General features: G+C 44.7%; 8 protein-coding genes across 11 annotated transcripts in view; 2 read left to right on the forward strand and 6 right to left on the reverse strand.

Moving 5' to 3' along the window:
• Positions 1 to 3139: 3139 nt before the first annotated feature.
• On the reverse strand, positions 3140 to 15131 carry LOC308324635 (small ubiquitin-related modifier 2). The gene is made up of 4 exons (XM_080776829.1): positions 15000 to 15131; positions 12824 to 12955; positions 4522 to 4593; positions 3140 to 3234 (listed from the first exon to the last, which is right to left on the reverse strand). The coding sequence occupies exons 1-4, from the start codon at positions 15018 to 15020 to the stop codon at positions 3172 to 3174; spliced, it is 288 nt and encodes a 95-aa protein (XP_080632955.1). The 5' UTR covers positions 15021 to 15131; the 3' UTR covers positions 3140 to 3171.
• Positions 15132 to 17345: 2214 nt separating this feature from the next.
• On the reverse strand, positions 17346 to 35758 carry nup85 (nucleoporin 85). The gene is made up of 19 exons (XM_080775834.1): positions 35588 to 35758; positions 34277 to 34361; positions 32433 to 32589; positions 31558 to 31628; positions 30974 to 31017; positions 30222 to 30291; positions 29443 to 29564; positions 28796 to 28930; positions 27384 to 27506; positions 26467 to 26598; positions 25787 to 25893; positions 24604 to 24687; positions 24187 to 24252; positions 23028 to 23179; positions 22226 to 22343; positions 21569 to 21669; positions 19186 to 19337; positions 18258 to 18356; positions 17346 to 17621 (listed from the first exon to the last, which is right to left on the reverse strand). The coding sequence occupies exons 1-19, from the start codon at positions 35618 to 35620 to the stop codon at positions 17532 to 17534; spliced, it is 1941 nt and encodes a 646-aa protein (XP_080631960.1). The 5' UTR covers positions 35621 to 35758; the 3' UTR covers positions 17346 to 17531.
• A 6216-nt stretch (positions 35759 to 41974) lies between these two features.
• Positions 41975 to 58618, reverse strand: gga3b (golgi associated, gamma adaptin ear containing, ARF binding protein 3b; the record flags this gene model as incomplete). Of its 2 annotated transcripts, XM_080775927.1 has the most annotated exons (17): positions 41975 to 42098; positions 42362 to 42472; positions 43255 to 43424; positions 45315 to 45700; positions 46347 to 46510; positions 46725 to 46837; positions 47266 to 47547; positions 49590 to 49706; positions 50404 to 50485; positions 50694 to 50831; positions 52435 to 52515; positions 53257 to 53360; positions 53710 to 53833; positions 54508 to 54606; positions 55468 to 55543; positions 56469 to 56553; positions 58561 to 58618. In XM_080775927.1, 17 exons carry the CDS (start codon positions 58616 to 58618, stop codon positions 41988 to 41990), a joined length of 2301 nt encoding a protein of 766 aa, XP_080632053.1. In that variant the 3' UTR covers positions 41975 to 41987. The 2 variants fall into 2 exon arrangements, with proteins under 2 accessions (XP_080632053.1, XP_080632054.1); XM_080775928.1 differs by lacking the exons at positions 55468 to 55543; positions 56469 to 56553; positions 58561 to 58618 and having other exon boundaries at positions 53710 to 53877; positions 54508 to 54544.
• Positions 58619 to 58863: 245 nt separating this feature from the next.
• Positions 58864 to 64373, forward strand: mrps7 (mitochondrial ribosomal protein S7). The gene is made up of 5 exons (XM_080775674.1): positions 58864 to 58929; positions 59960 to 60151; positions 60850 to 60913; positions 61355 to 61522; positions 62126 to 64373. Exons 1-5 carry the CDS (start codon positions 58886 to 58888, stop codon positions 62345 to 62347), a joined length of 690 nt encoding a protein of 229 aa, XP_080631800.1. The 5' UTR covers positions 58864 to 58885; the 3' UTR covers positions 62348 to 64373.
• Positions 64374 to 64423: 50 nt separating this feature from the next.
• mif4gdb (MIF4G domain containing b) lies at positions 64424 to 75987 on the reverse strand. Its single transcript, XM_080774862.1, has 7 exons — positions 75938 to 75987; positions 73332 to 73461; positions 72520 to 72629; positions 71294 to 71449; positions 71077 to 71169; positions 70201 to 70311; positions 64424 to 68134 (listed from the first exon to the last, which is right to left on the reverse strand). Exons 2-7 carry the CDS (start codon positions 73408 to 73410, stop codon positions 68018 to 68020), a joined length of 666 nt encoding a protein of 221 aa, XP_080630988.1. The 5' UTR covers positions 73411 to 73461; positions 75938 to 75987; the 3' UTR covers positions 64424 to 68017.
• Positions 75988 to 76490: 503 nt separating this feature from the next.
• LOC308324181 (E3 ubiquitin-protein ligase TRIM65-like) lies at positions 76491 to 82156 on the forward strand. 2 transcript variants are annotated; one of them, XM_080776149.1, is made up of 9 exons: positions 76491 to 76643; positions 76713 to 76786; positions 77977 to 78233; positions 78623 to 78727; positions 79122 to 79217; positions 79523 to 79756; positions 80437 to 80602; positions 81042 to 81101; positions 81247 to 82156. In XM_080776149.1, the coding sequence occupies exons 3-9, from the start codon at positions 78006 to 78008 to the stop codon at positions 81762 to 81764; spliced, it is 1407 nt and encodes a 468-aa protein (XP_080632275.1). In that variant the 5' UTR covers positions 76491 to 76643; positions 76713 to 76786; positions 77977 to 78005; the 3' UTR covers positions 81765 to 82156. The 2 variants fall into 2 exon arrangements, with proteins under 2 accessions (XP_080632275.1, XP_080632274.1); XM_080776148.1 differs by having other exon boundaries at positions 76491 to 76786.
• Positions 82157 to 82855: 699 nt separating this feature from the next.
• slc25a19 (solute carrier family 25 member 19) lies at positions 82856 to 93702 on the reverse strand. Of its 2 annotated transcripts, XR_013964867.1 has the most exons (9): positions 93598 to 93702; positions 92604 to 92763; positions 90547 to 90702; positions 89286 to 89456; positions 88441 to 88621; positions 86990 to 87120; positions 85493 to 85710; positions 84476 to 84530; positions 82856 to 84005 (listed from the first exon to the last, which is right to left on the reverse strand). XR_013964867.1 is itself a non-coding variant. In XM_080775946.1 (7 exons), exons 2-7 carry the CDS (start codon positions 92733 to 92735, stop codon positions 85531 to 85533), a joined length of 951 nt encoding a protein of 316 aa, XP_080632072.1. In that variant the 5' UTR covers positions 92736 to 92763; positions 93598 to 93702; the 3' UTR covers positions 84902 to 85530. The 2 variants fall into 2 exon arrangements, 1 of the variants encoding a protein (XP_080632072.1); XM_080775946.1 differs by lacking the exons at positions 82856 to 84005; positions 84476 to 84530 and having other exon boundaries at positions 84902 to 85710.
• Positions 93703 to 99488: 5786 nt separating this feature from the next.
• LOC308323210 (cytoplasmic phosphatidylinositol transfer protein 1-like) overlaps positions 99489 to 120535 on the reverse strand; it is a gene marked incomplete at its 5' end in the record, with an annotated part of 42413 nt that continues 21366 nt past the window's right edge. The window contains 8 exons of the mRNA XM_080774885.1: positions 99489 to 99917; positions 100472 to 100535; positions 101068 to 101223; positions 101639 to 101734; positions 104247 to 104318; positions 107137 to 107144; positions 108131 to 108219; positions 108753 to 108901. Coding sequence (XP_080631011.1) covers positions 99538 to 99917; positions 100472 to 100535; positions 101068 to 101223; positions 101639 to 101734; positions 104247 to 104318; positions 107137 to 107144; positions 108131 to 108219; positions 108753 to 108901 — 1014 coding nt within the window. The 3' untranslated portion in view covers positions 99489 to 99537. The remainder of the gene's footprint in view (positions 99918 to 100471; positions 100536 to 101067; positions 101224 to 101638; positions 101735 to 104246; positions 104319 to 107136; positions 107145 to 108130; positions 108220 to 108752; positions 108902 to 120535) is intronic.

Here is a 120535-nt window from a genome sequence, read left to right on the forward strand (position 1 = left end):
TTACCGCTTACCCCGCAACAACAAAGCTGCTGCTCTCCCAAATCTGGCTGTGACAGGCCGTCTGCCCCACACGGAATACTATCGCCATTTTATTTCATTGTTTCAACTACATCCTCATTAATTGCAAACTAGATTCAACAGACTCAAGCCTGCACACATTCTAAATATGCCCTGAAATATTGTACTGAGCAAATGGACTGTTACCACCTTCAATAATAATGATAATAGTCTTTATTGTCTCCACATCATATATTTTCTTTGCCATGGACACTTGTACAAAACATTAATAATTCTACTCGAGTTGGAAGCATTAAGACCCATTTTAACCCTCAATGGCTTCCTTTCTGAAAAATAACGTCATTGTAAAAAGATTCACGCGTTTAGATATTCTATTTACAATGAGATGCGGACGGGAGCTGGTGCCACTTGGACCCGGACGTAACGTAGGACTACAAAATTATGTCAGACTAAAATACTGAATATAGTCTGGAACTACAGCTCCTGAAATCAGAGTAAGGAAGCTGCCATTTCAGTTCACGAAAATATATTTTAAAATATCGTTAGAGCTCATTTCCTTTTCAGCTAAGCAACAAGCTATATATGCTTAGATGATTTTTATTCAATTATAAATTTGCACGACTGTAAGGAAGAAACGGAAGTGCGGGAGGAGGCTTCACTTCCGCTTTATATTTTACTCATGGTAGAACTTCCGTTGCTCCAGACTGTATGACGGACCGTTTCTCCAGACTGTATGACGGACCGTTGGTCCAGACTGTATGACGGACCGTTGGTCCAGACTGTATGACGGACCGTTTCTCCAGACTGTATGACGGAAGCATTTGGTCCAGACTGTATGACGGACCGTTGGCCCAGACTGTATGACGGACCGTTGGTCCAGACTGTATGACGGACCGTTGGTCCAGACTGTATGACGGACCGTTGGTCCAGACTGTATGACGGACCGTTGGTCCAGACTGTATGACGGACCGTTGGCCCAGACTGTATGACGGACCGTTGGTCCAGACTGTATGACGGACCGTTGGTCCAGACTGTATGACGGACCGTTGGTCCAGACTGTATGAAGGACCGTTGGTCCAGACTGTATGACGGACCGTTGGTCCAGACTGTATGACGGACCGTTGGTCCAGACTGTATGACGGACCGTTGGTCCAGACTGTATGACGGACCGTTGGTCCAGACTGTATGAAGGACCGTTGGTCCAGACTGTATGACGGACCGTTGGTCCAGACTGTATGACGGACCGTTGGTCCAGACTGTATGACGGACCGTTGGTCCAGACTGTATGACGGACCGTTGGTCCAGACTGTATGACGGACCGTTGGTCCAGACTGTATGACGGACCGTTGGTCCAGACTGTATGAAGGACCGTTGGTCCAGACTGTATGACGGACCGTTGGTCCAGACTGTATGACGGACCGTTGGTCCAGACTGTATGACGGACCGTTGGTCCAGACTGTATGACAGAAGCATTTGCAAATTGCGAGAGGCAACAATCTGGCAATGTCGAGACTAGTCCACGACCAAACATTTCAACCACGACCTCCTCCCCATGCGCCGTTATTACTAACCACATGAACCCCAGCATCCCTATTCTAGCGGGGAACATTTGACAAAAAACATAGCTGATCGACAAGTTCACAACGCGTCGACGCGCTGTGAACTTGTAGATCTGCTATTTTTGACAAAGAGATTATTGGGCACGCACGCCTTATACTCTTTATCCCTAAACTTCTTTGCCATATTTTACTATCTTGAAAATCATTTTAAAATTGTTCAACTAGCCGATCTACATCGACACGTTGTGAGCGTGTAGATCGGCAATTTGAACTATTTTTAAATGTTTCTCAAAATAGTAAAAGAAAATGGCGAATAAGTTTAACGATAAGGGGTAAGATATAGATACTGTAGCACTTGGTGTAGATGGGAAAGTTGCAACTCGATCGTTTCAATGACACTGGAGGGGTTTTCGAGTGTTTAATATTCGGTGTGCGACTAGGACGACTAGGCCTCACAACCCCCCCAGAAACACAAAGCATTCAAACTGGGCTCCGCTCCCACAAACAAACATGGCATGACGAACCAACGGACAACACTTTGAACACGGAGTAATCCTGATGTGGCTTTTTATGTATGTTTATGTACAAATACGAGAGGTGTAACAAAGGGCATTGAATGAATGGAGAGCAGACGCTATACAACAGCAGTTATTATGTGTTATTGTAAAGGATTAGAGTCTATTTTCCGTGCGAGAGATGGCACGCAAACAGAGCATAAAGGGTGCGGTCACACGTGTGCGTCAGAAGTTCTGCGAGGGTGAGGTGCGACACGTCAATTTCTCTCCGTTGACTTGCGGGTTGTGTGCAGCGCCAGTGTTCTGGCGTGTGTAGTTTATTTGACCTATGTTGCGGCAGTTGGCTCACGGAACAAAAACTACAAGCAAAATGGCTTTTTTTCCTATTGGCTGACACCCGGTTAATAAAGTCCAGAAATGTTGAAAACCACGCGCTTCGAAACGACGCGTCGAAAAAGCCACGCACTTCGATGCGTCAAACGTGAGGGGAAGTCGACACCTCTGACGCACACGCCCCCGATGTATGCTCTGCGGCACGCCCGTGGTGCACGTCGAACACGCCAAGCTTCCGGCGCGGCGCGGACACGAAGCGCTGGGAGCTCGCAGGTCGTGCGACGGAGCATAAATTGGGCTAATGTGTGACCGTGCCCCGAACTGAGTCAGACATTAACCCATTCTGACCGGGCACCCATTTTGGTGTTGGCATCATGTTATGCTTTAGCTATTGAAAAATAGCAGATCTACAAGCTCATATCGCGCCACCGAGTGGCGCGATACGAGCTTGTAGGTCTGCTATTTTTGAAAAATTCGAAGAACGACTGACATTTTTAGAATCTGATCTCAGGTCAGAATGGGTTAATCAGACCAGTGTGTGTCCCGTGGAAACCTCGTATGAATCTGATCTCAGGTCAGAATGGGTTAAAGAGTTTAGGTCTTCTTCCTGCATGGTGTTCGGTTGAGACGGTGGAGCAGAGAAGCTTCCCGGATGTGATGGTGGTCTCGGGTGGGGTCCGGGTGTGTGTGTGTGTGTGTGTGTGTGTGTGTGCGTGTGTGTGTGTGTGGGGGGGAAACATGGACTCTTAATACAGGCCTCCCGTTTGCTGCTGGAACACGTCAATCGTATCTTCATCCTCCATTTCCAACTGTCGGGAGAAAAACAAAACAGCAAACTATAAACAGGCACCATGTGACGTTGTGTGATAAGACCTTAAAGTGTATAAACGGACATTTCTGCGTTATCTCGCCCATCGCCTCGCAGTGAGTGTTGATAGTCTGCTCTGCAGTGACCTGAGAGGACATGCATTCTTTTGAAGACACATTTAAGTGTAACACGTTACGTTACACACACTCAGGGAACCTTTAATTTACAATCTGGACATTTAGCAGGCGCTCGATTGTGGAATGACTTACACGTGCAAGGCCAGAGTAAATGACATGAACTCTAGTCAACAAACAGCAAGACAAACTATGGTGGCCTCAGTAGAACGCAGAGAGAACCGTATCGGGTCTCAAATAAACTAGGATCCCTGGTAAACATCAAAGCTAGTATCTGTTTAAACAACACACCATGTAAATAATATTCTGTGCATTTGAAACTGTCGGACACCAGGTGAACAATTGGCCTAGTATCTGTCTAAACAACAGGCCATGTAAATAATATGGGGTGTTATGGAGTCTGAAGAGGTGGTGAATGCTAGGGGGGGTGAGGTTGAGTTTGAACAGGTGAGTGCTAAGGGGGGGGGGGGGGGGAGTCTGAAGAGGTGCGTGCTAGTCAAGGAAGGTAAATTAAGGACACAACATAATTTTCTCTATCGAGCACTTCCAGCTGGCAGATTGGTCACACTGGGTGGCAAACAGCAGGCAGGGGTTTGATGGAATGCATTGTTGCAGTCAATGAAGGCCAGGTGAACAAGCTTAATAAATATAAATTTCTAACGATTTGACCTTTGTAAAATACTCTGACCAGGAAAATAAAGGAAGACATCTGTTTTTACAGCATATTTCACAGAATGATGTGTGGACTGTATCTAAAGAGCACAGAGTACGTTTATGAACGTGCCAAAGTCTGACAACCAAATCACCATAATACAGAACCTGAAATGCTCGAAAAACCAGCGATCACAAAACAGCCCTGTGACATGTCTTCTTCTTTGATATTCCTGAACCCATGACATCAGAAAGGTCACCAGGACATCAGAAATAGTGTTTGTATATAAGCTGGTCCAGCCGGCTCTCATCCACTCCTAAGCATTTCACCCAAACGTACACCGCCAGTTTACTTCCTTAATTTACCTTCCTTGGTGCTAGGGGGTGAGTGTGAAGAGGTGAGTGCTAGGGGGTGAGTGTGAAGAGGTGAGTGCTAGGGGGTGAGTGTGAAGAGGTGAGTGCTAGGGGGTGAGTCTGAAGATGGAAGTGTTTTTTTTCCGTACCTGTGCCGGTGTGTCTGTCTCGTTTATTGGCTGTCCGTCGAATCGGAACCTGATTTGCCTCATGGCCAAGCCCTGCATTGAGAGAGAGAGAGAGAGAGAGACACACACACACACACACACACACACACACACACACACACACACACACACACACACACACACACACTGAGTGAAGCACATCCCCATGTCACACCGTACGTTAGGAGGAGCTGTTATAGTTGGAGTCCATTCTATAAACAGTGACATTTCCACATCCATCCACTGCCAAGTAGTTCATAACAAGATGACAGTAGTAACCCAGCAACATTCACTGCTCCTTTCAGCAGCTCAGAGCACTAGTTGGCTCTAAAACCTGCTTCATATCAAGGACACAACCACCCTTAAGTCTAGTCATTGTGTGAATTCCTGCATCGAGCGACCTCGGTACATAGAACATTGATTTATTGGAGATTCTGACTTTCAATTGTGCACACATACAAGTTGTTTTGATTGTATTGTTTCACTTTCACAATGTAAAAGTAAGTTTTCTCATGCCAATAAAGCTCTTTGAATGTGTGTGTGTGTGTGTGTGTGTGTGCAGTGTGCACACGTGCGTGTGTGTGTGTGTCATATCCTGACAATTCAGAATTCACATCCATGTTGACGTTCCAAATGAAGCAAACATCTGATAGAGTGATCAACAACAAAAACATCTCCATAAAGAGGAAGGAAGTCAGTGCACCTCGACGACGTCTGACCTACTTTCACAGCCGTGTTAAATCACACCACACGGAGCCTCTCCCTGTATACATTTGGCGAAGATAGACGATCTACAGCCTCATAAATATATTATTGGCTATGTATTTTTGCTGAAGAGATTTAGTGTAAAAGGAGGTGGTCTAGTACAGAGCCCTGGGGGACACCGGGCAGTGTATATCAGCCTCTGTCGGGCTTTGGAAACCTAATATGTTGCTTTGTTACTTTTCAGGATTCAAATTAAGCATTATGTTATACCTTAGCTATTGAAAAATATTCCACAACTATTTTTGAAGAATTGTGAAAATGTGGCGCGATATCTTTGAATATATATTCTTTCAGAGCGAACGTTTTTAATTAAAATCTTATCTTCTGGGGGGGTCCCTGGAACAACATATATTCAACAACATACAGCAAATACAGATAATTCTGGGGGTCCTTGACATGAGAAAGGTTGAGCACCACTGACGGAAACATAGGTTTTCAGAAAAAAATTAGGATTTAGAAGCCAGTTTTTAAGAATCGGCCTCAGGTCGAAATGGGTTAATAATTACAGCCCTTTCTCACCGACAGCCGGTAAATATCCAAGGATTTCACACAGCCCCACCCTGGAGATTTTTAAATCCAACTTGAAAACACACCTTTTTAGTCTGGCTATTAATACAGTGTGAAGTTATTGTTTATTGTTGTTCATTGTTTTTGTTTTGTTTGCTTGGCCTGTTTTATGATTGTATTACATGTTCTACTATTGCACTGTGGATAGCTAGACTACGGTCTACCTGTTCTCTGGAAAGCACTAAATGTGCTATATAAATAAAATGTACTTGACTTCAATTGACAGAGTTCAGAGTTTTGCTCAAGGACACTTGGACACTACCTCTGGGGGAGCCCACAGGGATTGAACTGGGAACCTTGTGGTTCCCATCCAGCCACTCTATACTCCTGAGCACCAGCTGGGCTTACGTTGTGACCAGGCTTTTCTTTATGCTTCTCTGGCTTACGTTGTGACCAGGCTTTTCTTTATGCTTCTCTGCCTTAGGTTGTGACCAGGCTTTTCTTTATGCTTCTCTGCCTTAGGTTGTGACCAGACTTTTCTTTATGCTACTCTGGCTGAGTAAGTGACGTGTTGTGAGCTTGTAGATCAATTTCTGCTATTCTGGGAAAGGTTCCAGGTTGAAAGTGTATGAACATTTTCCGACATGGAAATTGCGATTATCTCAAATAAACGATACGTAGCTTGCAGAGTTATAGTTCGAGGGGTTAATATGCTGCATTACTATGTGGGTGTATTCAGTGTGCGCAAGACCCACACGTCATTCGCTGATGTGGCAGTCAGCTGACCAGTTGCAACTAGACTGCATGCATTCTTCCTGCCTTCCTTCTGCTTATGGTTCCTGGTTGTTGTCATGTGATGTTTGCTCCCACCACCACCCCAGCACCACCGGTGGGCTCTGTTATTTCTGGGGGGGGGGGTTGTTATTGTATATCTATCTCCCTGCTCTTAATGTTTAATGGTGGCGTTTAATTGTGCCGAGCAGGGAGAAAAATGTAGCAGAACCCGAACGCCAATGTAAAATATCATATGCACACTGTATTCTCATTCTATAATAAATATTGGTTAAATCTATTCGTGAGTTATGCGACTGAACTGGGATTAGACGACGATGTAATACAGGGACAGGCACCATCAGCACAGCTGCATGAAGACTTCCCTGACGCGACTTCATTGACTTTCAAATAAAATGGCCGTGCCAGCAGTTTTCTTTCAAAAGACTCTCTCTCTCTCTCTCTTCCCTTCTTTCCATATAGTCAGTCCATCTAATTACTACTGTATTGACGTCAGAGTACAGTACAGTACAGCAGAGGTACAGTATAGAGCTATAGTACACCACCGGCTAACAACATGGCCTTGTCCCAGACTCCCGGTGCACACGGCCTTATATGGTGAACGTTTTAGTGTGTTTTAGCCGACTAAAATTTATTTTGGCGGGCCTTGATGTCGTCGTAATGACTGATTTTACACTCGATCTACAAGCTCACAATGCGTCGCGACGCGTTGTGAGCTTGTAGATCGGCTATTTTCAGCATGCAACCAAGTGTAAAATAACTTATACTGGATCTCTTGTCCACTAGTCCCCTTCCTAACATTTTAAGTCTAGTTTTTATTTGTAGATGAAATTGTCAGTATATTTAGTCTTAGTCATCATAGCTTAGTTTTCATGTAGTTTCCATTTAGTTTTCGTCAGGGAAAAAAGGTAGTCAACGAACAATTTTCATCTTAGTTTTAGTCGACGAAATCAACACTGTTGCTGTCAGGTGTTGTTCCAGTGTTTCAGACATGTAGCTGTCAGGTGTTATTCCAGTGTTTCAGACATGTAGCTGTCAGGTGTTATTCCAGTGTTTCAGACATGTAGCTGTCAGGTGTTATTCCAGTGTTTCAGACATGTAGCTGTCAGGTGTTATTCCAGTGTTTCAGACATGTAGCTGTCAGGTGTTATTCCAGTGTTTCAGACATGTAGCTGTCAGGTGTTGTTCCAGTGTTTCAGACATGTAGCTGTCAGGTGTTATTCCAGTGTTTCAGACATGTAACTGTCAGGTGTTGTTCCAGTGTTTCAGACATGTAGCTGTCAGGTGTTATCCCAGTGTTTCAGACATGTAGCTGTCAGGTGTTGTTCCAGTGTTTCAGACATGTAGCTGTCAGGTGTTATTCCAGTGTTTCAGACATGTAGCTGTCAGGTGTTATTCCAGTGTTTCAGACATGTAGCTGTCAGGTGTTATTCCAGTGTTTCAGACATGTAGCTGTCAGGTGTTATTCCAGTGTTTCAGACATGTAGCTGTCAGGTGTTGTTCCAGTGTTTCAGACATGTAGCTGTCAGGTGTTATCCCAGTGTTTCAGACATGTAGCTGTCAGGTGTTATTCCAGTGTTTCAGACATGTAGCTGTCAGGTGTTGTTCCAGTGTTTCAGACATGTAGCTGTCAGGTGTTATCCCAGTGTTTCAGACATGTAGCTGTCAGGTGTTATTCCAGTGTTTCAGACATGTAGCTGTCAGGTGTTATTCCAGTGTTTCAGACATGTAGCTGTCAGGTGTTATCCCAGTGTTTCAGACATGTAGCTGTCAGGTGTTATTCCAGTGTTTCAGACATGTAGCTGTCAGGTGTTGTTCCAGTGTTTCAGACATGTAGCTGTCAGGTGTTATTCCAGTGTTTCAGACATGTAGCTGTCAGGTGTTGTTCCAGTGTTTCAGACATGTAGCTGTCAGGTGTTATCCCAGTGTTTCAGACATGTAGCTGTCAGGTGTTATTCCAGTGTTTCAGACATGTAGCTGTCAGGTGTTATTCCAGTGTTTCAGACCTGCAGCCATGGTTGCTGTCTGTCAGGGTTATTCCAGTGATTGGGAGGAAGCAGCGGAGAGCAGAGCAGAGCAGAGCAGAGCAGAGCAGAGCAGAGCAGAGGAGAGGAGAGGAGAGGAGAGGAGAGGAGAGCAGGTCTTGTGACCTGGCTGCGCAGCACGCTGTGGTTTAAAATAGACCTAATGAACATCCACCCTGCATGGCTGGAGGATTGACTGAGGCACTGCAGTCACTGTTGAGGTGAATCTGTTACTGATGTTATCAACACGACAGCATCTTATCTTCCCTCTTCACCTTTAGTCTGTACTTTTGACTGTTCCAGGTTGACGTTAATTTGATGACACGGTAGACAGCCTGACAATACAGAAGTAAGTCTACTTGAATCTCCATATTATTATAATTGGTCCTCACTATGATGTTCATGCTACAAAATGGTACAATGTTTTCCTACTCGGTCTGTGGCTCGTCGGAGGGCTGTGAACACTTCAAAAACCTAGCCTAGATTTCACACATTTTAGATTTGTATTAACACGGGAACAATGGCTTCCATTATCAGAATGCACATTTTCCACGACTAGAAAGCCTGCAGTTTCTATTAGCTTGGATCAGACCCGGCGCCACTGGGTGCCCGGCACCCCCATTTTATGTAGCCTACCTACATATCGTTTTACTTCATAAAAACTATGTGTGGCCCGTCGCCATTTTCAATTGCCCCCTCAGTCATTTCATCCCGCAGCCAAGCCTAAATTGTATTCCTCCATGAATTATGTCAGTGGTAGTGGTGGGTTTCTGAACTGTCCACAGCCCTCCTCTGAGACACAGAGTGAGTAGACAGGTTTCTGAACTGTCCACAGCCCTCCTCTGAGACACAGAGTGAGTAGACAGGTTTCTGAACTGTCCACAGCTCTCCTCTGAGACACAGACTGAGACACAGAGTGAGTACCGTACTATGAGCATTAGTGAGAAAATAACCAGTTATATGAAGATAGGTTGAACATGCTTTACCTATTGAAAAATAGTAGATCTACAAGCTCATACGAGCTTGTAGATCTGCTATGTTAAATCGTGAAAATGTTTGCAAATCTTTGAATATATATTCTTCCACGGTGAACGTTTTTAACTCATCTTTGCTTCTGGGAGGAGGTCCCTGAAACAACCTATTTACTGATGGGGGTCCGCGGCCAAATACAGATAATTCTGGGGGTCCTTGACATGAAAAAGGTTGAGCACTGACATAGAAACAAAAGGATTTTCAGAAAACTGTCAGGATTTAGAAGACATTTTGTAGAATCTGGCCTCAGTTCTAAATGGGTTAAACCCATTTAGGCCTGACAAAACTTTCACTCTGAAATAATTTATATTCAAAGATCTGTGCCACATTTTTACGATAAAAAACAAATAGCAGACCTACAAGCTCGTATTTTGTCAATAGGTAAAGTATAACATAAGGCTTAGTTAAAACACCAAAAGGGGTTCCCGCCCAAAATGGGTTAAGTATTGTTTTCTATGTTTTCATGTCAGCACATTCATGATGATGGATTATTAGGTTGTGAGGAAACAAAATATGATAAAACACAACGTCAGCATCCTGCGATACATAAGTCCATTCTATGACATCACCACCACCCTATTCATTCAAATGTCAACGCTGCTCTGGGAAATCAGCCAGAATTAGACGGTAAATCTCAGTAAACCAGCAGATAAAAAAACAGTTACATATACAGTAGGTACTCAACATGGGGTCCGGGGACCCCCAGGGGTCCCAAATGGACCCTTTACGGGTCTGTAGTGTTAAATGAACACTGAGGATTTTACAGTCCTCAAGAGTTAAAAAAAAAAAAAACCACACCCATGTGAAGTGAGGGGCGCTCATATCATCGTACATCATCATGACGTCGATTTGCTCAGACACATATGACGTAAATTCTCCGTTCATTGTCGACAGAGTGCATTTCTAGTTATCTCCTTCTTCCCCTACCTCTCTTCCTCCCCCTTATGTCACGTCACCCCCCCAGCCCCCCCCCATGTTACCCCACATATCTACTGTGCACTGCTGTTATCTATAAATCTATTATTTATGTGTTCTGCTCAGACACACCCTGAATAATGAAGTGAAATCAATCAATCGCTAAATCAATCGCGGAGGCACAGCTGACGTTAACGTCAGTAAAGGATCAGCAGCTCGTCCCAAACCCCTGCATGGAGAACTGGAGGCCCCGTTTAGACTGCAGTCACATCCTGACGTCGAATCTGATGTGTTTTGGCCGCGACCATTCACACTGCGTTCGCAAGTGACCAGATTTGCACTCACTGGCAGTCAAATCGAGCCTGAATCAGATCTGAGCCACAGACAGATTGGAATCCGATTTGTTTAAATAAGTCTAAAGCACAAACAATTACATCCCATGGAATCCGATTTAAATCAGGTTACTTAGTGCATTCAGACTGAGACAGAGCTCCTGAAATCAGATTTGAAATCACCTTTGAATGCGTCTCAAATCACATTGGAAAATAAATAAAAAATCTGATTCCATGCGACCCGTCTACTCTGCATTTATCCAATTCTGGACGGGAACCCCTTTTGGTGTTTTAACTACGCATCATGTTATACTTTAGCTATTGAAAAATAGCAGATCTACAAGCTCGTAGCGCGCCACCGAGTGGCGCGCTACGAGCTTGTAGGTCTGCTATTGAAAAATCGTGCGGCACAAATCGTGCGGCACAAATCTTTGAATATATATTCTTTCAGAGTGAACGTATTATATATTTTGACGCCAGGCCTAAATGGGTTAAACAAATCAGATTTCAATCTGGATGTGGCACAGATCTGGTTCAGTGTAAACGGGGCCTAAGACACTTATTGTAGAAGTAACAGCACCAACCAGAACTAACCAGATCCCAACAGTAAATAGAACACCACCTACTATAAGTACTATAAGTACGGATTTCGGGAGGTGTAGTTCCAGACTCTATATGCTCTAGGCTTAGCCTGGGCACCATTCCATTTCAGGTTTATGAACCGGTCGGGACTCAGCGGATGATATCGCTACGTCAGACACGAACAGAGAACAGGCTTTCCTCCGAGGTGGAAAGCCTGGTGAGGCGAGGTTACTCTAGGCTATATAAGCATTCGGATATTGTGGAATAGTTGTCTGGCTACGCGAGACTACACAACTAGTGATTTAGAAGCCCTCTGTGGAATCGGCCTAAGGTTTTAATGGGTTAAGAATAATTGTAGTTAGGGAGAGCCCAGAGCTCAGAGTTCAGAGCGTAGGCGGACAGAGTAAAGGTCCTTTCAGATGGGCAGCGTGTGACTCAGACGTTGAACTTGTCGCCTGGATCAACGGCAGGTCTGCTCCAGGTCTGCTCCAGGTCTGCTCAAGAGGGGCGCCACAACAAAAAAAAGAAGCTCAACACAATCCAGTTCTAGTCCGTCACGGGCGTGTGCATGAAACGAGCACGTGCACGACAATTTCACAGGACCGCGTCCATGCATGAAAATGTGCTTGCGTTGTCTCTGCTCGTACAAAAAAGAAAAAAAAGACCCTGCAAGCCCCTCATTGAAAATGTATTAGTAGACTAGACGCGTGGTTAATAATGCACGGTACAGTAGGTCAAACGCCCCTCCCAGGGTCATGATCACCATGCTGGTTTGTCGTGGACCCTTTTGTCCACCATGCAGACATACAACATGAGCGGACAGTATTATTACCAGAAACACACAAAGAGCTACTATAGCCCTGAATGACCATAACAGGTCTGTAACTCTGAGTTATTGCAAATAAAACTCTCGCAGTAGGCCTTCAGAGCGGTGTGTGTGTGTGCGTGTAGGCCTTCAGAGCAGTGTGTGTGTGTGTGTGTGTGTCATACCTGTCTCTTGCAGTAGGCCTTCAGAGCGGTGTGTGTGTGTGCGTGTGTAGGCCTTCAGAGCGGTGTGTGTGTGTAGGCCTTCAGAGCAGTGTGTGTGTGTGTGTGTGTGTGTGTGCGTGTGTAGGCCTTCAGAGCAGTGTGTGTGTGTGTGTGTGTGTGTGTGTGTGTGTGTGTGTGTGTGTGTGTGACTGCGTGTCATACCTGTCTCTCGCAGTAGGCCTTCAGAGCGGTGTGTGTGTGTGTGTGTGTGTGTGTGTGTGTGTGTCATACCTGTCTCTTGCAGTAGGCCTTCAGAGCGGTGTGTGTGTGTGTGTGTGTGTGTGTGTGTGTGTGTGTGTGTCATACCTGTCTCTCGCAGTAGGCCTTCATCAGCTTGTTGAGCGGTGTGTGTCGTTTGATCTTGAACTGCACCACCGATCCGTCCTGGCCCGCCACCTTCAGGTTGATGTGGTCATTGTTCTCCGTCTTCACTCCCTCCTGCCGGACAGACAGACAGACAGACGTACAGACAAGACGTACAGACAGACGGACGGACAGACGGACGAACAGACGCAGAGAAAACAACACGTCAACAACACTGTATAGGAAATGAGTCCGTTGGGTTCGCACACTGTAGAATGAGTCCTTATGCAACAGCCCTTTGTTAAAGACCCGCTCGGCCTGACCTAGCTGTACGATGGCTTTGTGAGGCAAAGACAGCCGATCTACAAGCTCACGACGACGCGTTTTGAGCTTGTGTAAAACAGATCGTCTGGGTTGAGACACGCCGTGAGCTTGTAGATCTGCTATTTTCATCATAATATGGCAGTATAATATATATATATATAAATGAGGTATTAGGCTTTTTGCATGGAAGAATACGCAATAGGATAATGTGATATTCGTCTCATATCAGTTGATAATATCACTCTAATAATGCATGATAGTTGATACATTATCAGTGATGCAAACAGCCTGCATCCTTATAGACTCACTACATTGAGAAAGGATGCAAATCATGTCCCCCTCCAGGGGTCCTGGGATGCAATACTGTACTCAGTACTGTACTCTGACACCGTTGAAGTAGGACTCATAAAATAAAATGCTCCTGGGACCCATCTAAGACTAAAAGACACCCCATGGTCCCAGGACCCATTACATAGGGAAAAAAAACAATTTGCATCACTGCATTATTACAGGCAGTTATGGACCAGACACGGTAAGCATGATCAATCCGTAACAGAGGTGCTGGTTCACCTCCCCAGGGCACCGTACTGCCCAGGTGCCCGTGAGCAAGGCACCAAACCCCTATAACATTATATTACTGTTGTAGCTGATCTACAAGCTCAAAGCGCGTCTCACTGCGAAAAAAAAAGGCAAAGAAGTTTAGGGATAAGGGGTTTAGCGGTGATGCAAATGGAGCCCTGGGTGTCCCAGAGAATACAAAATAATACCAATATGGAAAATAACAAAAACTGGGGTTTCTTCAAAAAAAAAAAAAAGTTGGGAATGATCGAGGTGCCTGATTGTGACTGACTGAATACTTTATTAACAGTTTCCATGGACAGGGAAGTACAGTTCCATACCAAGGTAATGGGACTAAATTTATTTAGCTCCTATGCCACCAAAATGTGGAACGCCCTTCCAACAGTCATTAAGACATGCAAATCCCTTGACTCCTTCAAAACTGCTCTCAAAGGGCACCTACGGACGGCTGCAATTCGAAACTGGCCCCCGTAAAATCTGAATCCCCCTCCCACCTCTGTCCCCCTTTCTTTTTCCTTTTTACCTCCTATGATGATTTCCTTTTGACTATATAGTTGTGTATATTCGTACGTCTCTAAATGTTTTGATGAATTGAAAATGGTGGGCACTATTGTAAACAAGTGTAATGCTTTATGGTGTCGTCCACTCACTGTTAACAGTTTTTGTATTGAGTTGTACTTGAAATGTACTGTAATTCTGCAAACTGTTAATCAATCAATCAATCAAGGTCTGTCTAAAAAGGACACAAACAAGAAAGGCTTTCTGCTTGTTCCCATTGGATCCTCATGTAGGCTACTACTCAATTTATCAAAAAACATGAATGATAGATAAATACAGTCGATCTCTGAATTATGCATATAGTATAAACACAGACTTGCGTGCACACAGTCACACACCCACACACACAGTTAACAGTCTTTGTATTGAGTTTGTGCTTGAAATGTACTGTAATTTTCTGCAAACTGTTAATAGTCAATCAAAATGAATCTCACACACACACACACACACACACACACACACACACACACCATTGAATCTTCAGTCATTCATGCACCTCTCTCTCTCTCTGCTCTGCTGCTTGTTTGCAATCTACCGCCATGGATGCGCGTGCACAAGCCTTCCGGTGTGTGTGTGTATGCTGCACGTTTTATAGTTGTTTATTTTTGTTCTAGCGTTTTCAACTTTATGATATAAAATAAACATGAACTTTGCCCCCTTCATTCACCCCCCCCTGACCCCGTGGAGTGACGCAAATAAGGAAAATAAAAAAGCTCACCTTTGGTTTTTCGTCAGCCATGGTTTTGGTTTTATGGGTTTTTTGTTGTCACTTCTTTTCTATTTTCTGCGCTTCTCCTGCTACGCCGCCGCCGCCGCACACACAAAGAACGCGTGCGCGCGCACGTACTCGCGCCCGCTTAAAATACCGGGGCGAGCGTGCGCGGTCACGCGACCCGTGCGCGTCCACCGCGCTCGGCCGCCATTGGCCCGACGGTGGGGGAGTGTCACGTGACGTGAGGAGAGTGCATGGACGGTGCGTACGTGCGCGGTCCCGGCGAATGGGGCGGGAGGGAGCAGGTTGCGTGGACGCGCGTTAAAGAAGCATACAGGCAGACGCGTGCACGCGCATTTTTTTCCTCCCCCTGTTTCCTTTTGTTACATTAGATTTTTTATAGAGGTATTACTTTAAAAATAGTTATAAAAACACAACCCTGCACTGTACATATACTGTAAATATACAATAATGACGTTTTACCATAGATAAATAAGGGTTTATTTCTATACTGGGACTCACATAGCTAGTCTTTTAGTGTTTTTGTCCTCCTGTGTGCAGAGGCGTTCCAGAGGCCATCTTGTTTCTATTAACATTGTGCAATAACCGTACGCAGGCTGTTAGTTTTCACCACAGTAAATCTCCAACATTTCCGTGTCAAGCGACCCACATGTTCATAGGCTATTATCTGGCCCACCGCATACCCCCATCTAAAAAGCTTTTGTGCCAGGGTGGCCCTGGGGGGTCCCCCATAAGATATATAGCCTATATATCTCCCCCCCACCCCCCCAAAGACAACAGATCTACAAGCTCAATGTGAATCATTCGCGATGCGTTGTAAACTTGCCATCTGCTATTTTTGAATATATTTATGATGACATTGTTTCAATTCAATGTCATAAACTGTTCCTAGTTTTTTTTGCATTGGGGACCACCTGGAACCCCCCAACGACCCCCTGGGGGTCCCTGGGCCACACTTTGAGAACCGATATGGTTTGACACAGACACATGGGTTACAGTATGTATAACCTGTTTCCGCCATATGGGGGCGGTATTGAGTTAAAAGTTATGATGTGAAACAAAATGTGATTGTGAAGGAAAGTGAATCTCTTCAATCTGGCAGAGTTAGCAGTTAGGTTAACATATTTAAACAGTGTAACTACTAATGTATATATCATAACGTGTCCAACAACAATTTTTTATGTAAAAAAATATAAAATCACATCCAAAATAGCCCACTTGACCTGTATCCATCTGATGAATTGAAAATGGTGGACCCTGTTTTAAACTGCTAGAGCCTCTTTCATTGGCATATATTTTCAAATGGGGGGGTCCGCGGGCTATTAACTAATTCGTTTTTTATCTCCGGGTGAGTGCAGGAGTGGACCTGGTGAGACGTAGGGCCCGGACAGGAGTCATCCCACAGAGCCTAGTCCCTCCACATACCAGAATTGTACCTCTCAGTCCTGGCATAGTAGTTCATACTTCCAACAGATTGTGTCTTTCCCTAGTGGGTCTAATCGAGGATAGCTACTGGGATGTAAGTCGGGACTCGATCACCCCGGCTGGGTCACCCGAGTGAGGGGTATGATGTTCGCGAGACACGGAACCTTGATGACCTTGCTTGGGACACATCACTGAGGATACGTCCCAGTAGTTGCATCCATGCGATGTATTTTCGTTCTAGTGTCAATTTGGGGTCCTTGACATGAAGGTCCAGCAGCAGCTAATGAACCTGTAGCTCCACTGCTACAGTAGTACTTGGATTATCACAAGATTAACCCATTTAGAGAACGATTCTACAAATGTCTTCTAAAACATTTTCATGTCAAGTAACCTCAAAAATATATGTAATTGGCCGCCGACCCCCATCTGAAAATATGTTGTTCCAGGGACAACCCCAGAAGCAAAAATATGAGTTGAAACATTTGCTCTGAAAGTATATTCAAAGATTTGCACCACATTTTCAAGACCTACAAGCTCATAGCACGGCACTCGGTGCCGCACTATGAGCTTGTAGATCCAAAAGGGGTTCCATTTGAGCCACGGACCTCCATTTAAAGACATTTAGCCTCGCAGACCCAACACTTTCTTACAGTTGGATGAGACTTTTTTCAATGCTGAATTGATGTTGGTAGTAGGAGAGATAACAGGCAAAACGTTGACCAAAAGAAAAAAAAATCTGTAATTGTGTAGACTTCTTGTAAATTAAGCAATACAGATATTTAACAATAATGCAACTCTTGAGATGCTAAGATCTATAAGGGTCCACTACGTTTTAACTCTCCGTCATTCCGCTGGGGACCACCTGGAACCCACTCAAGGACCCCTGGTGGTCCCCGGACCACTGGTTGAGAACCACTGCTCTACGTTGTCAGATACATACCCTCAGAAGACTGAACTTTATGGGAAAAGATTGACTGTTTATTATCAAAGAGCACATTCTTTTTTTTTTTCTCTCTCGATGTGTTAAGTTTTATATACAAAGTACAAAAAAAAAGGAAACAATATGGTGGCTCGCTCCGGTGGCCATGAGGTTCAACAGCAGGCCTCCACCGTGCCCTCCTTGATGATAGCCATGGCCAGGTTCCTGGCCAACGCCAGCCTCAAGAGCTCCACGTCTTCCTCCTGAAACAACACACACACAACACCTTGTTATAACTGTTTTCAGTGGTCCGTGTTATTTCTTGCCAATGACCGATCCGCTCTATAACAGACTGGGTAATATTATCAAAGCCTCAGAGGAGCACCGGCTGTGCCCTGCCCGATAACACAGACATAATGTAATTTAGAGCTAAACTTTGCTCTCAGAAATGTTTTTGAAAACATTTGAGCGAGGAATAGACGATGCAGTACCCGATGACCACCTATGCAGACATTATCCCTTACTTATTATTGTACTAAAGCATTATTCAACCTGTTCCGTTCTGCATGTTTCTGCAACAGAAACAAACTTTTCAGTATTACCCGTCTTGATTCCAAGATCATCAGACCTCCCACACCCACCATGTCGTCAGACCTGAAGGTTCTAGTTGTTCAAAATGAGCAGATGTATAAGCTTGCAGCACGGCACAAAGTGACGCGCTGTAGCTTGTACAGTTGCTAATTTTGAGAACCATTGTTCTAAAGCACTGTTGTAAATCCTAACAGTTTTCTGGAAAAGCATAGCTGTTATATAGCAAAAAGCATGTTTTAATGCTTTTCATCAGCCTTCCACCACACAGAGAGAGAGAGACAGACACAGACACAGAGAGAGAGGTGTACCTGCATAGGTCCGTCTGGGCCCGGCGTGCTGGTCTGGGAGGACGTCAACTCCTCCAGACAGAACATCAGCTCGTGGGTCTGTTCTCCCGAGAAGATCACCTGAGAGAAAAGACCAAAGAAGAACCAACTGAGAAGGTGCCACAAAGAATCTATTGCAAAATCACTACTTTAACCCATTCTGACCTGAGATCAGATTCATACGACGTTTCCACTGGACACACACTGGTCTGATTAACCCATTCTGACCCGAGATCAGATTCTAAAAATGTCAGTCGTTCTTCGATTTTTCCAAAAATAGCAGACCTACAAGCTCTTAGCGCGCCACTCGGTGGCGCGCTATGAGCTTGTAGGTCTGCTATTTTTCAATAGCTAAAGCATAACATGATGGCTAACACCAAAACGGGTTCCCGGTCAGAATGGGTTAAGGATAATATTAGGATAATATTTGACTTGGTACAACAGGCCCGAGTTGCACCGTCCGTGGTGCCTCCTATTCCTCCCTGCTGACGGGCCCTTCCCCAGACCATAGTATTCCGTGTAGTGACGAATGTCTCGTTCTGGTCAGCAGTGTCCACTGGAAGATGACCCTGACCCTGACCTAGCTCTGGTCCATATAGCGTTAGGAGGAGTTCTCCATAACGCTATGGACCAGTGGTCACCTTGACCCTAACAGACTGACCTCTGCCTGCTCCATCAGGGGCATGGCGTCGGTCAGCAGGGTCCACGGGAAGCTGACCCTGACCTTGACCCTAACAGACTGACCTCTGCCTGCTCCATCAGGGGCATGGCGTCGGTCAGCAGGGTCCACGGGAAGCTGACCCTGACCTTGACCCTAACAGACTGACCTCTGCCTGCTCCATCAGGGGCATAGCGTCGGTCAGCAGGGTCGACCAGAAGCTGACCCTAACCTTGACCCTAACAGACTGACCTCTGCCTGCTCCATCAGGGGCATGGCGTCGGTCAACAGCGTCCACCAGAAGCTGCGTGGGGCGATCTTGGCGGTCATGAGGGACAGCAGGAGCTTAGCGGCCTCCGTGAAGCGCTTCTCCTCGTACAGCTTGTGGAACTCACGGTACTTCCCTGGGGGTGAGAGAGAGAGAGAGAAATATGTGATCATCGTTGAAACGGTGTGACATTTTAAATGGACGTTCTGCGTGCTCCATTACTAGTTTGACCCATTCAAATACATTTTAAAGCATCTCTGTCGGGTCGAAATCTCACGTTTGCTCGTTGTCAGGATTCAAATAAAAAAATAGCAAGCTACTTATTTTTTTAAGATATATTATTTGCCTTTTTCTACCTTTATTGATAGGTAAATCAATGACAGGAAATGGGGAGAGATGGGGGGGGATGGGGACGGGGGACGGAACACAAAGGCTGTCGGGATCGGGAGTCGAACCCGCAGGCACGCCGTCAGGCTGGCTCAAGTGATCAAGTAGGGCATTCATTTCTTAAAAAACACGATACGTTAGAATATGGAGATACGAGATAACTCTAAGACTAACTCTGTCCAACAGCAAATAAAATGTAGTACGACTTCACCAGGCCGTTCAAACAGGGTTATTTATGCCTATTTTAAAGTATACTAGGCTGTGTGCTGCTGTGTCACGGACCATAAATAGCCCATATACAGGCTCACAGTGTGTGTGTGTGTGTGTGTGTGTGTGTGTGTGTGTGTGTTTGCGTGTGCGTGCATGTGACGACCCAACAGCCACCATAAGGTCAAGTGTATAGTGATTTAACCCATTCAGGACAGGCACCCCTTTTGGTGTTATAAGCATTATGTTATACTTTAGCTATTGAAAAATAGCAGATCTACAATTTTTTTTGTAGCTCAACCGTCTGGACACCTAGAGGCTGCTGGGCCTATTTTTTTTTAATCTTGAAAATGTGGCACAAAAATATATTTAATAAAAAAAGCTTTATTTATACAGTATAGCACCTTTGCTATATGCTTAACCACTGCTTTCACAGAGAAAGTTTTTAACTAAAATCTTTGCCATCATATTTTCAGATGGGGGTCGGCGGCCAATTATATATAGTGTCTGGGGTCCTTGACATGGAATAGTTTGAGAACTACTGACAGAAACACAGGGTTTTAACCCTGTGAGAACTACTGACAGAAACACAGGGTTTTAACCCTGTGAGAAACACAGGGTTTAACCCTGTGAGAACCACTGACAGAAACAGGGTTTTAACCCTGTGAGAACCACTGACAGAAACACAGGGTTTTAACCCTGTGATAACCACTGACAGAAACAGGGTTTTAACCCTGTGAGAACCACTGACAGAAACACAGGGTTTTAACCCTGTGAGAACCACTGACAGAAACAGAGGGTTTTAACCCTGTGAGAACCACTGACAGAAACAGGGTTTTAACCCTGTGAGAACCACTGACAGAAACAGGGTTTTAACCCTGTGAGAACCACCGACATAGAAACACAGGGTTTTAACCCTGTGAGAACCACTGACAGAAACACAGGGTTTTAACCCTGTGATAACCACTGACAGAAACAGGGTTTTAACCCTGTGAGAACCACCGACATAGAAACACAGGGTTTTAACCCTGTGAGAACCACTGACAGAAACACAGGGTTTTAACCCTGTGAGAACCACCGACATAGAAACACAGGGTTTTAACCCTGTGAGAACCACCGACATAGAAACACAGGGTTTTAACCCTGTGAGAACCACTGACATAGAAACACAGGGTTTTAACCCTGTGAGAACCACCGACATAGAAACACAGGGTTTTAACCCTGTGAGAACCACCGACATAGAAACACAGGGTTTTAACCCTGTGAGAACCACTGACAGAAACAGGGTTTTAACCCTGTGAGAACCACCGACATAGAAACACAGGGTTTTAACCCTGTGAGAACCACTGACATAGAAACACAGGGTTTTAACCCTGTGAGAACCACTGACATAGAAACACAGGGTTTTAACCCTGTGAGAAGTGAGAACCACTGACATGTAGAAACAGGGTTTTAACCCTGTGAGAACCACTGACATATAGAAACACAGGGTTTTAACCCTGTGAGAAACACTGACAAATAGAAACAGGGTTTTAACCCTGTGAGAACCACTGACATATAAACACAGGGTTTTAAACCTGTGAGAACCACTGGTGTCAGTCCAAAATGGGTTAATGTCCCCTCAGCTGATGTGTTGATGAAATTAACCATGTGACAAACAGTCACAAGTTCACAATCCACCGTTAATGGCTGGCTGTGTGTGTGTGTGTGTGTGTGTGTGTGTGTTTTGTGTGTGCGTGTGTGTGTGTGTGTGGTGTGCGTTGTGTGTGTTACCCAGGAAAGTGAGTCTGTCGCTGAGTAGCATGGCTGGACCCAGGTTGTCAATCAGGTCCAGATCTGAAAAGGCCCCTCGTGCACAGTAGTCCTGTAAGAACCTGACACGCACGCACGCACACACACAACATACTGAATTACCATACTTAACTTGTGCCATTCTTTTGCCATTATTGAGGGGCGCTAGCCCCTCCTATATACAGGTTTAATGTTTGTCTTTAGTTCAATGTTTGTTTAATAAACGCATTGACAATAAAGGGAAAGTTTAATGTCATAATGTGTCTCTTTATTGTTAATGGCGTTTAATGTTTGTGTTGGCACCGTTTGTTTTACATCACCATTGCATCACCTAATCAACATGATAGACTTTAATATATTAGCGCCCCTCACTTGTGTGATTTTTATGAACACCAACTCTAAAGCCTGAGTTATACCTCAATGTTGCTCACCAGTGATCATACAGACCTCTCCGATATGAAAGATATGGAGGTGAATAGAACAACATTTACAGTGTATAGACCTCTCTGATATGAAGGCGAATAGACCAACATTCATTCATACATACCTCTCTGATATGAGATGAATAGAACATTAGATACAATAGAACACACCTCTCTGATATGAGATGAATAGAACATTAGATACAATAGAACACACCTCTCTGATATGAGCGTGGCGAAGGCAGCGTCCTTGGCTCTGATGGCCCAGGACAGAGCTGAGCCCAGACGGCTGTTCCTCAGAGCTCGTCTGGCCATGATCTTACAGATGCTCCTCACTGGAGGAACATGACAAAACATACATGATGTTACAGAATGCTTCTCACTGGAGGAACCACAACATACATGATGTTACAGAATGCTTCTCACTGGAGGAACCACAACATACATGATGTTACAGATGCTCCTCACTGGAGGAACATGACAAAACATACATGATGTTACAGATGCTCCTCACAGACAGACAGAACCCACCCTGCTCAGACATGTGTCTCTGTTCACAGACAGACAGACAGACAGACAGAACCCACCCTGCTCAGACATGTGTCTCTGTTCACAGACAGACAGACAGACAGACAGACAGACAGAACCCACGCTGCTCAGACATGTGTCTCTGTTCACAGACAGACAGACAGACAGACAGAACCCACCCTGCTCAGACATGTGTCTCTGTTCACAGACAGACAGACAGACAGACAGAACCCACCCTGCTCAGACATGTGTCTCTGTTCACAGACAGACAGACAGAACCCACCCTGCTCAGACATGTGTCTCTGTTCACAGACAGACAGACAGACAGAACCCACTCTGCTCAGACATGTGTCTCTGTTCACAGACAGACAGACAGACAGACAGAACCCACCCTGCTCAGACATGTGTCTCTGTTCACAGACAGACAGAACCCACCCTGCTCAGACATGTGTCTCTGTTCACAGACAGACAGACAGACAGACAGAACCCACCCTGCTCAGACATGTGTCTCTGTTCACAGATCCTCAGCACCTTCAGAGCTTTCCTCTCCGTGTCCAGAGGAACGCGCTCGATCTGCAGCTCCAGGTAGACGCGGCCGAACTCCGGACAGTGGTCGTAGTAGTCCACGGCCAGCTGCCACAGACTGCACGTATACAGAGAGAGAGAGAGAGAGACACACACACACACACACACACACACACACACACACACACACACAGAGACAGAGACGCACGCACACACACAGACGCGCACACACACAGTTAACCACACGTACCCCTTCCCTAGCATCCCAGCAGAATTAAACTTCATGGAGCGAGCGTTCCGACAGTGATATCGTGCTGAAAAGCAGATATGGAACGTCGGCCATTGCGTTTCGACGTAGCCTGAACCAATCAAATAAACCAATAAATAGTAGCGTGTACAGTAGATCAACCAATCAAAGTGTTTGGGGCCTCGAAAACTCGCTCAAATAGAGAGCGAATGACGTCGCTGCACAGAGCGTTTAGTTGTCGCTCGAGTGGGACGTCAGGACAGTCTCACTGAAAAACATGAATTCTGATGAGATTTCATCGTTGACTCTGGCCGAGGGAACAGAGGCTGTAGCCATTCAACTCTAGACCAAATCATAAAACTGCAAAACGACTTGATCCCAGTCTAGTATTTACTATCAACTGTACAAACTGTGAATGATAATGAACACGTATTAGTGCCTTTAGTAAACGGTAAGCATAACTGAAATTGTTATTTTAACGGCTACCCAGCCGGTCCACTAATAATAACTGAAAAATAACCCGTTTAGACCTGAGCACGATTCTACAAATGTATTCTAAACCCTGACAGTTTTCTGAAAAACCCATGTTTCTGTCAGTCGTTCTCAAACCTTTTCAAGGAACCCATAATTATTATGTAATTGGCCACCGACCCCCATCTGAAAATATGTAGTTCCCCCCGCCCCCCCCAGCAGCAAAGATTTGAGTTAAAAACATTCGCTCTGAAGGAATATATATTCAAAGTGTGTGCCACATCCACATCTACAAGCTCTATGAGCTTGTAGATCTAAAGTATGACATAATGCTTAAAACACCAAAAGGGGTTCCCGTCCTGAATGGGATAAATAATGAATAACATAATAAATGTGATAAGCCTGACCTGTGATGGGTGAAGAGACCAGAGGCATACTCCAGGAGGAGGAACTCTCTCAGGTTGGATCCAAAGCTGAACACAAAACAACAGAATCCACTTCATACCACGAGATATCAGATCAATACACATGGTCTGATGTCAACACACATGGTCTGATGTCAAAGGTCTTACTGTAGATTGTGAAGTATTATTATGGGTAAACATGGTTTAGATAGATTAGAACAGAGGTCTTACTGTAGATTGTGGAGTATTATTATGGGTAAACATGGTTTAGATAGATTAGAACAGAGGTCTTACTGTAGATTGTGAAGTATTATTATGGGTAAACATGGTTTAGATAGATTAGAACAGAGGTCTTACTGTAGATTGTGAAGTATTATTATGGGTAAACATGGTTTAGATAGATTAGAACAGAGGTCTTACTGTAGATTGTGGGATTGGAGCAGATTGCAGTGATCCAGTAGATCTGTCAGGTGAGCCACGAACCACCAGTTGTTCAGAGCGATACTGGAAACCACAGACAACACAAATGTTGTTGTTAAGACAAACTGATTAAAACTGGAAACCACAGACAACACAAATGTTGTTGTTGTTAAGACAAACTGATTAAAACTGGAAACCACAGACAACACAAATGTTGTTGTTAAGACAAACTGATTAAAACTGGAAACCACAGACAACATAAATGTTGTTGTTAAGACAAACTGATTAAAACTGGAAACCACAGACAACACAAATGTTGTTGAGTCTCCCTCCCAATAACGAGTTACACAAGAGTTATGTTTTCATTGTTTAATTTGCGTTTCTTTTTTAATAAGTTGTAAGTCATACGGGGTTTCCATCTGACAGAGTGGGATAGGTGACGCGTTATGATGATTACAATTACATCACAAAAACATCCGTCGCACCGGCATGCAAAGGGTTCTGGGAAATGGAGGCCCAACGCATTCCAACGGCGGCGGTGCGGCCGCGCAGCGAGCACGTCCCTCCTCCGCTCTGCCGCTGTGATCGCCACTTTGGAACGTTTTTCAACACGACCACAAGATTACACCGTTTTAAAGTGGATTCTCACGTCAAGCAACGATCAAGTCGGCGCGGCTGGCTCTTCAAAGGTTAACCCATTCTGACCTGAGATCAGATTCATACGAGGTTTCCACGGGACACACACTGGTCTGATTAACCCATTCTGACCTGAGATCAGATTCTAAAAATGTCAGTCGTTCTTCGAATTTTTCAAAAATAGCAGACCTACAAGCTCGTATCGCGCCACTCGGTGGCGCGATATGAGCTTGTAGATCTGCTATTTTTCAATAGCTAAAGCATAACATGATGCCAACACCAAAATGGGTGCCCGGTCAGAATGGGTTAAACTAGGCAGGGAGATCTGGAACACCATGGTTTAATCACGGCATTAAAACTGTTGTTAAAAGTGAAGATTACTAAAAGTAAAACTGTAATTGGTGTTGTGAAGACACACTTATTATTAAAACTGGAAAACACAGGCTGAAAATGGCTAAAGTGACGGTGTGTGTGCATGCGTGCACGTGGGTGCGCAAGTGCGTGTGTGTGTGCATGCATGCGTGTGCACACACATGCGTCACCTCACCTGCAGTCTTTGATGACCTGGTGGATGTCAAACTCAAACGCTGCCAACAGGATGCTGTCCAGAGGCTCTGGAACGCTCCTCGAGTCCAGGAACATGGTCATGCATGACTGAAACCACCCCCACACACACACACACACACACACACACACAACATGAATGCACCATTACCCACCCACCTGTCTACCGGCTGCCTGAGCCCATGTGAATGCACCATTACCCAACTTCAAAAGCGTTCAGAAAGAGCACCTACAGTGCAAACTGTAAATTGTAACTGGCTGCCGTTTGAAGTAAAGAGTAGCTTATCACCAGAAATACCCCCCACCTGTTTACTGTACATATCTTTCTTTCATATTGCTACTTGTATATTATGATGATGTTTTTGCATATTACTGTATATTATCGTTTGTCTTTAAATGTCTCGATGAATTGAATACACAGGACCTCAATGGAAACTAACTCCGAGAGCTTATCTGGGTTAACTGTTTAGCATTCTTTTGTATAAATCTGTGCCACTGTGCCTCTCTTTGCAGACCGTTAATAAAGTATTCAATCAATCTATCAAAACGTGCCTAAAACCACTCCAAATTCAAGGAGGAGGAAGGCAAAAAAACAATGCTGTTCGTTGGGTTTGACCATAGGGTGGCAGTACTGCATGGTGACAGTAGGGGGTGGTGTCGTACCTGTGCGTAGTAGTGCAGTTCATTGGGTTTGACTGTAGGGTGGCAGTACAGCAGTCTGGTGATCAGAAAGTGGTACCAGGTGCTCAGCAGGTCCTTGTGCTCCAACATGGCGTCTTCGTCGCCTACCAGGATCTACACACACAGAGAGAGACACAGAAGGTCATACTGTTTAACCCAGTTTTCTGAAATACCCATGTTTCTAGATCAGTGGTGCTCAATATTTCATGTCAAGGACGAAGGACCCCAGACATTATATCATGAAATTGGTCGCCGACCCCCATCTGAAAATATGTTGTTCCAGGGACCCCCCCAGACGCAAAGATTGTAGTTAAAGTAGTTCGCTCTAACACAGATTCCACATTTATGATTTTTCTAAAATAGCCAAAGTGTAACATAATGCTTAACCCATTCTGACCGGGCACCCATTTTGGTGTTGGCATCATGTTATGCTTTAGCTATTGAAAAATAGCAGATCTACAAGCTCATATCGCGCCACCGAGTGGCGCGATACGAGCTTGTAGGCCTGCTATTTTTGAAGAATTCGAAGAACGACTGACATTTTTAGAATCTGATCTCAGGTCAGAATGGGTTCATCAGACCAGTGTGTGTCCCGTGGAAACCTCGTATGAATCTGATCTCAGGTCAGAATGGGTTAAGCCAGGGATTCTCAAAGTGTGCCGTGACACAAGTCAAGGAGAGCCACAGAATACTTTGATAACATTTGGAATTTACCAACATCACTCAGTGTGACCACTTCCATGCTTAGTAAAAACAGAACTGAGTTGCACTGTCCTTTTACCATCTACACAAACTGTCTCCACCAAAAATAGCAGATCCACAAGCTCAACGCGACCTTACAGATGACCTCTAGGTTGTATTAGTGACCTTACATATGACCTCTGGGTTGTATCACTGACCTTACAGATGACCTCCAGGTGAGGGTTGCTGCTGAAGGAGTTGTCCTGCAGACAGCGGTCCACCTCCATATGCCACTGTCTCCACTTCACGTCAAAGTCCGTCAGCGTCTGGCTGCCAGCGGGCTGGAGGGACACGACAATCACACACAGTAGTCTTTAAATGATGCTCTGTTTTTACACATTTATTTTCCCAATTCTGGACTAATCGTTTAATTCAGTGGGTTTCAACCAGGGGGGCAGTCAGACGGATATTTTGTGAAGCCACTAAGGAAATGAAAGTTCATATAATGGCCTGTTGAGGCGCTCTCATTGGGCTCAAAAAAACCCATAGCCCCATAGAAGTCCATGTATTTGGGCCCAACTTCACCTAGACTGTATTACCTTAATAAACATGGTCATGAATACTTTTTGCTTCCAGTCACTAGTTTAAAGTCTCATTTCTAATGTCATAATATTCTTTTTGGAAAATTATGGTCCCATTTATTAGAAAAATGACCATAAAGTCGCGCATGTTCTGAGGGGCGTGGCTACCGTTACAGTCTATGAACGGGATCCCCCACCCACTCGAGTCAAAATAAAAACCAACGAAGAAGAAGGGGGAAGTCCCGCCTCGTTGTCTGGGCCAGCCAATGGGCCAGCTGGCCTGAACTGGGCCAAAACGGATCTAGAAAGATGGCGACTTCCATTGCAAGGACTGACAGGCTTCATTTTACGTTCACGTTAGACCCGCGGGACGCTTTGTCCATATTTTTTACAGTCTATGGTTTCAACCCTGTTCACATGAAGGTCCGTGGTCTATTCTGCATTCGGGCCACGGACCACCATTTGATGAGATTTCGCTTCTCAGACCCAAAACGTTTTGTTTTCATTGGATAATTCCATGCTGTATTGATGTTGGTACATCATGGTAGGAGAGACAACAGGCAAACGTAATTAAATTTTTGAGAATTTTGAACGGTAGAAATATCATCAAACGTTACACTGCTCTCTCTGCACACTACTTACAGTATGTGACTATTGACCTAGCCTTGGGAGTACAGCAGGCGTTTTGTTTTCAAAGGGGAGGAGGGAAAAAAAACAGTTTACTCTAATAATTCTCATCACACTTATAAGACAAGAGTGTGTGCTAAATGCCTGCACTGTACATCGCTACACGATAAATGACAGTGTGTTGCGTACGCGTCGTACGTTGTACGTGGACATCGTGCTCAGCAGGTTAATCTCTGTGTGTGTGTGTGTGTGTGTACGGTTGTAATGCACGTAACTCGAGAACCGTTTGCCCCACCGACTTCAAATTCGACACACGCGTTCCACACCCCCGCAGGGAGTGCAGTGCCCGGCGTCGAGTCGGTCGGACCCACGGTTCTGCAGAACCACCACAAAAGGCTCTGGGTCAGGCTCTGCGTACGTACGTTGTACGTGGGCATCTTGCTGAGCAGGCTGTCCATCAGTTTGAACATCTTCCTGGAGGCTGGCTGCAGGCTGGCCTGTTTCACCAGCATCTGACGAGTCTCCTCCAGCTTCCCCTGAAGCACGTAGCTCAGCACCTGAAACAGTGGAGGACAGACAGGTCAGTCTTTGAAACACAGGAGCCATGGAGGACAGACAGGTCAATATCGTAGCTCAGCTGCAACTAACACATTGCATGTTCGTGTGTGTGGGAGTGTGCATACATGAGTGCGGTGGGTAGGTTTGAGTGTGTGCGCCGTAGGTAAGTTATTGTGTCCATGTGCATTTGTGTGCGGTAGGTTTTTGGTATACACGTCTTTAGGTCTCTGTTAATGATATCACACGAGATCGCTGTATTCAACTCCCAGTAGCTGTGGGGTGCGTTTGTTTTACAACCTACCACGTCCCAGTAGCTGTGGGGTGCGTTTGTTTTACAACCTACCACGTCCCAGTAGCTGTGGTGTGCGTTTGTTTTACAACCTACCACGTCCCAGTAGCTGTGGGGTGCGTTTGTTTTACAACCTACCACGTCCCAGTAGCTGTGGTGTGCGTTTGTTTTACAACCTACCACGTCCCAGTAGCTGTGGGGTGCGTTTGTTTTACAACCTACCACGTCCCAGTAGCTGTGGTGTTCGGCAGGGCACTCGCTCTGCAGAACCTCGCTGGCTTTCTCCTCCACGTCAGCCTTGTGCAACCTCACCCAGTCCAGCAGGTGGAGCAAGAGGGAGCCCGCTGATGGTGCACACACACACCCCCCAAAATATTCAAAATATTAGAACAAACAAGATATACAAGCGGACATGCCACGACGATACGCTGCTAACTTCAGATCAGTTCTCTCTTCAAGCAAATGGTTAAAAATAAAAACCTCTACTAAAAAACAAGGTGTACATACACGGTCACGGGCGTGTGCACAAACGGAGCATGCACGTATTAACAACTTCACGGGGCTGCGCCCAGCCGCCCACGGAAATAAATAAGTTTGCGTTGCGTCGCCCCTCAACTTTCCAAACTTTCCAACATTTCCAAAAAAAAACACACACTCTCTCATTGAAAATGAACTACTAGGCGCGCCAGTCCCTTGGGATACCATTTACATTATGAAGAGAGGATATATAGAAAAAAAAGTGATGGAAATAAGCAAATTAGCACAACACCCCAATGCCCCATTCAATTCATTGAGGGGTTATGGTAGGGGAAATAGCCAATAATGCGCTTTTGCACAAAATAACACCTGGACCTCTTTGGTGGGGACATAACAACTACAAATAAAGGTAAGAAAGCCTTCTAGTATGGAATTCTACTTTAAGACTGTTGGTCAAACGAACACACGTGTGAAACAAACAGAGGTCCTGAATGAGATCTACACAGAAACCTGGACGGATTTACCTGGAGCAGCGTCGATGAACAGCACTTCACACAGATTCCAGATCAGCTCTATGGCCATCAGAATGGACACCTGACATGAGACAAACCACTGTTTCAACACAATGATAACAGATGCCAGATCAGCTCTATGGCCATCAGAATGGACACCTGACATGAGACAAACCACTGTTTCAACACAATAATAACAGATGCCAGATCAGCTCTATGGCCATCAGAATGGACACCTGACATGAGACAAAACACAGTAACACAATAATAACAGATCCTAGATCAGCTCTATGGCCATCAGAATGGACACCTGACATGAGACAAAACACAGTAACACAATGATAACAGATCCTAGATCAGCTCTATAATAACCTTAACCCATTTAGGCCTGACCGACATTTAAAACAATTCTTCTAAATCCTCCAGTTTTCTGAAATAAAGATTTCACGATTTTTCAAAAATAGCAGACCTACAAGCTCATAGCGCACCACCGAGTGGCGCGCTATGAGCTTGTAGATCTGCTATTTTTCAATAGCTAAAGCATAACATAAAGTTTAAAACACCAAAAGGGGTTCCCACTTCCCGCCCAGAATGGGCTAAAACATACTCTGTATATACAATGTACAGTATTTGATTAAATACATATGACAAACGCACCCTCCTATAATAGAGGTATATTGCCTTATAGAAACTGAATATAAGGGTGAATGTCTGAATATGGTATTCTGCGTGCATGCACTGTAAATACTGTACAACATCCATACCTGGTTCCCATACTTGTTGGCCAGTTCTGCGTCTTGTGTTGAAACTACAGTACAAGAGACCAAATACATATTTCACCTCATCCAGAAAACACATGAAAGACCAGAAGAATATGTCACCATAACAACAGTACATGCATGAAGACTTAACCCATTTAGACCTGGGAACGATTCTACAAATGTCTTCTAAATCCCGACAGTTTCCTGAAAAACCTGTGTTTCTATGTCAGTCGTTCTCAAACATTTTCATGTCAAGAACCCTAAAAAAGAAAGTATGTATTTGGCAATGGACCCCCATCTGAAAATATGTTGTTCCAGGGACCTCCCAGAAGCAAATATTTGAATTAAAAATGTCCGCTGTGAAAGAATATACTGTATGTTCAAAAAGGTGCACGTTTTCACGACTTTTCAAAAATAGCAGATCTACAAGCTCGTAGTGTGGCACACGGTGCCGTGCTATGAGCTTGTAGATCTGCTATTTTCCAACAGCTAAAGTATAACATAATGCTTGAAACGCCAAAAGGGGTTCCCACCCAGAATGAATCGGTTAAATATGTCACTATAATAAGGTAGATGAAAGTGTGTACCTGCAATATGCTGTAGCTCCTCCATGCAGGCTCGTATGACAGACCTGTAGTTCTTACTGATACTGACGAATCTGACCAGACGAGAGAAGATGTGACATATTTTAGTTAAGTCTGCTTCAGACAATATTCTTTTCCAGATTTATGTCACACCAAAAGCAGAGAATCATGACAATTTTTTTAAACGATTTTTTTGACGCCCCTCAGAACAAATCCAACACTTATCAGCCATTGACGGCCCCAGAGAACAGTTTCCAGTGATTACGTTAAAGAACAAGAACTGATGATAGATGATAGTTATTTTCTGATCGGCTGTCCCACGACACAGCGTTTTTCTTCTTTTTCAATTTTTTGACTATTTATTTCACGCCTCGGGTCCGGGTGGGCTTTCAAAATAAGGGCCTTCACTGAGAAACACTGGTAGTGTCGGAAGAAGAATAAAGTATTTAATACTGGGCAGTGAATGTGTTTCGAAGTGATTAAATGGATAGATTTCAGACCATGTTGCAGTCCCAGTCATGACCATGTAGATAGATAGATAGATAGATCTTTATTTGTCATTGCAACATGTACAACGAAATTAACCCATTCTGGCCGGGAACCCATTTTGGTGTTTGGCATCATGTTATGCTTTAGCTATTGAAAAATAGCAGATCTACAAGCTCATAGCGCGCCACCGAGTGGCGCGCTATGAGCTTGTAGGTCTGCTATTTTTGAAAAAAATCGAAGAACGACTGACATTTTTAGAATCTGATCTCAGGTCAGAATGGGTTAATCAGACCAGTGTGTGTCCAGTGGAAACCTCGTATGAATCTGATCTCAGGTCAGAATGGGTTAAAAGTGCCAACCAGTGCCAAGTGGGGGTGATCTAATCTTACTGGGGCTTCTTGTTCTTGCTGGGCAGGTCCTCCCGGATGGTCTGCAGCCCCACGAAGATCAGGTGGGACTCGTTGAAGAGTTTGCGAAGAACGGGCGAGTAAATGTCCTCGTCTTTCCTCACCTCGTGAATGGACAGACCGACCGGTCCCGTCGCACCTGGGAGGGACAGGAAGGGGACGATTCAGGAAACACGTTCTGCATTGCATAGAGCCGAGTACAGAGTACGGCATGCATGCCATACACTGCCGTGGAACACTCGTGGAACAAACTAAAAGCGCCGGGACAGCGCTCCACACGTCCCAATCTCTTCTCCCTCCTGGCCCAAAAACTATGGAATGCACTTCCCATTGCAGTCAGAAGTGCAGACTCACTCCCAATGTTCCGTCGTAGTCTGAAAACCCACCTCTTCAGACTCCATCTTAGCCCGTGGCACTTGCCCTAGCCCAACGACCTTACAGGCGTATGCAAAGGCTCAAATTATGTAATTTGCTCCTCTTTAGTAAGGCATTTGCCCAGTCGGACTTTTAAGCTGCCCTGTGTGCTGTTTTAACTGTTTTATTCTTATTTTTTATTTTATTTTTTATATTTTTCTGCCTGTAGCACTTTGAGATTTGTTTCAAATGTAAAGTGCGTTATAAATAAAATGTATTATTATTATTATTATTATTAATTTAGATAGCATTTTATGTAGACATCTATAGTGTATACGCATAGTTTCATAAATATTCTACTGTTAGACAGATGTTAGGTTCTTAGCTTACGTATGATTCTTAATGACTGTATTTTATGTATTTCATGTATTACCATGTGTTGTTCTTTCTTACTGTAAATCGCTCTGGATTAAGAGCGTCTGCAAAATGCTTTAATGCTTAAATTGTAAATTGGAAGGGCAAAAAATGCATTTTTTCAGTGTTCAACAGCTGATTGTGTACTATAGAACACATCATGCAACGTATGGAATATCAGCCGTTCTAGGGTAGACAACACTCATCTGATGTACTGTGAATGAGTGGATGTGCACCTCATCTGATGTACTGTGAATGAGTGGATGTGCACCTCATCTGATGTACTGTGAATGACTGGATGTGCACCTCATCTGATGTACTGTGAATGAGTGGATGTGCACCTCATCTGATGTACTGTGAATGAGTGGATGTGCACCCTCATCTGATGTACTGTGAATGAGTGGATGTGCACCTCATCTGATGTACTGTGAATGAGTGGATGTGCACCTCATCTGATGTACTGTGAATGAGTGGATGTGCACCTCATCTGATGTACTGTGAATGAGTGTATGTGCACCTCATCTGATGTACTGTGAATGAGTGGATGTGCACCTCATCTGATGTACTGTGAATGAGTGGATGTGCACCTCATCTGATGTACTGTGAATGAGTGGATGTGCACCTCATCTCTCTCATGTACTGTGAATGACTGGATGTGCACCTCATCTGATGTACTGTGAATGAGTGGATGTTCACCTCATCTGATGTACTGTGAATGAGTGGATGTGCACCTCATCTGATGTACTGTGAATGACTGGATGTGCACCTCATCTGATGTACTGTGAATGAGTGGATGTGCACCTCATCTGATGTACTGTGAATGAGTGGATGTGCACCTCATCTGATGTACTGTGAATGAGTGGATGTGCACCTCATCTGATGTACTGTGAATGACTGGATGTGCACCCTCATCTGATGTACTGTGAATGAGTGGATGTGCACCTCATCTGATGTACTGTGAATGAGTGGATGTGCACCTCACCTGATGTACTGTGAATGAGTGGATGTGCACCCTCATCTGATGTACTGTGAATGACTGGATGTGCACCGGGCCTCACCTGATGCTTTGAACAGGGTGTCGTAGGCCAGGATGTCTCCAGGTCCCCAGACGAAGCCCAAGTGCTGCCTGGCGTCAGGAATGAGCTGGGAGAGAAATATTAACACAACTCACAATTATTATATAATCGTGATTTATTTGAGATAGCGGCTAGATTCCCAGACAATAGCCGATCTACAAGCTCACACTTGTTCAGCTTGTAGATCGGCTATGTTCGCCAAAAGAGGTTTTGTGCAGAGAGGGGAAAAAAGCAAGGTGATGGGCGGTTTTTGCCAAGTGTTGCAGTTTGGAAGCGCTCCTTTTTACTAACGCATCGTGCTGCTGCTTCCTATATTGCCGTTATCTGCAGATTGGAAACGGGTGTTACGCAGGGCCGTTCGTTCAGTGACTTCTGACGAGTGCTTCCAAACTCCAACACAAAAATGTATCACGGCACATCATTTCTAGACAGAAAGTAGCTCATAACGTGTCTACGGTGGATTTTCATTAAACAAACGCTTTTCAGATTGAAAGTGGATAAGTCAAGCTTGCCTTACGGCTGCAATATTGGCGAGTTTAACATTGCTTAATACAAGCTCAATGGTCTGTCAATGGAAGGGTTTTGCAAGTTTGCAACTCTAGATTCATCCCATTATTAAAAATAATCTCGTGTTGCAAAATGTGGCCCTATATACATTTATGCCATTAGAAAAAAGTCAATCTTAGTCGCTATGCGACACATTGTGAGCTTGTAGATCTGCTATTTTCCAATGCATTTGACTTGAAACTTGACACCCTGCAAAATTAGTCATTTTACTTTTGGTACTTAGGTACTATTAACTATTGATGCTAATAGCTGTGTACTTTTTACTCAAGCACATTTTCAATGACAGACTTCTAGTTGTAACAGAGTACTTCTAATTGCAGTAGCCAAAATTTTAGCCAATTTTTAAGCCAATATTGAAGTATTGATACTTTAATGAATGTGAGTATTCTTTCCACCACTGGTGAAACACTACTGAACCTCAAAGTTTTAATTGCAACATAACTGCACTGAATAAAGATCATTTATTATATTAATTTATAGTGAGTTCAGTTAGACGTTAAGTTACTCAGACTAGTACTCTTTGCAACAAAACTGTGCCGACTGAAGATTATTATTATATTAAATTTATAGTGAGTTAGTAGTTATTTACTCACAGTAGTCTTAGCAACACATGTATACTTGAAGATCATTTATCATCATCATCATTATCATTATCATTGTCTGTGCAACAAAACTGTACTGACTGAAGATTATTATTGTAATATAACATTCTAGTGAGTTACTCACAGTAGTCGGCGGTTCCACGTCCACCTCCTCCATGACTGAACGCGTTAGATGCTGTGTTTTAATCCAGACACAAAACAACGAACATTAAATGTACGTTTTAATTCAGATAAACCACAACAAACATGTCAAAAACACAACAACTGGAACTAGTGAGCGGCACGCGCGCCTCAACCATTCAGTTGATGAATGATGATGGACCCCTCTACTCCGGACCCCCCGGCGCATGTGATATGACGTCATGGGGTCAGTCAATGAGCCTGAATAGAAGTGAACTGATTTCTTTTTTTAAACTTTTACTTCATTTTTGTTGGAAACGTTATGATTTACATATTAGTACACTCCTTTAAATATGTCGCCATGATGCGTCTGTGTCACACCCCTGTCTCAGGCGAGGGTCGTGAACACAAGGATGGCAAGGCAACACAGTTGGGCAGAGTTTAACAGTTGTTTTCTTTTCCCCAAGTGCAGATTATGTGACAAAAAAACAAATACAGAGGAGACCGAAAATCTGTAATAGAATAATATATTCAAAACCAAGTATTTCATTTTATATAGATAATGTAAAAACCAGGGGGTCCCCAATGCAAAAACAGTTTATTTTCAATGTCATAAAAATATTTTCAAAAAAAGCAGACCTACAAGTTCACAACACGTTGTGATTCGGATCAAGACGACGTAGAGAGAAGCTTGTGCATCTATTTTTTGGAGAAAAAAGAAAATCCAATATTCTCTTACGGGGACCCATTCATTAATTAATTATCAAAGTTATCAATTTGTGAGAACATTATAATGGAGGTCAATGGCAGATGTTGGCACCTTAAAAAAAAGGTGGATAGCCTATACATGCTGGAACTTAATGTAGTTTTTGAAATATTTAATTTAAGCACCCAATGCATTAATTGTCAAATTTGTCAACAATGGCAATAGTACAAACATGCTACTAGTCCTATACTTAGAAACCCCATTCAAACTTTAAAATGAAACAAATAGAACCAAATGGACCCAAAAGAGGGTGCATTTGGTAAGTTACTCTTTTTTATTTTATTCCGTTTGCTCTTTCTTGCATTCTTTATTCTATCTATTTGTTTTCTGTGTTTGCTGTCGTATACGCTGCTGCATTGTCTGAAGGAAGCCAAACAAAAATATGTTTTATTCGTATGTACCTGTAGCCTCAGTGTAGGCCTACACAACATGCAACAATAAAGTACAACCTTGAACCTTGTGTTCCATTTGTACACCCTCAGTTACAGACCTGTAACGGTCATTCATGGCCAGCTCTTTGGGTGTTTATACACTCATTTTGTATACATGTCCGTGGCAACAATTAAAATTGGACAGAAATGACCACCACAAGTCAGCATGGTAGCTACCGATAATGAAATGAAGTCTTCAGAGGAGCTCAAAACATAGAGAGACATCCATTGAGAGAAATATTTATTTGTTTGTCATGCAGCAAATACAATATCACGTCAAACCATAGTATATAATATATACAGTAGTAGGCCTACAGACAGAGTACAGACGTCAACACTGTATTGTACATCTATATACAATACAGTACACACATAATATACAGTACACACAGTTTATCCCACGTGTTGTTCATTCATGGACTCCGGGAGCGAAGAGTTTTAAGACCATTTTAGATGAGAGCTAAAATGCATTCTTTTAATACTTTGGCTATTAACAAATAGCAGAAACACAAGCTCATAGCACACAAGCTTGTAGATCTGCTATTTTGGGAAAATGTGTGCAAATCATATATCTTTTTTTCTTTTACTTCTGGGGGTCACTTGGAACAAAATATTTTGGGCCGGTGTCCTTGACATGAAAAAGTTTGAGCAACACTGATAATATATAAATAGGTTTTTCAGAAAACTGTTAGAAGATTGTTTTGTAGAATCGGCCACAGGTCTTAATCGGTTAAATCAGGGGTTCCCAAACTGTGGTGCGTGCACCCCTTGCGGCCCTCTAGGCTAGGACATGAAAAGGTCACTGCCGTTTACTACCATGGATGGTGTAATTTAGCACAAACGGCTAAATCCGGTAAGCCACTGTTGTAAGGAGATGTATAGAGCAGCTGCAGGAGTATACAGCAGCTGCATGTCTCTCTGTGCAGTGACATTCTGTGATTATTCGCCATAATCATATTTAAAAATATATAATTTTCTGCCAAATACAACGAGTCATAGCGCTGGGGTGTGTGGGTCAGCTAGGTCAGGAGGTAACAGGGGGTGCACGGCGAAAATAGATTGGGTTAAATGAAAGTATTCTGGCATAGAGAGCAGCTGTGGTGGACAGCAAGTAGGTAGTACACTACATGTACTGTGCTTAAGTACTTTGTACTTTTGTGTCTTTGGATTCTTAAGACTTTCACTCCACTCCGCTACATAAAATAAAAAAAAGTCATTTGACAGTTGTAGTTTCACTTGCCGTTGAGAAAAAAAAGTATGACCAGAAGTACAGTATGTACACTTTGACTCAAGTACTGGGGTTGAGTACTTTGTCCACCACTGGTAGCCACTGACCAGACCGGATCAAAGTATACTGTATCTGTAGGTTTGGTCTTCTTCGCTTTAATATACACGTACTGTATATGCAGATATGGGTAAAGTAAAGTAGCCAAAACTTATACTCAAGTCAAGTATGGTTACCTCTTAATGATTAAGCTACTACTTTACTTTAATTACTCGAGTAGAAGTAAAAGTAGTGATCAAAATAATCACGCCAGTTAAGAATAAATAAGTGTCCAGTGAAAAGATTATACTCAAGTTACTCGAGTATTACTAGAATCTGCGTTGTTCAAAGGATCCAAATGTACAGTGAAATGTTTTAAATGCAACTGAAATGTTCCAAAATAAATATACAAGATGTGCTTGTCCAATAGAAATTATAAAAAAATTAAATAAAATACATAATAAAATAAAGTCTCTCTGAGAGAATTAAACTAATAGAATGTGCATTTAATCAAATCAAATAAAAAAGTAAGTAAAAATACAAGTGGAATGTAGCCAAATCTTTTGAAGAAAACTACTACTTTGGTCCAAACGTGAAAAATGTTTTTTTCTTCTCTAAAAATAAATAAAAAATAAAAATGTAACTCATTAAACCGACCTCTGCACATACTGTACATAGTAGGCTATTGTGTTTAAACTGTTGTGTACTGAGACACAGTTGACACTGATTTCTGCTTTGAGCTACTGGGGTTAATTCTGTTGTTGTTTTCTTTACCCCCACCTATAAGTCACCCTTGGACTTGCTGCTAGGCTTTAGTGATGCACTGAAATACTAAGACATAAAAAATTAAATAAATCCAACACTGATATAAGTCTGAAAAGTAACACATGTCCTTAAATCACCAATAAATCATTGCTGTTTGGCAAAACCTTGTATGTCCATATTTCTTTTTATCCCCCCCCCCCCCATTTAGTAGGCATTATTCGTCAGTGGCTGTGTGTTTTTTAGGTATATTGAACAAAGTAAAAGTATTGATAATACATCGCATCCATTAGAACACAGGTTATGGTTTTCTCTGGACATACATGGTTTCCACCAGACAGCGTGCGAAGACATCCTGGACTGAGGTTGTCGGAATATCTGTTCAGTGTTTGGAGTACAGTAGCAAGTTATTCACTTCATACAGTTTGATTAAATCTACATCTAGTTAACATCTAGTTAACAACCAAAACAATCAAACAGGTTCTGGTGGAAGTAGTTGTTTCGCGTAGCCAGACAACTATTCCACAATCTCCAAATGCTAGCAATATATACGTATAATAATTATAGTCTGGAAGGAACTACACAAACATCCGTTCGTCATTTCCGTTCATAAAAAATATATTTTAAAATATCTTTACATTTCTTTTTTTTTCTCATTTCCATTTCTGCTAAGCAGCAAGCTACAGTATATATATGCTTAGATTATTTCGATTTTATATTAAGAACTTTTGCGCGACTGTAAAGATGGAATGGAAATGGGGAGGAGGCTTCACTTGCGCTTTTATCGCTATGATCGTGATCAGAGCAATCCGTTGCTCCAGACCGTATGACCGGAAACATTTGAACATTGTGGGATCGAGGCAACAGTCTGGCCACGCGAGACTACGGTGGAAGTAACGTCCGGGTCACAAGTCTAGGGTGGAAGTAACGTCCGGGTCACAAGTCTACGGTGGAAGTAACGTCCGGGTCACAAGTCTACGGTGGAAGTAACGTCCGGGTCACAAGTCTACGGTGGAAGTAACGTCCGGGTCACAAGTCTACGGTGGAAGTAACGTCCGGGTCACAAGTCTACGGTGGAAGTAACGTCCGGGTCACAAGTCTACGGTGGAAGTAACGTCCGGGTCACAAGTCTAGGGTGGAAGTAACGTCCGGGTCACAAGTCTACGGTGGAAGTAACGTCCGGGTCACAAGTCTACGGTGGAAGTAACGTCCGGGTCACAAGTCTAGGGTGGAAGTAACGTCCGGGTCACAAGTCTACGGTGGAAGTAACGTCCGGGTCACAAGTCTACGGTGGAAGTAACGTCCGGGTCACAAGTCTAGGGTGGAAGTAACGTCCGGGTCACAAGTCTACGGTGGAAGTAACGTCCGGGTCACAAGTCTACGGTGGAAGTAACGTCCGGGTCACAAGTCTACGGTGGAAGTAACGTCCGGGTCACAAGTCTACGGTGGAAGTAACGTCCGGGTCACAAGTCTAGGGTGGAAGTAACGTCCGGGTCACAAGTCGTTGCATGCCAGGAAATAAACCACTTAAACCCCATACGTTGTTTGAGAGGGGTCCCCCAGGGCTCCATACTAGTGTCTTTCTAAGTCACCCTACATTAACCCATTTAGACCTGAAGACACATCTGTGTCACCTTATGGCTTTAAAACCACTTCAACCTGTTTAGCTGTTGATTTTGAAAAATCGTGAAAAGGTTTTAACTCAAATATTTGCTTCTGGGAGGGTCCAGGAACCAAATATTTTCAGATGGGGCTCCGCAGCCAAATACAGATAATTCCGGGGGTCTTTGACATAAAAAAAAAGTTTGGATTTAGAAGACATTTTGTAGAATCTGGGTTAAATATCTTTGCTGAAAATAGCCGATGGACAAGCTCACAACGTGTTGTCGCTTATATCCCTGCAAAGGTTTTCCCAGAATGCGGATGACAGGGTTTAAGTGGTTACGGAATGACGAGTCTGACAAAAAGAAAAAAAGAATAACCCTCCCCCTGCCACATGAGGACATTGTTCAACGTGTTTAGTTTTTAACGGTTCTGCAAACTAAAACAATAAGCTAGAACAGCTTACAGTACAGTACTGCAATAGTAAAAACACTATATTCTTCACCAGGTCACAATGCCAAGGCCTGCTGATAAAAGAGAAAACCAAACCTAAAACATCACTTGAAGTGAACGATCGACCACATTTTCAGCAGCTAAGCGATATCAGGAGCCGAATCCCAACCGGGCACTGTTTGCAGGGTACGGTGGTTCTCAACCCGCTTCATTTCAAGGACCCCCAGTTTGATCTGCATTGGACCACGGGTCAGTTTTTTAAAAATCTAAGACCTGCAACGCGACTAAGAGCAGCAAACAAAAGGCTTCCTTCACATCGATATGAAAAGAAAAGGGGCAGAAACAGTGTCCAGCGTTATCGGCCCCTCAGCTCTGTCTACACCACAGCAAGGTAACTTTGTGCAGTTCAAACTTCATTAGGTTCCAGCCAACACTCCCCTGTTCTCTTTAAGCATAATCCTGTTCGTTCTGTGTGTGTGTGTGCAGAAGGAATGAATAAACATGGTACAGTTTGGTCCTGTCGGCTTGTCAAACGGAGCGGGTCATAACGTCATTATAAAACTCTTAGTGAGCTTCTCAGGCTTGATGCCGTCTGTACGTTTACCATAATTCTTCATCTCACTTTTTAACTAATTATAATGCCTCATTGCCACTCGAGTCTGGCACTGACGCTCTCGTGTAATGATGATAGAATAATACATTAAAATCAATTATTTTAGCGCGTCCATCGAGGCGTGTCTTGGTTTAATCTCTGCATGTGTCACTCTCTCTCTGGGGTTCAGATGAACACACAACCACCCCAACATGAGATGATGATATGTTCCTTATAATGTGGCACCGGGCCTGTACAGTACAGTACAGTACAGTACAGTACAGTACAGTGCATAACACCACGGAGAGTGGTCGTTGAACGCTTTGAGAGTGAAAAAGAATGGACCTTCACCTAATGTATGTTATATTGATATGTCATGATATGCATCTTATAAGGTCGGCTATAGGAAGAAAGGTGACCCCATGTGTCGGGTAGGTGGGGGGAGTCTGAGGCTATAGGAGACCCCATGTGTCGGCCGGGGGGGGGGGGGGGGGAGTCAGAGTGTGGTGGGTGGGGGCGGGGGGGAGTCTGAGGCTATAGGAGACCCCATGTGTCGGGCGGGGGGAACGTGTCCACCTCCCCCGCCTCGTTAACCGCTCGCTCTCCCAGTGTGAAGTCCAGCTTGTAGCGCAGGCGCACCTTCTCCTGCGCACACACACACACACACGCACACACACACACGCACACACACACACGCACACAGTGTCAGACCCTGAGGAAGACCTTCTAGGACAGGTGGATGCGTGTTGGACATAATTGTTGCCTTGACCTAAAAAAAAATCATTGGAATTCTTTTCTTTGCAAGTCTGCAGTCCACACCTTTTGGGAGTTAAGCGGTTACTTCTTTGGGGTTTAGTACAGTATGTGTACAGGTATGTGTACTTTATGCATTCATAGTATAATCCTACCTTGGCGGGGTTGGCCAGTAACATGATCTGAGTGATGGAGGCAGGGGGCAGGATGGGGTTAAACGCAGCCAGCTCTGTCCCCGACGGAGGCTGGAGCTTCACCTTCATGGACTGACGAAGAAGAGTTAAACATAGTTAAACACAGTTAAACACAGTTAAACATAGTTAAACACAGTTAAACACAGTTAAACACTACACCTTCATGGACTGACGAAGAAGAGTTAAACATAGTTAAACACAGTTAAACACATTTAAACACTACACCTTCATGGACTGACGAAGAAGAGTTAAACACAGTTAAACACATTTAAACACTACACCTTCATGGACTGACAAAGAAGAGTTAAACACAGTTAAACACATTTAAACACTACACCTTCATGGACTGACAAAGAAGAGTTAAACACAGTTAAACACAGTTAAACACATTTAAACACAGTTAAACATAGTTAAACACAGTTAAACACAGTTAAACACTACACCTTCATGGACTGACAAAGAAGAGTTAAACACAGTTAACAGGAACCCTTTTTGGTGTTTTATGTTATACTTTAGCTATTGAAAAATAGCAGATCTACAAGCTTGTAGTTCTGCTACTTTTGAAAAATCTTGAAAATGTGGCGCAAATCTTTGAATATACAGTATATTCTTTCAGAGCAAACGTTTTTAACTCAAAGCTTTGCTTCTGGGGGAGGTCCCTGGAACTACATATTTTCAGATGGGGGTCTGTGGCCAAATACAGATAATTCTGACATTAAATAGTTTGAGAACCACTGATATAGTGTGGGGGATTTTGTTAGAATTTATAAGACTTTTTTTCTTTAATCGGCCTCAGGTCTAAATGGGTTAAACATTACAGTTATTAATTAGCATTAAGAGACGTCTCTCCTCACCTTGGGCACGGCCGCCTGCAGTACCACGTGGTGAACAGGCAGGGGCGCTGTGTTGAGCATGGACACCACCATCACCAGGACGTCGGGCCGGGCGGGCGGGCAGTCCGAGGCGAAGTTCAGCAGCACGCGGACGCCGTCTTTATCGTAGGCCGTCACGGGCAGCACCCGACCTGAGGAGACAGACAGCAGGCACAGCCAATCAGAACCACGACCTGCAGCAGGCACAGCCAATCAGGAATAGGGCATTATGCAGCACACAGAATATCTCTGCCTACTTCCAGGCCCGTTCGCTATACTTCCTTCACAGGTTTTACTGATGATACTAATGGAGGAGGCTCTGTTCCATTCTGGTCAAACAGAGTCAGGGTGATGCTATTGTTGCGTGTTGGCTCCATAGACAAAGCGTTCCCCGGGTCTAACATGAACGTAAAATGAAGCCTGTCAGTCCTTGCAATGGAAGTCGCCATCTTTCTAGATCCGTTTGGGCCCAGCTGGCCCATTGGCTGGCCCAGACAACGAGGCGGGACTTCCCCCCTTCTTCTTCGTTGGTTTTTATTTTGACTCGAGTGGGTGGGGGATCCCGTTCATAGAGTGTAACGGTAGCCACGCCCCTCAGAACATGCGCAACTTTATTTTTTAATAAATGGGACAATGGCATAATTAGAAATGAGACTTTAAACTAGTGACTGGAAGCAAAAAGTATTCATGACCATGTTTATTAAGGTAATACAGTCTAGGTGAAGTTGGGCCCAAATACATGGACTTCTATGGGGCTATGGGTTTTTCTGGGTCCAATGACAGCGCCACAACAGGCCATTATATGAACGTTCAGGAAATCCCGATTTCCTCAGTGGCTTCACAAAATATCTGTCTGACTGCCCCCCCTGGTTGGCTCACTGGAAACACTCTGCTACACCAGTGGGTCTCAAAGCGCCCTTGATTGGAGTGGGTTCCCCGTACGAGTGTGTAACTCTGAGAGTGTACAGATGGAACCAAATGGCCCCGTAAGGCTCCATTTGGTTATATTTGTACACTGTCAGTCGACTACCATCATTAAAAATGTTCGCCGACTACCTTTTTTCACTGTCGAAAGCTAAATGAAGAAAGTCAGAAAAACGAGGACTTAGATGATTAAAACTATGAGTAACAGTGCGTGAAAAGAGGAGTTAACAGATAATTATGGGCACTAGATTTGCCCGTAAATCTCAAGTTTAGCAGGCATATACAGTAATATATGGAAATATACAGGTGTGATAGTACAATTTGTTTCCTAGATTTTGTTGGAAAGTTTAACGGGAGTTTCCTTTAATATACACTATCCGCATTCCATGCTTTTTGCGCAGTGATATACATTGACAATTTTGTCAACAAATAAAAAACTAGGAGAAATGGAAAGTTTATTCTTGGTTTCCGTGTCACGCTCTGAAAATAACCGATCTATAAGCTTACAACACGATGAGCTTGTAGATCGGCTATTTAAATAAATAAAATCTGGCATTACAACGCCATCGTGGCCCGCCAAAATACATTTTGGTCGCCTAAATCAACCGTGAATTTAAACTCTTATAACGACGAAGCCCGCCAGAACCGTAGTATACGTTTTCCAGGGTTCATGTTCTTAAATTGAGGTTTTGATCCGATCAAATCGTTAGCCGCCGCCCGTTAGCATAACAGTCAAAGTGTGACAGTGGCCGCGGCCATTTTGAAGATGCGCGCGCATCCACCTGCACTCTATGGGCTTCTTTCAAAGGCCTGTATCTCCAAATCAGTGCAATGAATGTCGTTTCTGGGGAAAACAAGGTTTTTCAACGGCCGACAGCAGGAGGCGCTCTGATACTCGCGGTCGGGTTTTTCCACCACCGACCGAGAGAAGAATAAGTGTTACGCGCGATAAAACCTTGGCATTGTGCGATAGATAGATTAATTAATGCTGGCGGCCAGACGGTTAAGACATTTTTTTGTCAACTAAAGCATTTCTAAAATATGACAAAACAAACTAAAAATATTTTTTTGTCAAAATACTTTTGACTTAAAAGACAGAAAGGAAGGGCGATGCTCACTGGGTCTGATGGCCTCCAGGGGAACGTGGACGCTGCTCAGGGAGATCTCTGGTCCTCTGGCGGGGCTGCTGCCCAGCTGGGGAGGAGGAGGCCGGTGGCACGGAGACGCCGAACACTGGAACAACAACGGGCTGCCTGGGGCCGAGGAGCCCAGCGAGGGGCCCAGGCCGTGCAGGGCAGCCGAGGGGCCCAGCGAGGGGCCCAGCGAGGGGCCCAGGCCGTGGGCAGCCGAGGGGCCCAGCAGGCCGAGGGCAGCGGAGGAGCCCAGGCCGAGGCTCTTGCCGTGGGGGTAGATGGCGGGGGAACTGGGCATGGTGGACGGTGGCTTTGCCGCCGCTCCCATCCCAAAGCTGCTGCTGCCCATGGTGGGCATCTGACTGGGTAAACTGTAGAAGATATAAATGGCGTGAAAGATGAACAAAATGAGCCAGGCCTTGTGTGGAATGTGAGAGGAAAGGATAAAGTTAACGCACATCGACACACGTTGTCCCAAGTGATTCAACACATAGAATTCAATGGCCACACCAAAGGGTCACCATGCAACTCCTTGCATGGTGGCCGGACGGTAACCACAAGGTTGCCTGTTCGAACCCGGGCTCCCCCAGAGTTAGTGTCGAAGGGTCCTTGAGCAAGACACTGAACCCCTAATTGTTCCCGATTGTGCTGCCTTGCATGGTTTCAACCGCCATCGGTGTATGAATGTGTGTGAATGGGTGAATGTAATGCACAATCTATGTAAAGTGCCTTGGATAAAGGCACTATATAAATGCACCAATGGTGACTGACTGAATGGATAGTCCATACCAGGTCTTGTGGTGACTGACTGAATGGATAGTCCGTACCAGGTCTTGTGGTGACTGACTGAATGGATAGTCCGTACCAGGTCTTGTGGTGACTGACTGAATGTATAGTCCATACCAGGTCTTGTGGTGACTGACTGAATGGATAGTCCGTACCAGGTCTTGTGGTGACTGACTGAATGGATAGTCCGTACCAGGTCTTGTGGTGACTGACTGAATGGATAGTCCGTACCAGGTCTTGTGGTCTCCCAGGTCCAACATGGCCAGGTCCTGGAGGTCCTGGAGGCTGTGTGTCTGTGGGGGGGCGGGGCCGGCCTGGGGCAGCTGAGCCGCTGGGAACGGAACCGGACCTGGAGCCGCTATGCTGCCGAACAGGTCCACACTGGGCTCTGTGGTCTGGAACACAACACGGAAGAAATTAAATGATTCTATCATTTTCAAGTAATGTATGGAGCCTTACGGTCCAGGAGGTTCTCACATTCACGGGTCCATTTGGACCCCTGGTGGGCCACGGACCACACGTTGAGAAACAGTGCATAACACGTTAATTAGAGATGCTCCGATCTATCGGTCACCGATCACTGATCAGGCCTCCAAATGGTTCCAGTACCTGTAAGGAGCCCATGTGATTGGTCAGCTCGTTGAAGGAGCTCCTGTGATTGCTCAGCTCGTTGAGTGTGGGCGGGGCCTGGCTGCTCAGTGAGGGGACAGGGTCGTTTAAACCTGAATGATGATTAAAAATCACACACGTGTGAAGTGAGGGGCGCTCTTATCATCATATATCGTCATGCATTGTAAAGGGCCTTGCAAACGGGTCTAACACAGGTCTGGATCAATGACAGGTCTGCTACAGATCTGGATCAATGACAGGTCTGCTACAGGTCTGGATCAACGACAGGTCTGCTACAGGTCTGCTACAGGTCTGCTACAGGTCTGCTCAAGAGGGTCTGGATCAACGACATGTCTGCTACAGGTCTGCTACAGGTCTGCTCAAGAGGGGCGGGGTTAGGGTTAGGGTTTTTAAATTAAAATAAATGTTAAATGCTATAGTGTTTGTTCAGTAACAGGGTTACAGTAAATAGCTCTACATTCTGACAGTAATCAGCGCTAAAATATAATAAAATAAAAACTAATAAAAGCTGATCAAACACCTAAGGACAGCAGCTCATCGTCCAATAGGAAGAGGGCAGCCGAGGCCCTGTCGTCGCCGTCGATTGGATGGCTGGGGCTGCCATGCGAGCCCACCAATCCCTTGGGAGGAGGGGGCAGGACGGGGATGGGGAAGGCCACGCCCCCGGCCACGCCCCCGGGGCTGGTGGAGGAGGAGGCGGGGGGGTCCGGGGGCTGGGGGGCCGGGGGGGTGGTGGGGGGAGGGGGGCTGGGGACGTCCATGCCCGCCAGGTCGATCAGCGTCTCCGTGGTCTCACCGCCTCCTGAGAGAGAGAGAGAGGGGTGGGAGGGAGGGGTAGAGGGAGAGAGAGAGAGAGGGGTGGGAGGGAGGGGTAGAGGGAGAGAGAGAGAGAGATAGAGGGGTGGGAGGGAGGGGGGGGGAGAGGGAGAGAGAGAGAGAGAGGGGTGGGAGGGAGGGAGGGGGATAGGGAGGGAGGGGGAGAGAGAGAGAGAGGGGTGGGAGGGAGGGAGGGGGAGAGGGAGAGAGGGGTGGGAGGGAGGGAGGGGGAGAGAGCGAGAGAGGTGGGAGGAGGGAGGGGGAGAGAGAGAGAGAGAGAGAGAGAGAGAGAGAGAGAGGGGTGGGAGGGAGGGGGAGAGGGAGGGAGGGGTGGGAGGGGTGGGAGGGAGGGAGGGGAGAGAGAGAGAGGGGTGGGAGGGAGGGGGAGAGAGAGAGAGAGAGGGGTGGGAGGGAGGGAGGGGGAGAGAGAGAGAGAGAGAGGGGTGGGAGGGAGGGAGGGGGAGAGAGAGAGAGAGAGAGGGGTGGGAGGGAGGGAGGGGGAGAGAGAGAGAGAGAGAGAGGGGTGGGAGGGAGGGAGGGGGAGAGAGAGAGAGGGGTGGGAGGGAGGGGTAGAGAGCACGAGAGAGAGAGGTGGGAGGGGGAGAGAGAGAGAGAGAGGGGTGGGAGGGAGGGGGAGAGAGAGAGAGAGAGGGGTGGGAGGGAGGGAGGGGAGAGAGAGAGAGAGAGAGGGGTGGGAGGGAGGGAGGGGAGAGAGAGAGAGAGAGAGGGGTGGGAGGGAGGGAGGGGAGAGAGAGAGAGAGAGAGAGGGGTGGGAGGGAGGGGGAGAGAGAGAGAGAGAGAGGGGTGGGAGGGAGGGGGAGAGAGAGAGAGAGAGGGGTGGGAGGGAGGGGGAGAGAGTGCGAGAGAGAGAGAAAGGTGGGAGGAGGGAGGGGGAGAGAGAGAGAGAGAGGGGTGGGAGGGAGGGAGGGGAGAGAGAGAGAGAGAGAGAGAGGGGTGGGAGGGAGGGGGAGAGAGAGAGAGAGAGAGGGGTGGGAGGGAGGGGGAGAGAGAGAGAGAGAGGGGTGGGAGGGAGGGGGAGAGAGAGAGAGAGAGAGGGGTGGGAGGGAGGGGGAGAGAGCGCGAGAGAGAGAGAAAGGTGGGAGGAGGGAGGGGGAGAGAGAGAGGGGTGGGAGGGAGGGAGGGGAGAGAGAGAGAGATAGGGGTGGGAGGGAGGGGGAGAGAGAGAGAGAGAGAGAGGGGTGGGAGGGAGGGAGGGGAGAGAGAGAGAGAGAGAGGGGTGGGAGGGAGGGGAGAGAGAGAGAGAGAGGGGTGGGAGGGAGGGGGAGAGAGAGAGAGAGAGGGGTGGGAGGGAGGGAGGGAGTGTTATGTTATACTTTAGCTATTGGACAATAGCAGATCTACAAGCTCATAGCACGGCACCGAGTGCTGCACTACGAGCTTGTAGATCAGCTATTAGGCCCTCGTACATTAACGCCCTCCTTGAGCGTCACGCAAAAAAAATGATCAAAAGTAGCAGATCTGCAAGCTTTTATTTACATTTTTTATTTGAATCTAGAAAAGTAACAGTTTTGGACATAATGAGGCAGATACGAAACAGCTACTTCCAACCGTGTGCTGGTTTACCAAGAGGCATGTCTGGAGGCGAGCGGTGTCAGTAGTAGTTCCCAAAGTGGGGTCCGGGGACCCCCAGGGGTCCTTGAGGGAGTTCCAGGGGGTGCCCAGCAGCTAAACATTGATTTGGGTCCCAGAGATAGAAATGCCATTAAATGGGGGTCTGTAGTGTACTAGCCTAATGCATGTCAAACTGGGGGTCCTTGAAAATCTCCTATTATGGGGGTCCCTGGCATATCTTCTCAAATAGGGGGTCTGCGGGCTAATTAGTGTCAATTTGGGGGTCCTTGACATGAACACGTTTGTAACCAGTGCAGTAGCACACCGACAGCTAAATCACCTGCTTCGCTGACCCAGTCCAGCTGCCGGTAAGTTGCCGATAAACTTGCCGTAAACGGCGGGAGGGCTGAAAGCAACGCACAGTAAACGGCGGGAGGGCTGAAAGCCATAACTCACCATTAGCAGCTGTGGACGGAGGCTCTATGCTGTCACCGTTCATCACCTGACCTTCAACGATCATCTTGTAGGAGTTGATGACCCTGGAGAGGTCATCGCTGGCCTGCAGGATGTCACCTGGACCAGGCAGAGGTCATTAGCATTTTATGTCGACTTAGATGTAGTATTTTAGACAGACTTATAGCTCGTTACGTAGACAGCACTAGAATTGCATTTTATGTAGTCATAGCACTGTATAGTACACATGTATATTGTATAATATATAATATAGTATAGTATGAATAGTTGACATAGATACTCCACTGTTACGTTCTTAGCTTATACACGATTCATGATAACTACTTTTTATGTATGTGATGTATGACATGCTTTTGTTTTTGCTTAAATGTAAGTCGCTCTGGATCAAGAGCGTCTGCTAAATGCCTAAATTGTAAACAACACTGATCCATTGGTTCATTGATTGGACTAACCATGAATGAAGTATAAATGCAATAGAATACAGATGCACACAGAGATCAAAGGGTAAGGGCCAATACACGCTCCTTCCGAGTTCCTTGACTTTCTTCATTAAGGGACGTGTAAGTGTGAGTGGACCTGAAGAGATGTACTGACTGGGGCAGATGTGTGAGAGTGTGAGTGGACCTGAAGAGAGGACGTGGGAGAGGAGCGCCCGTCTCTCCTGTTCTGTGTGAGTGGACCTGAAGAGAGGAGCGCCCGTCTCTCCTGTTCTGTGTGAGTGGACCTGAAGAGAGGAGCGCCCGTCTCTCCTGTTCTGTGTGAGTGGACCTGAAGCGCCCGTCTCTCCTGTTCTCACCCAGATTGGTGTCGTTGTCCTCCGTCTCCGTGGCCATCTTGAAGGTGCTGCGTCTCAGCTTGTCACAGCGCTCGTACAGGTCCTGGCAGACACAAAAAGAAACACGCTTACAATGAATTCCTTTGCGTCAGAAAGCTCAACTCAACTCAAACTTTATTTATAGAGCACATATTACAACGACCAATGGTACTGTACAGGTTAAAAACAGGAAACAGAACAAGACAGGCAAAAAACTAAGAGAAACAGATAAAGAAAAGGGAAAAAAAGCTATTGACGTTTGGGTCACACACCTTGATGATCTCTCGGTCGGACTGGGTGGAGGCGTGGCGGTCGTAATGCGACAGCATCTCCGTCAGCAGCTTCACGTTGATGTTCACCTCGTCCAGGGTGTGGAGACGCTTCGTCACCTTCTGCACGCGCACCTCGTCCTGGACAGAGACATATTTAAAACATGTTTAATATAGTGGTAAACTATCTGCACGCGCACCTCGTCCTGTTAGTCACACAATGTTTAAAACATGTTCAATATAGTAAACATTCTGCACGCGCACCTCGCCCTGTGAGTCACAGACAGACAGCGGGACATACCACAACACACTACATCAGTGCTTCTCAAAGAGGGGTTACCGGTCCAGGGGTCCTTGAGGGGGTTCCAGAGGGTCCTTTTGTTGATACAGCGTCACAATACATTTAACCCCTTAATAAACATTTTATGTAGAGGACATGAAGTTGGTGGCAGAGGACAGGGTGATATGGATGCAGATTATTTCACTTCAAGGGAAAAAACCCTAAGGAAAGAACAAGATGTGTTGATGATGGCTATTCAAAAATGGCAGATTATTATAAACTCACAAGCGCATAACCTCATGCCATGCAAGCCTGCCCTGTACATTTGCTATTTCTCTTGAAAGTGTTGATCAAAGTCTTAAACCAGAGTGATTTGCAGTAGTAAGCAAGGTAAACACAAGGTAATACACCAAATGCGTAGAAATGGGTAAAACAAGAACACATCATAACAAGTACTCTAAACAGTATAATATTAAATAACCACAGCTACCACATGAAACCACAGCCACTTGACTTCTATTTCAGGCATGTTAGCAGACGCCTGGTACCCTGAGGACATTTAAAAAAGCACAACGGGTACAAGTGCTCTAGCAGTAAAACAGCTTACTGTACATAATAAGGAGCACACTACACAGGACAAAATGGAGTTGACAGCAGAGTAGTGAGCGAGTAGTGAGCGAGTAGTGAGTGAGCTGAAATAAACATGCAACAATCATTTGTAGGCGCACCAGCTGAAAATATCGGGGAACACCAAAAATGTCAAATGTGTATATCATATTTCCATGCACTACACTAGGCCCTGGTGCAATGCATGTAGAATTGGACATACGTTTTGATTTGAGAAAATGTTGGTCAATGTTTCTTGACAGATAAATGTTTCCTTGTCATTATGTTGTGTATGTGTTGTACAAGACTGGATTAGATGTTTTTATTGGGTGCATATTATACACAATCCTGGTTTATACTGATCTAGAGACGAGTATGTGGAGAATCATTCATGACATTGGATGAAGTATGAATTAAGCAATATTACACAAGAACTCGCCCTGCAGACTCAATCCTGCAGCATCACAGGCGTGCATAAATGAGGTTAAACCACCCCCTCGAGTGTAATATTGCAATTATACAACAGTCAACAGTTACCCTTAAAACTAAGAAAATCGCTGAAAGTACATATTTTTTTAATGACAGATGTAGTCACTACGACCACAACTGTCCCAAGAAATAGCTAGCCTAGCCACCGAGTTTGCTGCGCTCTGGGAGAACAGAGCAGCTGAATTCTTTGTTTTGATTAGGTGTGGACTGGTGCTTGTTTGAACCACAGCTAGAAGGCTGTCTCAACCAATCAGATTGCTTCCTCGAAACGACCTGTTGTATAATGTTCATTGTTATTATTACAATAATCTTGTATGAAGCATTATATTATCACTGTACTTTGTGGTGAAAGAGGCGTGTCTGTCTCACCTCTTTCACCATGTTCTTGATCAGCCGGTTGGCTTCCTGCAGATCCTCTGGGTTCTTACTCCTTAGAAGTTCTGCCAGAAGCTGTGGAACGCACGCACACACACACACACACACACACACACACACACACACACACACACACACACGCATGCACGCACACACACACACACACACACACAAAAACGACGGCCAATTTATTTCTAAAGCATTTCTGTACGTTCTTTCCCCAAAGCACTTTGCAGTGCCCACCATCAGATATGTAAACAACCATGGTTCAGTGTCGTGCTCAAGGACACTTCAGCACAAAGCTAAGAGCTGCCGGGGATCGAACCAGGAACCTTCACAACTAATACCTTATATTAAACACGACGGCTGCGGCTGCTGCTGGACCCAAATACTACAGTATTCCGATACCTGTTCAGCAGGTTTGCTATTTCAACATCATTTCAATATTGGGATGCTTCATTTTTTTGGTATGTATCATTTTAACACCATCGGTAAATCTCCATCAAATTCAAGTGCACGGCCATGTTAGTGCTATGAAAACTGATCGCATCGCTCTACAGCCTAGAGGCGCTTGCTGACGATGGGCACATTTTATTAAAGGATTAAATAGGACCGAGCCCTCAAGGTGTTAATCATTGCAGAGCTAGGTCATGTGTACACGAGGAGCTGGGAAGGTAGGTTTCTGCTTTCTATAAACTCCCATGTAGATCTGCCGCTGGCTGCTTGTGAGTGAATTATGCACAGAATATCCAGAGCTTGAAAGAAACTATTATTTCATTCATTATGAACACCTTGGACATTTAAGAGGAAGCTCACCTTGCCCATGTCCTCGTTGTCGAACACAGGGTTCTTGGGTCGCGTCGGGGGGGAGGGGATCAGGGTCTTGTCCAGCGGTAACTCTGGGTCGCTGGTCACCAGACCTGTCAGAGAGGGGGGGGGGGAGGAACTAAATGTTTGGACTGGGGGTCACCAGGACAAATAAAGTCCCAGGTTTCGTCCCGGTAATGCCCCCTCTCTAGCAGAACCGAGTTCTGAGGCAGTGAAACATTTTTTCCCTTCCGAAGCCGAAGCCAAAGTTATTTTGGCGGCCGGAACACATTTGGTTTCATTTTATGCTCTCAAGAGTTAAATTATTGTCTCCATTACTTAATTTACCAGAAGTCTACACAATTAGAGAACTTAGAAGAACGTTTGCCTGTTATCTCTCCTATCTCTCCCAGTTTACTGTCCTGTCCTAGAAGTAACGTACAGGTGTATATATTTGCTCACCCTGCCTCCTCAGGGTCTGGTAGGCCTCGGCAATCTTGGCCTCGTTAGGGAACGCCACCGTCCAGCTGTACAGCATCTCTATGATCTTGGTCTTCACCTTCTCTGGTACGCCGTCGCCCATGTACTGAGAACACAATAATCACACCCGTGTGAAGTGAGGGGCGCCCGCTGTGTTCATATCGGACACAACATGACGTCTTATGTCATCATTTAGTGCTCTAAACAAACATTAAAGTCCATATACTTGTTCTCTAACGTTTAGAGAACTTTAGAGAACGTTTAGAGTCTAAACGGACATTGTATTATCCTCAAAGTCCATAGACTTGTCTGGTAAACGATTTATGTCGATGTTAAGTGCTCTAAACAAACATTAAACATCCCATATACTTGGCTGCCATATGACGTAGCCAGCGCTGAACTGAGAACACAATACTTCATCACAATACTTCATGCACTGTGAGGACGGAGTAGACATCACCCTGGGAAAAGGAATGGGAGTGCAAGGAGGTCCCAAACAAAGACGTTCAATAGATTCAGGACTGGACACCATGGCCAGTGCTTGGCCAGCCTTCACAAATGGGGCAGTAGCCCAAGCCCACTGTGTGCTGCTTGTGGAGAGGAGCAAACGGAATGAAGCTTGTCCTCTCCAAAGACTGAAGTCGCTCTCCATAGTACAGCAGAGAAGCAGGCGTTAGCACGAGAGTGCACACACACACACACACACACACACACACACACACACACACACACACACACACACACACACACACACACACACACACACAACTTCTCGCTCACCTTTGGAGACACCACTTTGATCATCTCGTTCAGGAAGCGGTACTTCCCGATTTCATTGTGAAACCTTCTGCCACAGTTCTTCATACACGCCTCCAACACCTGCATGTGGAAAGAAAGAAAGAAAGCAAGAAAGAGAAAGCAAAGAAAGAAAGAAAGAGTTTTTAGTCTTGTAGCAGAAGCTCTTTTCCAGGGCGACTTACATGCAAAATCAGAACAAGCAGAGTAAACATGAACTCTAGTAGTCAAGAGGAAAACTTAGCATCTTTCTAAACCAGGGTTTCTCAAAGTGCGTGCCGTGGCACCCTAGGGTGCCTTGACGCAAGTCCAGTCCCTCAGTCAGAATACTTTGATAATATTTGAAATTTATGAATGTCACTTGCACTTTACTTGGTTCTATTTCAGTCTACAGTACACAAAGGGCTCTATTTTCGTCCATGCTAAACTCCTTATCCAATCTACAAACTCACAACATGTCGATGTAGAACAGTTAGTTGAACTATTCGACGATTATTTTCAAAATAGTAAAACAGGCAAAGTAGTTTAGGGATAAGGGGTTTAGCATGTAGAAAATAGAGCCTCTTCACCAAAAATAGCCGGTCTACAAGCCCACAAGATCACAATGCGTCACATTGTGATGCAGTGGATGAAGAAGTTATTTAAAGTGGTGTAAGTAGCCTTGCCGAGCCATGAGGCCCACAGGGCAAGAGCCTATCTCCTGTTTCTGTAGCGTGAGGCAGCTTGATGTACAAGTACACCCCCTGGACATGACGCTAGTATGTCGCAGGGACTTACACCCCAATCCAACCCTTGGTGCTGAGTGTCAAGCAGGGAGGCACTGGGTCCCATTTTTACAGTCTTTGCCATTTTTAAAGTGGTGTGCCCTGGTCCAAACATGTTTGAGAACCTCTGGTCTAAATAAACATGAATACATAATATGGTACAGTCGATTAGGATTCTTACCGTCAGAGCTTGTAGAGCCTCCCATTCCTGTGGCGAATGGATTTTATGGACTAGCAACTTCACTGCTATCTGGGGTCTGGATTAACAGAAACAGTAAAACAGAGACAATGGGTTTTTAAGCCTGTACATTTTCAACGGTGGCTCATATGGGTGTCATAATATTTCAGAAGCCTAGCCTACCTACGGCAACTAGCCCTAGAATGCCAGATATAATATACTTACTGTACAGCCATAGAACACTCCATGACATTTGGGACAAATCTAAGATGAGGGGACCCTTGGCTTATAGGGAAAAAATACAGGCTCACAGCGCACATGTTTACATTTATATGAGTTTAATGTTGCTGTGAATGTCATCCAGTTGCCGTGAATGTTGTCCGTGAAAATCTTGTGGAAAAGATATAGCATATATTTGACTAAATAAATAAATACTGTCCAGGCATACCTTTATGACAAAAGGACTCCGAGTGAGAGTCACAGAGATGAATTACTGGGGGATTCGTTATTGGAGTCAGAGGCGAGCCCTAGTATAAATGAGAAAATATGCTGCCGACATGAATCCCACCAGCACCACGACATTGCATGGAGTGTTCCGTGGCTGTGTATATGGTGTACATGCAGAGCAGTATTGATTTCGTCGACGAAAAATGACAAAAACTAAATAAATACTAAGCTATGATGACTAAACAACTATGACTAAATATATTGACAATTTCGTCAACAAATAAAAACTAGAATAAAATGTTAGCTAGGGACTAGTGGAGAGATCCGGGAGAACTAAAAGACAAGTAATGTTATGGTTGGTTACGCTCGGGTGTCGTGCTATGAAAATATAGTAGATCAGCTATTTTCAGCATGCAACCAAGTGTAATCAAGGCCCGCCGAAATATGATATTTAGTCGACTAAAACTAGACTAAAACCAAAATATTTCAGCTGACTAAAATGTGACTAAAACCAAATGAAAATGTAGTCAAAAGACTATGACTAAAACCAGCCGTACCCTTCCAGCTCCTTGTTGATCTGATCACAGAAGCCCATGATGTACTCCCAGTCCTCCTGCCTGTTGCTTGGATGGGTGGCTTTATCTGTCCGTCACAGGAGGAAGAAAATACTTCTTATTAAAGTAATTAAGTAAGCAGATCTACAAGATCACAATGCACAGCAACTCAGGCGTTGCTGAGCTTGTTTCCATTGACAATGAATGGTATACTTTATCTTTGCATCGTCATGTCGCTGGCTTCCATTGACAATGAACGGTAGACTGTATATTTGCATAGTCATGTCACTGGCTTCCATTGACAATGAGACTGCGTGGTTGGCTCGTTGAGTCTGCCCGTGTAAACGCAGCAACATAAGAGCTGCCACATGACGTCATGTCTGAAAGCCAGACGTTGGAGGGGATAGTGCCCCTCAAAAACAAGAGTGGACCACGTACAGAGCCAACCGTGGTCAAGTTTAGGAAGTTAAGCGTTTAGACAGGATTCCACATTAGATCGCCATGGTTACAGCATAGGTTAGGCTGTACGTGACCAATTTGGATCGATGGATTCCATATTTGGACAGAACAATCATGTACAGAACACCATATTTAGGTGGCCACGTAGATGTTGTGGATCTCCATATAAGGTTGTATAATTTGATAATCATCATGATGACCAGAGTGGACATAATAAGAGCTCAGCTATAGTTTGGATGGCTCGGGTACGAGAACACGAGTTCTACAGCACACCTCTCAGAAGCGACACAGTAACCAAGCATGTCAGTTTGGGAGTCTGGACTATTTTACAGTAAGTAGGTCAGTGATTAAATCATAGTCATTACTTTAGTCATATTTTACCCAGGTTTAAGTTTAGGAACATACCAGGCAGAGCAGTTACGCTGGCTGTTTCGAGACAAGCGTTTATGGTATTATTATGAACAGCAACATGCATTGAGTTGATAGCCCTCAACCACTGGAATAGCTTTAAGTCGGTCTGTCCAGATTCACAGCTGAGCTGTATTCAAGTCCAGACCTGCTGTGCTGTGGTCTGTCTCTCTGACTGACTGACTGATTTATTGATTTTTGTAAGGGGTGCTAGCCCCTCCCATATTCAGCTATTAGTGTAGATTTTCGTCCTACACAAACATTACACTCCCATCGACAATGAATGGAGAATTCACGTCTTATGTGTCTGAGCAAATCGGCCAGCAAATCTTCACACAGGTGTGATCTTTATTTCAGTGTGCAGAATGGCTACATTTCAAAACGAAAGTACAGGTCAATACAAGAACTGTCACTTGAGGATAGAATCAGAAAAAGACTCCATTTTCAATTCATCGTAACATTTAATGACATATATACAAATATTCACTTCTATGAAGTGTAGAGCAGACAGTATCCTAATGATACCACCCTCCTCCTCCTCCTCCTCCTCCCATCATACTGCTTCATCTCTAAACAAACCTCCATGATAAACACACGCACGCACGCACACTCACGCTCACGCACACACACGTATCACCCTGAACCTCCCACAAAAACAACAGCAAGGCACCCGAGCCAATTAATGTCATCTAATTAATTATTAGTGATTAGGATTAGTTAAAAATAACACTGGTCAGACCACCCACCACATTATCACACACACACACACACACACACACACACTGACAGCTCAGACACAGACAGACAGACAGCTCAGACAAACAGACAGCTCAGACAGACAGACAGACAGAGAGCGAGACAGACACACCCACCCCCACCCCCACACCCACCCCCACACACACACACACACACACACACACACACACCATCCAGTAATGTCTTAAAGCAGACACACACACACCCACACCCACACACACCCACCCACACCCACACACACACACACACACACACACACACCCCCCCCCCCCCCCCCCCAAGCTGCAGCCACCCACAACAACCAAGGAAGCACTATCGGAGCTCCTTATTGCAGACAGTCATCATTAAAGGGTTTTATATGAATTCACTCACTGAGCCAGACATACATAATGTACTCCACCATTATGCGGTTAAAGGGTTTCATATTAATTCATTAATTCATCATTTAAGGGTTTAATATCAATTCACTCACTGAGCCAGGACTCCAGCGTCTCTCCTTCTTCCTGGTACGCCATAGCGTCTGAAAACATCCCGTGACGTCACTACACGCACACGCACTGCGCGTGTGCTCGAGAAGAAGACCCACACCCGTTTATTGTTTTAATTATTTAAAATGTTCTATGTAAAGATAAATATATTACACGTCTAGTAAATTACACCTGGCAGTGGCATAACGTTAAATTAAGAGATAGTAATAATAACTGTTGCTGTTTGTTTTGTTTGTTTTTTTCCCCCACGCAGGCATCTGATAGACGGTCCTAGGGGGGTCCTCGTCGCGCGACAGGCACATTTCCAAGATGGCGGCCTCCATCACTGGTCTGTTGAAACCTTGGACTCCAAGGTAACTGTTTATAATTATTATGTTGTTGTTTAATATATGATGGTTATCATCAGTTAATAACTATAAAACATTATAATAATGGTTCATTCATGCTGATTTGTGAACTGAGAGCCATGTGTGAGTGTCTACTGTGGTGTGGTTACTGCTCTTTTGGCTAAAGTTCTCGTCGGAATAGGGATTGATGGAATTGATTGAATACTTTATTAACAGTTTGCAGAAATAAAGCACAGGAGGAAAGTACCGTTCTATAGCTTCAATACGAGAGGATTTATTATAACCCAAGAAAGCCTGTGGCTTAATTGTTTACATCGGGTTGCGGGGTCCTCAGCCTAAGATTTAGACTCTCTCGATTCTGACGTTTTCAGTCAGAATGGATAAATATCTATTCTACGAGAGTCTAAATCTTAGGCTAGGGGTCCTCCATTTAATGACGTACAAATACACAGTACTATATCGCACAAGACTTGGCGGCCCCTCTAGTATTAAACTGTGAGGACCCCCTGTTGAAGATGCCTGCTTTTCTTCTACACTACATTTCAGAGATGATTGGATAGTGCACGTTTTACTCCACTGCAGTAATATATTTGACCGCTTTAGTTGCAGTTGCAGTTTGCATATTTTCCGTGCTATGTGTGGTTTTTGATGTGGGGTGTTTGAACAGACTGTGAAGACAAATATCTTTCAGGACAATAAAGATTATTATTATTAATATCCCAACATAACTGGCAGTGAGATGGAGCAGGGCATAATGTTGTTCTCTTGGTCTTGGCAGGGTGCTGCTGGTGAGATGGAGCCGGTATAATGTTCTCTTGGTCTTGGCAGGGTGCTGCTGGTGAGATGGAGCCTGTATAATGTTCTCTTGGTCTTGGCAGGGTGCTGCTGGTGAGATGGAGCCTGTATAATGTTCTCTTGGTCTTGGCAGGGTGCTGCTGGTGAGATGGAGCAGGGTATAATGTTGTTCTCTTGGTCTTGGCAGGGTGCTGCTGGTGAGATGGAGAAGGGCATAATGTTGTTCTCTTGGTCTTGGCAGGGTGCTGCTGGTGAGATGGAGCCGGTATAACCCGTACTACCTGGAGCCAGAGTTGCGTAAGGAGCCGCACAGCGTCCCAGAGACGGAGCTCAGTGCCGAGGAGAAGGAACAGCGGGAGCTGAAAGCCGTCAGACCCATAAAGGCAGCCAGCAACTCACAGAACAGCTCCCCGTTCCACGACCCCGTCTTAAGGTATACCGAACACAGTCCTAAATAGAGGTGGGTGTGTTGCCTGCAACCTCACGACAGATGCGTATCACGATACGATAATTATATGATACTATACGTTGATTCAAAATAATGACCGTGTATTTACTACAAGAGCCCTTCTTTATCATTCTGTAGCAAAGGCAAAGCCTTTAAGTATTGCACAAATACAATGAAACACGTTCAGGCCCACAGAGATCTTTAAAATCAAATACAAGCCACCTCATGGCTTCATTGTGCATTTTCACATTTCGTCTGTTCCCAGTTTGAATGTGTTGCGGTAAATTTGTATACCAGTCAGACTCTATAACTACTATTATGCGACCGAGTTTTGCCAAGTGGAGAAAAGCTAATATTCGTGAACACCAGAGCCACTTCAGATTTTTCATCTGAGTTTCATTACCTTGACACTATTGCATATTACATTGAGAGCACCTTAAAACGTTTCGTGTTTATTTCTGTTGCAAGCTTGGCCTTAAATGTAATTCTAGATGGCATACAACATGTCTTGCAAGCCTTTATTGTGCAGTTAGCTGAGAGCTAACTGCATGTAAGTTATAATGATGAAAGGAGGAAACTAACTGCTTCTTCTTCTTTTCGTGTCTTTGAAGCATGTGGTTAGATGACAGTTTCCCACTCTTTTACATTATTGTTAACTAACTGCTGTTGTGTTTTCTCCACAGTAAGTTCATCAACATGATGATGAAAGGTGGAAACAAGGTTCTTTCCAGAGACATCATGAATCAGGTGAGGGAACGTCTGCTCTCCTCTGATCCTGTTATTCACCCATTAAGACCTGAGGCACATTCTACACGCATATCTACACATATCTTCTAAATTCTAACCGTTTCCTGAAAAGCGTACGTTTCTAGACCCCCAGAATTATATGTATTTTGCCTAATACATATCATGGCCTAATACGTCTCAGGCAAACCCCCATCTCAAAATAAGGAAGCAAAGATTTCAGTTAAAATGTTTGCTTTAAAAATATATAAATTTTAAGATTTGGATTTCTTTTCCACATTCTTTTCAAAAATAGCAGATCCACAAGCTTGGAGCGTGGCACAAAGTGACGCGCTGTGAGCTTGTAGATCTGCTCTTTTTTGAATAGCCAAACACGTCCGAAACCTAAAACCCCACGTGCCGACATCTACAGTAACACCTCCGTGGTCTCTTCCTCTGTGGCAGACGTTGGAGAGCATCAAGAGGAAGCAGGTGGAGAAGTACCACAAGTCTCCTGAAGCCCAGAGGGAAGACATCCAGTGTAACCCGTACACCGTCTTCCACCAGGCTCTGGACAACTGCAAGCCCGTCATCGGCCTGGCCAGCATCCAGAAAGGAGGCAAGAAGTACCAGGTCAGTGACGTGACACTAACGGGAACGCTTTTATTGGAAATTACAAAATGTTTCCCAGTGTCCAACAAAATGGGTGCTGGATCAAAAATACAATAAAAGAACGTGTAAAACTCCCATTACGAGGATTCCCTTTAACGCAGTGGCGTGACGTTTGTGAGCAACAAAAAGCCTCTTGCTCTGTTGTCGTCACGTCGTTGCATTCAATAAATCCTTTTAAAGTCATTTACTTTTGTCTTTTTCCTCAATGGACCCAATGGGAGCTGTTTGGATCTTTCTGCGCTAAGCTGACATGTTGTAGTCTCGTGTAGGCGAACTATCAAGAGATCTCCTTTTTATGTATGAAACACCATTAAATATTCTAAATTCAATATATGTTGGCGGCTAAACAGTGCTACCAACAACACTGCTCGAAACCTATGCCCACTGATTTGAAAACTAAATTATGATATCACCCTCCTGATATGAAGGACTGCCCTAATTATCTGGATCGTTATTGATCGTGAGGGAAATGGGGTTGTCACAGCACCACAGTAAGGTTTAAACAAGGCTAAATAACTCTGTTAGAAAACATGGAAGCTGAAACCATCTCCTCCTCCTCCTCAGGTGCCCATCCCCTTGACGGACAACAGGCGTCGCTTCCTGGCCATGGACTGGATGATCTCCGAGTGCCGGAAGAACAAGCACCGCCGCACGCTCATGTACGAGAAGCTCTCCCAGGAGCTGCTGATGGCCTTCCACAACGAGGGCAACGTCATCAAGAAGAAGCACGAGCTGCACAAGATGGCCGAGGCCAACAGGGCGTACGCGCACTACCGATGGTGGTAGTGTAGTGGCGTCGCGCTGCCTCCCGTGCAAGAGACACACCGAGAAAGAAGATGAACTTTGTGGATCTGGGATTCCACGTGGTAATGTCGCCGTGGCTCCAATAGAGGCTATGCGTGTTACCGTACGTCGTCATATCTGGAAGTCATGCGAGAACGCCGCCTACTGAGTGGCAAAAAAAACAACTTTCAGAAAAGTCCTGAACGTATTAAACAACGTTAAACTCACCAAGATTGCAGCTGTATGGAAACCGGTCCCAGGGGAGACATCAAATTTCTCTTTTGGGTCACAGGCTAAAAGGTTTGGGAACCACTGATCTATGATATGAAAGAAAACATGACATCCGTGTCCCTCTTGTCAGCATACGTTTCATTGACAAGTGTACACTATACACAATGCTATGTTTGATGTTGTGCATACTGAGACCAGACCACCAAGAAAGTTAGTGAAGTGCACCATCTTGTGACAAAGCACAGGTACTACATGCATCTTCCCATCAGTTAACATGTCATTGGTTTCAACAAATACAGTATACAATAGCGCCATACTTGTTTGGCATACTGAATAGTAAGTGACTTTTCAGATGCAACCAAATGCTTATGGTATGTTCCAGACTTGATTGTAAATAGTGAACACTGTTGGTGAAAGAACAATGTAAAAGTGTGAGAAGTTAAATATTGTATTGAAATCGTGTCGGCATCTAATCAAGTACAAATGCAATAAATGTATCACACCAAGTCCTTCAAACTCAAAGATTTATTCAAACAAATCTTTTTACATTCAGTGTACAATCCAACCGTAGGAAGTAAAACAAAATGGAATTGACCTACGTACAAATGTTAAGAGAATAGATATACATAACCCAGGAATACTAGAAAATATCTTGACGGGCAGTTTGCACCGTGTCCTGACACAGAACATCCTTGATTCATTCAACTGCATATGATGGTCACGAAATACACCTGGGTTTGTACAACACGTTTTCAACAGAACTATGACTAGCTTTTACCAGACTATTAGTTTAATCCTTTAGTAAACCCTTCAGAACTCAATAATGCAGCTAAAAGTTTAGTGTTTCACTGGTTTTAATTGGCTTTTTAATGCTTTCATCCTTAAGCTGTACAAACTCACTAGAATTGGTAGTCCTATTTCCATCAAATGCACTGGGAAGCTCAGCCCAGGCAATAGTAGTGCATGTTACGCATGCAGACACATTTTGCTCGTCTACTAGTGTTGAAGTTTTAAACGTTTATTTTAATGACCAATTGATTGACTTATTAAAATGAAACGTGCTCTGAAAAATGACCGTGGCACACCACCCATCTCTGCTGCCGTGTTAAAAGTGGTCAGATAGCATTCAGGATTTCATCATTTTCCCCAAGTGGTCAGAAAATTTGAGAAAAATAATTGGAAAATAATTGTGTCGATTGTAATGTGAATCGAATCGCGAGTTGAGTGAATCGTTACATGCCTAAATTAGCCCACAGAAAACTCAACAGATCAAGGTTTAAATTTCACAGCAAATCGTGTCTACAAGTTATTTTTGTTCTTACCTCCTTAAAAGCTCCATTAGAGCTATAAATTGACTTTGTTTTTATTTATATACCTGGTAACCATTTAACCCCAAGGAAGGCACGGCTTTGGTTTGGAATCATTGAAGCTGCCAAATGAGCCACAGAATAATAAAAATAAAAACAACTATCGCTGAGATCGGCTACTGGTATGTGCTGGTGGAACAAACGAGTAAAGAACAGCTTTTATAAAATATTCAAGTACTGACTGGGCCCCACGTTTATACTGCAAGTTTACAACTTGCCAATATAAGACCTAGCTCTTAAAAGGGATAGTTTAGTTCAAATGTAATTTCTATAGCACCCTGACAACAAAATATCTTGACTTGTATTGGATTAACAGCTGTACATGTACTATTGTTGGCACCATTTGTATTTCAATGAAAAACAAATGTGAATTCTGATTCCTACATGTCACCTGGCGATATATATAAAAGAAAAAACACATTGCCTGCCTATGACCTCACCTCCCCCCCCCCCCCCCCCCACCCCCAACCCCCCCCCATGTCGAATCCTGCTGTTAATGTCACTCCAAAGATGCACATCATTATTAATGATATGTTAATGAACTAAAATAAATCAACTAGTATTGATTATTGCTTATAACATCAAGAAGAAACTCTTAAACTACTCCAGATTCTTCAAGTGGTCACTGAAGCACCAGAACCAGGATATCGTGACGGCTGCAGATGCAAAACATGGCGCTGCTGAAAGACCTTAAATTTGATTTCTACAAAATAAATCACCCCACCTCCGTTCGGCTTCCGTTAAAATAACGTCTACATTAACCCATTCTAACCTGAGATCAGATTCATACGAGGTTTCCACTGGACACACACTGGTCTGATTAACCCCATTCTGACCTGAGATCAGATTCTAAAAATGTCAGTCGTTCTTCGATTCTTCAAAAATAGCAGACCTACAAGCTCGTAGCGCGCCACTCGGTGGCGCGCTATGAGCTTGTAGATCTGCTATTTTCCAATAGCTAAAGCATAACATGATGCTAACACCAAAATGGGTGCCCGGTCAGAATGGGTTAAAAAGGTTAATACCTCCCCCTGGCCAGCCGGGGCGCCTGATGGAGGGGAAAGGAACTGGTCGGAATAATGTGTTCCTTCCACGCGCTACACCCGGCCAGGGAAACTCCCCCGTCAGGTGAAAAGATGCAGCTTGGACTCCTCATGCATAGAAGGAAGCATGAGGTCAGTCCGCTGGCCTCCCCAGGTTGGCAGAGGAAGTGTAGCGCCCAGGATTACATTAGATAATTGACACGGGGTAAAAAAAAAAGAAATGGGTTGCAAAATCGTGGGATTAAAAAAATTAAGAAATACTAAAAAGTTTGAGCACGTCGTTAAATCTGTAACAAAATAATCCCTGATATAAGCAAAAAAAACTAAAACGTTTTCTGTCACGCAGGAAAACCACACCTTAATCTGAAAAGTGGCTGAGATGTGTTAATATAAATGTTAATATAAATTATACCACACAACAAGATGAAACATTGAAATGATTGAACATATTATTTCAGTCAAAGCAATCCAAACCTTTTGGAAAAAAAAAACTTTTGTCATATATATATATATATATATATATATATACTGCCTAAATAATTGAAAACATCTGTTCTCCCATTTAACAGCTGAAGAAATACTCCGGTATAACTAAAGCTAAATGCACAGCGTATACCCCTGTTTGGAATGTCCGTTGGTACTACTTCGGTTCCATAAAAAAAATATGTAAAAAAATACCACAAAGTGTAAACTTTTTCTAAAACTGGAATGCCAGCAAGATGGGAACTAAAAAAAAGAAAACAGCAACTTATTTTTCAGCTGGTATTCAAACCTATAAGCAACCAAATAAATTCTAAACACACCATACCAGCATAGTGGATAAATCTCTTTAAACTAAACCTCTTTAAACTAAACCAACTATTTACAATTGCACAATCTGCATCCCCGGCTACGTGCCATAGGTGCAATCTTTCCACTTCACACATCTGTAACCTTATCTTTACATATAATTCGTCCTCAACTGAAGTAGTCACCATTTCTGTCTACTCACTCCCGAGACTCATTGGAGAGCTGTGGACAGTTCAGCCTACCAGTGACATCATTGATGGGGATTCCAAACTAATAGAAACTACAGCCTTTCTCTTCCCGGAAAGCTGGCATGCTGGAACAGAGGCCATTGTTCTTAGTCAAGCGTCCGGCTGCGTTAAGCATGCATACGAACACTATTGGTCCGTGTTTGGGGGAGGGAAGCCGAGTGGGGCGGGGCGGTGATCCCTGTCACTCCACCTACTCCTACGGGCCAGGTTGGGGGCAGCTACATTTCTTTTTTATCAACGTCTCCTCAATGGCTTCTCTGGGCTTCATGGACACAAGGCATTATTCTATTTTTTATCATTTAAGTTATTTTTGGGGTCAATGGCAGGTCAGTCAGTAGGATACAACAGCAGTGACAACACACTGAAATGCGTGTGTAGGAAGGAATTCATTGGCACGATGACTACGTTGAGGAGAACAGTGACAAGATGTCCGCAACACCGTTCTTAAGCTCAATAAAATACTACTGGGAGCTTAAGATATATTGTTTTGTTCAGCACCCGTCAACTTCTTTTTGAGATGTGCGTGCTTCTAATTTGGCTCTTATCTCACAGACAGAAATGGTGCCATATCATAATGAGCACTGGTGAGTACCAATTACATAAAGATAAGGTTGAAAATGGGCGACGCGCTTCTGATTTAAGGTCAACTTATGCTTTGTGCGACAGGCGTTTGAAAATCGCAGACATTGTTTGTTAGACGTTTGTCTACCACGATGAACAAAATGGTCAATTTCAGTCACAAGAATTCACTTCCTTCCTTCCATGTTGTGGCACCACCATCGGCGAGTCGCAGACAGCGTGAACGCTCAAAACTTGTGAACGTTGCGAAACCCAAAGTGCAACGCTTCGTTACACACTCGTCATACAAAGCATGAATTGATCGCTAGACGCCGTTGCCGCCCGCGTGCCCAAAGAAATTGCAGATCTACAAACTCTCAAACAATCTGCAAGAATTCAGCACACGAGCCCCGGCACACAACCACGTATAAAATAAATCAAGCCTTAGTCAAATTAATTTGTTCTATGCTTTCTACCACTTCCCCAAAACCCCATCATGTTTCATGGACTACCACTGACAGACACAGGCGTGATTAGCTGCCCGTCATCGATTGCAATGTTTAGTTATCAGTGGTAGTTACACAACGGAGGGTTCTTTCTCTTACTCAAAGTGCTACTACTGTATACGTCACCCGTTGGCTAACACATCTCCTCTCATTGGCTAAAAGCTACTGGAGTTACTGACATCAAGGCCACACCCCCTGCTGGGTCAGAAAGATTAAAAAAAAATCCCATTCAAAAATCTTTTTTTCTCTTCTTTTTAGATCTCTTCTAATTCTAAAAAATTAAAGAGTGCAGACAAAGCTCTCCTCAAAAAATATTTGAATCCACAAAGATTCAAAAGAATCCCATAAAAAAAAAATCTATTTTTTTCTTCTTTTTTAACAACTGTGTGCAAAAAAATAAAGAGTGCAGACAAAGCTCTCCTCAAAGAATATTTGAATCCACGACTAGAACTCCACGTTCTATTTGGTGAGACTGAACCTCCAAATCTCTCCCAAGAGATTCTACATCTCCATTATTTTAGTTTGACAGATGGATAATAATTGTTTTTCTCAAATGTTGGGTAAAAACAATTATTATCCAACTGTCAAACTAAAATAATGGAGATGTATTAGTTTAGTATTCTGTTCCTCCTCCCTGCCAGAAACAATTATTTTTAAATAAAATATTGTTTCGTTAAAAGATGGCAATTCTTTCATGACTTTTCTTTTAAAGCTCAGCTTGCAGAGCTGCCAATGTATCACTGTATGAACACAATTGTTTTAAACAACGCCTGGTGTCAGGACTTAGTAGAAAAACCCAATGGGAGGGAGTTTATGACCCAGAGGGGGACATGGATTTGACGTCAGCAGACCTTCCGTCCCGTCCTTAGTCTAGTATGACATCACCTAAATAAGGAGCTGGAAGTGGCGGGCCGCGGCCACCGGGGCGTCGCTAGTCCGCCAGCTCGCTGTAGTAGTATTTCTGTGCCGTGTTGCTGAGGACCCAGCCCCCCGCCCGGAACTCCAGGATCTCCAGCAGCAGCAGGCGAGCCATGGAGGTCAACCCGTCCTGGAGAAGATAGGTACGGGTATAGTTAGCAGGCACGTGCAGAGAGTGTTAGAGAGGCAGGGTCTGAAATCCCTTACGACGGCACTTTTGAACAAAAATAGCGAAAATAGCAGATCTACAAGCTCACAACGTGTCGCGCTGCGACACGTTGAGACTGAGAGATTATAGATCAGCTATTTTCGGGGGGCAACCCAGCACTCTTTAGCTAGTCGATTCCAATTCCTTCATTTTCGTGGCGATTTGGATTTGGTTCCTGCAGCAGGAACCTACTGTGGACACCAAGGCCTACCTGCAGCAGGAACCAAGGCCTACCTGCAGCAGGAACCAAGGCCTACCTGCAGCAGGAACCAAGGCCTACCTGCAGCAGGAACCAAGGCCTACCTGCAGCAGGAACCAAGGCCTACCTGCAGCAGGAACCAAGGCCTACCTGCAGCCGGAACCAAGGCCTACCTGCAGCCGGAACCAAGGCCTACCTGCAGCCGGAACCAAGGCCTACCTGCAGCCGGAACCAAGGCCTACCTGCAGCAGGAACCAAGGCCTACCTGCAGCAGGAACCAAGGCATACCTGCAGCAGGAACCAAGGCCTACCTGCAGCAGGAACCAAGGCCTACCTGCAGCAGGAACCTACTGTGGACAGGGCTCGACAGTGCGACTAGGTACTCGCATTTGCGACTAAAAATATCACTGTGCGAGTTGTAAAATTCAATTTGTAGCACAGGTGCGACTACAGGATTTGACCATTCAATCGTGATAAAGACAAGTCTCTGTCTACAGCAAGTGCACATTCTATAGTCGCGGTTCTATACCTACATTTATATTTCTGAACGGCGGTGTCGTTCGCCAAAAAGAGCAGAGCTACAAGCTAACAACGTGTCGCGGCTCAAGGCGGTTTTCATTTGAAGATCTGTCCCTTTGCTCCCACCGCCCCGCCCCTCCCTGTGTTGCTGATCAGTTCTCTTCTCTTCCCTGTCAGCAGTGGAGCGAACGCAACAGGATGGCATGTATTGGTAGCACAGAAGACAGAAGGAGTTGCTAGCACCCCGACACGTTGAATACTAAAGTTATTTAGAAAGTTTGTAATGTTAAAACATCACTTGATATAACTTTTAACCAAACGTGGGTGAAACAGCGTGCAGCCGCGCACGTAAAGAGTGCACGTGGGCACGCACATGGAGTGGACGGATTGATGTATACCGGTATACCAAAACAACCCTTGCTAAGCACCTCTCTAAAAGCGTGTGCGCAGCAGCGCAATACAAATGACCGACCTGGCTGGATATATTAGTCAGTGGCTAGCTCAGGACCAGGTCCATAACTATAAATGCAACGCATTAGACTAGCTATGGACCAGAGCTAGTCAGTGGCCTCACTGGCCTGCATAACGAGCAACGTAAAAAGCCTATATGTCGGATTTTCTGTCTGAACTGAAGCAGTCAAAGCCAAGGATAATGTTACATTACTAATTCACCATCGAGTAGCCTCTGCACTAAATGTCACACTCACATGATAGAAAAGCAAGATAAAAACGGATACTCGGATAGTCTGTCCATCCATTCATAAAATGAATTGACTATCTATCTATCTATCTGCATACCAAACTAATAGTCTATCAGTATAAAAACAAATTGATTATATAGATTATATAAAAAAAATATGATATCCAGATGAATATAAATATTGTGATAATTTCTGAAAAGATATTGTGATATAATATTTTGTCATATTGCCTGCCCCTACCTCATATCACTTTATTAAAGAAAAATCACACCTGTGTGAAGTGAGGGGCACTCTTATCATCATACATCATGTTTTAATTTACGTCATATTTAGCAGAATTTTGACCTAATTTCTCCATTCATTGTCAATGGCAAATATTGAGACGTGTGGGGACTAAAGCTGTATACTGTATAGGAGGGGCTGGCGCCCCTCAAAAACACATTAGTTGATAACTTTTCATCGTGCTCCTAAAATAATTTGTGTGCTACTAGATTTTTCAACTTAGGCGCACACGTGCTACTTGGAAAAATGCTAAGCGTCGAGCCCCGACTGTGGACACCAAGGCCTACCTGCAGCAGGAAGCCGTCTCGCAGCAGGTAGAAGAGCTCGTCCATGCGCTGAGGGTTGATCTTCTCCAGCTGCTCCCCAACGCGGTGGAGCTGGAGGACCAGACAGTCCACCTGGGACAGACATGGAGGACACAGGACAGATCAGAGAGAGAGACAGGGACAGACATGGAGGACACAGGACAGGACAGATCAGAGAGAGAGAGACAGGGACAGACATGGAGGACACAGGACAGATCAGAGAGAGAGAGAGACAGGGACAGACATGGAGGACACAGGACAGATCAGAGAGAGAGACAGGGACAGACATGGAGGACACAGGACAGATCAGAGAGACAGGGACATGCAGGACACAGGACAGATCAGAGAGAGAGAGACAGGGACAGACATGGAGGACACAGGACAGATCAGAGCGAGAGAGAGAGAGAGACAGGGACATGGAGGACACAGGACAGGTCAGAGAGAGAGAGAGAGACAGGGACATGGAGGACACAGGACAGGTCAGAGAGAGAGAGAGAGACAGGGACATGGGAGGACACAGGACAGAGAGAGAGAGAGAGAGAGAGATGAGGACAGGTCAGAGACATGGAGGACACAGGACAGAGAGAGAGAGAGAGACAGGGACATGGAGGACACAGGACAGGTCAGAGAGAGCGAGAGAGACAGGGACATGGGAGGACACAGGACAGATCAGAGAGAGAGATGAGGACAGGTCAGAGACATGGAGGACACAGGACAGAGAGAGAGAGAGAGAGAGAGAGAGAGATGAGGACAGGTCAGAGAGACGTCTCCACGTCCAGACAACAACAATATATTGTGACAGTAATCATTGCTTAGCATTGGAAGATTTGAACCGATCAATTGGATCAATGCGGTCACCTCGTCCTCGTTGAGCAGAGCGTCTGGCTGGGACAGTCTGAGCAGACAGTCGTACACGGGATGGACCAGAGCTACCATGGGCATGTTGTTCACCTGAAACACACACATTAAACTATACATCAACATCAATCACACCATGGGCATGCATTAAACATCTGCGACTTATATAGTATGACATCCCAGAATGGGACTGAAGTGCTGCGACTGCGTGTGGGACCTTGAGGTAGTCGAAGATGTTGCAGATGAAGGTGACGTAGCACACCCACTCCTGTCTGGAGCTCTTCCTCAGCTTCTCCCGCTCTGAGAACACCTGCTGCAGGCGGTTGAGGAGGTTTCTCCTGAACACGCTGCCGTTGTTCTGCTTGGACTCAGCCTGGAAGAGAGACAGAGAACAGCATCAGCAATGTTCTGCTTGGACTCAGCCTGGAAGAGAGACAGAGAACAGCATCAGCAATGTTCTGCTTGGACTCAGCCTGGAAGAGAGACAGAACACCATCAGCAATGTTCTGCTTGGACTCAGCCTGGAAGAGATGTATGGGAGAAAAACAAAAAACACCATCAGGATCCTGCACAGTCAAGTACACACAGTCACAGTGCCCTTACAGTGTCCCCTACGCACTATGCAGCAGAGAGAATACAAGAACACTCGACAAGTCGGCAAGGGACAAATCTGGCAATCTCAGAGCGGTCACCACCACCAGGCATTCCAAAACGTAACCTCAGTCAAACTATACGAGGGGCGGCGGTGGCTCAGGGGTAGAGTGGCTGGATGCCGGTAACCGCAAGGTTGCCAGTTCGAACCCGGGCTCCCCCAGAGTTAGTGTCGAAGTCTCCTTGAGCCAGACACTGAACACCAAATTTCTCCTGACGTGCAGGTTGGTGCCTTGCATGGTTTCCTCCGCCATCGGTGTATATGAATGTGCGTGTGAAACGGGTGAATGTAAAGCACAATCTATGTAAAGCGGCTTGGATAAAAGGCGCTATATAAATGCACCATTTATATGTATACTTAACCTTATTCCTAAACGTAACCTCAGTAAAACTATGCCTAAACCTAACTTTATTCATATTTTTTCGGGGTTGACCTCTCCTTCTGCACCATACTCCTTGCTGTTCACGCATGCCGTGCTGCCGTTCACTTCCCTGTTTACGGCTCAGAAAGAATGCCTCTTATCTCCTAATCTAGGGAGCTCTCCGTGGTTTTGACCAGATGGATATACTAAGCTCTTCATTTCTGACTTCAACATGCCTCTCGTTCAAAATATGAACGCGAGGGATTATTCAGCGACTTTATCGTAATCATAGCGAGGTAAGCAAGCAACATTATTCCTCCCGGTTTTTGTACGGAACGGAAGGGGGGGGGGGGGGTAAAAGCTGCCATATCTGCGCGACACCTCGAGCTGCTATATGAAAGAAATCCCGGTGCCGATTGTGTTAACACACCTGTACGATGGCGAAGCAGATGCGTCCAGCCTCTTTACTGAACACCTGGTCCTTCAACGACTGGTCGATGATGATGTTGGATACCTTCTCCAGGTTCACTGAGGCCGGGTCTGGAAACAACACAAAATGACACGCACGAAACCATTTTTTTAATAGCGCTTTTCCAAGTGCTCAAAGCACTTTACAATGGTTAATTCATTCATACAGTACAGCCGACGCCAGCGTCCTCACTTCCCACATTCACACACCAATGGTGGCGAGCTCACACCGACCGACTCATTGGAGGCAATGTAGGGTTCAGTGTCTTCTTGCCCATGAAGGACACTTCGAGATGTGGACAGGAGCCGGGACTCAAACCGCTGACCCAGGGATCATTGGACGACCTGCTCTACCTCCTGAGCCACAGCCGCCCAATACAACCTTACCATTTAAAACACAATCTCGTGCAAAAACGAGGAGCGCACCTGGACAAAGTGGACATGCGCATGGGGCCAAGGGGTTCACATGCCGCCTTTATAACATGTTTTTATTTTCTTTTAACCCAGTCCAATCAGCTAAGTATACGTGTCATTTTATCTATATAGCAACATAGGTTTTTCAGAAAACTCTTAGGATTTAGAAGGCATTTCATTGCTGTTGGACAGAATTCCCTTATCTCCATTCTCCACACTCGTAACTTTTAGTGGTCAATGAATTGATGTTTTTCTTCTCTTCTCCAGCATCGATGTAACCTTGTGTGTAAGAAACCAAATTCTGACGTTCGTATACTAGTGGCATCCTCGCTGCATTATGCTTTATAAAGTGAAAATGACCTTTGAGAGCCGTTTTCAGTAACTTCTGGGTCTCCAGGTCGAATGACTGGATCTTGAGGTCGTCTTTGGAGTTCTCCATCGTTACATGTAGTGGATTACAGCATTCAGCTTACAACTGGGAGATGTCGCACTGTGGAGAAAAACAAACAAACACAAAATATGATTTAATTTAGCCACTGACTTAAAGGACAACTGTAGTTTCTTTCAACCAAGGTCCATTTTAGCTATTCTTTTTTACAGGGGGGTGGGGGCATTTGAACATGGGGCTGAATATGTATTTTTTTTTTTACAAAATTGTATAGCAATATATTTTTTCATTATTTACTATAATCCTACTAGACCCCAAGGAGACCGCATGTAATTCCAACGGAGCATTAGTCCGACATTCGTCCTCATGTCGGACATGCGCTGCTCCCGTGCTTGCGGTTGGTTAGGTTAGGGTTTGAGGTGGGTTGTCGTTTGTCGGACCAATGACTAGTCTGAACTACGTACTGCACCCAGACCCCATACAATTACATCTGGCTACAAAGGATCACAGGATCTACTGAATGTGAAGGGGACAATCATATTGGGCCTACAACACAGTACAGTATGGCAGCCCCCTATAGCACCCCTCTTCATATTCAGTAGATCAGCCCCCTATAGTACCCCCCTTCACATTGATTCAATAGATCCCGTGATCTTTTGTGGCCTGATGTAATTGTCTGGGGTCTAGTAGGACTATAGTAAATAATAAAATAATAAATTGTTCTAAAATGTGGTAAAGAAAAAGACATATTTAGCCCCATGTTCGAATGCCCCGCCCCCCCCCCCCCCCCTGTAAAAAATGCTAAAATCGCTAAAACGAAAGAAAGTAGCAAATGAAAAAAGTTTAACACACTTTACTTTCTCTAATAACAGCCTAAAACATGAACCTTGGTTGAAAAAAACTAAAGTTGTCCTATAAGTCATGGATGGACAAATTGCTTAGTGAAAAAGAAGGGAATGTCCTATTAAAAAAAAAGAAAGTAAAACCAACAATTGAATTAGAACGTTTCTCCCATGTTGGACTTCATCATAGCATCAGATCAGGTTTTCAAATAGCTAACAGTCCATCTCGCTGATAGGCTGTTTTCAGTACTTTTGCAAACTTTTGCATTAAAGATAAAAAGCCCATAATAGGGATGCCAGGTCCCCAGGATTAAAGTGGTTAAGAAACTAAACTAACTCAATTCTCCTTTCTTTCTTTCTGAATTTTCATTGCATTAGTTCCAGCAAGTATGAGGTTAACAATGGGTGGCGGTGGCACAGGGGCTGGGTGGCGGTGGCACAGGGGTGGCAGTGGCACAGGGGTAGAGTGGCTGGATGGGAACCGCAAGGTGTGTGTGTGTGTGTGTGTGTGTGTGTGTGTGTGTGTGTGTGTGTGTGTGTGTGAATGGGTGAATGTCATGCACAATCTATGTAAAGGGCCTTGGATAAAGAAGCTATATAAATGCACCATTTAACAATAAACACCTGGCAGAAATCAAACAAAAGCACTAATAATAAATGGACACTTCTGTCTTTCACTTGCAAACATTCACTTAATACAGTGGTTTTCAACCAGTGGTTCAGGCCAGGGACCACCAGTGGCCCTTGAGGGGGTTCCAGGTGGTCCCCAGCTAAATGACGGGAGAGTTGGTAACCAAATGGACCCTTAATATAGATCTTTAACTCTCGAGAGCGTAAAATGAAACCAAACTGTTTCATTTTTACGCTCTCAAGAGTAAAATTATTGTTAAACATCTGCATTACTTTATTTGCAAGAAGTCTACACGATTAGAGCATGTAGAATAATTGATAGTTTGTGCCTGTTATCTCCCCCAACATCAATACAGCATGGAATTGTGGAAAAAAAATCGTATCCAACAGTAACAACATATTGCAAATGTTTGGTGTCAGAGGCTATAAATGTCATCACATGGTGTTCCGTGGCTCAAATGTAGAATAAATAATGGACCTTGATGTGAAAAGGGTTGAAAACCACTGACATAATGTATGGTGTGGTTTTTACATGTAATTTGCTTTGAATGAAACTAAACTATGCATGTAGCCTATATTCTTTTTCATATGGATTCATATTTAACATTTCCCTCATTAGACAGTGTATGTGTCACTTGACAACTTCATTGATTCCCCGACTCAAGAGTTTCATAATCTTTTCTTCGGGACGAAAATCACAACGCTTGAAGACAGTTTTAAATAGAAAGTAATATTGACTGTAAATCAAAACGACGCCGTGTATATTCACACATTTAAACATAGCTATAATGCATAAATACAAGTTAAATACAAGTATTATAAACATTACAGGCTGGTTTTATGAGACAGTGCTGTTAATTAACGTTAAATCCATATGAATGACATTGATTGTTGTTGTTTGCTAACTACTTAGCTCAGTTAAGTTTTTTTTAGCCCAGGTTTAAAGGTTTGCTGAAATAAAATGAACATCATTAACGGCTTCAAAATGACCTCACCGCGACTTAACAGCATGTCAACGTGACGCACACACGGAGAGCACATTCATTAGTAAATGAATTAACGCGTTAAATTGACGCCAACGACATTTACACACTAATAATACTTACATTCCTACAGTGTGCAGCAGCAACACATTAGCATTAGCATTAGCAGCTTGTGTTGCTTCTTCTTCTGTGGTGGTGACAGCAGGCTGAGTCCCGTACTGGAGGCGGCGTTACTGCCACCTGCACAGAAGAAGAAAAGGACACCTTTTTTGTAGTTTAATTATTTGTTCGGACCCCCAACAAATATGTGTTTATTGTCATGATTTGTCAACTCGGCTGTTGGCTTTGTCCGAGGCTTAGTTACAGATCTTTAAAATGAATACCTTTTGAAACGCCTATGGGGAAAAATGAATGGTGCCTCGTCGTTCTCAAATGTTTGCAGCATTGTACAGTGTGTACACTGTACAATGCTGCAAACATAAGTGTACCATTTATTTTCCGACCATCTGTATGAATAATAATAATAATCTTTGTTTGTACACACTCTACTGTCTCTTTAAAACACAGCTGCCTCCTGCAAAGTGCAAACATGCTAGCAAACATGCAGGAAGTCCACTCCCCCTATGGTCCCGCCTCTCTGCCTCTCCCAGTTTTACGAGTTTTCTGCAGAAGAAAACAGACTCAGAGCTGTTGTAACCATACATAATTGTTCTCTCTCCGACTCCCAGTCTCTCTTCACAGTAAACCAGTGGTTTTCAACAGATTTTGAGTTGACCCAGGGACCACCAGTGCCACCCTGACTGATTTGGACCCTGCAGGGACCACCATCCTGACTGATTTGGACCCAGGGACCACCATCCTGACTGATTTTGACCCTGCAGGGAGTGGGACCGACATTCTGACTGATTTTGACCCAGGGACCACCATCCTGACTGATTTGGACCCAGGGACCACCATCCTGACTCCTACCAGGTAGGAGAGATAACAAACAAATGTTGATCAAAATAACAATAGATTTCTTCTAAATTAAGTCATGCAGATTTGAGATTTCTGGGTGGGAAGGAAACCCCTTTTGGTGTTTTACCCCTTCAGGCCGGGGGAAAATAAATCACACCTGTGTGAAGTGAGGGGCACTAATATATTAAAGTCTAACTATCAACAGATAGCAACATGTATTTCAGAAAACTTAGGTATCCTGACCTAAGTTTTCTGAAAAGAAGCGATTTTAGAATCGGTCTCAGGCCAAATGGAACCAAATGGGTGGTCCATTTGGAGTTAAAAATCTATAAAAGGGTCCATTTGGTTACCAACTCTCCATCATTTAGCTGCATGATGAGGACCACCTGGAACTCCCTCAAGGACCACTGGTGGTCCCCGGACCACTGGTTGAGAACCACTGCAGACAGTGTGTGGCAGTTCACCCTGCCACTGAGACTGAAGATAACCAACAGAGTTTGAATTTGCAGAAAATGAGTTTAGTTTGACATTATTTATTGTGCATTTGTTGATTGATAATTGATTGTTGACTTCATTGAAGGGAGCAACTACTGTGGGGTATGGGGAACATGCCAACAGTGGGAGGGTTTGTTTAGAGAACTCTTTAATCATATTATGTAGATCATTTATAATATTATGTGACACTAAAATATGTTATGAATTGTGATGTCTCTGGACATTGGGAATTCACTGGTATACTGGTATGATTGTGGAATCAATTGCACTGGTATGATTGTGGAATCAATCCAGGGTTGGTTTGGTCCATGGGAGGGGCCTAGCCTTTATAAGGAGCACCTGCCACTGCCCGGGCAATCAATGTAGGATTGCACAGGGTGCAGAGCAGACCTAGATAGAGCCAACCTGGCCAGTGGGCTGTATATACTTCTTTTTTTGTATGCCGTTTGTTGGAACGACTCTTTCATGTGAACTCTGCAAGGTGAATAAAAAAACATATTGATTGTTCATCAAAAGACTTGTTTTCAGTACCTTTCACTATTTTTGAGCTGGTTCAGTGCCTTTTTTGGGCCCACACTACCTTCACACTAGGACAAAGTGTGACACAGTGAACTAGAGTGTTCTCAATTGATTCTGTTGTGTGTTTTCTCTCAGTGTGAACGCTGTCTGTCAGTGAAATGGTTCTGATTCTGTTGTGTCTTCTCTCTCAGTGTGAACGTGGTGGCTGTCTGTCAGTGAAATGGCACAGCAACAGGGATGTGATCTGGACCGGGAGCGGTTCTGCTGTTCTGTGTGTCTGGACCTGCTGAAGGTACCAGTGTCTCTACCGTGTGGACACAGCTACTGCAGCAGCTGCATCGGGGCGTACTGGGACCGCTATGACGACACCGGAGTCTACCGCTGTCCCCAGTGCAGAGAGAGCTTCAGTCCCAGGCCCGTTCTGAGGAAGAACACCTTGCTGGCTGAGGTGAGATGATATATGAACCACACATTATTCAACTGGCAGGGGGGGGGGGGGGGGGGGGGGGGGGGTCTGTGGACAAATGCATATTCTTTTGAGAACCACTGGTTTAAACAGATGCTAGGTAAACCTTCATGGTAGTATGCCACTGTGCATTCTTTTTGTCTAATGGATGTCCCTATTCTTGTGGGAAGTGCTTAGATTGTAGGCTACTTTTTTATTTTCAAGTGACGTCATGTTGTAGTTTTCGCTGGTCAACTTTTCACAAACAAAACTGGACTATGAATCGGCCATAACTTTATGAAAGATAAATGTTATAATGTGTTTATCACCATGATATTCGTATGTATTTGTCCTCCGTGAGTGAGCTCTCCTCCTCTTCTCTTTACTTCCAGGTGGTGATGAACCTGAGAGGAACAGAAGCTCAGCACAGTCAGCCGTCTCCTGAACACAAGGGCCATGACGCGGTGTCAGCGGCTGCAGAGAAGGCAGAGAAACAGGTGGGGTGCGCACACTTATCCGACACGCCAAGAGTCTGACATGCGAAAATCACCCATCTGGGTTTGGGGTATAGGGTGTCGGACTAATGACTTATGCCTGGACTCGAAACAGGTAGCGGCACGATTAGGGATGTCCCGATCACGTTTCTTTGCTCCCGATCCGATTCCAATCATTTGATTTTGAGTATCTGCCGATACCGATTTTTCCCGATCCGATATTTATATTTTTATAGACACTTATGCCATATCACGATAGTACAATATCCAAAATCACAGACAATATGATGTGTGGATCCAAACTAAACTGTTCTCTCTCTCCTGATTGGATATAATTGGACATGAAAAAGTCCACAATGTTTACAAACCAAACTGTCTCTCTTCCTGTTTCCTGCAGAAACAGCTGGTGAAAAGTCAGGAGCAACTCCAGCAGAAGATCCAGGAGAAAAAGCAGGAGCTGAATGACCTGAGACAGGTGTTGGAGGACCTGAACGTGAGTGGTCCTCAAAACCTTCTCATGCCAAGGACCCCTAAAATGATATGCAGTTGAAAAATATTTAGTTCAAGCCACCTCCAGAAGCAAAGATTTGAGTTAAAAATGTTTTGCTTTACAAATATATTCATGTATGTGTGTGTGTGTGTGTGTGTGTGTGTGTGTGTGTGTGTGTGTGTGTGTGTGTGTGTGTGTGTGTGTGTGTGTGTGTGTGTGTGTGTGTGTGTGTGTGTGTGTGTGTGTGTGTGTGTGTGTGTGTGTGTGTGTGTGTGTGTGTGTGTGTGTGTGTGCCGCACGCTAAGCAGCGCTCTGCAGAAGCAGCAGTGGAGGCCAGTGACAGGATCTTCAGTGAGATGATGGTCTCTATTGAGAGAAGACGTGGCGAGCTCAAACAACTGATCAGAGATCAGCAGCAGACTGCAGTGGCTCAGACTGAGGCTCTCCTGAGACCACTGGAACAGACCCTGGAGCAGCTGGAGAGGAGACATGCTGAGCTGGAGGAGCTGTCCAACACTGCGGACAGCCTCACTTTCATTCAGGTTCCACACCGGGATCTTTTTTCACACGTTGGTTTTGACTCGTTTAGGACAAATGGGCTTCACATTTCATCCCATTCCGCTACCGCCATGTCATTACATTAAGTTGTAATTTCATTTATTACATTCTAGTATATTAGATGACATGGCATAACATGACATTATGCATGCTGGTAGTTACTACTAATAATAATATAGTTCTAGTATACAGTAGTTGACAGAATAACAATAAGATTAACAATTATCATATAATCGCCTAACCAGAATATCTTTTGATAATCACAATAGTTCTGCATAATTGTTTCCATTTTGAAAAATGTTCACATTTTCCAAAAATAGTAGACCTAAATTATCAGCATGTGAGATTATTTAATATTTTAGCAGTGTACAATTATGAAATAATTGCAATTGTTTGTAATTGTAGATTAGAACATAAATGTAATTCTTTGTAAATGTATATTGTTAATTACTGATTGAACAGTTTGCAGAATTACAGTACATTTCAAGTACAACTCAATATAAAAACTGTTAACTGTGAGTGGATGAGACGCTAAAGCAGTACATACTTGTTTACAATAGGGCCCACCATTTTCAATTCATCGAAACATAAAACACAGGTTACAAGAGCACTTATCTATTGACATTCCATCCCTGTATGAAGTGCTTTACTCGTCTCTCTCCAGAGTTTCCAGTCTCTCTCCAGATCCACTGGATCTCCATCTCCAGTCCCACCCAGTGTGCTCGTCCGTCCTCCGAGGTCCTTCACAGGTGTGACTGATGTCGTGTCTGCTCTGAGAGACCAACTAGACAACATGCTGAAGACAACTTGGCCCCAGATAGCAGAGAGAGGTGACATTTACATTTATGTGTTTGTTTTTCATAGTGAACATGGATGGATGAAGCCAGAAGGCAACTGGAGATGTTTGAACTAGAGCAGACTGATGGTACACAGGTTCCATTTTACTGTCCAATCTGACAAGACAGCAGACTGATGGTACACAGGTTCCATTTTACTGTCCAATCTGACAAGACAGCAGACTGATGGTACACAGGTTCCATTTTACTTTCCAATCTGACAAGACAGCCGTCTTGTCAGATTGGATCGTAAAGTGGAAGAATTAAGCAAGACAATTACTCAAAAGGAGAGATGAGATTTAAATACTATTTAACACTGTTACTGAACAAACACTCTATAGCAATGATTACTATTGAGCTATAATTTTTGACTAAACACTACATTCTTCAGCATGATGTCATGATGACGTTTAGTGTTTTCTTGTGTCTCCAGTGTGTGCAGTTGATGTTTTCCATCCAGCGGAGCCTCAGACCAGAAAGGACTTCTTACGATGTGAGTCCATGTTGATGCTGTTTCTGAAGTTTCACTCTGAAATGTTGTTATTTAAAGCTCTTAGTGAGTTTGATCTGAGAGACAAAACTCTAAACACAACGAGGTTCATGAGATTTGTATGTTTTGTCGTCGTGTGTTCTCACAGATTCCTGTCCTCTGTCTCTGGACATCAACACAGTAAACAAACGTCTCTCCCTGTCAGAGGAGAAGAGGAAGGTGACTTTAACACGACAACAACAACCTTACCCTGCTCATGTAGAGAGATTCACTGAGGCTCAGGTGATGTGTACAGAGGGTCTGTCTGAACGTCGTTACTGGGAAGTAGAGAGGAGTGGTACAGGGGTCGGTATAGCAGTCTGTTATAAAGACACCGGCAAACACACCTGGTTTGGATACGAGGATAAATCTTGGTGTCTACTGTGCGACGGTAAAGAAGCCCTGTTCAGACACAACGGTGTTAGCACTAAAGTGTCAGGGCCTGTCTCCTCCAGGGTGGGGGTGTATCTGGATCACGAGGCAGGCACTCTGTCCTTCTACAGTGTTTCTGACACGATGACCCTCCTCCACACGGTTCGAACCACGTTCACACGACCTCTCTATCCAGGGATAGGGATAAAGCTTTGGAGCAATGGAGTTACAGCAGAGCTGCGTAAGACATGGTAGACATGATGTTATGAATATTAATTATCGAAACTTTGTTTAGATAATCATTTGATTCTCCCTTCTGGATAAAGCATGTGTAAGTTAATCAATCAATCAATCAACCAATAGATTGTGTTCTGCTCATTGCATTTCTTTGCAGATCAATCATTATTTGAGTTCCCCCCCCCACTCGCATGATGCTAATTGGCCCAGTCAACATTTTAATCCAGGCTACGCGGCTGCCATGAGCAACTGCTGTAAATAACAATTCTATAAACGAATTATTTTTATTAGGAGGATCCCCAATTGGCTTTTGCCCTAACAATTAACACAAACATTACATCAAGTCTAACTGTATTCCATCACTATATTCTATGTAATGAATGGAAATAATGTAATAGTACAAAAAATAAAGAAAACCCATGTAAAACTGTATTCCTCTGGTTCCATTTGTATCTTAACCTTTTCTTGAAAGGCGAGTGTTTGTATTTTATGCAAATACGAAATGAGATAATGTAGACGGTAGATTGGTCTAGGTGCTACGTACTAGATAACCGGAACCAAATGGACCTGTACAGGTCCATTTGTACACTCTCAGAGTTACAGACCTGTAGAGGTCCATTTGTACACTCTCAGAGTTACAGACCTGTAGAGGTCCATTTGTACACTCTCAGAGTTACGGACCTGTAAGGTCCATTTGTACACTCTCAGAGTTACGGACCTGTACAGGTCCATTTGTACACTCTCAGAGTTACGGACCTGTACAGGTCCATTTGTCCCCACACATCTCATAGTTGCCATTGACAATGAAAGGAGAAATTAGGTCATATGTACCTCAAATATGACAAATTGGTGGCAACATAAACATTAAATGCCATCGACAATGAAGGGAGCATTTATGTCATAGCCTATGTAGACAAGCAAATCGGCTAACCAATCACATAAATGGATGATAAGAGCGCCCCTCACTTCACACGGGTGTGATTTCATTTTTTGTTTTTTACAGTAAAGACGCTTCTAGAAATGTGTAAATATATGTAAATGTACCTGCAGCTTTGCATGCCTATTCATTCTTGAAAGTATTTTGTAAGTCTGTTGTAAATTACATAAACAACTTTATTTTAAAAATAACAGCATGAGAAGAACATCCTTTTAGTATAGACACATCAGGATTGTCACTTGTGACACCGAATTATGTTTTAAACGAGTAGTTAAATCTTTAGTTACAGTGCAATAAGGCCAGTGGTTCCCAAAATGGGGGTCAGCTTAACATGTCGATGTGTATACAAATGTGCACATTTCTAAAGGGACAATTTGTTACACCAAAATAGCACGGCACTTGATATTCAATGCTGACTGTTTTATCGTGAAAATGTGGCGTAAATTTGGAATACATATCGGTACTCTTTTAGAGCTAATTTGCTTCTGGGGTGTCCTTGGAACTACATATTTTCAGATGGGGGTCGGCAGCCAATTACATATAATTCTAGGGGTCCTTGACATGAAATAGTTTGAGCACACTGACACATATGTTTTTCAGAAAACTGTCACGATTTCGAAGAGATTTTGTAGAATCGAGCTCAGGTCTAAATGGGTTTTAAGATAGGCCAGGTGTGAATACAGTACGATCTGCTCTGGAACCAAGAAGTGCTATCCTGTGTCCACACATAATCACACAATAAATATAACCTTTACAATAAGAGATATGTTCTATGCACCAAAAAAAAGCAATAACACAACCCTCAAATGCATTATTATACAGCATGTTTCCCTGCATAAAAAAATAAATGTTGAGAAAAGAGCAATCCCACCACATTTTTATGCAATTTAGCATTTTTACATTCTATATCACAATATTGTTGCTGTCGGGGGGGGAGTTTGGAAGCGCTCGTTGTAAATCACTCAGCGGTCCTGCATGCGTACCACCCGTTTCTAAATGTCACAGAATGCAGGAGGCAGCAGGACACAAGCGCTTCCAAACTCTGAAAACGTATCATCTGCACAGAACTTCTTGACAGAAAGTAAGTCCTAACATATTGTCTATGGTGGATTTTTATTTAAAAAAAAATTGCAGGTAGAAAGAGCATAATTCAAGCTTTCTGTACAGCTGCGATGTTGATGAGTTTAACGTAATTTCATTTATTTTAGTGGATGTACCGGTATGCATTCTTTTTGTTTTTGTTGCCACTCACTCAGTAGGCGTTCCCGCATAACGTCCAGGTATGATGATGTCACGTGCATTATGGCCTCTACCAGCGTAATCTAGTATAAAAGACAGATAAGACTAGATAAAACACTATAGCGTTGACTCCATTCATTGTAACAATGGCATGGGTGCTCATTCTATCTCAATGGGATAGTTCCAATGTTTGGAACTATATATCTGGCCTCTACATACCTTTAATTGGTTCAATATTTGTAAAACTCACAGACAGACTCGACCACTTTCACAAAAGTGTTGTGAGCTTGTACATAAGACTAGTTTTACTACCTCTGTGCGACGCCGTCACATGACTGCATTCATTTACTAAAGAGAAAACACTAAAATAACTGTATACGTTGAAACATGGAGATGAGGTTTATGCCCGACAGCAACGATATTTAACCCTGAACAGGAGTCAACAGTAACGGCCCCCGACTCTCCCTTTATCCAAACACCACACGAGTGCATCACCATCACCTTAAAATAATATGATTTCAGTAGGATTCAAGTATCATCACAAATGATATACCTTAGAAACGACAGGCCATATGTTTGGAGTAGGACGGGGTACATGGCAGATGAACCTTTAAAGAGACACTGTTTTAGGTATTAAAAATAAAATGCTGCACAATTAGACGATGAGGTACACAAAAGTATGTTACTATGGAAGAGAACCTGACAACCTTTTTAAACATCAATAACAATATACTGTATCTACCACTGAGGTATAGTTATTCATAACAAGCAGCTCAGGAAGCAGAGCTGCCGCTGGGGGGGGGGGGGGGGGGGGATTGGAAGGTTCCCGGTTCGATTCCCTGGCTCTTCCTGCCCGGGTCAGTGTCCTTGAGCAAGGCACTGCACCCCTAACTGGCTCTGACTGATGAGCCTATGCCGTCTGCAGTGTGTGAACTGAATGTGTGTGTGATGGGTGTGTGAATGTGTGCGTCAGGTGTGTGTGTGTGTGTGTGTGTGTGTGTGTGTGTGTGTGTGTGTGTGTGTGTGTGTGTGTGTGTGTGTGCGTGAATGTGTGTGTGTACGTGCGTGCGTTTTGGAGAAAGTGCAGGCGCCATATAAATACACCATTCACCAAATAAAGTTGAAAATATAAAAAGAAGCTGTGTAGATATACCGGAGGCACTAGTGCCAACATGATGATAATATGTAATATGTATATTTGACCACTTTCTATGTATGTGTAAACAAATATAACAGAAAGGAAAAATGAAGTCTTATGACGTTGTTGGCCCAGGGAAGTGTGTAAGGGTCCGCGTCCACAGATACATGTGTTTTCTGAGCTGCCAAAGTCTTCCTGCTATTTATTTCTATGGTAAAGTCTTTCTGTCATGCATTTCTATGGTAAAGTCTTTCTCCCATGTATCTCTATGGTAAAGTATTTCTGTCATGTATTTCTATGGTAAAGTCTTTCTCCCATGTATTTCTATGGTAAAGTATTTCTGTCATGTATTTCTATGGTAAAGTCTTTCTCCCATGTATTTCTATGGTACAGTATTTCTCCCATGTATTACTCTGAAAAATGTCTATGTACCTTCTACTTTTTCGTGAAAAACCCTGAGTCCGTTTAGCTCAGCGGCTCCCCTTGAGGCCTTGCATGGAGTTGAGGAAGAGCTCGTAGCAGAAGAAGGTGAGGCCGGTGGACATGGCGGCTTTCAGCAGGCTGGGCGACAGACCTTTGAAGAACCCTGGCAGGCCTTCGTCTCTGGCGATCTGCAGGCCGCAGTCCACAAAGTTTCTGTAGCTGCGCACCTGCATGTGGGGAAAAACACACACATGGAAACGATACACTGTCACTCACAGGTGCGTGACAGAGTGTCTATTTGTACGTCTCTAATTGTTTTGATGAATTGAACAAAGTGTAATGCTTAATTGGGTCGTCCACTCACAGTTAACAGTCTTTGTATTGAGTTTGTGCTTGAAATGTACTGTAATTCTGCAAACTGTTAATAAATATTTCAATCAATCAATCAATCAATGAACACGCTGGTCCGTTGACTATCATTGCACACGTTCATGATGACACGTGAACGCCGTTTCATACGTGAGCGCACGTGAACGTGTGCAATGATAGTCAACGGCAGCGTGTTCGTGTGTTTGGGTCCAATCCATCCCAGAATGCAGGAGGAGTGAAATCGCCTCATGTGCTTTTGAGCAACTTAATGCAAGTGGATGGGAGGAGAAATCCGGTGCCGTGTCTAACTTTAACATCTCTGGAAGAAAGCCTATGGTTCCTTATTGAAGCAAGGGTGAGGAACCGGTCTTGCTGTGTCCGTCTTTGACTTCTATTCAAGTTTTGTTTATTCTCAAAATTACACTGAGTAATCAAACTCATTTTCAGTGTCGTCGAGTAATACAATACAATACAATATCATTATAGAAGGGAAAAAAAACATCACGGTACCAGGACACTGACACAAACCATGCTAACAGAACACCACTTTCCACTTATTATTGCAACGTTTGCACGACAAACATCGTGGCATCTTTCCATGGGGCGGTGTTGGAGCATCACTTCATAAGTGAAGTTATAGTCATTGTAAAGGTCACAAATCAACGATAAAAATGACATAAAATACCATTTGGTATTATTGAAGGAGAAATATTCGACCGCAGTTACGTTTACAAACATTTTGTGAGGGGCTTAGTTGGGGCTAGTTCGTGTGTGTGGGGTCTCCTTTAAAAAATCACAGACTCGGTTGTCTGTTGTAAATACTGTACAACTGTTCAGTTCTGTCATTTTCTTTTGCATTAATCCCTGAATACATTGACATGATACTCAGTGAAAACATGTGCAGTGGACGGACCAGAGGCATACCACCCTACCTGTCCAAAGTGAACTCAGGACCAGAGGCATACCACCCTACCTGTCCAAAGTGAACTCAGGACCAGAGGCATACCACCCTACCTGTCCAAAGTGAACTCAGGACCAGAGGCATACCACCCTACCTGTCCAAAGTGAACTCAGGACCAGAGGCATACCACCCTACCTGTCCAAAGTGAACTCAGGACCAGAGGCATACCACCCTACCTGTCCAAAGTGAACTCTGGCCTCCTCGAAGCCGCCCACCTGCAGCCTCTTCTTGAAGAGGTCGAAGGGGTAGGTGACTGTCTTGCTGAGGACCCCAGCACCGCTGCCACATAACAGACTGCCCAGGCCACCTGGGAGAGAGACCGCCAAGAAAACACATGATCATTTATCTGGCTAACTGTCATTTTCTGCAGCCGAAACACTCATCCACGCCATCATCACATCCCGCCTTGATTATTGCAACATTATCCTCTACGGCACCACCTCCAAAGTTCTCAATAAACTGCAATATGTCCAGAATTCAGCTGCCCGTCTGCTCACCGGTACCCGTTCCAGAGACCATATTACACCAGTCCTCCGTGACCTTCACTGGCTAACCAAAAAATCCACTTAAAAAAAACCCTGACCACCTACAAAGCACTAAATAACCTGGCTCCCCCATACCTCTGTGACCTCCTCAAACGTCATGTCCCTACTCGCTCCCTCAGGTCTGGTGATGCAAACCTCCTCGACGTCCCCAAAACCAAACTCCGTACGTGGGGGGACAGAGCTTTCGCCTTTGCTGCCCCAACCCTGTGGAATGCCCTCCCTAAGGCACTCAGAGATGCCCCCACCCTTCAAACTTTCAAAACCACCCTCAAGACCCACCTCTTCAAAATTGCCTTCCCTAGCAAACCCTTTTCACTGTCTTTTAATGTTCTTTAGCTTTTAGTGTTTCTTTTTCCTTTTTTAGAATAAAGTTGTTTTTATTTGTTGTTACCTCTGTAAAGCCCCCCCACATGTAAAGCGTCTTTGGGTACTCCGAAAAGCGCTATATAAGTTTGAGATATTATTATTGCTACAGTCATGACCTGAAGTCAGCTTGTGTGGTACCTGGCCTTGCTACAGTCATGTGAGTAACCGATCTCAAACCTTCACCCTAACCCTAACCTCCCACGGGGGGCAGCACACCGAAACCTAACCGTAACCCTCTCCCAACCCTTAATGCACCCCTCACCAACCTTAATTCGGTCGTCTTAACGCACCCCACACCAACCTTATGTGTAAACAATGACTAGTCTAACCCATTCTGAACGGGAACCCATTTTGGTGTTGGCGTCATGTTATGCTTTAGCTATTGAAAAATAGCAGATCTACAAGCTCATAGCGCGCCACCGAGTGGCGCGCTATGAGCTTGTAGGTCTGCTATTTTTGAAGAATCGAAGAACGACTGACATTTTTAGAATCTGATCTCAGGTCAGAATGGGTTAATCAGACCAGTGTGTGTCCAGTGGAAACCTCGTATGAATCTGATCTCAGGTCAGAATGGGTTAATGCACCCCTCACCAACCTTAATTCGGTCGTCTTAACGCACCCCACACCAACCTTATGTGTAAACAATGACTAGTCTAAACTAAGTATGCACCCCAATGTAATCAGCAGGACACAATGGGTATGTGTACTGTGCTGACCTTTGGAGTTCCCTGTGCTGATCAGCGGGGCCAACAGCTGCTTGAACACGTTGTAGAAGAAGAACTGGAGGCCGGCGTAGGGAAACACCGCCACCAGCGTTGGGACCAGACCACGGTAGAATCCCAACACTCCCCCCGTGTGGTACATGCTGGACACTGCATGTCTCAGGTTCCTGTACACCTGGAAATTAGCATCATGATTAATACAGGCAAAATAAAATCGATTCATGGATTAATCGCGATGCGGACATTGACAATTATGAATCTATTCATAATTAGTTTTTGTATGTTGGCACAAAATTCATATGTCTTGTTTAAAGAAAGCTGCTTAAGTAATGAAAGATAAGGGAAGTAAATTAATTTGCTATGGATCATTATAAAGCTCTTTGTTTATTAGTCAACGTATTGGAGGTTGAGATGCATCGGTAATCGATTTATAATCAAATCGTAGCGCTCTGAATCGGAATCGAATCGTCAGGTACATGGAGATTTAAGCCCCTAATGATCGTGACAGCCCTACTGGTGCTATAGGTGTAGCGTGTTATTTGCGTGTACCTTGGGCTCTCCCTGGGCCGCGAGGCGTGTGCGTAGCATGTGTTGGTGGTGTTAGCTGTAGCGTGTTATTTGCGTGTACCTTGGGTTCTCCCTGGGCCGCGAGGCGTGTGTGTTGGTGTTAGCTGTAGCGTGTTATTTGCGTGTACCTTGGGCTCTCCCTGGGCCGTGAGGCGTGTGCGTAGCATGTGTTGGTGGTGTTAGCTGTAGCGTGTTATTTGCATGTACCTTGGGCTCTCCCTGGGCCACGAGGCGTCTGTTGGTGTTAGCTGTAGCGTGTTATTTGCGTGTACCTTGGGCTCTCCCTGGGCCGCGAGGCGTGTGCGTAGCGTGTCCAGCGGCTGGCAGGCCACCGTGGCCGAGCAGGCGGAGAGACCGCCGCACAGGAAGTGAGCCGCCGGCGTCCGGCTGTCGAACGGCGTCGCCTTGTGGACGAGCTTGGTGAGGCGCTCGAAGCTGACGAACTGCAAGGCAAACATACTCAAGAGATTAACCCATTTAGACCTGAGGCCGATTCTACAAATGTCTTCTAAATCCTGATAGTTTTCTTGAAAAACCCATGTTTCTATGTCAGTCGTTCAGTCTCATACATTTTCATGTCAAGGACCCCCAAAAATGTATGTAATTGGCTTGGCTGCCGACCATATCTGAAAATATGTTGTTCCAGTGACACCTCAGAAGCAAAGATTTGAGTTAAAAACGTTTGCTCTGAAAAAAACAATATATATATAATATATATATTCAAAGATTTGCTATACATTTTCACGATTTAAAAAAAATAGCAGACCTACAAGCTCATAGCGCGGCACTCGGTGCCGCGCTACAGATGTCTGACTTCTAATATCCGACTATGGCTCACTGGGCCTAGTTCAAGGTTGTCTTTATTTGTCTCCCTTAGGAGACATTTGTCTTGGAGACAGAGAGTCACAGCTGCATACAAATAACATATACACATTCACAGAAAGAAAAGAGATCATCAACAACAAATGAACACAATTATGTAGAATGATGATGTTTTGGTATTATCTGTTAGGTTCTACATACAGCCGGTGCCACATGCAGTGGGACAAATCACAGACTGAGGCTTTATAACCTTTGCTTTTTACTAGCTGATCTACAAGCTCACAATGCCCGTTGTAAGCTTGTACAGTAGATCTGCCATATCTGCTTTTTTTTCCTTCTTTCAACATGGAAACGATTCAGACGATTCCAACAAAAATAATTGCGATTAGAAGATTACGTAACAATGGTGACAACGTACTCTACTAGTAGTTTGATTCATTCTAATACAATCGAATCGAATCAGTGTGTCTGTGCGTGTGTGTGTGTGTACGTGCGTGCGTGCATCTGCACAGCTCCAAAGCACACAGACAGCAGCTGAGCGGGCACGTGGCCCTCTTCAGTGTGTGTGTGTGTGTGTGTGTGTGCGTGTGCGCAGTTTGTGTGTGTGTGTGTGTGTGTACCTGCACAGCTCCAAAGCACACAGACAGCAGATGTGCAGGGACATGGCCAGTTTGTGTGTGTGTGTGTGTGTGTGTGTGTGTGTGTGTGTACCTGCACAGCTCCAAAGCACACAGACAGCAGCTGCGCAGGGACGTGTCCCTTCCAGAAGGCAGACGGTCCCTCTTCTCGCAGGATGCAGCGCCACGCTTGGAACAAACCCCGGTATTTACCCTCTGAACTCCGAGACGACACTCTCTCGATCTGCAACTGTGGATCAACATACAGTAGATAGACAGAAGATGTTGTTCCGATACCGATACCAGTGACGGGAGAGTATCGGAGAGTATGTCAGTCGAATACCGGAATACTCGACCCGCCGAGTCTTCTTCATCTTTGGCGAGATTTCTTCCCCTTTCGGCGACTCTTCGTCACTTTGTGACGAAGAGTCGCAGAAAGGGGAAGAAATCTCGCCACTGGAGCGCGCATCTAGCATGATGATCATGCACGCTGACAGACAGCAGATCAATAAAAGCATGCAAAAGCATTCAGCTTTCACAAGTGTGCCCATATAGAGAAGGAAAATAATTAAGAATTCGGTGGCATTTCACATTGCAAAAGAAAAAGTATTTGAAATTTAATTTAATTACATATTTCCATTTTGCACCAATATTATAGGCCTACTGCCAGGTCTTAATACAGTGTTCCTTTTTACAAATACATTATGCACATTAACAAGGTTGATCACAAAGTTAGTGTTTTATAGGCTACTTTGATGGGAATGAGATTAACCCATTCTGACCTGAGATCAGATTCATACGAGGTTTCCACTGGACACACACTGGTCTGATTAACCCATTCTGACCTGAGATCAGATTCTAAAAAATGTCAGTCGTTCTTCGATTTTTCAAAAATAGCAGACCTACAAGCTCGTAGCGCGCCACTCGGTGGCGCGCTATGAGCTTGTAGATCTGCTATTTTTCAATAGCTAAAGCATAACATGATGCTAAACACCAAAATGGGTTCCCGGTCAGAATGGGTTAAGAACACCTGCCTGCATTGGTGCTGTGCGAACAGTGAATGATTATATAGTTTCTTACCTCGTGGCTCGTGCCATGGTTTGAAGAAAGAATAATTAAATAAATCCAATAAATATAATCCAAGGTTTGTTTGTCTGGAGAATGGAGATCCAACACTATGTCATATTATTAAAGTAAGTAAAGAAGAGTCATTGTGCTGCAGAGTGAGAAGCTAATCCGCTCTGATAATTGATCTGACCTATATATATTTGCGCAACTGACTGCAGGCATGAGGTAGCCGAGTATTTATACTTATTTGGCAGCACCTGCAATTCAGTAACCTATACACATTTCAAAAGGCTTTCATATGCTATTAATATTTTTTCTAATAAGGTTTGTCCTTATAGATAGAATTGTGATGATTTTTGTATAGTTTTGGATATTAACAAATTAATTATTAAAGCACAGGGCCTCGCATTTCTCCCAGGCAGCTATGATTGCGAGCCATGCGTGCGCCTCGCATGCAAGCACTGTCTTGCTGCTGTCATAAAGGGGAAAGCAAGTAGTGTAGTGTACACTTCCATTTGTATGTGTGTAGAAAACTCGCCAGAATGTGAAGAAGAGTCGTACCGCAGTCGTCTTAACATTCTGGCGAGTTTTCTACACGTTTTGCAGAGTTGTCAAGATAACTCGGCAAAAAGGGTAAATGTGGCGAGTATTCTTGTTACCTGTCAGTCTATATGCCGTTCCGATACCACGATAATTGAACACATGATAATATTTGATCTTGTAGTACACATTCACACCCACATTCATACACCGATGGCAGAGGAAACCATGCAAGGCACCAACCTGCACATCAGGAGCAATTAGTGGTTGAGAGTCTTGCTCAAGAACACTTTGACACTAGCCTCGGTAACCCAGACGTCTAGATTCTCCTGGCGGATCCTGCCGGGAGCTGCCTAATGCCATAGAAAACATAGGTGGACCCCAGGCTACTTTGACACTAACTCTGGGGGAGCCCACAGGGATCGAACCGGGAACCTCACGGTTCCCATCCGGCCGCCTCTAACGGCCGCTCTACCTCCCGGAGCCACTCCACTGCCGCCACTCAGCAGTAGCATATACTGCCGTTATTAATTATCTTCTCACCTGGAATCTGATTTTCAGGACATCCATGGGGCTGACCAGGGCTCGGGTGACCATGCCAGCAGCGGACCCAGCCAGGGCTGCCTCCTCTGGGCTGGGAGAGGCAGCCTGGGCCCCTGGGTCGTAGCCCACCATCCCTCCTCCACAGCCTCAGCACTCAATACTGAGAGAGATCATCAGAGTCATGATAAATGTCTGCTTTATTCATCAAATGGTATTTTTAGATGATGTTAGCTGACTAACTGATATATTTGATTGGATTTTGTATTCACAGTATCAGTATGTAGAATTTTCAGAAACATTTCAAATGAAAGCACAAGTCAATACACAAAAACTGCTACGATCGAGGATGAAACCATAAAAAGCAGACTTAAACTTTACATCAGGGTCCTCCATGTTCAATTCATGAGGAAACCGATGTCACTTGTTTTACTACATCAACTTTAATAAACAGCTCCATTTGGAAATAATGTATCATTTTACTTGTAGGATGAGTGCATCATTCAATTGATTGATTTATTGTTTGAAGTATTTATTAACTTAACAGTTTGGAGAATTACAGTACATTTCAAGCACAACTCCTAACCCTAATAAATACATTGTTTACAATAGGGTCCACCATGTTCAATTCATCAGAACATTAAGTTTAGAGACGTACTGATATACACTTCTATATAGCCAAAAACAGGAAATCATCATACAGTGAGGGGAAAAGGGGTGTTTGAGGGAGTCAGAATTTACGGTTCCCTGGCATAATTATGTCTCTTCAAATGGGGGTCCGCGGGATAATTAGTGTCGATGTGGGGGTCCTTGACATGAAAAGGTTTGGGAGCCAGCTGTGTTTAGGACACAGATGACAGCCAGGAGCACCTTGACTTGACTGCAATGCTAAGCTAAAGCTAACAACAACAGAAGCTTTATTATTAAAAGCACACATGTAACGTCTATAGGCAGAATGCCTGTGTTATTAATATTAACGTGCAGTCCACTGACCTACCTTGTTGTGAGAACACCACATGAAGAGGAGAAAGGAAGGAACGAATGAAGGTGAAATGAATCCTCAGTCAGACACAGCTGTTGTGTTCTCTGTCAGCCTCTGTGCTTCTCTCTCTGTGTGAGGATGGTGGCGAGTTTAGAGGTGCTTTACCGCCACCCAGTGGACTAGAAGTGCAAAAGCAACAGGAGATTAGTATGCTGGAAAAACTATTAGCCCTAGAACAATTGGTTCCCACAGTGGGATCCGGGGACCCCCAGGGGTCCTTGAGGGAGTTCCAGGGGGTCCCCAGCTAAATGATAGTTTGGAACCAAATTGACCCTTATGGATCTGTAACTCTGAGAGTGTACAAATGGAACCAAATGGACCCAAATTGGGGTCCCAGAGATAGAAATGCCATTAAATGGGGGGTCTGTGTAGAGTGTAGACTAATATGCATGTCAAACTGTGGGTCCTGGAAATTTAACGGCTTGAGAATCACTAATATTCCCAGGTTTAGTGATGGTGTGACAAAAGTTGGATTTAGTGTTCTAGAACAGGTTCTGAACAGTTCAGGTCTATTCATACTCCACTTTTAGTTGATGATGGTGACCCGCACCGTTTCGGTGGTTAGTAAAAACAGAGAGATGTGTTGGGGTGAGCTAGTATGAATAGGCCTTTGGCCGGGTTAGTTCAAATATTTTTAATGTTTTGGGGGGCTCATTCATAGTCTGGATTTTCGGTGGTGGGGTGACCACTACTTGTAGATCTGCTATTTTAACTATATTTCTATATGTATTTGATGTATTAGCCTACACTACACATGTTGTAGTTTACCTTACTGTGACAATGTGTGCAAAAGTACACCAGCCAAAGTACACACCAGCGCCTTCATTTTCTCCGAAGGCTCAGACTTTTTGGTGTAAGTATAGAAACGTAATGTTGATCTTCTATAGAGCTAGTATAGAGTCAATTCTAAGGTATGGTATCACCAGTTGGTTTGGAAACCTAACTGTAAAATACAAATCTGAGATCCTTAGATTAGCCAAAATGGCAGGGAAGATCATGGATATATGTCTACACCTCCGATCGGTCATCTTTGAGCAGGCCACCATTGGACAGGTTAAGAAAATTGTGTCTGACTCCTCCCTACCCTGAGTATCGGCTAATGCCATCAGGTAGGAGGTACGAGGTCCATGCGTGCAAGTATAATAGGTACAAGCATTCCTTCAATCACACTCCTTAACAGAGTCCTTGCAGAGGGCAGACAGGGCAGCTGGGGTCGAAGGTTTTGAGGCGATTCTCCTTGGATCCGAGAGAGACTTCAAACTTCTCCTTATACTTAGTTTGCCTACGTAAGTATATTTTATTTATAGAGCACCTTTCACAAAGAGTAAAGTAACAGTCACTCACAAAGTGCTACAGGTTTAAAAACATATAAGAGCATATAATATATCACTGAGTTAATGATGCCACAATCCTCAATCTGAACTCAATTCTGCAGCATGTCATATCATTTGATTTATTGGGTACAAACGGCCTCAATTTTTAAGAGGGCATTAACACAAAGTGGATCATTAGCAGAACGTATACTGTACAGGCAATTAATTAAACTCACGGCAGCAGAACAGTCAATCAATTATCATTGTCACCCGTGCTTATATTATAACAGTCCAATATGAGAGAGAGAGAGAGAGAGAGAGAGAGAGCGAGAGAGCGAGAGAGCGAGAGAGAGAGAGAGAGAGAGAGAGAGTACAACAGAGACCAGGGTTTAATTCACAGCTACAGTATCTGCAAGCAACAAAACCATGCAAATGACATGAGTCATGTATAGAAAGACAGTTCCTCTGGTTGGCTGATCAAACATACAATAATTAACACACTGTTATGAGCTGACAGACAGACAGACAGACAGACAGACAGACAGACAGACAGACAGACAGACAGACAGACAGACAAACTGACTGACAGACAGACAATAATCACCATTAACAAGGGGTGCCTTGTGGACAGCAAGATAAGTCAAACTTGTCTTCTTGTAAAATACATATAATACATGGAAACAGCTGTTTTGTACAAAGCAGTCTGGTCACATGGTGCGGCAACAGCTCGTCAACAGTTCATATATTTACAATTAAAACGCTGTCCGTCGAGTGAAAACCTATAATCGGCCGATACAGCGACCAATGAGGATCTGAAGAAGAAAACGACGTCCAACAGACATGTCCATTGTCCAATCACAAGCTGGCTAGGGGGAGGGTATGTGTGCGTGCGCCGTGCGTGCATAATATACTACGGTATAATACTTGTGCAAAGTGCTTTACACAGAGAAAACGGAGAAAAGAGAGCAGTGAAATAAAAGAGATAAAACAGTGAAGTTAAATCAAAAGTAAAATAACTTACTTAAACAATTAAAACACATTTTTTTGAACGCATAATATACACACACAGAAACAGGACTTGACATAGCAATATGTTTTCAGACGTTATTTAAAAGATGACAGTGACTTTTCTATAGCGTCAGAGTCAGTGTTCCTCAATGTCTGGTCCGGGAAAGACCAAGGGTCAAATGGAACCAAATGGACTCTTTACAGGTCAGTAACTAGAGTGTACACATGGAACCACACGCACCCTTTACAGGTCAGTGACTCTGAGAGTGTACACATGGAACCAAATGGACCCTTACAGGTCAGTAACTCTGAGAGTGTACACATGGAACCAAATGGACCCTTACAGGTCTGTATAACTCTGAGAGTGTACACATGGAACCAAATGGATCCTTTACAGTACATAAACAATGAGGTATGGCTTGAGGTCCCAAAGATTTACCGTAGAGATCAAGACATAATCAGCTCGCTGTAAGTAGTTTTTCTCTCGGTTGAAAACACCACTTCGAGGCCCGAGTTGAGAGTATCTGAGCTCTCAGCAGGCAAAGCAAAGCGCCTTACGTGCACACGCGAGTGCAAATGCACAGCTCAACCAACGCCCAAACTGCTGGAGTTTCCAAAAAAGGCTCCCGTTATTATAAACACTTAAAAACATGCGCTGCGCTCAGAATAAAAAAATAAATAAACACCCGGGCGCTATTTTCATCCATGCTAAACCCCTTATCCCTAAACTACTTTAGCCTTTTTTTTACTATTTTGAAAAACATTTTTGAATAGTTAAAATAGCCAATCTACAACGACCCATTGTGAGCTTGTAGATTATAACTATTCAAAAATGTTTTTCAAAATAGTAAAACAAGGCAAAGTAGGACGAAAATATGGGGGCCTATATTATAACCTGTTGTATGTTAGTTTTGAGTGGTGCAACCGATCCTATAGACAGCTATGTGGGTCCCTGCGTCTGTCCCATAGACTGTAAAGAGATATGGACAAAGCGTTCTCCGGGTCTGATATGGACGTAAGATGAAGCCTGTCAGTAAATCGCCATCTTTCTAGATCCGTTTGGGCCCAGCTGGCCCAGACAACGAGGCGGGACTTCCCCCCTTCTTCTTCGTTGCTTTTTATTTTGTACAGTACAGTACAGTACAGTACAGTACAGTACAGTACAGTACAGTACAGTACAGTACAGTACAGTACACACTCACTTCCGACGGGTCTGATTTTTTAATTTAAATTAAAAGACAGAGCCTGCACACCACGCAGCTACAATGTGGTTCAAGACTCATTCATTCACCAAAGACAACATATCCATTCATAGCGTAGCTTGCTTTGCTGCTGGCTCTAACTTTTAAACAGTGGCTTTTAATCCAGCAAATGTGCATATATTTCGGCCCCATCGGTTGATATGGCTGTTTGATTGATTGTTTAATTGATTGATTGATTGATTGATTGAATACTTTATTATCAGTTTGCAGGAAAAAAGCACAGCAAAGTACAGTTCAAAACAAGGTCTGCTGAGAGGATTTAAAACCCGAGAAAGCACTATGGCTTTGTTTCCATTGGTGTCCTTTTCATTCAAATTCATCAGAAAATGCAGCCCGTTGACACAGGCTTGCTGATGGGTGGGCTTTGGGGGGAGAGATTTGGGTTTGGGGGGGGGGGGACTTCATTTTCTTAAGTCCCTTTTCCACCGGGGTTGAACTACTATAGAACCAGTTCAGAGTGTTTCCATGAAGTGAAAATGAATTGGTTTCAGAACCATGAAAGTTGGTTCGAAACTGGAAACCAAAAAAAAATGGCCGCCGGTGTCTGTGAAAGAACCAATGGTTCCATGAATCTAGAACGGAACCAGTTCTAGAACCAACGTTGTTTTGGTGGAAGAGGAACCAGTTCTAGAACCAACGTTGTTTTGGTGGAAAAGGAACCAGTTCTAGAACCAACGTTGTTTTGGTGGAAGAGGAACCAGTTCTAGAACCAACGTTGTTTTGGTGGAAGAGGAACCAGTTCTAGAACCAACGTTGTTTTGGTGGAAAAGGAACCAGTTCTAGAACCAACGTTGTTTTGGTGGAAGAGGAACCAGTTCTAGAACCAACGTTGTTTTGGTGGAAGAGGAACCAGTTCTAGAACCAACGTTGTTTTGGTGGAAAAGGAACCAGTTCTAGAACCACAGTTATTTTGGTGGAGAAGGAACCACAGTGGGTTGTACTAATGGGCCAGGGGTCAGGGGTCAGCGCAGTGCTGGCTTGTGGTGGACATTTTTTGTCCATTTTCTTTTTTTGCCACGGACATACAAAATGAATATCTATAATACCAGAAACACATAATGAGATGGCCTACATACAGTAGGACCATAACTACAGGTCAGTAACTCAGAGAGTGTGTAGAAAGTGTAGAAATGTCCACACTCTCAGATTGGGGTACTCCTTGCCAATAAAACATTTGAGAACCACTAGTATACTAGTTGTACTCTCAATATGCCATAGTGTCATAGTAAATAAGTTTCATACATATTCGGAAGAAAACCTGAGACTGCCATTATAGGTAATTGGGTCTTATGACCAAAATAAGAACATTAGAATGGTTGTGTAAAACAAGAAAATGTAGAATTTGCCTACGGACAAGATCAAGTCTTTCCCACGCGTGTACGGACATGTTGATGACCCCTGCTGTGGGCTAAAGCGAGGGCATCCTCCGATCCGCGTGGCACACGGACGGGCACACCACCACTCGGCCACTTTCACACCCCCGTATGAATATGGGTGTGTCAATATATCGATATCGTGATATATCGCGATACTTCCTCCCGCAATATATATATATATATATATTGTATCGTCCTCCCAATATTGTGATATCTATTAGTTAGTACTAGTAGTAGTATAGGCTGCCCATTGTTGTGGACAGACAAGTTGTTTTTGACTTATTGGTCAGTTTGTGACACAAAGGATCTTTTGGAATAAATACGCAATTCCAGATTTTTGCCTTTTATGTCATTTTGTTTTTCTTCTTCATTTTCAGTTACAGATATCGTGATATTATCATTGATGAAATAGATCTCTCGCAATATATTGAATATCGCAATATCGCAACATTTAGAATATACCGAGGGCCTAACATCGCCACAGACATCGTATCATGAGGCTCCCATATCGTCCCATTATGGCCCTACATATAAACCACAGACATCGTATCATGAGGCTCCCATATCGTCCCTTATGCCCCTACATATAAACCACAGACATCGTATTGTGAGGCTCCCATACCGTCCCATATGCCCCTACATATAAACCACAGACATCGTATGGTGAGGCTCCCATATCGTCCCTTATGCCCCTACATATAAACCACAGACATCGTATTGTGAGGCTCCCATATCGTCCCATGCCCCTACATATAAACCACAGACATCGTATCATGAGGCTCCCATATCGTCCCTTATGCCCCTACATATAAACCACAGACATTGTGAGGCTCCCATACCGTCCCATATGCCCCTACATATAAACCACAGACATCGTATCGTGAGGCTCCCATATCGTCCCATTATGCCCCTACGTATATATAAAGCAGTCCCTCGTCATTCCGGCTGGGCCGGGGGGTCCGGGGGGCTAGCGGCGGTCCAGGAGAACATGCTGAAGAAGCCCCCCGCCGAAGAGTTCCTGCGGCCGCCCGCCGCGGCCTGCGGGTCGGGCAGGGTCAGGGTCTCCGGGGCGGACTTCTTGCGGAGCCGGGCGGCCTTGGGCTGCGCGGCGGGCAGACCCAGGAGGTCGTCGGGCGCCTCGGTGGCCATGGGCGTGGACGGGGCGCTGCTGTGGTGCCCGGCGCCGCCCCGCTGGGGCGACGGGGCCGCCAGCGGCATCTCCGTGATGGAGATGGACGGGGGGAAGGGTCCGATCAGCAGGTTGGTGGCCTCCTGGGAGGCACGCTCGTACTCCCTCACCTCCTCCATGCTCATGTCTGCACGGAGAGCAGAACAGGGGGTAAGCAACCTCATAGGAACGGGTGCCAACATTGGCACAGTGAAGGGTGACCTGACCACTGGCACACTGCCATTAGTGTGAGAGAGAGGATTTGTCTTTATGATACATTGATTCAAACTGAACTGTGTCTGGGGAGGGAGTCGTCTGGGAGATGGATGCATTATTATAATGATCATTACAATGTCCTGATGTGAACCCAGACATAACAAAACAAACTGAACTCACCGATCCACTCGTCCACCCAGACATAACAAAACAAACTGAACTCACCGATCCACTCGTCCACCCAGACATAACAACTAGTGAACTCACCGATCCACTCGTCCACCCAGACATAACAAAACAAAGTGAACTCACCGATCCACTCGTCCACCCAGACATAACAACTAGTGAACTCACCGATCCACTCGTCCACCCAGACATAACAAAACAAAGTGAACTCACCGATCCACTCGTCCACCCAGACATAACAACTAGTGAACTCACCGATCCACTCGTCCACCCAGACATAACTAAACAAAGTGAACTCACCGATCCACTCGTCCACCCAGGCGAAGGCCTGTCTGTGTCCTAACAGAAGAACATCTCGAATCACCTGAGGAGAGAGTGGTGGAAACCTTTTTACTGAAGAAAAGCATCAACACTGCAATGTGGATATACTCCTGCATTCAAACTGTACTTTAATAGTACTGTAAAAAGTACAATAGTTTTGGCATCAAAATATACTTAAAGTATACCGAAAGTAAAAGTAGTGGAGAGTATCTCCACTGAAGTAAAAACAAACAAAAACAATACCACAGAAAATGAGTACAGTATAGGGTACTTGAATAAATTTACTTTCCAGTCCACTGAAAGCAAGTCGGATGTGAGTGACACACAGACACAGAGCATATGGATGTGATATTCATGTGAGTGACACACACACACACACACACACACACACACACACACACACACACACACACACACACACACACACACACACACACACACACACACACACACACACAAATAGTAGATCGACTGACATAGAAACATAGAAACAACTTTTTCAGATAACTGTCAGGATGTAGAAGACATTTTTAGAATCTGTCAAAATGGGTTAAAATAAGACCTTTGGTCCTGACCTTGTGTACAAACTGCTCCACGCGGGTCTGCAGACCCCAGACCTCGAACTTGACCGTGACCAGCTTGTAGGAGCACATGATGGGCTCCTGGGTGTCCATCCAGTCCTCCTTCAGCAGGCCTCGCTCCGTCTTCTCTGACTTGAAGTATCGCAGGTCCTGGAAGGAAGGAAGGAAGGAAGGAAGGAACCATCAGAATTATGGCATCAGAAAGATATGAAAAAGGAGGGGGGGAAAAGTATAGGTCCGTCAAAAGGTTCAACATTTTGACAGCCGAGACAGACACTTTGGGAACCACTGCATTAGGACGTGTGTTCGTTATAGAAGCTTCAGGGAGAGTTCTAAAAGACGCACGCACGCACGCACGCACGCACTAATCACCGCTCTCCTCCGGCTAATTAAACTAGCTCACTCATTAGTCTTGTTGTGGGCTGTGTGTGTGTGTGGGTGGAGATGGTGGGGGGGGGGGGGGGGGGGGGGGGGGGATGTGTCAAGGGTGGTGCATGACTTTGAGATAACACTTGAAGAAGTAAGAGGAGGCATTGTGTACTTTTTTATATATATAATTCCTGACCTCTGCCTCCTTGTAGTGACGTTCTGGGATGTCGTCGTAAGCGATGTCCACGAAACACACCTCAGTCTCCTCCTCCCTGGGCTCCACGCCGAAGATCTGACACACACACACACACACACACACACACACACACACACACACACACACACACACACGACATATGACATTAGTGTGACTGATGTTGATTTCTATAGTGTTGACAATGTTCTCCCGTCTTTGTGCTCAGCTGTTGTGTGACACCTGTCACTGCCACTGTGCGACAGACATGCAGGCAGGCAGGCAGGCAGGCAGGCAGGCAGGCAGGCAGGCAGGCAGGCAGGCAGGCAGGCAGGCAGGCAGGCAGGCAGGCAGGCAGGCAGGCAGGCATGGCAGGCAGGCAGGCAGGCAGGCAGGCCTTACAATTTACAATTTACAATTTAGGCATTTAGCAGACGCTCTTAATCCAGAGCGACTTACATTAAGCAAGAACAAAAAGCATGGGAATACATCACAGCATGGGAATACATCACATAAAGACATTTATCATGAAACATGCGTAGCTAAGAAAGTAACAGTGGAATATCTATAATGAAACTATACATATAAGCTAAACATCTATACTACTATGCTACACATATGTACTATGACGTGCTATGACTACATACAATGCACTTATGCTGTCTACATAACATGCTATAAGTCTGTATCAAATGCTATCTAAGTCTACAGAATTGCTATCTAAGGGGGTGGGGTAAGTGCTATGGGCCATGATGGAGTCTGAAAAGGTGGGTTTTCAGACTACGGCGGAAGATTGGGAGTGATGCTGCAGTTCTGACTGCAATGGGAAGTGCATTCCACAGTTTTGGAGCCAGAAGGGAGAAGAGTTTGGGACGTGTGGAGCGTTGTCCCGGCGTTTTTAGTGAGGGTACTTCCAGCTTCCCTGCGTTGGCTGATCTGAGTGAGCGGGAGGGTTTGTAGGGTTCGATCATACTTGCAAGATATGGGGGAGCCATACCTTTGGTTGCTTTGAATGCCAGCATCAGAGTTTTGTATTCTGTGCGGGCAGCGACCGGGAGCCAGTGGAGGGAGCGGAGCAGGGGGGAGACATGTGAGAATTTTGGCTGGTTGAAGACCAAGCGAGCTGCAGCATTTTGGATCAGCTGGAGAGGCTTAAGTGCACATGCCTTTAGTGTGTAGTAGTGTGTACAGCTTTTAATTAAGTTGAGGAGAAGAGAGGACATCTTTCACATTCAGTGTGCTTTGGCACACTGAACAATATGCAATCAAAAAACATGTGCTGATTTTATAATGAGGGAGAGGAGAGGAGAGGAGAGGAGAGGAGAGGAGAGGAGAGGAGAGGAGAGGAGAGGAGAGGAGAGGGAGTTGCCCCATTTGGAACCTAGGGTACCTACCCTAGGGGACACGGGGAGAACATGTGAGGGTACCTACCCTAGGGGACACAGGGAGAACATGTGAGGGTACCTACCCTAGGGGACACGGGGAGAACATGTGAGGGTACCTACCCTAGGGGACACAGGGAGAACATGTGAGGGTACCTACCCTATAGGGGACATGAGGAGAACATGTGAGGGTACCTACCCTATAGGGGACATGGGGAGAACATGTGAGGGTACCTACCCTATAGGGGACATGAGGAGAACATGTGAGGGTACCTACCCTATAGGGGACATGGGGAGAACATGTGAGGGTACCTACCCTATAGGGGACATGAGGAGAACATGTGAGGGTACCTACCCTATAAGGGGACATGGGGAGAACATGTAAACTCCACACAGAAAGGCCATTTTGTCACCAGGATATTATTCTGTGAGGCCTATACAGAACTGGGCTCGGCGTGCCAATAATGCCAGTAAAGCACATCTTAAAGCACATCTTCTCGTAAAATATCTCTTAATTCTAAACCAGATTAAAGCTTGAGTGAAAACCCAACATTGAACCACTGCAAGCCACCACTGAGGGGCGCTGTGGGTCCATAACTTCAGCCACAGATGGAGATTATACTATTGCATAACCCTCAGAGAGAGAGAGAGAGAGAGAGATGAGAGCAGAACTCCATCAAGTGAAGAGCAGCTTATTATGCATGTCACGTGGTGAAAGTCGTGTGTGCGTGCGTGCGTGCACGTTGTTATGTCACTAAAGGTGTAAGTCAACGTGGGAGGGTCCTTTTTAACAACGTTACAAGTAGGATGATGACTGGAGGGTGTGTGTGTGTGTGTGTGTGTGTGTGCATGCGTGTGCATGCGCATGTGTGCATGCATGTGTGTATGCGCGTGTGTGCACGTGTGCATAATATTGTAATTGTGTTTATCTCGGTGGAACACATCCGTTCTGGTGGACAGGAGATAACAGCCTCTCTTATAACAGCGGCAGACCCCAGAGGGGGACAGTTTTTCCTAGGTCACTCACGTTGTCGTTATACTGCCCCAGAGGGGGACAGTTTTTCCTAGGTCACTCACGTTGTCGTTATACTGCCCCAGAGGGGGACAGTTTTTCCTAGGTCACTCACGTTGTGGTTATACTGCCCCAGAGGGGGACAGTTTTTCCTAGGTCACTCACGTTGTCGTTATATACTGCCCCAGAGGGGGACAGTTTTTCCTAGGTCACTCACGTTGTCGTTGCTTCCCTTGTTGTCCTCATACTTTGACTCGATGTGGATGGAGAACTTGGGCAGGAAGGAACACTGTAGGAACACAACACACAGCAACACGGACATGAGAATATGCAAATTCTACACAGAAAGGCCCCTTCGCCCTCTAAACTCTACACAGAAAGGCCCCTTCGCCCTCTAAACTCTACACGGAAAGGCCCTTTGGCCCTCTAAACTCTACACAGAAAGGCCCTTTGGCCCTCTAAACTCTACACAGAAAGGCCCTTTGGCCCTCTAAACTCTACACGGAAAGGCCCTTTGGCCCTCTAAACTCTACACAGAAAGGCCCTTTGGCCCTCTAAACTCTACACAGAAAGGCCCTTTGGCCCTCTAAACTCTACACAGAAAGGCCCTTTGGCCCTCTAAACTCTACACAGAAAGGCCCTTTGGCCCTCTAAACTCTACACAGAAAGGCCCTTTGGCCCTCTAAACTCTACACAGAAAGGCCCCTTCGCCCTCTAAACTCTACACAGAAAGGCCCTTTGGCCCTCTAAACTCTACACAGAAAGGCCCCTTCGCCCTCTAAACTCTACACAGAAAGGCCCTTTGGCCCTCTAAACTCTACACAGAAAGGCCCTTTGGCCCTCTAAACTCTACACAGAAAGGCCCTTTTGCCGAACCCGCCTCGGGTACGGAGGAGGGAACACGCCCCTGCAGCGCCCACAGCGTCCCCAGTACGGCGGGAATCGAACCCGGGATCTTCTAGCTGTGAGGCGACAGCACTATACCGACTGCCCCCCCCCACCCACCCACCCACCCACATTGATGGTTTTAGTGTGAAGAGGGGCCAATGTCACCTGACCTGGCTGATCCTCATGAATAAACATGAGCTATTACATAAACATGAGCTATTGCTATGTGGAGTAATAATGATTATTCTCTCCCTGTGTGGATTTACAGTACCCCCCCACCAACACCCCCATGCATTTATAATCCCCACACGCACGCACACGCACACACACACACACACACGCACACACACACACACGCACACACACACACACACGCACGCACACTCTTACTTTATTGCTCCCAGCCACTCCGCTATCAGTCATTGGCTCACAGACGAGCACGTGCTGCTATGTGCATGTGTGCATGCGTGTGTGTGCGTAACCACACACGCACACATGCACAGGAGCGCGCACATAGACAGACACGCACTTACTGTATTGCTCTCAGCCACTCCGCTATTATTAGTCATTGGCTCTTAAGCAGGTCTTTGATTAGACACTTCCAATTATCATAAACACCTGGCACTGTGTGTGTGCGTGTGCGTGCGTGTTCGTGTCCGTGCGTGTGCCCTCTAAACTCTACACAGAAAGGCCCTTTGGCCCTCTAAACTCTACACAGAAAGGCCCTTTGGCCCTCTAAACTCTACACAGAAAGGCCCCTTCGCCCTCTAAACTCTACACAGAAAGGCCCTTTGGCCCTCTAAACTCTACACAGAAAGGCCCTTTGGCCCTCTAAACTCTACACAGAAAGGCCCCTTCGCCCTCTAAACTCTACACAGAAAGGCCCCTTCGCCCTCTAAACTCTACACAGAAAGGCCCTTTGGCCCTCTAAACTCTACACAGAAAGGCCCTTTGGCCCTCTAAACTCTACACAGAAAGGCCCCTTCGCCCTCTAAACTCTACACAGAAAGGCCCTTTGGCCCTCTAAACTCTACACAGAAAGGCCCCTTCGCCCTCTAAACTCTACACAGAAAGGCCCCTTCGCCCTCTAAACTCTACACGGAAAGGCCCTTTGGCCCTCTAAACTCTACACAGAAAGGCCCTTTGGCCCTCTAAACTCTACACAGAAAGGCCCTTTGGCCCTCTAAACTCTACACGGAAAGGCCCTTTGGCCCTCTAAACTCTACACGGAAAGGCCCTTTGGCCCTCTAAACTCTACACAGAAAGGCCCTTTGGCCCTCTAAACTCTACACAGAAAGGCCCTTTGGCCCTCTAAACTCTACACAGAAAGGCCCTTTGGCCCTCTAAACTCTACACAGAAAGGCCCCTTCGCCCTCTAAACTCTACACAGAAAGGCCCTTTGGCCCTCTAAACTCTACACAGAAAGGCCCTTTTGCCGAACCCGCCTCGGGTACGGAGGAGGGAACACGCCCCTGCAGCGCCCACAGCGTCCCCAGTACGGCGGGAATCGAACCCGGGATCTTCTAGCTGTGAGGCGACAGCACTATACCGACTGCCCCCCCCCACCCACCCACCCACCCACATTGATGGTTTTAGTGTGAAGAGGGGCCAATGTCACCTGACCTGGCTGATCCTCATGAATAAACATGAGCTATTACATAAACATGAGCTATTGCTATGTGGAGTAATAATGATTATTCTCTCCCTGTGTGGATTTACAGTACCCCCCCACCAACACCCCCATGCATTTATAATCCCCACACGCACGCACGCACACGCACACACACACACACACACGCACACACACACACACGCACACACACACACACACGCACGCACACTCTTACTTTATTGCTCCCAGCCACTCCGCTATCAGTCATTGGCTCACAGACGAGCACGTGCTGCTATGTGCATGTGTGCATGCGTGTGTGTGCGTAACCACACACGCACACATGCACAGGAGCGCGCACATAGACAGACACGCACTTACTGTATTGCTCTCAGCCACTCCGCTATTATTAGTCATTGGCTCTTAAGCAGGTCTTTGATTAGACACTTCCAATTATCATAAACACCTGGCACTGTGTGTGTGCGTGTGCGTGCGTGTTCGTGTCCGTGCGTGTGCCCGTGCACGCGTGTATGTGTGTGTGTGTGTGTGTGTGTGTGTGTGTGTGTGTGTGCGGTGCTGCGGACAATTTTCTTTTTGTGAAAATACTTACTGTGTATTCTGTCCAGGCACAGCAGATGGAGAGAGAGAAAGAGAAAGAGTGAGAGTGAGAGTGAGAGTGAGAGTGAGAGTGAGAGTGAGAGTGAGAGAGAGAGAGAGAGAGAGAGAGAGAGAGAGAGAGAGAGAGAGAGAGGGGGAGAGAAACATCAGAATAATCATAAGCCTACATCACAGTAGGCTACATGAACCAGAGGACAGAAAACACCCAAAGAGCCATGCTGTCAAAATTAAATTGTTGCCACGGACATGCGAAAATGAGCCGACACCAGAAACGCATGAAGAGCTAGCCCATGGATGACTATATAACAGGTCTGTAACTCTGCATGGGAGTGTTCAAATGGAACCAAATGGACCCCTATACGGGTCCATTTGGTTCCACTCCTACTTAGGGATGGAGCCCGAAAATCGGGTCCATTTCAAACCCGGTTCAGCATTTATCGAGACCCGAGTAACAATAAGCTTTTGGCTTGTCGAGCCTGTACATTTGACTGAGGGACTGCCATTGGATCTTTTTGAATTTTCGTTTTTTTCATGTCATATGAAAGCAGGGAATCATAGCTTCAAATTGACATATTGGTTCAGTTTGGCCCACCAGTTTTGGCTTATAGAGTAATGTCTTGCAGAAAACAGCGAGTTGAGAAAACAGGCTTGAAAGGTTCACTTCTGTGCTCTGCATGTTTAAGCATTTATTTCATATTTACATAGCTCTGACACTTATTTCAGACATGCTCTAGTATATGAAGAGTCTGCCTGTGCTATAAACTCATTTTGGAAAATAATAATTAAAAAAGGTTTTTCTCCTCTGGTGAAAAGCTGGAATTTGCGCGATGGCAGTCTCTCAGTCAAATCTGGTCACATTTTATCAGTAAGAGCTATATATGGATATATGAATGGTATATTTGACCAATAACAGTATATTATGGATATATGAATGGCATATTTGACCAGTAACCGTATATTATGGATATATGAATGGTATATTTTACCAGTAACCGTATATGGATAGTAGTTCCAAGCCTTCTCCGTCACATAGAAGATTTTAGGGACCACAGCTCTCGCCCAGCTAGGAAGTTTACTGAGAAACACACAGAGAGAGAAACCATCCGTGAAATAAAACGTCAGTTTGCTGAAAAACAGGGAAACTAGAAGAAGTCATCAGTGACAGAAAAGGACAGTTTAACCTATTTTGGACTGAGGTCGATTAAAAAAATGTCAGTGGTGCTCAACCTTTTTCATGTCAAGGACCCCCAGAATGATTGGGCCATCTCAAAATATGTAGTTCCATGAGGGACCCCCCCCCAGAAGCCAATATTTTAGTTAAAAATGTTCGCTCTGAAATATATATTCAATGATTTATTTGCTCCACATTTTAACGAGTTTGCAAAAATAGCAGACTTACAAGCTTGTAGCGCGCCACTCGGTGGCACGCTATGAGCTTGTAGAAAATGAGTTAATGGAAAACACGGGCCGTGTGTGTGTGTGTGTGTGTGTGTCTGTGTGAGTGTGTGAGTGTGTGCATGCTTGTTGAGGTAGATCCGTTTCTCGGTGAACTGTCCCGGGCCGTGCGTGTGTGTGTGTGTGTGTGTGTGTGTGTGTGTGTGTGCGTACTTGTTGAGGTAGACCCGTTTCTCGGTGAACTGTCCCGGGCCGTGCATTGGGTCCTCGTAGGGCTCGTTCTGGACCACCTCCACGCCTTCGCCGCGGTCGCTCTGCTCGTGGCTGTGTTTGCTGATCATGTACAGCTGGCCCACGCGGTACTGTGGAGAGACACACACATTTACATGATCATGTACAGCTGGCCCACGCGGTACTGTGGAGAGACACGCACATTTAAATCATGTACAGCTGGCCCACGCGGTACTGTGGAGAGACACACGCACATTTACATGATCATGTACAGCTGGCCCACGCGGTACTGTGGAGAGACACACACATTTAAATCATGTACAGCTGGCCCACGCGGTACTGTGGAGAGACACCCACATTTAAATCATGTACAGCTGGCCCACGCGGTACTGTGGAGAGACACGCACATTTACATGCTTTTATATATCGTTGCTGTCGGGAGGAAACCTCATGACTCCATTTTTGACGTTTTAGATTTTTTCCCCCCCATAAATCAGTGCTTATTGAACTCCCTTTACGTCTGTGTGTTGTTTCAAAAATACTTAACCAATGGAAAGTATAGTAAAAAACACATTGGACAAAACCTCTTAACTCCATTGGAAAAATACATAAAAAAACAGTCATCGTGAATCATATACTGTTTGTAAGCTAAGAAACTAACAGTGGAAACTATAACGTGTCATAAAATGCTATAAGTTACTTAAGTTTAGCCTTTGCACACGCCTGTACGGTCGCTGAGGCTGCAGTGTAGACTTCTTACATTAACCCATTCTGACCTGAGATCAGATTCATACGAGGTTTCCACTGTGGACACACACTGGTCTGATTAACCCATTCTGACCTGAGATCAGATTCTAAAAATGTCAGTCGTTCTTCGATTTTTCAAAAATAGCAGACCTACAAGCTCATAGCGCGCCACTCGGTGGCGCGCTATGAGCTTGTAGATCTGCTATTTTTCAATAGCTAAAGCATAACATGATGCCAACATCGAAATGGGTTCCCGTTCAGAATGGGTTAAGTAATGCAGATGTTTAACAAGAGTTAACTCTCAAGAGTTATAGAGACCTATAAGGGTCCATTTGGTTACCAACACTCCATCATTTAGCTGCAGGGGACCACCTGGAACCCCCTCAAGAACCACCACTAGGTGGTCCCCGGGCCACTGGTTGAGAAGCACTGCACTAGCGGTTGGGAAACTCAGTGCTTCCTGGATCAGAGAGATTTGCAGAGCTCTGTGTCATATTTAACGGTATGTGAAGGTCATGTCGTTATGATATATCAGTTGTTGTTATTATGAGCAACAAACTGGCCCGGGGTTGCTACGCGTCTCGGCTGCCAAAGAGCATTCCTCCCTGCCAATGGAAACGCTGTGTGTATGGATCTATCAATGGTCCTCTCTAGACAACAATGGATCTATCAATGGTCCTCTCTAGACAGAACAATGGATCTATCAATGTTCCTCTCTAGACAGACCAATGGATCTATCAATGTTCCTCTCTAGACAGAACAATGGATCTATCAATGTTCCTCTCTAGACAGAACAATGGATCTATCAATGTTCCTCTCTAGACAGAACAATGGATCTATCAATGTTCCTCTCTAGACAGAACAATGGATCTATCAATGTTCCTCTCTAGACAGAACAATGGATCTATCAATGTTCCTCTCTAGACAGAACAATGGATCTATCAATGGTCCTCTCTAGACAGAACAATGGATCTATCAATGTTCCTCTCTAGACAGAACAATGGATCTATCAATGTTCCTCTCTAGACAGAACAATGGATCTATCAATGTTCCTCTCTAGACAGAACAATGGATCTATCAATGTTCCTCTCTAGACAGAACAATGGATCTATCAATGTTCCTCTCTAGACAGAACAATGGATCTATCAATGTTCCTCTCTAGACAGAACAATGGATCTATCAATGTTCCTCTCTAGACAGAACAATGGATCTATCAATGTTCCTCTCTAGACAGAACAATGGATCTATCAATGGTCCTCTCTAGACAGAACAATGGATCTATCAATGTTCCTCTCTAGAACAATGGATCTATCAATGTTCCTCTCTAGACAGAACAATGGATCTATCAATGTTCCTCTCTAGACAGAACAATGGATCTATCAATGGTCCTCTCTAGACAGAACAATGGATCTATCAATGTTCCTCTCTAGAACAATGGATCTATCAATGGTCCTCTCTAGACAGAACAATGGATCTATCAATGTTCCTCTCTAGAACAATGGATCTATCAATGGTCCTCTCTAGACAAAACAATGAAGTCTGTCACGCAACGTTAAGAGCTTGAGTTAAAGCATTTAGTATTTGCTTTAAGTATAAAAGAAAAGTACAAATTCCATATTTTTTTTTATATCAATTGTATTGCTGTACTTTTTGACATTTCCCCCGAGGTAGCTACGATGCAGGATTCATTTAAATATATGGAAAGCAAGACGTCCCAAGAAGACAAAAGTTGTAATGCATTTCTCAAAAGTAGTTAAAAAATAGCAGATGGAACACATTGTGAATTTACAGATTGTACACCGTTAAAAAAAAGAAAAGGGCTTAAGTGGGTATAATTATTTTTGTACATTTGAGTCCCCATGGGGTCCCTTCCTATAGTGGAGGCAAAAGTACAATATTTATCTTTGAAATTCAGCTGAGTTAAAGCCATAATTCTTCCAAAATGTATACTTAATGTAAGTTTTTACTCAAGCAGACTAAATGTACTTTGTTGCTGTCCACAGCACAACAAACCGCCCGGCGGTCCGGTTGCTATGTGCCTTGACCGTCCGACAGGAGTTCTGTGAATGGAAACGTGGTGGAGCTTAATAATGTCCATTATGGCTCTGCGCTCCACACAACAATATCATTTTTTACGAGGGTCGTAAATGTCAAAGCTAGGCCGGAGGAGAGGCCAGGTGCATAGTGATGACAACTGGCAACGGCGGTGACAACAGAGTGGCGCTGTCTGTGACAATCCCACATCTAGATAGCATTATAATAATAGCAACACAAGCTGCGCTAATAGCTAGCCAGCTGGATGGAGCACTGGCTCACAAAGTGGGTTCCGCGGAAACAATGGTGGGAAAATAACTAAGTACATTTACTTAAGTATAAGTCTATACTGTATAGTTGCACCAAATCCGTTCAGATTAGTCAGGGGAAAATTGTCAGAATAATGTCAAATCTGGGAATACATTTCTTACCAAGTTAGCCCAAGGAGTGTTTTTTTTGTGCAAAACCAATGCTTGGAATGGGTTCAGAATCATGAAAACCCTATAGTTTGACACGTCACATGCTACATTATTTGCTACACAAAGTATAATGACATTTTGAACATTTGCTCTTATATTGGTTGTTAAAGTCAAGGCTAGGAGTCTTGACATCTCTGTGCGGTCACTAGGAGTCCCCTGACCTCTCTGAACGGTCACTCAACGACCACAGACAGTGCTTCAGTCCCCTGACCTCTCTGAACGGTCACTCAACGACCACAGACAGTGCGTCAGTCCCCTGACCTCTCTGAACGGTCACTCAACGACCACAGACAGTGCTTCAGTCCCCTGACCTCTCTGAGCGGTCACTCAACGACCACAGACAGTGCGTCAGTCCCCTGACCTCTCTGAACGGTCACTTAACAACCACAGACAGTGCGTCAGTCCCCTGACCTCTCTGAACGGTCACTCAACGACCACAGACAGTGCGTCAGTCCCCTGACCTCTCTGAACGGTCACTCAACGACCACAGACAGTGCGTCAGTCCCCTGACCTCTCTGAACGGTCACTCAACGACCACAGACAGTGCGTCAGTCCCCTGACCTCTCTGAACGGTCACTCAACGACCACAGACAGTGCTTCAGTCCCCTGACCTCTCTGAGCGGTCACTCAACGACCACAGCCAGTGCGTCAGTCCCCTGACCTCTCTGAACGGTCACTCAACAACCACAGACAGTGCGTCAGTCCCCTGACCTCTCTGAACGGTCACTCAACGACCACAGACAGTGCGTCAGTCCCCTGACCTCTCTGAACGGTCACTCAACGACCACAGACAGTGCGTCAGTCCCCTGACCTCTCTGAACGGTCACTCAACGACCACAAACAGTGCTTCAGTCCCCTGACCTCTCTGAGCGGTCACTCAACGACCACAGACAGTGCTTCAGTCCCCTGACCTCTCTTGAGCGTTCACTCAACGACCACAGACAGTGCTTCAGTCCCCTGACCTCTCTGAGCGGTCACTCAACGACCACAGACAGTGCTTCAGTCCCCTGACCTCTCTGAGCGGTCACTCAACGACCACAGACAGTGCTTCAGTCCCCTGACCTCTCTGAGCGATCACTCAACGACCACAGACAGTGCTTCAGTCCCCTGACCTCTCTGAGCGATCACTCAACGACCACAGACAGTGCTTCAGTCCCCTGACCTCTCTGAGCGATCACTCAACGACCACAGACAGTGCTTCAGTCCCCTGACCTCTCTGAGCGATCACTCAACGACCACAGACAGTGCTTCAGTCCCCTGACCTCTCTGAGCGATCACTCAACGACCACAGACAGTGCTTCAGCTGATTTCCGAGCGCTGCGTGGCATGCTGCGTTTCCCCGACCATAAGCCCTCAATGAATTGAATTGAATTGCATTGAATTTAATTTAATTTAATGGGGCATTGGGGTGTTGTGCTAATTTGCTTATTACCATCGCTCAAAAATAAAAAATAAATTGTATATATCCTCTCTTCATAATGTAACTAGTATCCCAAGCGGCACACTTTACTACTTATTTCGATGGAAATAAGCGAATTAGCACAAAACCCTAATATAAATCTAATTTATTGGGGAAATATCCAATAATGCACTTTTGCACAAAATAACACCTGGACCTCTTTGGTGGGGACGTAACAACTACAAATAAAGGTAAGAAAGCCTTCTAGCATGGAATTATCCTTTAAGCTCCAGGGTCCGCAGCTTGCATGGGCCTGATGTGTGAGAGAGACTATTTCAAATACAGCTGTTGCTTCTGTCGAAACCGTACTCATATAGGTCACCAATTTCAATGTAAAGCCACACAGGAAACCCCCAGCTATAGTGTTTTTGGTCGAGTGGTCAACAGTTTCTTGACCACTCGGTGACTCAAAAAATAGCAGATCCAGCGTCAGGGAGCCTAACGCAAAAAGTGTTGTCCTTGATTGTGTTATGCGCACGCCAATCCCATGCACGCGCGCCGCGCGGACATGGGGCTTCGGCACTGACCGGAATGTCCAGGAGGGCCAACCAACGTTCCCAGCATGCAGCTGTATAGGGGCCACATGCTCAGGGGGGCAGTGCTGGTGGGAAGGTAACACACTGTAGGGGCCACATGCTCAGGGGGGCAGTGCTGGTGGGAAGGTAACACACTGTAGGGGCCACATGCTCAGTGCTGGTGGGAAGGTAACACACTGTAGGGGCCACATGCTTAGTGCTGGTGGGAAGGTAACACACTGTAGGGGCCACATGCTCAGTGCTGGTGGGAAGGTAACACACTGTAGGGGCCACATGATCAGTGCTGGTGGGAAGGTAACACACTTTAGGGGCCACATGCTCAGGGGGGCAGTGCTGGTGGGAAGGTAACAAAGCACTTTTACTTTCAACCCACTCTGTTTCCAAGATAGAAATAGTGTCATGCTCCTGACAGGAGACTGGGTAAAAAAAGGTTAACCCGACTCCACCACATGGAAGAAGCTTGCTTCGCACACGTTTCACGACCTAGAGTGAAGTTGTTGTGAACTCAATACCGCCGGAATCCAGAGGAAAGTATGCACATCTACAAAAAAAAAAACGTTCAGTTGCTGAAACAAAAAGATAAGTATAGGAGAAGGAGAAGTAGTCCGCACACTGTTTGTAGGGGGTTGACTAGGGGTATGTATACTTTGACCAGGAATATGTATACTTTGACCAGGAGTATGTATTTTGACCAGGAGTATGTATACTTTGACCAGTAGTATGTATACTTTGACCAGGAATATGTATACTTTGACCAGGAGTATGTATACTTTGACCAGGAGTATGTATACTTTGACCAGGAGTATGTATACTTTGACCAGGAGTATGTATACTTTGACCAGGAGTATGTATACTTTGACCAGGAATATGTATACTTTGAAAAGGAATATGTATACTTTGAATCAAGTATACACTGAGGTTGAGTACAGACTATTTTTGACCACCACTGCTCAGGGGACACACTGCAGAGCTCCACATAGCTGTGTTAAGCCAGTGTGGAAAGAACAACAAGGCTGTGTGTGTGTGTGTGTTTGTGTGACTGTGTGTGTGTGTGTGTGTGTGTGTGTGTGTGTGTGTGTGTGTGTGTGTGTGACTGTGTGCGTGTGTGCGTGCGTGCGAAGATGTAGTGGAGTAGAAGTAAAAGTGTTGGAAAAATTGGAAATACTCAGTAAACTCAAAGTAAAAAAAAAATAGATCAATGCTTTTTGAGGCTTTTTGAAATACTAAACTATAATAACATAAAACATAACATAACATAAAAACCCCAGGAAAGTGTTTCTTGTGTCCTAAACATCATAAGATCTGGTGGAAAAAGGGGTGAAGTGGCCCTTTAACGCCTTTCCATTACAGAGCCGCAAGCAAGTATGATTATTTTAAGTTGGGAATTTGATTCAGGCGCGCACGCACGCACACACACACACACACACACACACACACACACACACACACACACACACACACACACACACACACACACACACACACACACACACACACACACACACACACACACACACACACACACACACACACACACACACACACACACACACAGGATGCAGTAAATGTCATTGAATTGATGGCTTCCGCATAAAACATCTGAGCCCATAACACAGTTAACTATAGCATCACTTGTTGAATAATGATTCCATTCTGTTTGATGTATAAACGACAGAGAGAGAGAGAGAGAGAGAGAGAGAGAGAGAGAGAGAGAGAGAGAGAGAGAGCGTGCGAGTGCAACAGTATTAACTGCTCATAAAAGAATATAAATGGACTGCATTTATATAGCGCTTTTCTCCGAAGCACTTTACAATGTACCTCATAGTCTGCACACCCATATGGCAGAGGAAACCGTACCACAGTCACACACCCATGGCAGAGGAAACCGTACCACAGTCACACACCCATGGCAGAAGAAACCGTACCACAGTCACACACCCATGGCAGAAGAAACCGTATCACAGTCACACACCTGCATGGCAGAGGAAACCGTACCACAGTCAGTCACACACCTGCATGGCAGAGGAAACCGTACCACAGTCACACACCTGCATGGCAGAGGAAACCGTACCACAGTCACACACCTGCATGCCAGAGGAAACCGTACCACAGTCACACACCTGCATGGCAGAGGAAACCGTACCACAGTCACACACCTGCATGGCAGAGGAAACCGTACCACAGTCACACACCTGCATGCCAGAGGAAACCGTACCACAGTCACACACCTGCATGCCAGAGGAAACCGTATCACAGTCACACACCTGCATGGCAGAGGAAACCGTACCACAGTCAGTCACACACCGATGGCAGAGGAAAACGTACCACAGTCACACACCTGCATGGCAGAGGAAACCGTACCACAGTCACACACCTGCATGGCAGAGGAAACCGTACCACAGTCACACACCCATGACAGAGGAAACCGTACCACAGTCACACACCTGCATGGCAGAGGAAACCGTACCACAGTCACACACCTGCATGGCAGAGGAAACCGTATCACAGTCACACACCCATGTCAGAAGAAACCGTACCACAGTCACACACCCATGGCAGAGGAAACCGTATCACAGTCACACACCTGCATGGCAGAGGAAACCGTACCACAGTCACACACCTGCATGGCAGAGGAAACCGTACCACAGTCACACACCCATGGCAGAGGAAACCGTATCACAGTCACACACCTGCATGGCAGAGGAAACCGTACCACAGTCACACACCTGCATGGCAGAGAAAACCGTACCACAGTCACACACCCATGGCAGAGGAAACCGTATCACAGTCACACACCTGCATGGCAGAGGAAACCGTACCACAGTCACACACCTGCATGGCAGAGGAAACCGTACCACAGTCACACACCTGCATGGCAGAGGAAACCGTACCACAGTCACACACCTGCATGGCAGAGGAAACCGTATCACAGTCACACACCTGCATGGCAGAGGAAACCGTACCACAGTCACACACCTGCATGGCAGAGGAAACCGTACCACAGTCACACACCTGCATGGCAGAGGAAACCGTATCACAGTCACACACCTGCTGCGGTCCTACCCCCCCCCCATGAGACTTACAAATCCCAAATGTTTGTAAACAAATCCCAAATGTTTGTAAACAAATCCCAAAATGTTTATAAACAAATCACAAATGTTTATAAACAAATCACAAATGTTTATAAACAAATCACAAATGTTTATAAACAAATACCAAAATGTTTATAAACAAATCCCAAATCCCATGAGACTTGGTCCTACCCCCCCGACCATGAGACTTACTACAGGTCAACTGGAAGTGGTCCTACCCCCCCCATGAGACTTACAAATCCCAAATGTTTATAAACAAATCCCAAATGTTTGTAAACAAATCCCAAATGTTTATAAACAAATCCCAAAATGTTTATAAACAAATCACAAATGTTTATAAACAAATCACAAATGTTTATAAACAAATCACAAATGTTTATAAACAAATCCCAAATCCCATGAGACTTGGTCCTACCCCCCCGACCATGAGACTTACTATAGTCAACTGGTAGTGGTCCTGACCTGCATGGCAGAGGAAACCGTACCACAGTCACACACGTGCATGGCAGAGGAAACCGTACCACAGTCACACACCTGCATGGCAGAGGAAACCGTACCACAGTCACACACCTGCATGGCAGAGGAAACCGTACCACAGTCAGTCACACACCGATGGCAGAGGAAACCGTACCACAGTCACACACCTGCATGGCAGAGGAAACCGTACCACAGTCACACACCTGCATGGCAGAGGAAACCGTACCACAGTCACACACCTGCATGGCAGAGGAAACCGTACCACAGTCACACACCTGCATGGCAGAGGAAACCGTACCACAGTCACACACCTGCATGGCAGAGGAAACCGTACCACAGTCACACACCCATGTCAGAGGAAACCGTACCACAGTCACACACCTGCATGGCAGAGGAAACCGTACCACAGTCACACACCTGCATGGCAGAGGAAACCGTATCACAGTCACACACCTGCATGGCAGAGGAAACCGTACCACAGTCACACACCTGCATGGCAGAGGAAACCGTATCACAGTCACACACCTGCATGGCAGAGGAAACCGTACCACAGTCACACACCTGCATGGCAGAGGAAACCGTATCACAGTCACACACCTGCATGGCAGAGGAAACCACACAAAGCACCACAATCTGCTCATAGGGAGCAGTTAGGGGGTTCAGTGTCATCCCAAAACAAACTAGTCAGGCCTCTACTTGGCCTAACTCCCAGAACCCACCTCACCCCCGCTCATTTTGATAGGTTGGAATGGCTTATTATAGGGTTGACGAGGGAGTTCAACAACACCATGTGCAACCCAGATTCGGCTCCAACTAAATTTGTTGGAGCCGAATCTGGGTTGCACATGGAGCAAAATTAATTTAAACATTTAATGTTTAAATTAATTTTGCTCCTATGCCACCGAAATGTGGAACGCCCTACCAACAGCCATTAAGATATGAATCCCTTGACTCCTTCAAAACCGCTCTCAAAGGGTACGGACGGCTACAATTCAAAACTGAAAGTCCCCCTCCCCCTTATTTGCATATTGTACACGATTATTTTTCTTTTCTTTTTTTTTCCTTTTTTAACTAGTATATATATTTATAACATTTTATATATATTTGTACGTCTTTAAATGTTCTGATGAATTGAAAATGGAGAACCCTGATGTAAGTCTTAGTGCTTTTTCTGGTTTTATTTATCCAGCTTTTGCATTGAAATGTATACCATTCTACATACTGTGAATAAAATTGTCAATTTCAATCAATCAATCAATCAATCAATCAATCACTGGGCGACTGGCTCAAGAGGTAGAGCAGGTCGTCCAATGATCCGTGGGTAGGCGGTTCGAATCCCGGCTCCTCCTCCTGTCTACATGTCGAAGTGTCCTTGATCAAGACACTGAACTATCTATGTAAAGCGCCACTATATAAATGCATTATTTACCATTTACCAATCAATCAATCAATCAATCAATCAATCAATATCTTGCTCAAGGACACTTTGCCAGGAGGAGAAATGCACCATTTACCATTAAATTACGGTGAAGAAAAAAGGAAAAAATAAAACGCTTCAATTTGTCGTTGAGTCAAAAATGGGCTCCGTCACTGTCTTGCATATTACGCTAATAATGGTATATAATGTCCGTGTTGAAATGCTCAGCTCCATTACTCAAGCCACCGAGGAGAGACAGAATGACGGAATGAAGGAATGAAGGAACGGAAGGACAGACAGACAGACAGACAGACAGACGTTCCTTAAATTTATAGTAGGATGACTATAGAGGACAAACCACTGGCCCTGGACCATGTTATGAATAATTCACATACTCTCTCTCTCTCTCTCTCTCTCACAACAACCTCACTCTGTTCGAATTGTTATTTTAATAATGCACGCTCCTTTTTTTCTTTTTTACATCACTCACTTAGTGACTCGTGACTTCCGTGGCCTGAAATATGTGGCCTCATGTGGACCTTTAAAAAAACAAAACACACTTGTAATGCTTTTAATACAGGCCTTTGTAACCTGACTCTCACCAGTGCCAGTTTTTTTTAACAATTCTCCTGAATGCTGCCTTTCGGCATGGCATGGGAAGGAGAGGAGGGCATTTGCATTTCTTTCTTTCTTTAATGTAGTAAATGCTACATTCGTGGTCTGGAAAGGGCAGTTGTTTTGGGTAAAAGGGCAGGGGCTGAAACCCCCATTTCTATATGTGTGCACGTTCCTGGGTATGCTACCTGATGTATGACAGGGGTGGGCAAGTTTGACCACACTCACTCCAGGGGGCCACTATATTTCCACACTCACTCCAGAGGGCCACTATATATTTCCACACTCACTCCAGAGGGCCACTATATTTCCACACTCACTCCAGAGGGCCACTATATTTCCACACTCACTCCAGAGGGCCACATATTTCCACACTCACTCCAGGGGGCCACTATATTTCCACACTCACTCCAGAGGGCCACTATATTTCCACACTCACTCCAGGGGGCCACTATATTTCCACACTCACTCCAGGGGGCCACTATATTTCCACACTCACTCCAGAGGGCCACTATATTTCCACACTCGCTCCAGAGGGCCACTATATTTCCACACTCACTCCAGAGGGCCACTATATTTCCACACTCACTCCAGAGGGCCACTATATTTCCACACTCACTCCAGAGGGCCAGTACAGTTCCACATTCACAGAGGTGACATGAGCAACACAGGAAACACTAACAAACTACAAAATAAAGTCTAAAGTAAAACTCAAAGTGCAACTATAGAAACCAGGAACACACAATACTTCAAAATCACAGGAAAACAACATAAAAGTAAAACACTAACTAAAACTATGAACAATGAACAGAAAAACAACAGCACAAGGTTGCAGTGTCCTCACCGTATCTCCGCCCAGAAACAAATAGTGTCCATTAAAATCAGTGCCAAATAAGGGTCCATTTGTAC

The sequence above is a fragment of the Protomyctophum bolini genome, assembly GCF_963924005.1.
Source record: "Protomyctophum bolini genome assembly, chromosome: 11".
NCBI classification, from domain to species: Eukaryota; Metazoa; Chordata; class Actinopteri; order Myctophiformes; family Myctophidae; genus Protomyctophum; species Protomyctophum bolini.

Coding starts and splice junctions, on each gene's coding strand:
- LOC308324635 (XM_080776829.1), bottom strand. CDS start 15,020: ATGGCTGACGAAAAACCAAAG. Junction 4,594..12,823: donor AGGCCTACTGCGAGAGACAG/GTATGACACACA, acceptor CTCTCAATGCAG/GGCTTGGCCATGAGGCAAAT. Junction 3,235..4,521: donor AGACAGACACACCGGCACAG/GTACGGAAAAAA, acceptor TTCTCCCGACAG/TTGGAAATGGAGGATGAAGA.
- nup85 (XM_080775834.1), bottom strand. CDS start 35,620: ATGGAGGAGGTGGACGTGGAACCGCCGACTACT. Junction 30,292..30,973: donor CCAACAAGTATGGGAACCAG/GTATGGATGTTG, acceptor GTCTCATGTCAG/GTGTCCATTCTGATGGCCAT. Junction 18,357..19,185: donor CCCTGATGGAGCAGGCAGAG/GTCAGTCTGTTA, acceptor CTTTTCTCTCAG/GTGATCTTCTCGGGAGAACA.
- mrps7 (XM_080775674.1), top strand. CDS start 58,886: ATGGCGGCCTCCATCACTGGTCTGTTGAAACCTTGGACTCCAAG. Junction 58,930..59,959: donor TTGAAACCTTGGACTCCAAG/GTAACTGTTTAT, acceptor TGGTCTTGGCAG/GGTGCTGCTGGTGAGATGGA. Junction 60,914..61,354: donor CCAGAGACATCATGAATCAG/GTGAGGGAACGT, acceptor CCTCTGTGGCAG/ACGTTGGAGAGCATCAAGAG.
- mif4gdb (XM_080774862.1), bottom strand. CDS start 73,410: ATGGAGAACTCCAAAGACGACCTCAAGATCCAGTCATTCGACCTGGAG. Junction 72,630..73,331: donor ACTGAAAACGGCTCTCAAAG/GTCATTTTCACT, acceptor TGTTGTTTCCAG/ACCCGGCCTCAGTGAACCTG. Junction 68,135..70,200: donor GAGACGGCTTCCTGCTGCAG/GTAGGCCTTGGT, acceptor TATCTTCTCCAG/GACGGGTTGACCTCCATGGC.
- LOC308324181 (XM_080776148.1), top strand. CDS start 78,006: ATGGCACAGCAACAGGGATGTGATCTGGACCGGGAGCGGTTCTGCTGT. Junction 78,728..79,121: donor CAGAGAAGGCAGAGAAACAG/GTGGGGTGCGCA, acceptor TGTTTCCTGCAG/AAACAGCTGGTGAAAAGTCA. Junction 81,102..81,246: donor CAGAAAGGACTTCTTACGAT/GTGAGTCCATGT, acceptor GTGTTCTCACAG/ATTCCTGTCCTCTGTCTCTG.
- slc25a19 (XM_080775946.1), bottom strand. CDS start 92,735: ATGGTGGGCTACGACCCAGGGGCCCAGGCTGCCTCTCCCAGCCCAGAG. Junction 89,457..90,546: donor TGTGCTTTGGAGCTGTGCAG/GTACACACACAC, acceptor TTTGCCTTGCAG/TTCGTCAGCTTCGAGCGCCT. Junction 88,622..89,285: donor CGGCCCAGGGAGAGCCCAAG/GTACACGCAAAT, acceptor GCTAATTTCCAG/GTGTACAGGAACCTGAGACA.